General features: G+C 49.3%; 1 protein-coding gene across 2 annotated transcripts; it reads left to right on the forward strand.

Annotated features, from left to right (window-relative positions):
• Positions 1-14,480: 14,480 nt before the first annotated feature.
• Positions 14,481-117,854, forward strand: ELFN1 (extracellular leucine rich repeat and fibronectin type III domain containing 1). Of its 2 annotated transcripts, none has more exons than XM_053992439.1 (4): positions 14,481-14,587; positions 36,673-36,785; positions 71,838-71,972; positions 114,261-117,854. In XM_053992439.1, the coding sequence occupies exon 4, from the start codon at positions 114,701-114,703 to the stop codon at positions 117,089-117,091; it is 2,391 nt and encodes a 796-aa protein (XP_053848414.1). In that variant the 5' UTR covers positions 14,481-14,587; positions 36,673-36,785; positions 71,838-71,972; positions 114,261-114,700; the 3' UTR covers positions 117,092-117,854. The 2 variants fall into 2 exon arrangements, with proteins under 2 accessions (XP_053848414.1, XP_053848415.1); XM_053992440.1 differs by lacking the exon at positions 14,481-14,587 and adding an exon at positions 17,626-17,709.
• Positions 117,855-121,896: the final 4,042 nt, after the last annotated feature.

Here is a 121,896-nt window from a genome sequence, read left to right on the forward strand (position 1 = left end):
ACAAAGAGAGGGAAAACAGGGTATTTTTATTTTCTCTGCTGCTGCACTCAGTTGGAGGTTTTTCTTTCTTCTTGTTTTTGGTTTGGGTTTTTTTTTTCCTTTGCTTGAGACAGGTATTTGGATTCTCTGTGCTCCCCAAACTCTTCCCTGGGCTGTCTCCAGCAATCAGACAGAGTGACAGCTCTGAAACTCTCCAAGTTAACAAGTTCAAGTGCTGATGATTAACTAGATTCACAAAGTTGATTGGAAAAAAATAAGGATATAAATAAATATTCCTGGAGATATTCCACCCCCTGTAGTCATGAACTTTGAATAATTGGAGGGAATTATGCTGAGTACTAATCAAAAGGGTTGTTTTTTTTTTTTAATTTGCTAATTACTGCTGGGTTTCATCAGTGTCAGACTCTAATCATCTCAAGACATGTTAATTGACCCTTGGGAGTTGTTTATCTGATGCAGAAAGTTTTAGATGGGGTCATACAAAGAAATGCAATCACTGAGGTTACTTCTTGCCTGCCACTCAGCTGGAGAGAAGAGTTAAAAAGTCTTTGGGCCACGAGGAGGTGTGTGCTGACCTTCCCATCGGCCAAGCTCTGGAGTGGCTCCTTGTGGATACTGTGGCATCCTCCATCCATTGGAGACCTTCTCTTTCTTGTCCCTTGCACTTCAGTGTCCTCTCTGCAGGCCTCCTGGTTCTTTACACACACACAGAGTAACTTTGGTGATCCACATGCAGTGAGTGCTAACAGTGACATCCCTCTGGGATGTGGCGGTGCTGTAAGTTTGTTCTTTTCCATGGCAAGATCTGCTGGGACAGGTTTGTGGTGCTCCAGGAGTGGGCTGAGGTTCCTGCTAAGGAATGCAGGCATCACTGTGGAAGGATGTACGCAAAGAGGAAGGTTTTGGGATGTTTTCTAACTGAGTTCAGATACAGACCTTTAAATCCCCACATTGCTTCCAGCTCCTGAGAAGGCAGTGACCAGCAGCAGGCTGTCACTGTGACTGCAGACGGCCTCAGTCTGTCCCTAAGAGCACCTGTGTGGTCCCCTCCTCCCTCAGAGGCAAGGCTGCTGAGGTGCACACTTCCAGGTTGGGTCACCTTTGCAAGCTGTGAGGGTGCAGACCTGTCACCTCCCTAAGCTGTGTCCTTTATTCCATCATTACCCCAAAACTGACTTCCTGGGCAGTTTCAGAGCCTGGCTGCCTCACCTGTCTCATGTCCTATTAATTAAACCAGGGGAGGTGGGAATTAGTGGGATAAAAGGTGGGGAGCAGGGAAGCACTGAGCAAAGGGCTTACCAGGTTTCTCAAGGGCAGGTTTCGGGAATGCCAATGTTTTCATCATTTAATGTTTTAATTAATGACCTTGGTATAAAAATTAGTCTTATGCTAATGAAATGCTCTAGAGATGCAATGCTGTGAAATATCCTCAATAGAGAAGCACATAATGTCATAGCAGAAGACCTGGGTGATCTCAACATGAGTAGAAGTGATTAAATCTAAGAGTGCCAGCAGTGCAAGGTCGCTCACAAAAGGGCAGATGAGGAGAACTTCTGTTACCAGCTGGGAACTGAGCAGCAGCTCGGGAAAAATGCCTGAGTCACGTAGTTAATGGTGGGTGACCACACTGCAGAGATGAAACCCAGCCCCAGGACTGGCCTGTTGTGTCCATCTCAGCAAAACGTGCATGTAAGTCAAATAAAGGAGGAGTATTCCCAGGTGGTGTGTGACCCCCATGGCACGCAGGGGCACCACCAGGAGCTGTACCAGGGTCTGTGCCTCTGCTGGCATCACAATTCATGGTGACAGTGATGGAGGGATCTGTGTTCCCATTGCTGACTGATAATATTTCACCACCTCTTTTGTACCCATTTTCATTTTGATTCCAGGATAATTTGTATCAGTTTATGAAATGTGGCCTTTCTTTCATTGCAGAAGAACACAAACACAACTATGTTGTCTAAGTATTATTGACTTAAGGCGTATATAAGCGTGTGTTTATATTTGATCACCTTCATTTTTCTAATTTTCCCCTTCCCATATTCTTTTTCCTTTTTATCACGTTTCTGGTTGTTAGAGGCCCTTAAATAGAAATAAACTTTCTAGGTAATATTTCTTAATAAAACCCATCATTTATTATTGTTATTCCCTACCAGTAAATGCTCAGCTCCTTCTCTCATTTGTTAGAAGTCTAGATTAACATCTTTTGTGGCAAGGCTGGAATAGATACCTGAATTTGACTGCAGCTGTACCCAGTTGTAGATGTGTTAACAGGTCAGGTCTCAGCCGCTGGCAGCGTGTCATGTGTGGCAATTCCTTGCTGCCACAGCTGGACACTGAATATGGAAGAGATTCTGTTTCAGGCTCCTGCATTTACCCTGTAGTGCTGCGAGGTGAGAGGTTCCTGACACCAGTGCCTGATCCTGCACCACTTGTTGTCCTTGCTGCTCGTTGAATCTCAGCTCAGATCCTTCCCCTCCTGTTTGCTTCAACAGTCCACCAGGAAGTAGGGGTAGAGATGCCTCTGGAAGACACCTGAGCTGTTGTTTACTGTATTGCCATTTCAAGGAAAAGCCTTTTGTGTAAAAGACACAAAAATAACTAATGGCATTAATATAAACATATACTTTAACTACCATTTAAGGCTGTTACTGGGCTAAAATAATCCCTGGTGCTGCATCCCAAGTGCACAGTAATTATGTGGCGAATCTCTTTATTACAGGGTGTCAATCAAGTGACGACGTAGCTGCGAGTGAAATCTCTTTGTGTCTCCACTGATATTCCCAGCATGGAGCTGCATGCTCCACGATGCTTCTGGAGCTCTGCGTGCCTGTGCCCAGGATATCTCATTAAAACATGGCTCTAGGAAGGAGAATTGGGCATAACAACTGTGCTTGGCTTTTGGAGAAGGAGATGCTTCAGGAAAGTATCTGTCCAGCTCCCTGTGTCAAAGGAAAGCACACAGAAATATTTGTTCTAATTGTATGCATGGCCAGGTGATGCTCACAGGCCACTGCACTGCAGTCTCCAGCCTGGATGGCCAGGTGGTTGGGCAGAAGCTGCTCCTGCCTCTGCTGGTCCTGGCAAGCACTGAGCTGTACATGCAGCCAGCCCCACCACAGCCCCGGCCAGAGCCTCAGTGGTGCTCCCATGACCTGCCTGCACCACGGGCTGTGGTGTGCAGCCTCCCCTGTGCTTGCACAGGGGGTCCTGGGACCATCTCTTGCCATTCCTCCTGCTGGGACCAATGCATGGTGGCCAGGGACAGTGGCATGGAGCTGAAAGACTGCCAGACCTTGAGTGCAGCTGGCTCCTGGCATTCCCACACAGAGGCTGGGGCAGAGGTCAGGGCAGGCAGGTTAATCCTGCAGCCAGGGTCTCTGGACCCCAGCAGGTTGGGTGGATTATTTGGTTTTAGCCTGGAGGATGTTCTCAGCTGCTGGGATCTCATCTGCCACTTCTGCAGAGACAGAAGTCCTTGGGGAGAGACATGGCATGCATCCTGTGGGACTGCACAGCACCAGGGACTGCAATGAGTCTCTCCCTCTCCCACCCTACCTGGCCATTGCTCATCAAGGATAAATATTCCCTTTTCTTTTCCACTTCCAGTTGCACTCCTTATCTCCTCCCACTCCCCTGCCCCTCCACCTTTCATTTCTCCACCTTTCCTTCTAACACTGCCTTTCCCTTGTCCATGCTCTAATATTGGTGGGTCAGACAGTTTTTGAGCAGAGGTTATAGAAATAATCCAGGGTTTTGGTCTGTGAAGATCTATCCAAAAGAAGGGCAGAGAAATGCATTTCCACGTGTTCTTGACTAAGGACCAGAGATGGTGGCTCAGGTCTGGCAGCTGAGGTGAACACAGGCTGTGTTCCCTGGGGGGAACTTGTGTCCAGTGTGGAGCAGTAAGGCATGGGTTGGGCTTGAGGCTGGAGCCACTGCTTTTCCCAGGAGCAGTGTCCCAGCCTGGCCAAGGTCAGAGTTTGCCCTGTCATCCCATCTGTCTATCATCACATAGACAGAGTGGACTGTCTAGTACACAGATCTTTTGGGTAGGACCATAAATCCCACATCCCTGCTGGTTTGTGAGGGTCTGAGGAACCAGGATGTGATTTTCTTGGTCCAAATTCCCCCTTCCTCTCCCCTATAACCAGGGTAGTGGCTGCTTTGCTGCTGTTGCTTCTCACCAGGGCCTGTGTTTCAGCAGCTTTCACAGGACATGATAGCAAATCACTTTGGGGACTGTTTATGATAAAAAGTGCAATACAAATAGATAACATCATCATACTCCACTATTAACAGGCTTAAATCCCAAGGATGGGGAGAAGCTCCTATGGAGAGCAGAGCTATATCTCAAACACTCCTGCTGCAATTTAAAAGCACTCCCTAGCCTGGCAAGGCTAATTTCACTTTTTTTTTTTTTTTTTTTTTTTTCCTCCAGGGATTACATTCGGGGCTCTCCCTGCTTGAGGCAGGAGCCCTACATGCTGATTGGATTCAGACAGTGGTTTTGGTGATTGCTCTCCTTGAGTTCTGATGGAACATGATGGAGAAGAACATGTTACATGGTTGTCACCCCCACTGAGGCCAAATCAGCTGTGAGCTGGGCAGGATATGCTTACTGAGTTGTGTCCCAGGGAATGTGCCACCCGGGGTGGGCAATGGGGACAGCTGGCCAAATTTCCCCTTTTTTTATTGCTGCCACTGCGGTCCTTGGCTGGTCTGTGTGGGAGAGTCTCGGAGGTGAGGCAGAACAGTCAGTAAAAATAAAATAGAAAATGAGAAGAGCATGAAAAGCAAAAATCCTTTTCATAATTAAGGCAGATATTCCACCCTTTCAGTTTGTACTGAGGGATGGAAATTGCTTTTTCAGATTATTTCTTTGTCTGGAAAGATATTTGTATCCAAATATTGTTGGTGTGGTTGGTGTCTTGACTGGGCCTTTTCATTTCAATGGCCCTTCTGGAAGAGCCACATTTTCATACATTAAATTTGGTTTCTGCTTTGAACAGTGACTCACTGAGCCCTAACCTGGGTCATCCCTGGTGATGCACATGAAGGCAGTGGGAATGCCAGGGATGAAGAGTGGATGAAAGGATGTCCTCAGCAGGAGGAAAAGGGATAGTAAAGATTGAGTTGTGCTACAGCTACAGCCCCACAGTGCCTTCAGGAGAGCATCTTCAGTTCCTGCAGCTCACCCTGCTGCCAACACCTGCTCAATGCACGACTGGGCCTCAGTTCAGGCACCTCTTAGTTCTGACTGGTCTTAAATCACTGCCTTTCCTTTCTCGATTTCTTTTGCAGTGGGGGCTTTACCCCACTCAGCATCATTTCCCTGCTCATCTCCGGCTTAGACAAGGCAGGAAACATATTTTCAATGTATTAATTAAAATGTCTTTGCAGCAGAACATCTGCATGGAGAGCGATAGATCACCGAAGTGTGCGTGTGCGCGTGTGCCTGTGCGTTGCAGCCTTCCAGATAACGCATTGCTTTGCATAATTTATTCCAGCCAGCACAGCAATAATTTTCATAGCCTGTGATCTTCAAGTATGCGATTATCAACCTGCAACTGGGCTCCATGTGACCCAGACTTTAGATTATTCCCAGATAAAGGAGATGCAGGATGTTTGGTGCTCCACCACCTCTGGCCAAATGGTTGTATGGGATAAAATCGAGCATTGTTTTGTTAGATCCCACCTTGCTGAAGCAATGGATCTTCTCAGGTATTCATCACTGTCAGCTATTTTGGGAAAGGATGGTCTTTGCCAATGATGCTATTCAATTTCCTGATTGTTCAGCTCATATCAGTTTAGCTTGAAAGATAATAAGATAGAAACCAGAGACTTCCCAGTCAATAAAAGGAAACCTCAGAGGCTTTTTCAGTCTTGCATCTGTCATACTTTGTTGATATTTTAGCTGCCAAGCATTTGACAGCTGGTTGTAAAACTCTTATTTCCTCCTTTGAGAGAATTAAATAAAGAACATTTAATTTATTCCATGGAGGTTTCCCCAACTGACCCATGGAACAGGCCTCTTTCTGGCAGCTGGACCAGATCTGGAGGGATTTGGAGCTTTCTTCACTCAAGGGAGGAAAAAAGTGATTTCATTAACTTTTTCCTTCCTTTTTTTATCATCAAACCAATTCTGCATTTTCCAGCATTGGTCCTACATCCCATGAATACCACAAACCGTCACTGGCATCTGTGGTGCCAGCCCAGCCCTGCCAGTGGCAACTAACATCAACTGAGTGGAGATCTTGCACTGGATTGCACTGGGGTCCAACCTCCAGGCACTGGTGCAACTGGGAATGGCAGCTGGGAGCATTTCTCCTGCAACAGGCACAGGGTGCTCCTGCATCAGCATGGGCACCCAGCGCCGTCACTGGGGACATCCCAGCCCCTTCAGCAGGCCAGGACTTGAATGGGCTCGTGGTTAATGTCACTAATCAGTATCAGGGGAAGGTTCCCTTAGCTGTGCCAAGGGCAGGCAGCTGCTCAAAGCAGCACAATAATTGTGTATAGCCCAAGTAATTATTTTTGTCACATCTTCCTGGCAGGAGAAGACCATTTGTGGGCTGGGTTTAGCTACCTTCCACAACATGCTTGTGTCTTATTTATCCAGAACAATACACTCAGTGTGATTTTTCTGTAGTCTTTTTCCTTTTAACATCGTTTCCAGCCCACACTGCTTTTAATTTGGTGAGGTAAATTGAGACTGGGAGGGGAAGCTGCAGAAAACCTCCAAACTCCCATTCTCTGAGCAAAACATTCCCCTGGGATCTGATGGCACTGCTGAATAGCTGGTCCTTCCCTTCCCCAGGGGCTTGTGAGTCTCAGTGGAGACAAATGCTATTTTGGATGGCTGTAGTCACTGCACGGCTGGGGCTCGTCGTGGGGTCTGCTCACATCTTTGGATCCTTCCCAGCAGCTCCTTCCTTACCTGGGGACCTCTGAGTCAGCAGCCCCAGCTGCCCTGTTTTGAATGTCGTGTCAATAAAAGGGACATTACCAGAGCGCTGCCTTCGAGTCCTGCTGCTGGCTTGGTGTGGATGGAGGAGAATTGCTTCCCACACTCTTATTTCAAGGATGCACTCAGCCTTCCTGGGCCCAGCTAAAGAAGGTGATGGATGTGAAGGTCTCTGCTCCTGGAATCCTGGGGATAGGAGATGCACCACAAGGCTCATTCTGAGCCCATTTCCATTCCCTCCCTGAAAGTGCTCATGTTCTCCTGGATCTCCAGTCAGCCTTAAAATAGGAGAAGAAGCTGAGATGGTGTCATTAATCCCAGATTTGGTGGATTGAGTAGCTGGATTCCCATCTGAATTTCTAATTTGTTCACTGCTTTCAGCCATCTTAATTTTTTTTCTGCTTTTCAGAGCAAAAGAGTTTAAATGTCCACAGCAGAGCCATAACCAGTCCTGTACTGTAGCTTCACCTACACATCTCAACTATTCTCTCCTTTCTCCCCATCCCACTTTAGCCCAAAATACAAATGACACTTAAATAGCCTTAAGTAGTGCAGGTGGCCACGAACAGGAACCAGTAGCCAGCCTCCATGGTGGCAGTCATACAGGGTTCTGCCATTTCCCCTTGTTATGGACACCTTGAAAATGCAGCTTGAAGGTCCCAATGAGGTTTCCCTGTCTGGACTTTGCACCCCTCACCTGTTGTATCTGCTGTGGAGTTTCACAGCTTTGAAAGGCACCTTCTGTTTTGCATGGGGACAACCTCCAAGTCTGCTTAATACATGAGTGCTCACTCAGAGGTGTCCTTTCATTTACTGCTTTCACCATCAGCAATCTATAGAAGTTTAGGGAGCCTTAGGGAATTCCTGGCTTTAGCATCTTTTGCTTGGTAACAGCGCAGCTGCTCCTGGTTTCTCCTGGCCCCCTCCCCACCACGTTCCAGCATCGCCCATCCTCTCTTTCTTGGCTTTCTCCCTCCTCCTTCCTCTTCCTCTGGGTGTACTTGCAAAGTGTTTGCTATAACTATTGAAATGGATATAGTGGCAATTTGGGGAGAAGATGCTGTTTAAAGCTCTTTAATTTAAAGGATGCTAATTCACTCCACTTCATCCTCGGGTGAGTTATCCAGCTATGTGCAAACCTCCCTTTCTCTGGGTGTCAAATAGGAGGATGATTTTCTTCAGTCTATATTTAGAGACTTTGCTAAGCCCATGGCCCACAGACCATCCTGCAAGGACAGCTGGGGGAGCAGGGAGCTCACAGAAGGCAGAGACTCTTTGGGACACCATCCCCATGGAGCTGGGATGCTGTAGCCTGCACTGGAGTTCCCTGGGCTCTGCTTTGCCTCTCCTGCGTAGGACCACGGAACAGGAGGAACCTGAGGCAGGCTGTGTTTGGCAGCCAGGGATCAGGGTGAAGGCAGTTGCTGGGAATAATAATAAGAAACTTGGCTACAGATCTCCGTCCCAGGCGCTCCAAGGGCTGTAGTTAACCCATGTGAAAAATTGGCTGGAGACCTCCCTGCGAACCAGGTTCTGCCTCCAAGGCAAGCTGGATAAATAGCTCTTCAAGCCAGGGGGGCAGCTCCAAAGAGAAGCCACAGGGCAATTCCATGTGTTTAAAAGATCCCTGCAGTTACCACCCCAAATGATTCCTGTCCTGGGCCTGTGTGTGCTCCATTATCTCCCAGGCTGATCCACGTGTCCCCACACAATTGCTCTGCAATCTCCCCCCGTGGGATATTGCGGGATATTCCACTGCATTAGCAAGTTGAACATGTTTTTACTGCCCACTGTCTCTCCATGCAATATTTCACTGTCTCCCTGGCTATTATCCTGGCGGCACAAAGTCCCATTGAAATTCATGGTGCAAGTCGCCCATTTGTTTCCTTTGAGCTTTGCAGGGTTGTTCTATGCAGCTTTATGCATATCATTTTTTGCTATGCAAAGTGAGGGTAATGACTTTACCTGCTCTCTTTCAAAGCACTGAACAAAGCCTGTCCCCATGCTGTAGAATGATTTTGGAATATTTGTTCTAGGGTTTGAGAGGGATGAATCAGAGCTCTTAGGGAATGTGCAATCTGATGCTCTGTAAATAAAAAGAAAGTCTTACTGCATCTACATGTCTCCAAGGCAGGCGTGTGCTCCCTGTCAACCTTTCTTGCTGGAATCAGCTTCAGGGATGGCTTTGGCAAAACTGAATAGCTTCATTTTAATGACAGCCCTGGAATAGCATCACTTGGTTTGGCCAATGCCACTGACAAACTTTGAACTGGCTCTGCCTTTTGAGGAACAGATGATGCCCCTCATGCATGACAAGGTGAGACTCCTCAAGCAAAGGGTCACTGGAGATATCCTCATGGACATCAGGAGCATGGGAGAACCAAGTGCACAGCAACAAAGGAAGGGTTTTGCTGTGAAGACCTTCAGGCTCAGGCTGACCCTCCTCCACCACCACCACAAAGGAGACTGAACCTTGGGTACCCACAGCATGGCTTTGATGTCTTCAGTGAAGCCCCCAAACCAGTGGCCACTTGTAAAACTGGGGTTCACAATGTCTGTGCTTGGATCTGTGCAGTGCCAGGAGGGAAGAGACAAGGCTTCCCTCTCCACACACTGGTGTTTGGACATGGCTAAGCATGCAGGGTGGATTTTGGACATTGCCCTGGGATTCATGGTTTGAAATATGTGTTTTGCTGGACCATGATCAAATTGCCACTTGAAGGTTTGGTGACAGACTCCTTACTTTGAAAGCATGCACAAGCTGAGAGTTATTCTCCAAAGAGACTTGTGAATAGCACCTAACAAGTGCACTGGAGAATTTCTCATTTTCTTCATGGACAATGTATGTGAGACAGAGAAAAAACAAAAAAAAATGGTAAAAATCTTTAAAGAATTTGCTCATTTTGAATTATTTACTCTGTCTACTTTCTTGGAGTCCCCACGAGGAAGATGCTGTGCAATCTGCATTACAATAGCATGTCAAGGTATCCAGAAGGTCTAAAAGAAACCATCAACGGTAGGATGAGTCCCCTGGGGCCTTGGTGAAGGACATCCAACCGTGCTGCACTGAATCCAGAGTTGCAGATGTAGGCTCCGCAGGGATGCAAGCACAGCAGGGAGGCAGTGATCAGCATCAACGAGGATGAAGAGCACCAAATGAAACCATTTTCAGACTTAGTGGTCAATACAAGCAGCACACAGGATGGGGAAGTGACTCTGCTTTGGGAGGTGGGTAAGCAGGAATGTCTGCGTGGAAACTGCACCGTCCTCATGGACATCTCCTCAGCTGCCAGGCCCAGCAAGTAAGGGTAGAACTAGAGACCAAGCCAGTCCTGGATGTCCCCACCAGCTTCAGGTGGTGAGCAGAGCAACTCACGATGCACAGTCACTCTGCACCTGGGCTGTGGGCTGGCAGGAGTCCCCTGTTCCCACTGCTGTCACCTCTCGCTGACTTTCATTGACTTCTTGAGACTTTCAAAGTCAAAACTGAAAGAGAAGCTCAGAACAAATGAGGACCTATAAAAACACATCCAAGCTGCCAAGTCTACAGCAGATGTGATTTGCAATGGATGAGGTATTAATGCCTTGAAAAATTGGAGTAATGATGTGCAGTAATATTTGTCATCACCAAGGCTGAGTATGTTAAACAAAAATGTTTTGAAATGCAGCTTCTGCCTGGGCCTGGTAACTTTCCCAGATGTAAATATTGCAGTTGTTTTCCAAACACTCTCTAAATACCATAAGGCCTTAGTCCACTTACAGCACTAACAGCCCATAAAATGTCATTTTTTGTTTTCTAATTAATCTGATGATTTTTAGATAGGATTTGACAACAGCAGTGAAAAAGCATTTCAGGCTGAAAAAAATTATCCCTTGGATGTCAAGTCACCCACAGCCAAGCTGGTCCATCGCTGGGTACTGCAGAGCAGCATCCCCTCATCCTACTGGATGGTGACTCATGGTTGGGCAGATCTACTCACCCTCCAAGCCAGGGGACACCAGCCAGTCTCGTGGGGATGCAAAGGGGGAGATCACACCCTTCCTGCAAGGATCATCCTCCCTTTTTTCTGGTAAGAGCTCCCCTTTGTGGTGCATATTTCAGATGCCCACAGCAGCGAGGGGAGCTGGAGGCAGAGCCCTTGTGGGGGTCCCAGGTGGAGCAGGGCTGGTTGGATTTTCATCCTCTGTGTAAGGTGGGTCGTTGCTGTTGAGGGTCTCACTGTGGGGCTTCAGGTGCTTGGGATTTTTAAGACAGTTGAAGCCACTGCTTTTGCGGGGAGATGAACAGTGTAAGCAAGCAAAGTACACCAGACCTCCATCCCTTGCCCACACGGGGTCCTGTGGAGGTTGGTGGGGACTTGTGACTCTCCCCCAGGCTCTGCACAGAGACAGTGCCACAGCTGTCACATCCCACCTTGCCCTCCAGACTCCCCTCTTTTGGTGAGCGCTTCCCTCTCTACAAGGACATCAGGCTGTCGCACTCACCGTGACACAAGGAGAATCCAGAGTCAAGCCCTGCTCCCGTGGGCACTGCAGGGGAACAACTCAGTCCCTGCCCTGAGCAAGGACAGAAGAGACATCGCCTACCCAAAGTCACACTTTATTTCCTTATCTTACTCAACACCTCCCCGTTCTGCATGGGCAAATGGAGCAGTGCCCAGCCAACACTCTGTCCCTTGGCCAGCATTTCTTTCCAGGTGATTCTCAAAAAGGCAGCAGAAGAGCTCTCATTCCCATGCCCTCTCCACATCATTGTGGGAAGCAGCCAGTGTTTTATTAACCACCTCTCTCTCCTTGTTAAACTGGGTTAGGACTGCCTGAGCCTGCTGTGTTAGACATCTTCTGCTGGTGGAGGGGAAGGGCTCACAGAAGCTCTCCTGACCCCAGACACCTTTCTCACAGCTCTCCTCCCGCCATCTCGCATAAATAGATCATTCATCCCAGCACGGCTACGTCTTCTTTTACTCCTTCCTGTCTTTAATAATATTATCAATGTCTGGTTTAGATTTTTACTAAATATAGGGGCCAGAATCTGGACTGGCGTCACTTCCTCCCAGAAGAACTGGAACAGCTTGCTCAGAAGTACTTGCTCCTTTTATTAATTTATCCTGGTTTGCAAAGTTGCTTGATTGCACCAAGTCTTTCCACCCCCTGTTGACCTGGCAGCTGGAAGAAATGATGCTGCTTAAAGCCTGTCCTTGATCCATGGGTGAGGCTTGAGGTTTTTGGGGCTGTCTCTCCCAAAGCAACCCTGAGGATCAGGGACAAAGGCAGCAAATTTGCAAAGAGCCTTTGGCAAATCTTCCCTCTCCTCACTGCTGATCTCCATGGGTGAAGATCTCTAATGGAGCACCGGTGGCATCCGTGTCCCCTCTGGGTGGTTCTTCAGCTGCCAGGTGTCAGTTGCAGCTCCAGGGCTGGCATGAACCCTCAGTGTTTGTGGCTGGCCCAGGGTTTGTGTGGCACAGACGTGGGGGCTGAACCCTAGAACACCCTGCTCTGGCACCAGGAGAGACCTGGCAGTATCTGTTCCCTGCCCAGGAAATCCAGCCTGTTCCTTCTCCAGCAAAGGCAGAGGAGGGATGGGACCTCTTATCTGTCATCTCCCCAGGAAGACATTTGACCCCAGAGCCACCCTCATGGTGGCCCCTGCTATTTCATGTCATTGCCTATTTCATGTCAATGTCAATTCCCATTTCAGTGGGAATTCCTTGCCTTTAGGGCACCCCAGGAGACATGGGAGAATGGGATATCCCTGCTCCAGGGAGGAAGGGCTCTTCCATGCTTCAAGGGCAGGAGCACAGGTGGTGATGGCGAAGGGGAATGGAAGAACCTCAGATCAACCTACTCACCCAGAGACCAAGCCCCTGGGGACTGGGTCACAGCTGTGGAAGAGAGGATGCTGGATCCATTCTCCATGCCCATCCTCTCCATCATGCAGGGTATCTCCTGCATTCCCACGGGCACTTTCCCTGGGCCGTGTGTCTAATGCAGCTGAGTGCTGTGCCAGGTTGCCAGCTGCCATTTGGAGAGGGGCCATTGCTTGCCTATTCCCAGGCTGTCTCCCAGATATATTACTTCACGCTTCAGGTTTTTTGGCTGTGGTGGTGTTGGTGTTGTTGCTATTAAATTGAAAGGAGTAAAATTTCTCTCCTGCACCCATCCTTTTCTCTCTCCCCTGCCACCTTCTTGCAGAGCTGCAAAACGAAATTGCTGCCTAGGAGGTGGTTTTGGAGATGGTTTGAGACACCTCAAACCATCACAAAAAAATACACGGGCCAGTCCTTACCTCAAATGACAGTGCCTGGGGAGAGAGAAGAGCACTTCTGTTCCAAGGGCCAGCTCAGTGCCAGCCACACTTTAATCATCCTGATTAAAGGTGTATTGTGCTGCTAAAACAGCATAAAAAGGCTGCCCAAAATGGGGAGGCAGGATGGCAGTCTCTGGGACAGGGGAAGGGAGGTCTGAGGCAGGAGGATGCTTGGGAAGGGCTGAGCACAGGGGCTGAGTAACCCTGGGAGCCGTGGGTGGGGGTCGTGGTCCAGCCCCATCAGTGTCATGGCTAGTCCCAGTCCTCGTGCTCCCAGCATCACCTGGCGCTGCCCAGCTGGGACCAGTTTGGCCCACGGAGGCTCAGATTTGGTGTGAGGGGCGGGGTGGCTGTCATGCACACATGGGGTCACACAGAGATGTTCACACAGGCTCACGGAGACACAGACCCGTGTGTGTAAATACAGACACACAGACACACCCTGGACCCTGCACCCTCTCACTGCACATATACACCCCAACACACAAACACGATCATCCCTGCACCCCCTCAGGGTGTCACCACACACACACACAAAGGCAGATGTCCCCGACACGGACACTCACACCTTCACAAGCCCTACACACTCACAGCCCCACTCTCACAAGGTGTCACTCACACAGGGCAGTGTCACACACACATGCAAATGTCACAAATACAGTGCCGCGTACACACGGTACCGCGCACTGTCACACACCCAGTGTCACAGTGTCACACACCCCGTGTCACACTCGCAGTGTCATCCACACACAGCCCCCAGCTCCCGGTGCCAGCCCGACTCTGCCGGCCAAGCCGTTTATCGCTCCGGGCCGTCACCGAGCCCCGGAGAGCTCTACCGATCCGTGCCATGCCGAGCCGGAACCGAGCCGAACCGGCCGTGCTGAGCCGTACCGGACCGTGCTAGGCCGTACCGAGCCGAACCCTGCCGTGCCCCATGGCACCGCTCCACCCGGCCCGCAGCGAGCCGAACTGCGCCGTGCCCATCCCATCCCAGCCGAGCCGCGTCGAGCCGAGCCGTGCCGAGCCGTGCCGGTGGAGCCCCCCGGGCCTGGCAGCGCTGCCCGGCGCCGCCTGCACGGGCAGGGCTCTTCGCCTGACGCAGTGAGGAGCTGCAGCCCTTCTCTTCTCGGAGGCCGGGCTCCAGCGCTGGGATTTGCTCGGCTCCGGCTGCGTTTCCCTGCCCGCCTCCTGCCCCCGGCCCGCCCGCTTGGAAGGGCGCGGGGAGCCGCAGCCGCGGGTGCGTCCGCCGCCCATCACCGCGCTTCGGGGCTGGGCGCGCCGCCGAGCGCCGGGAGCCGCCTCCGGAGCAGGTAGGTGCGCCCGCATCCCCCGCCGCAGCCCGCTCGGGCCCCCCCCGCCGCCCCCGACCCGGAGCGGAGCCCCCCGCTCTGCTCCGCTCCGGCCCCGCGCCCGGTGTCGCCCCGCCGCGGCGCCCCGCGCTGCCCGGGAGCCCCGCGAGCCCCGCGCAGCCCCCGGTGGCCGTTCCGTGTCGCCAAACTTTTAGCGGCTGCAGCCCAGGTTGGGGCTCCGGCGGGAGGGGAGCGCGGGGCCGGCGGCGGGGGGAGCGGGGCGCCCTCCCCTCCGCGGGCGGGGAGTCCCCAGATTCGGCCGGGGCTGCTCCCGCTGTCCTTATCGCCAGGGCGAGCGGGAGATCGGGACCGGAGCAGCTCCCCACGGCCGGGCCGGGGCCACGGAGCCGAGAACCCCTCCGGTCGCTCGGCCCGTGTTCCCTCCCCCACCCACGGGGATCCCCACTTTGGGGTCTCCCTCCGCCGGCGGGGTGCGCCCGAGCCGGAGCATCCCCCGGGGGAGCCTCTGCAACTGTTGCCTGCGGGAAGCCCCGGTGCTCCGGGGGAAGAGCCGGTGCCGCGGGCAGTAGCACGGCCTCGGGGGCAGGGGTCTTCCGCCCGGGTCGCCACAACGCCGCACGGAGCGCTCGGACAGGGCAGACCGTCGCCCTGACCCCAAATAACCCTGGAGGCTGCGAACCTTGGGGTGGGAGCTGTGGCAGAGCCGCTCTCCGGCTCTGCTCCCCCCGCCCCCCCAATCCCTTCTGCATTCCCACGCCGGCAGTTGGGACCTGCCTCCCCCCACACGCGCTCCTTCAGCGGCTATTTCTGTCCTCGCCAAACGCGCCGCACATAGAGCTTTAATTAAAGAAAATTAGTGGAGGAGGGCGGAGGGGGGGTGTCCGTGCTCCGGAGAGGGGGACGGTCCCCGGGACCTCGCCGGGTGCGGCTGCCGTCGTCGATAGCTCGGGGGAGGTCGGGGGCAGGTGCCCGCCTGAGAGTTTGAGCCTCTTTCTCTTGCTTGGTTGTTTTTGTTTTTTTTTTTTTTAGAAAGGGCTGCGGTGGAGGTGGGGGGTGGGGGGGAGTTGGTACGGACACACGACGACGCGGGAACGTGTTCCTTCCCGGAGGGTGTGTTGCAGTTTTAATTATAATGACAGATCTTGCCGTAAAGTTCCGTCTTGGTTCCTGAATACAGGCAGAGCACGAAGCACCGACAAAGTCGCCCGTCGGACTGGGGTACTCGCCCGTCGGACCGGGCACTCGCCCTTCGGCTCAGCGGAGTTGTCAAATAATTTTTTTGGTTGCATTTTAAATGAGGCTTGGCCGGGTCTGGGGGTCCTCGGGGCGGCGGCGGGGCGGTGCGTGGAACCCGGGGATACCAGGGACATGCGGGAAACCTCCGCTCTCTGGGCAGGATCCCTCCAACCAGCCCAAAGCCCCGGCTGTCCCCAGTCCTCGTCCCGCTCCATGTGGAGCGTGGCTGCTCGTCCCGTGCGCGGCGGGACCCGCCGGGCAGCCGCGCCCGGTGCTGGGGAGATGCCGGGGTGTCCCCCCCGCAGCCCTTTCCTCCTCCCTGGACAGAATCCTCCGCACCTCCGCTCATCCCTGCCTTTCCGGCTCGGGCAGCCCGCGGGACCTGCGGTGCTGCCCACGTCCAGGCTGTGATTTGCAGCCCCGGGAAAGCCCCGCGGAGGGAGGGGAGGGGGGGACTGGCATCACCAGGCTCCCCCGGGGCAGAGCCACCGCTCCCGCCTCCCCGGCCGGGGACTCGCCTCCTCCCGTCAGCTTCGCGCCTTCCGCCGCCGGTTCGCGCTGGATTAAATATTTAGAAGTTTGCAGCGGTGAATAAAGCGATCGTTAATAGAAATTGATGGCACCGATGCAAAGGGGGTGGCACCGGCGGCAGGAACGGCGCGGCTCAACGGGAGCGGGCGGGGCGCTCCTGGGAGGGTTTTTAAGGGGTTTCACCCCAAGTTGAGGGTTTATCGCTCCGAATGCTGTGGCAGCGCCAAAACCCGGGAGCTGCTCTTCACATTTCCGACGATGTCTTTAAAAAGCATGTTTTTTCCGTCCTGCCTGCCTGGAAAGAATAACCCCCTGCTTTCGCAGAGACGAGGCAATCCGCTCGAATTTAGCACCTAAAATCCCCCGTCAGCATCTCCCGCCGTGCTGCCTGACACCAAGCAGGGCTCACACTCCTCTAGACCCTCTGGGTTTGCCGTGGCAGCGGGGGGATGTCGGTAGGGACCGGGAGCGTGTCCCCAGCCCCTCGAAGCGCAGCACTGGGCAGTGGGGGGACCCCGTCCTGGGGAAGGCTGGAGCAGGGATGAAGTTTGCCCGATGACCTGGAGGAGCGAGCGGCCCCCGGGGTGGGGGTCGGGGTGGCCTCCGCAGGGTAGGGTGGGAAGGACACGGGGCTGGCCGGGTGGCCGGTGAGCCCTGGCCCCGCACGCCGGGCTCCGCCGCCCCGCTCCGAGCTGGAGGCAGCGCTTCTGTCAGCGGCGGCGATGAGGCAGCGCTCGGCGGAGCGCGATGCGGTCCTGGCGCGGGTGCGGAGGCAGCGGGAGAGGGCGAGGGAAGACGAGCTGGAATAGGATGGAGGGACGAGCAGAGAGGGAAAGAAAGGGCGAGGGTTGCCCGGGGAGCGGCCGGGGGTGCGGGCCCACCCGTGCCCTCTCCGCAGAGCTGCTTCTCGGTGCGAGCGGCTTGGCGTGGGGATGGGGAAAGCGGAGGGCAGAGCGGAAAGCTCTGGAGCCGACCCGACGCCCCTGCTACGGGTGCCAGAGACAGTCTGTACCCACCAGGGCGGGTCGGTGCCGTGCCCACGCCCGTCCACGCCCCTCACCCCGCGCTGGGGGACGCTCCCCCGGCCCGGTGCTGCCCACGCGTGTCCCAGCCCGGCCGCCGCTCCGGGCTGGGGCAGCGCCGCTCTGTGACAACAGAAAGTGGCTGGAAAGGGGCGAGGCGTCACACGGTCTGCCTCCGGGAGGCAGGGAAAGGCTGAGGGACCGATGGGAAGGCATGAATGAATGAATCTCCATAAAGAGCCCCAAGCAGCAGGGAGAGGGAGAGAGGAGGAGGAAGGAGAGGAGGAGGAAGAGCCGGAGCAGGGCAGGCAGCAGCAGACGTGACGCCGGCAGGTAAGGGGGTGCTAGTGCCCCACGGCCCCGCGGTGCCCGGGATGGCAGGTTGGGGGGCACAGCCAAAGTGAGACAGGAGCTACCGGGACCCTGCATGGGTTTAGGTTTTTTTTTTTTTTTTTTTTTTTTAAGGAAGCATGTTTTCCTCCTGACTCGTTGCAAAATGTGGAGTCCCCAAACTTCCTAGGACTCCTTTCCTCCCCCGGAACTGCCGTCCCGAGCCCGCCGGCTTTGGAGGGTTGCGGGCTGAGCCCGGCGGCAGCTCCCGGCGGGGACCGGCCCCGGCGGCTGGACCTGCTCCGCACCGGGGCAGCCCCGAGCCGGGCCAGCCTGCCCGGTGGCAACGACACTCAGCTGGGCGTCTAGAGTTACATTGCTGGGGATATCCAGCTTCTGCCGCGGCCCCTTTGCTTTCGGGGCTCAGTGGGGAGCTCCTCTCCCCCCGGTCTCCATCCCCCTTCGGCGTTCCGTCCGTGCCGTGGTTACATAAGGCAGAGGAGCCCGTAGCCAGCGCTGACGCGGGCCGGATCATCGGGATCGCACCCAGGGATGCCCAGAGCTGAGCTCAGCCTTGTCCGGCTGCTCGCCATCCTCGGTCACCCCTGCCCCGCTGCCCGCGCTGAGGCACCCGCTGCCTGTCCCTGCTTGCTGCGGGGACTGTGCGGCGCAGGTAGCCCTACACACACAGACACCCTGCCCTGTGCTGCCCTGCCCCTGCCCCTGGCTCTCCCGCAGAGCTGCCCCGCACTAACGCCGCTGGAATGCGCGCAGCCCTCGGAGCGCACAGCCGCACGCACACCCCGTCCATGGAGCAGCCTGGCTCCCGCAGACGGGCCCACGCCAAGGCGATGCACACTGAAAGTGTTTGCACACAAACACAGCGCTGCAGGCAGCACACGGGTCACGCTCCCGCACACACGTGGGCTGGTGCTCGCCAGGGGCTGGTGCTCGCCACCGGCGGCACGGGGGTGGTGGGTGCTCTCGTCGTGCCGGCCGGGGCCGGCTCCCAGCCCAGGCAGGCGCTGGGAACTCTGCTGGGAACGCTGCAGGCCTGGCAGGGCAGCCCTGGCTGGCTGCGGTGGGCAGCTCTGCGGCTGCCCGCAGCTTCCCCCTCCCTGACCGAGGTGCTCCGAGCAGGGATCAATAATGCCTTTCTGATTGGCTTCAGTTCCCCATTCAAAGTCACTGCATTAGGACTTGATTTTTCTCCCCTTTGACTCCTGGCCAGATTAGATTGTGAATTTGGCTGATTTCAAGCTACTGGGGGAGGGAAGAATCATACAGCGAGCAGAACTGAAATATCCTACAGGATCCCCTGGAGGGGAGAGAAATCAGGTCTAGATAAGAGCTTGTTCTTCCTGTCTGGCTAATGCTTCCCTGTTTGATGATCAGAAAACACAAGATCTAACCTCTCACCAGGATGCTTAACTGTGAAAGGTCAGGCTTTTGGCTTGTTCTAGGTGCAAGGTTTGTTATTGTGAGCAGTGGATTATGTATTCTGCTTCTCCCATCTGTGCTAAACACAGGAGCGCACGATGCATGCAAACAGCAGGACGTGGTCAGTGCTTCTGAGGTTTATGAGTTGAGCTCTGGGTGTAACGCTGGGGTTGGAGGAACTGTGATGGGGACAGGACACGAGGTCCATGCCCTGGAGAGCCCAGAGCTGTCCCATCTGTTCGTCAAGCCTCAGCCCCATCCTTGGGCAATTTTTTCCAATACTTATTTCTCCATGTATGTGCTGGTGATAAATGAGTGGGTTATGTCAGTGAAGCCCTGCATTCCAAAGGGACACAGAAAGCAGCACCCAGGAGCATCCCAGCTGTGCTGGTCGGGATGCTCTTCCCTGCTGGCTGCTCCAGGACCAGGATTTCATGCTGAGAAAAGCCACAGCAGCACAGCATCACCTGCAGCATTCCAGCTGCTAGCACTTGCAATTGGTGTTAGCTCCAGATGAAGCAAAAGCCTGGGATAATGTGGTTTTTCAGCAAAGGGCACTGGGAAGTCTGGTGGAGTGGAGGGACTTGTGAAGGAGCGGTTGCAGGGTAGTGAGGAGCCTGAGGAGAAGGGGATGTGGGGCTGGGGGCTTGCTGCAGGTAAGCTGTGCTGTTCTGGGCAGTGGGAAGGCAGCTGTAGAGTCACCAACAAGGCTGTGAGGCGCAGGGCTGAGGAGATGGGAAGCTGTGTGGAGGCTGTAAAGGGGGTATGAGCAAGGAGCACAGCCTTGAGCAGTGTTTGGCATGATTTTGTGCAGCTGCTGTATTTTCTTGTTGCTGCAAACCCAGGGCTTGGGGAGGGTTGGAGTGAGCCCGATGTCAGGACAGCACTGGGGGGGAGTATCTGGGTGTGGGGAGATGGAGATCTGATGGCCAGCAGTAAACTGGGCCCAGAGGAGGCTGGTGGGGAGGAGAGGATCTGTGTGGAGCTCGATGGGACAGCTGTGGAGTCATACACTGCCCAAACTGTGGGTGAGGAGGGAGGCAGAGCTGTGAAAGCAGTTGGTCTGTGAGGACCTTGGGGTGGAGGGACTGGAGGCCCTGAGCCTTGGTCCAGGATGCAGAGTGGTGCCAGGGGCTCGGGGAAAAAGAGGACAAAGAGCATGAAATGATTCGTGTGGTGTTACTTGGCTGCTGGAGTGGGGAGTGCATGTATCCAAGCACAAGGGTTATCTCAGTCCCTGAGACATCTGTGTAATAGGAGCAAATAATAATAAATACCAAAGAGAGGAGTTGTGAGAGTTAGCTCCAGGTGAGGGGGACCTGGAGCCTCATTGCGCCATGAGGAGCTGGGGCAGGAGGGTCTGGGGGAGGTGGCACTGAGGGGTTTATGAGCCTGGGTAAGGAAGCTGGGGGGACACAGCAGGAAGCTGGGGAGGTGGGAGTTGGTGTGGTTATGGCAGGAGCCCACGAGAAAGCTGTGTGTTTAAAAAAACACCTCAATAAACAAACCCAAAATGCCTATCAATCAGAGCAGGCTTAAATCTCTTGTTTGGGCTTGGTCTCTGCACTCCCTGGTCTGGTCCCCTGTGCAATATGAGGTCCAAGGTACAGTTAAAGATGGCCCAGTGGCTGTAGAACCAGTGCTCATGAGGAAAGCCCTCAGCTAATGGAAGTGTGGACAGCTCCCTCGGGGAGCAGAGCATCCCACATCTGTGCCCTGAGAGCTCCTTGTCCTCTCTGGGGACTGATGAGGGAGAAGTGGGGTCCCAGGGCTCTGACCTCTGTTCTGCTGGGTGAGGTCCTGCCCTGCTTGGTGACCAAACCATCAGGGTATTGTTCTAACACATCATATGTGTTCAGGGCTCTCAGAAAAGCCAGATGACCACAATTCTGCTGGCTTCCCCTACCCCTCTCTCCTTTGTGCTTAGAGGGAGTCAGTGGGAAAATCTCCAAGATCTGTTTTTTTTTTTTTTTTTTTTTTTTCTTTCCTATTCCAGCATTTCTTTATGAGCTGGACAAGGGCAATCTCTGAACTCATTCGTATTTTTAAATCTGCAGGAATAAGTGTATGGAAATGTATGTGTTTTACTGTATCAGCTGCTATCAGCTTTTAACTTTATTACAGTAAGTGCAGAGTTTTCGTGGGCCAAACTCATTTATTGGATTTAATGGAGTTAAACTGCAGGCAGATTTGGCTACTTGTTTGTGTATATCTTTGTAAAATGGACAGGCAGAGATCATAAAATCTTATACTCTCTATGGCATCTTTTAGGGAAAAGTCTTCCAATATGTTTTATAAACAGCATACATATTTTGCTACAGTGTATTCTCATACCTAACACAAGGCACTTTAGTGCTGCTGCTTTTCCCTTTCCCAGAGCTATATGTATGTATATGAACTTGGATTTGCCTGCATTCTTTTCTCTTGCTCCTTTCCTTAAAAGAGTCTTTAGCAGTTTTAAACAATTTAACTGGATTTCTTTTTTTCTTTTTGGTGTATTTGTATATCTTCCTAGAAATGGTAATAAGAACTCTAACTCTTGCTCTGAAGGGCTCAAAACGAGGGAAGAATAATGTTTGTAAAGCCTCTTGCTAAATATCCAAAGCACTCCTAAACCATCCCAGCTGCAGATGCATGATCTCAGGACGTTTCACAGGTGCTGTGATACATCTGAGGGGCTGTCTTTCCCCCCACCCTTTTCCCTGAGATTCTGTTTTCTTCTATTTTCACAATGTGATGCTATCCATCTCTTGACCTATCCTGGGCTGGGTTTAGATGCTGCATGTGCAGGGCCTTTCCCAGTGTAACATGGGAAACTGACACTTGAAGCTGTAGAAAAAATGTATTTCTAGGAGATGGATTTATTTTCTAATGAGGTATTTGATGTTTTTCCAGGCTCAAAACAAATTAGACCCAGATCTGTGGCTGCAGGGCATTGGGAGGGGAAGTGGTTGATGAGCTGAGCTAATTAATTGCACTTACTTATGACTTATCAAATGGTGATCACCACCCCATATGGAGCGCTTGAGTGTGTGGAATTGAGGGGAGAGGATATTGATATGTGGGATAAATGTAAAGCAGTGGTCAATGGCAAGGACATAAATAAATCTGGAGATTCTGGTGACGTTAAAATAAATTGGGGGTAGTGAGGTATGAGAGAGACTGGATGTCAAAGGAACCCTATAATGTGTTTCTATTCCCACTCAGGATTTGCTGGGGTTTCTAAATAATGCATTAATTCAATTACACATTCTTAATTAGTGTTTTCTCAAATTGGAGCAACATCATTAATTTACTGCGTCATATTTTTATTTTGCTGGTGTGGTGAGTTTCATTTTCGACTCTTTCCCCTCTCTGGTTTGTGAGACTCGTAACACTCAGCTGTGATGCTCATGCCACAAGCTGCAGCTTCTTTGAGAATACCAGTTTTCTGTATTATGATTTTTTAAAATATTTTTTTTTTACGCTGACAGGCTGCACAGCACTGACCTGACCCTGTAATAGGAGGAAGAGGGAGAAAAAGAGCCCAGATCTGAAGCAGCTCCTTTTGAATGCTGAGCAGCATCTGTTCTCCGTAGAGCAGGGTGATCTGCAGCATGCTGGGGCAGGATTAAACCCTTTGGGCTCCCCCAAATGGGGTTATTTGATATTTTTCCTCTCTGAAAACTCATGGTACTTGCAGGGGTGGGTGCTCCCTGTCCCTCTGGGGTGAGTGCGACACAGGGCTGCTCCTCCCAGGACCTGGCACTGCGCAGGGATGGGGGGGCACAGGGAGCTGTGTTGCCACCCCGTGGGGCTTGTCTGCCTGCTTCTGCACGGGGAAGGTTGAGGGACAGCTCCTGTGCCCTTCACTGCTCTGTCTGCAGGGAAGATGTGCTCCCGAGAGCTGCTCTCGGGCATTTGTTCTGCGGCAGCTCCTGGAAAGCAGAGCTGGGTCAGTGGCACGTGTGCAGGTGGGTGCTGGTGCCAGGGCTCTGGTCCTCACCACGAGCCAGGCTTGGGGTTAGCACTTGCTTGAAACAAATGTGTTTCCTGGTTTATTGAAGTTAGAGGATGGTAGCTGATCAGGGGGACGAACGCAAGCCAAGACTGCTCCCTCCAAGCGACGCCTTCCAGACCGACACTTGTCCCAACTTCGCAGAGAGCAGTCTGGGCTTTTCTACCCCCCGCCCCATTTCTTCCTTTTAATTTTTGTTCCTGGCTTTGCTTCTCTTCCCCGCCCTCTGCCCACGCTCTGCTCTGGCTCGGAGGCGAGCGGTGCAGCCTCCAAAGCCCCATTCATCACCGCCTGCTCGCCCGGCACCGGCAGCCGCCGCTCCATTGATTGACTGCGGCGGGGAGTGAATTTTAAATCGTTACGCTCCTGAGACGGCTTTTAAATATGAGGAAAATCAAGTCTGTTAAGAAGCCTTGTGGAAAGGGTGTCTCCAGCCAGGGAATTCCATGTGGCACCGGGTGCTGTTTGGATCCAGGGGAGATTCTGCTGCTCTGGACCTCACGGGTGTTCTTGTGTGAGCCTGGGCCACTCCGTGCTGGTGTGATGAGAGTGGGCAGGCAGCTGCTGGTGGAGAATTAAGTAGAAATATTTCACTGTAGAAAACACTATTGTGTAAAGCCATCCATCTGCTGCCTGTCTAATGCTTTGCATGAATTAATGAGCTGATTGATTAGGAGAACCTTGCAGCAGCCGGCTGAGGGAAATATTCTTGTCCTCATGTTACAGGTGGGGGGAGCTCAGAGGTGCACAGGTTAAGATTAAGGTTTCCAAGCTGGGTTGGATTTTTTTGCAATTAGTGAAGGCTATAGTTGAAGCATTTGTCTGTCTTGATCAGTCTGATTTTTTTGGATGTTTCTTACCTTCAAGAGAAGTTGTGAGATCTTGCTGTGGCTGCGACTCAGCCCCAGACAGTCTCTCTCAGGATCTGATCTTCCAGCATATTTGTGGGGGAAAAAAAAAAAAAATCTGCTTCAGCTCTTGGCTGTGGTGTTTGCAACCAACAGTCTCCTTTCTTTCTACTCTCACCATTTCTTACAATGTTGGCTGTTTAACACACCTTCCTGTCGCTCCACAGCCTTCACCAGTCAAAGCTTTCTGTAAGCATCCCCAGTTCCTCACAGTATCTCTCCTGGCCACCTGCAGCTGGCAGAGGCAGGTTACTGATGGCTGATGCATGGAGCATCCCTCTCCTCCACGCTACGACGAGTGCAGCTTTTCAGGAACGGTGCATTGAGCAAATGTCACTCCACAGCCCCAAAAATCTATCAAAGGAAATGACAGTGGCTGTAAGCATTAATCATCCCGTATCATCAAAATAAAGTTGTTGCAATGGAGTATTGTCAAAGGATAAATGTCTTAACTTCAGCTCACTGCTGGTTCCTTTAATGCTGGTGGTTCACCAAGCAGGAGATGGTAGTTGTGTGGCCCAGGGTCTCATCTTGTGACATTATTAATTAACCTTTCCCTCTCCAGGATAAACAGTTGGTCAGTTTGGTTACCAGGAAAAAGCCTGGGACACTTGAGAAACTGAAGTAGTTTCTTTTCATCATTGTGCTGAGAAATTTGTGCCTGGCCTGGAGTAAAAGCAGGGGTGTGTGGAGCAGCACTGTAGGGGCACTTCCCACTCAGCCTTCTGAGCGCTCACTGCCCCCCCCCCCCAAAAAGAAGGGTGGATTTGTTAAAACAATGCAAAAAAGTCAGTGATTAAAAAAATATATTAAACATCTGATTTGCAGTGTAAAAATGCCTGTTTCTGCTTTACTCCTGCCAAAGGACGGGGCTGGAAAACAAACCCTGTAACCCTTGTGGCGGTCTCACCTGCTCAGGGTGAAGCAGGTACAAATGCTGATGTGGGCAGACATCAGGAGTGTGCCAGACACGGCTTCCATCAGGACCAGTGGGATGAGGGATGGGACTGCTGGTGGATTTGCTCTGGGGGTGAGGGAGGCACTGCAGTAATGTCTCTTCCAGCCGCCGTCTCCAGGGAAGGTGGTGCTGAACAATGAATTGCAAAGTCTGGTGTGTGGCCCAAGGGGGATGGAGAGCTGCTGGAAATCTCTTTGTGTTTAAAATCTGGGCATTCAAGCCAGTCTCCTGTGTTTTCTGGCACCATTGAACTTCTATGCTGCCCGGGTTTGAGCCTTTGTCCTGTAGGGGCTGCAGGGACCTGGCCTGTGCTAGGAGCAGGCTGTGCTTTGCCAGCTGTGCAGCAGAGCAGGACACTGAGGGGGCAATGCAGTGGAGCTCTGCCTCTGCCCAGCCCTGCTGAGCAGGCAGCTGGGGCTGGAAGTGAGGGGTGCACAGAGGGTGGATGGGGATTATTCACACCTCGCTGAGCCCCTCTGGTGTTGCTCACCTGTCCTGGCTCCTTTTTTTATATTGTCCATGGAAATGCTGAAGCCTGGGCTCAGGAATGATGCAACTGCTCGTGGAGAACATCTACCACAGAGGACCAAGGGGAAAACTTCAATAAATCAACACGTTTCAACCTCTGTCCCAGTTCACAAAGGAGCAGAAACTGGGCTGTGGAGTTCATGTAACTGCTTCATGTATAAAGAAAAAAGGAGAAATAAGTCTGTGGAATGAGATTCTTAAAGCTTCATTAGAAACCATACAGTTATTTAGGTTGGAAAATAGCCTAAAAGATAAAGTCCAACCATAATGCTTAGAAGCAAAGTGAATGTCACAGCCCCATCCAAGTTCAGAGAAGTTTGTGTCTTTGTTTACTGCATGGGTCAGTTTGTTAATCTTGAGCTTCACTAATGGGCTTGATGATCTTGGAGCTATTTTCCAATGCAAATGATTCTGGGATTCTCCAACAATTTTGCAGAAAAGTCCTCTTCTATATTAAAATCGTTTCCTAGCTTGCAGGTTCTCTAATACCACATTGGCTTTAGGAAAAAGCCCCAAACTTTCTGCATGGCTTTTCCCCCTCTCTGTCAATAAAGAATAGATGATTCATGTTATGAAATTTTTTTGTCCATTCTAGTCCCAGTCTTAACAAAACAGCCATGAAACAGCATCATCTTGTATAGCCCTTATTTGTGGGGGTAAACAGAATAACACGCTTTGTTTTAATGAGGCTGGCTTGGGAATTAAGCGTGTGTCACTTATTGATCTTGCTTTTTCTCCCTATTTATTTTAAAAAGCTGTTGTCTTTATTTCTGAAGTGTTGTTGCAAATGCTGACTTTCTTCTGTGGTTTAGATTGCAAGCAGCTCCTCGGAGCCAGGGCTTGTGGGGTCCTTGGAGGTGCTGAGTTACAGGTAACCTGTCCTGCACACAGCATGTAAAGATGGGACATGACCTCCTGAGCTGGTCAGGTTTTCTGTGACCATCTGAGAACCCCTTATCTGTCATCAGAATGATATCTAGAGCTGGCAGCTGCATTCAGTGGGTAAACCTGGAGGTGAAGTGACATGCCCAGGGTTATCTGGGGTGTCAGTACCAGAGCTGTGCTGGGACCAGGTCCTTCAACACCTGCTTCTGCACTATCCACAAGACTTCCTTACTGTCTTTGTCCTTAGTTTTGCAGTGCAAGGAAATTCTTGTTTAATTTTAAATGTTCTCCTAAATCTTGGTGACGGCAGATTGACGTAAGCGTGCGCTGGATCAGGGCCTGTTCTCTTATGCATATGGATGCAGACACAGCTGTAAGCCTTTTCCATCTCAAGGCTTCTGCAGGGAAAGGAGAGATCTTCCCTCCCTGCCCATGGGTGTGTCCCCTCTCCCCTTGCACCAGGAGCAGCAGCTGGCCTCCAGTGTGAGAACATGGGGGTGAATTTGGGTAGAATGGCTGCTTGCTTGGCTCAGTCATTGTCCATTCCTGGTGAAGCCTGTGTGTGTGTGCAGCCTCCTGGGATGCTTGGGAGCTGGGCATGGCAGCAGGGAGAAAGCCTCTGTGTTGTGGTTACACCTTCCTTGGACCTCACAAACTGGGAAATTCTTCAAGCTTGATGCTCTTGAAGGTTTTGTGTTGTATGTCAGCACATGAACAGCAACATTGCATGTTGGCCATGTCTTCTCTGCCAGCTTGCCCAGGATTTTGCTTTTGCTGGTGTCACCAGCAGCCAAAATGTGGCTGCTGCCCTGCAGTGGGAGCAGCAGCTCCTGAAAAGGGCAGCACAAACAGGCAGGGTCAGATAGCAAGGCAGGTTGTGTTCATCCCAGCTGGTCAAAAGCAGACTGGAAAGCCCAGGCTCTGCATCTCTCTTCATGTGCACCATCCCCTCAGTCACACCATAGCCCCTGTGCTTGCTCCAGAGAGCACGAGCTGCTTCCTCATCCCACTGCCATATCTGCAACATCCAAGGGGGCTCCATCCATTTACCAGCATGGATTGTGCCCAGGAAGCTCCTGAATCAACCTGGATGCAGCCTGATGAAACTGCAGGGAGACAAAGGAAAAAAAGGTGGTGGAGAGAGCAAGTCAGCCCAAGTCTGTTGATGGCGATTCCATCTTACTTAAAAAGGATAGCAAAGTATAAACCATTTAAATATTTCATCTGCAGAAGAGCTCTGAATGAGTTTGTACTACGTGTGCATGTGTGATGAATGACTGGGGGTGGCAGCAGGAGCAGCAGCAAGCACCAGCCCTGCTCAGGCCCATGTGCATGTGGGGGAAGTGGTTGTGTTGGTTAAAGTGCTTTACTTAGAAAAGGAATTCATATTTTATTCTTTTGTTGGTGAAAGTTATCACTGTCTTAACAGGTTGGGTCTGACTATCTGAAGACAAGGGCCTTATCCTGCTCCTCGGTGCTTTTTGCCTGTGGGGTGCCTGGTGACTCTGGAGGATGCTCAAAATAGCCCCAAATCAGAGCTGTGCCTGCCCAACCTTGTGGAGAGTCACGAGGTCACTGGTGTAACTGGGAGGAGAATTTGTCCTTCTAGCTTTAAAAATAGCTGTGTTTTCTTTAATGGCGCTTTCCTTGGGGCAGCCAGGAGCTTGCAGGAGTGCACAGCCCAGTTGAGGTGCTGCTGAGCAGGAAGGAGTGCCTGGACACCCCAGTTAATCCCATTTCTAAACCACATTTGTCTCTAAAAATGAACCAAACCAAGCTGGATTTCTTCTTCCTTCCAAAATTTTTTATTTGACTGGATTCCTAGAGCCAGATTGATGATATTTCCTTTGTGGAAAATGCTCTCTGGTATAACTAAATAGGATTCTGTAATCTCCAGCAGGTGAAGTGTTTAGTTAGGGTCCAAGGGTGGTGTTTTTTCATCCCAACTCTGTCTGCCCTTACCAAAGTGCGGGGTTTTCTAGCGATGAGTGATTTGGGGCTTATCTCTGGGAAGTGCCGTGAATGCCAGACCTGTGCTTACACAAGGAGAGAAATGCATGAATTTTTCCACATCAGTAGGAGCTGGAGATTTTGCTAAAGGTGTCTCCAGCTGCAAGGAGCGAGATACGGCTCTGCTGGAGAGCTCCGAAAGGCAGAACTGAGTAGAAAATTTAAATGTGGATTTAATGCCTCAGAAAGCCATCTGTAAGGGAAGGTGCAGGTGCTGGCTGGCTCTTGGCCATGCAACAGGTCACTTGGGCTGGCTGGTTGTGAGGCTGCTGAAGCACAGGCGTGGTGTTTAATCTGACTTGGGAGATGTTCATTAGGGAGCCCTGGGCTGTGGCACAGCCCAAGGCTGGTGATGTCTCTGTGAGTGCCCTCCATGCACTGCTTGCACAGGGTCCGGCTGGATCAGCTGCTTGTGCCCCCATTTTTAAATGGAAAAGCTGCATTGAAGGTTGTCAGGACCTGGGATGCAGATGGACAGACTGACCACAGCCAGGACAGGGTGACTGGGATGCAGTTGTCTTCCAAATTCCAGCCTCTTGCTGAAGGAAAAGGAGAAGCAATACGTACAATCTGTTTGCTGCCCTGTTAGATGGTGAGGCAATGGCTGGACCTCTTAGCTGATACTACACAGCACTTTTGTGGAGTTACAGGGTGCCTTGGTTAAACCCCAGCTCTGTATGGACACGGGGCTGAGAGCTGCACCTCCTCCTGCTGCTCATTCCATTTTGGCAGGGAGGCTGTGCTGGGCATTCTGGTGTCCAGGGCAGGTCTGTGCAGAGCAAACCCACGCTGGGAGGGAGCATCACCTCTGCCCTGCTCAGCTTCTCAGGCCTGAGAACCATCTGTGCTCACCCCACCAGAGCAGTGGTCGTGGTCAAGGTGCAGCAGTGCCCTGTTTGGGGGTCCCTGCAGCCTCCTGTGCCCCAGCCTTGCTGCTGCTGGGTGCTGCCCTGAGCATCACATCAGCCTTGCCCCTGGCTGTGCCCCCTCCTCACACCCCACCGCGGGGTTTTGTTGCCCAGCACGTAGCTGATGTCAGTTTGTAAAACAATACTTCAGCATTACCCAGAGAAAACACAGACAGCATTGTACAGCTGGGAGCAACATTGATTGAAGTGATATTTAATCCAAGGAAAATACATGATACATAGTCTAGGATTCCTCGCTTATCCATCGCATAATGCAGTTCATGGGGATTAAATATCCCTCCTGTAAAGTTGGTTGAGATCAGTGTTGTTATTTGTTTTGCAAATGATCCTGACAGTGATGCTGAGAGCTATTGATTACCAATGATTCTTTAAAAATTACTATTATACTGCAAATTACAAACCTTGGGGGTATCCAGTTATATGATAATGGAAAGGCATTGGTGTGTAATGACACATGCATCATAACAAATTTGCTCTGGCTATATAATGGAGATTGAAAGGGACATGATTTATAACCAAGAGAATTAGCTGCTTGCCATGATACATCTGAGGTAACATGACAACTGTCTAGTTGTTCATTGTGGCAAGAAGTTCTGATGATTAGAACAATTTAAAAATAAATGAAGGGAAAAAACAAAAGCAAAATCTCCTCTACTTTTTCATTTAAAATATGTAAACCACTCTTCTAATGAATAAATAGCAAAAAATCCCTCCATCACTCTCCCAGGAGCATCCACAAAGCACTGCACAAGTGCAAACCAAGGCTGCCAGTCCTGGTGGAACTCCTGGGTTTGCCTGGAAAGCCTGCAGAGCTTCTGGCCGTGGCTGTGATGGAAGTGCAAACAAGATCCCTGAATCTGCTGGGAATTTCAATGCATCTGTGCCCTTGAAGGCAGTGGAGGACACTCGTGTTGAGTTGTGTGCTCTCACTCCTGATGATGAATGCCTGATAACACAACTGCTTGTCTTCCAGGCTCTCCTGGTGTTCCCCAGCTCCCTAGCTGAGGACTGAATACTTGATGTGTTTGAGTGGAGCCTGAGGGCTGCTTCAGCCTACGGGGGCTTTAGCAGAGTCACAGGAGCCTTGGCTACTCTGGGGGCAGAGCTGGCTGCTGTGACCTTGCCCTGCCATCCTGGGATGGCACAGAGGGCTGGTAGGAGGATTTTGCATTCAGGAAGGTGTGTGGTGTGAAGGTTAACTCCTGTGGCATCCTGTGCTCTGGGTGTGCTGCAAATAGCAAATGCCAGCAATGCAAACAAACCATTTCCTCATCACCCAGCTGATCCATAGTGGAGCCCACAGACAGCAGTGCCTGGGTCTGTGCTTCTGTGTTAACATGCTCAGCTGGGCATGGTGAAATGCATGTCCAGGAGCCAGTGCCAGCAGAAGCACTTGTCAAACAAAAGGGAGGGAAAAACAGTTTCCCTTCTTCACCAGCACTTTCTCAGCATCTTTTGTCATGAAGGTGTGTATTGCACTGAGAGTCACCAGGCTGCCAGTGTGGAGAAACACCCATGGACAGGAGTCCTCCTCCACAGACACTGATTTACTTTTGCCCTGTGCTCTTTTATTCTTTGGTGCTGCAATGGTAGGGACACTTGCCCAGTAATTTCTTGAAAGAATTTTAGCACTTGATAACATGGCTCTTCAGGTGGGAAAAGAAAGAGGTGCATACTTGTTTAGGTATTATTCTGTACAAGAGCTGAAGATCCAGCTCCAGCCTCCCATGAATCCCACTGGCTCACTTGGGAGTGGGATGGAGGAAGTCTGAAATAAGAAAAGGTAACTTGGAGCCCACATGCCCGAGTGGTTGGTGGGAGGTGAGTGCATCCCTGAGCACAAGCAGCACTGTGCTGTTACCCACCTTATCCAGAGGAATTACTCCCTCTGCCTGAAGTGTAAGCAGTGTCCTGGGATGAGGCTGCCAGGCTTCCTCCCAGAGTGAGGAGAAGCAAGGGCTCTTTGAGACCACACCATAGAAGCAGTTTGTGAGATAAAAATCAGTGCAGAGTAAAATTCTCCTCCCTGTGGAAGTACTGGCCCTTGACTTGCAATAAAGCACTTGTGCTTTTTACTCTGCAGGTCACTGTGTGCTGTACCCTGTCTTGTGGCCTGTTCCTGTGTGTGCTGTGTTTCAGGGGTAATCAACAGCTGCAGAGATGCTGTTTGTTTTTCCAATAAAAATGAAATCCCAGTGTTTTGTCAGTACATCATATATGAGAGTTTCTGCTTGTGGAGACAGAGAGCTTTCCAGAGGAGCTGCAGTTTCAAGATTGTGGAGGAGGGTGAACCAGAGGGGAAGACTCTGGGACTCTGCAGCTCAGTTTCTTTTTTGAAGCAGGACTTTTGCCAGTGGTGACTCAGGTTGGTGTTGACTTTGTCTGGACAGGTCTTAGAACTCCTCCCAGGGTGGATATATGTGGTGGGCTGACTGCTCAGATTCCTGCATTCTGTGGGGAGAAGAGGTATTTGGGGGAACAGGTCATGGGCTTCATCCTGTGACTGCAGACCCAGTGTGAGATCCTTTGGCACTTCAGAAAGAAGGAGGGGCGAGGCCCTGAGCTGAGAAGTTGTAGGGCGTGGGGGAAAGGGCTGGTTTTGGCTGTTTGTTCATCTTCTTTATCACTCCCACCTGAAGCTGGGTCAGGGTACAGAACTGGACAGGAGATGCCCTTACCCAGAGCGTGCCTGACCTCTGCACAGATGTGCACAGACATGAATGTGCTCAGGAATGATGTTTTTCCCACCGTTACCTTTGTAGATGACCTGACCTGATGTCTCTGATCCAGGCCCTCCCAGATGAGAGGGCTCTCTTGCAGGAACTCTTTGACTAGCAAACACTTCACAGTGGCTCAGGGGAGGCTGGAGTGGGAGGAAGAGAGCCCTTGTTCCTCTCAGCTGCTCTGGGTTGGGTGGACCTAAAAGTAGCAGGTATGAATGCAACTGTCATTACCTTAATGCTTTGTATCACAGCTGGAGTGGGACACTGTCACATGTATGGATTCTGGGAGGTCTTTTGATCCAGCATTGTGTCACCTTTTATGACAAAAATCAGTGTAAAATGGTCATGGTTGAGCTTTGTCCTTCAGCCCAGTAACTGGCTGCACAAGTCACTGAGTCAGTGTGCACAGCAGCAAAGCATTATTTTATATTACTGGGTAATGCATAATTCAGGAGGGACCTCTGAGTGACACAGGGACAGAGGGGCCACGCAGCTGTCACTGCACTGTGTGAGTCAAATTGGCTGGGTGAAGGTGGGGAGTCCCCCTTGTCCCCAAAACACTCTGGGCAGAACCTGCTGTCCTTAGACCAGCATCACCGGGGTTGTGTTGTGTGAGACACACATTGGGGCAGGATTTGCTTCTCCTTGGAAGAGTTTATCTGGAAAATGTGGGTGTACAAGCATTTCTGGGTGGAGTACCCCACCCTGGACCATTGCTTGTCCTTAGGTGTGTGTCAAGCAGCCCCTTCCAGCTCTGATAGCATCTCCCTTGCTGGGACAGAGAGGGACAAAGGGAGCCTCAGGATGATGTGGTCATTGTTTAGAGAAGTTTGTACGGGATTTGATGACAGCTTAGGAAAACTTCCTCCCTCTCCTGTGTGCTAGTGATAACTTTCCATTTATTTCTCTGCCATTGTAATGAAAGTCCAAGTGCTACACAACTGCAGAGCTCCTGACATTGGAGCAGCCAGCATGCACCATTTCTCTGGAAAAAAGGATCCATCCAAATGGTTCCTTTATGTCATGCTCTAATTTTGCTGCTGTTGGTTTATTTTTGTTTTTGGCTTCTTTTATTCACGGTATTCTTAAAACTTCCCTTTCAGGGCTTAACAGCTTAACCATTTCAAAATCATGCCAAGCGGAAATGTAGCATATGATTTTCTCACTAAACATTGTGCTGATCGCTCAAATGTATTCTGGATTTGTGGAAAAGCTGCAAAAAACTGGGATGAAAGAGAGTGAGAATTAGCACTCAAATGAAGAGCCAGGTCTTTGCATGATTGGGAAAGGTCTGTGGAAGCAAACAGAGTGCTCCTGGTTACCTTCTTGCTCTGCAACATGCCACACTGGCATGGCTCACAGCAGGATTGGTGGGCAGGCAGGTGGTGAAGCACAGGTCTTTAAACATGGGTCTTAGTCCTGGTTCTTGGTCCTTGATACCTGAATTATGCCCCAGGCTCTGCTACCAGATTCCTCTCTGGGCTTCAGCAGCTCCTTCAGTCTCTTGGGCCTCCCTCTCTTCTTCACAGGAAAGGGATTATAGTGCCAAAAATAGCCTATTTTCCTAGGTGGGCCTCTTTGTGACTCTCTTCTGTGAAATACGTCTTTCTCCCTGTTCCTCCGAGTGAAATACAAAGGGGATGTGATTCACCACCAGTGCTGATGTGCCAAGGCAGCAGGAAAGCTGCTGGTGTGCAAAGGATGCTTTGCACCTGCACATGTGCCCTTCTGACACACAGATCCCCTGCCTGGGCTGGTGGCTTCCTGCTCTGCTTGTCCTACTGAGTAGCTGGAGGATTCAGGGCAGAAATGGCCCTGCTCCTGGTGCTGATGGAGCACCTCTGATGGGAGCAAATGCCGCATTTGGGAGGCAGAGTGGATGTTATGTGATCATATGGACAGTCCTGTCCTGTAAGAACTGATTTGGGATGGGTCTGTTGTGACTTTTGTTTGGCTCTTGCTCCTGCAAGGAGCTGCATTTTCCCAAGGAGGAGGAGGGCAAGGGACACATTTGGAAATGCAGACTCTCTCTTGGAACTAAATTATCACCATCTAATGACTGCTGTGACTGCTGCTGAGCAAACCTGGGCTCCTGGGATGATCACAGGGGTGCAGACTGGCACAGAAGAAGTCAGATCAGTGTTGCAGAGCTGGGAGGCTTGTTTTAGTCCTGACTTTCAAAGACAAGGATAAGAGAGTTATTTTTTTGCCATTTCTGGCTTTTTACAGTTGCTTACATTAGAAGATCTTTAAGGGTTCCCACTACTTGCAGAAAATGCCTGTGGGACCTTGAGCTGAGGAGCTGGGCTGCAGACCACAGCTTACAGATGCTCTGAGCTGGAATTTGCTCTTTCGTTACAGCTCTCAGGCTTGTGAGGTGAAGTGAGGGACAGATGATGAATATTAGTAGCTTTAAAATGAATATTGCTCTTTAGAACATTTAATCTTTCATTAACAGTGAATATAATACACGCTGGGGTGCGTGCAGACCAAGAAACACTCAGGTTCCTGCAGTGCTACAGCTTGGGCAGCTGTGAGTTCTGTGAGCAAGGGATTTTCCAAATCAGCAGAGGATGTGAAGAAGGGCTCAGTTTGATTTCCAGAAGTCTCATCTGTGTAAATCCTGGACAGGGGACAGGCAAGACCCTGTGCCCTGCCAGAGCCGTGTGTCTTTGAAGCTTCCACATCCCTGCTTGCACCACAGACCAAGAGCTGAATGTGGGCCCTGATTTATTTAAAATATTCCTGGGAGAAGGGGGGCACGTGATGGTCTGGACTACAAGCAGAGGTGAAGAACATGGCCTAGGCACAAACCACAGTGAGGGTGCAGATTGTGGACATGAAGTGAGAATGCTGAGTGAGTGGCCACTGTTTGAAAAACCTCGGGATGCAGGAGAAGGGAGTAGAGGGATTCCTCAATTTGTCTCCTTGCCTCTCCCAAGTAAAGCCTTTCTAGCTGATGTGGTTGGCTTGTGCAGAGCATCTTGGCTTGGTGCTTCAGTGGATGGTCTCCAGTTGGGGTAACAGCTCAGAGCTGGTGGGGGGGAAGCATTAGGGAGCCCAGGGGGCAAAATGTCTTGCCATGATCTTCAAAGAACAGGAAGGAAGAGCATTTTTTCTGTTCTTGTTCATATTACAGGAAATTTCCCCACTCTCTTTTCAGTTAATAACCACTGGGGCAAGAGGCTTTCCTAGCTCGTAGGGGAGCAGATCTGAATAAACCAGTAACAGTCATGTTGTTGAAGAGTGGTTCCTCTTGAGTTGTTTTTCCACTGTTTGGATAAATAAGACAATAAGAAGAGCTGCTGAGATAGTTGGCAGAGAAATGGATCCCCCAGGAGATTGGGACAATGTTGTTTATTCGTGGGAGCTGCCTGTGCATGAGGGGTCAGTCCTGCAGTTCTGTAGAGAGAAGGGAAACAAACATTCTCTGTTCTAGCACTGGATTCATTGCAAGGAGGTATGCCAGGGATCATTAGTGCCACAGCCACCATGATCTTTTGCTCAGATTAGTTTTCTCTTTTTAAGGCAAAAAAAAAAAAAAAAGAATAATGGCAGGTTCCCGTTAGATCAGATACAGACAAAGTAATAGCAGTATCACAGAGATTGAGGTCTGCAAGATTAAAATGTGAAAGGGAGGAGAAATGATAGCTTTGGCCCTGCTTGCTGTTACAGCAGCCATGTGAATAAATGACTCTATGCAGATAAGCAGGGCAAAAATAAAAGGGATGCTTAGGACAAGACGGCAAAAAAAAAAAAGGGAACTAATCAGCGGATTCAACCACTGTAATAATGCAGTAAACATGGAAAATTACATTATATTAGCTCCTCTGCTTCCCCTTGTAGACACTAGCCACAAAGTCATCGATAGGTGATTCCCTGTGAAGGTGCAGTGCTGCAGAATCCAGAGCTCCCTGCTCCTGGGGGAAGGCGTGAGTGATGCTAAAGGGGAAAGTTGACTTTTGAACTGCCTGAGGAAGAAGTGGCTCAAGTGGAGATGCAGAAAAGCTCATAGCTCACCGAGTTAAAAATCTGCTCCCAGGAAAAGGATGGCCGGTGTGTTTGTCCTCAGTGCCCAGGCAGCTGTAGGGTTTGTGCTGAGCTCCAGCTTAATTGCAGTCCTGGGATGTTCCCCTGATGCGGGAGAAATTGGTCTGCTGCAGATTTTTTATTTATATATATATATATATATTTCTTTTTAAACTAGTGAACTGATTTCCATTTTGTTCAATTTCTCACAAAGAATGACAAGTAGCCACTGCAGCTTTTCCCTGCGTTCAAGCAAAACCAGCATGTAACATTATTTGCAAATTAGCTTCATCCCTCTGGCTCCCAGTTAAAGCAGGAACTGCTTGGTCCAGAGTTGCTCCCAAAATATCCATTTAAACCATGTAATGATTCTGACTCTCTCATGCATAGTAGATGAAAGACGATCCGCGATTTATTTTTGAAGCTTTGAACCCCAAACATGGTCAATCATAGAAAAAAAGATTAAAAAAGGAGGAAGTCATGATAATGCAAAGCTGGGAGAAAAGCAGCCCTACGCTTCACAGTAAAATCCGTTTTCTTTGCACTTTTTTATTAACAGCTTCAACTATGATCAGTGCATAAATCTACCTGCAACACAGGATGTTGGAAAATTACCGAGAGACAGCAACGTCCTCCCTGCTGCTTGTTGAGAAAAGAAGGATGCACCTTCAGGTATGGGCTGGAAAATTGTTTCATCCTCTGTTCCCTATTTGTGTTTCACTAAGCTTGCTCGTTGCATTGATTAGAGGGGGGAAATAAGGTGTTTGCAAAAGGGAAACTTCAGAAGGGATTCTCTAAACTTGTCTCAAGCCACAGATAAGTGTCTGCCTGCACCCCAGCAGTGCAAGGCTCTTCAGGCTCTAGTGGGGGTTAGTGGTGGCATTTTATCCTGCATTTGCTGTTGTTCTTTCCCTGCCCCCGTGGAGGCTTTTGATCCTCCTTCTTAGTGAGAACCAGATCAGCTCCACTCTGGGTGCTCCGGCAGCATTGGGAAGCAGAGCACGGGCCCTGCCATTCCTGGTTCAGGGAGAATCAGCTCCCCTCTGGGTTCTCCTGCAGCGTTGGGAAGCTGAGCACATGCCCTGCCATTCCCCGCTCCCGGATCACGTCAAACCGCGCATACGAAATCGCCGCTTCCCCGGCCCTTCGCAGGGATCGCATGGAGGGCTGAGCAGGATGAAGCTGCGTTGGCTGCTGCTGCTGAGCAGCCTTTTTAGAGCAGGAGCAGAGCTAAGCACTCCTCCTGGGTTTTCTTAATCCAGCCTCAATCCATGCACTTCAAACAGGAGCCTTGTTTTAGGGCTGTGCTGAGCACTCTAGTCTCCCAGAAAGCTGTTCTTGTGCCTGGATGGGCAAGCCAGAAGCCAAAAAGCTGGTTTTACTCTCTTTTGAAGAAGATGGGAATTGCTCCCCTTGAGTAGGGGAGTATGGAGGGGAGTTGTGGTTCCCAGGACAAGAAAAGGGAGGGTTGGTGACTTTCTGAATGTGGATTTTTCTGACAGTTGTCTGATGCTTTGGGCTCGACACGGACAAGCCACTGTCCCTGAAATCCAGCATAGCAACTGGATTATAGCTGTCACATCCATCTCCCTAGGGAGAAAAAAGGGGTTTTCTCCCTAGGGAGGAAAACTGAGGCCAATTTAAAACATGCCAGCCTTCTCCAGCATGCTTCCCTAAATGTATGTTTTGTAGCAAACAAGGACCTAAGGGCTACTTAAATCTTGGCAACTGGTCAGCACTGTGGTGTTGCAGGTTGGGGTTTCTCATTTATCTAGGTGGTTGCTTGCTTGTTTTGCCACCTGTGCAAGTGGTTTGAGGAAAGAGTGGGAATTATCTCATCTGTCATCTCAATGTTTATAGATGCCTGTCAACTGGGAGTTGTTTCTGGTAAAGCTCTTGCTCTTCATCGTGTCCATCGCTCCTGTTTGCATTTCCCTTATCGCCACATTTGCTCCCTGCAGTGACCTCTGGGGACTTGAAGTGGACAAATTGCTGTCACTGGGGCTGGTTTTCACCTGGGGCCTCTAGGAAGGTGGCACTACTGTGAGCACTGGGGTCCCCAGCATGTGACATGGGCTCCAGAGGAAGCCTGTGGTGGGACCTGATGTCCTGACATTTCTGTTGGAGTGTATCTGTGCCGGTGGGTTAATGGGGTGGAGCGAGATGTGCTGAGGTCAGAAAGGAGCTGCAGATTTGGGGACTTGCCTAGTCTTTGTTTCACTGATGTGTTTCATGGATGTGCTGGCCAGCACCAAGGCTTCCTCATCTGTGGGAAATACTGGCAGTCTTAGAGAGGCAGCTTAGATTGAGTTGTGTCTGCTGAATGGTGCTGGGTGCTGTCTGGATGTGGATTAGTTAAATAAGTAGTTCTGTATGTGTTTTCCAAAGGTGAGGAGACACAAGAGGGGGCGGGTGAGAGCTGCCCTCATGGTGCAGGATCACCTTTGTGCTGAATTTTCAACAGGATTTCCAGCTTTCTGCCACTTCTGCCTTGGCTGTGGTGCTCCATCAGTACTTTGCACCACACTGATCTCTCCCCAGTTTTTTCTTTAGCCTCTCCCTGCATGACACACGATGCACAAGGGCCTGATGCCATGTGCCAGGAGACACCATGAAGGTGGGGTTTGCTCCCTGCAACCTACTGTTCCCACCCTGCATTTCTTGGGAGAACTCTGGCATCCTGTCAGGCCACGGGGGAGATGTTTTTCACCCCTTCCCACATCCACGCATGCCTTCCTCCCTGCAGGGAAACCCGCCTTGGCACAGGACAAGGTCGGATGATGCTGCACATTCAATATGAGGATGCTCCTCTAAAGCAGGATGAAGGCTGAGAGTAACGCCTTTTAATGTTCCTTCTCATAATTATCCTCTTAATTACTCAATGAAATGCCCAATAAAACAAATCACTATAATTTCTATTTTATTCCCTGCCTTTTGCGGGTTATTTAAGAGCTCAGGATACATTAAGGAGGCGCTTTCTCATGAGGGAATGCTTCCAATAGACGATACTTGCTAAATGGTTTTATGTCCCTGTCCTGTGTGTTTCATCCTCATTTTCCATGCCAGTTTGCTAATTACCAGAGGCACTGGGAAGCACTGCCTCCCTTGCTCCCGATCTCTGCTGTGATGAAGTCACAGCTCTGAGTTTGTGACATCCCCATGGCAACAGCCTGTGATGTCACTAGTGGGGATTACAACTTTGCAAAGCATCCAGGCACAGGCAGCCAGGCTGGAACTCTTGGGCTCTCACATGTCTTTAAATAGCAAGGAACTTAAACGCAGGGAAGTCTTTAAGAAGGCTTTAGATTTCCCTTTTTTTACCCTGAAGGAGGGGAGGCTGTTGACTGCAGGGCTGCCAGCAGCAGTCCTATCCCCTTGTCCTGCAGCAAGCCCAGCTCCCTCATGCAAACTTGGGGTTTGCTTAGGGGGAGCTGAGCCCTGCAGTGACCTTGGTGCAGGATTCCGTGGCCAAGGGCTGATGTGTTGGGCTTCTCCCCAATGTCCCTGGGGACTGCAGGTGTCCCCAGCCCCATGCAACTCCCTCTTGCTCTGTACTTCTTGCTGATAAAGTGAACATAAAGCAAACCTGGGGACCACTGATCCCCACAGCCCCTCTAAACTGCTGGCTCCACTGGTTTTCTTCTGTGCTTTTTGTCGAATACTCCTAGTATTTGCATAATAAAACATTGTTCATGCACAGGCAGTGAGGGAGGAAGATTCATGTGTGTGGCTCTCTAGCAACAGGAAAATCATATAATGACCACACTTTATTTTGCACCTGGGGAGGAAATCCAGCTCCCATGACTGGCACCACAAACTGTGCAGGGTGTTTAAACACTCAGCCCCAAAACTTACACAGGGCAGCCACCTGACTGGTATTTATGTACCTTATTTAAACAGCAGAAGCAAATCAAGCAGATGGAAGAGTCAATCTCTTTATTTTAGCTTTTCTAAGGTAGGAATAAAAATGATATTTCAAAGGCCAACGTGTCTCAGCTGAGCGGTGGTGGGGAAAAGCCGGTGCCGCAGAACATACTGTCCTGTCTCCTGCTTCCTCAGATCATAACTTCTAAGCTGGATTCAATAGAAATAAATGTTCAGTAGTTCCGGTGGTGGCCTTTGGAAATGGAGCTAATGGAACAAGACAAAAAACTAGTTACAACATTTTGACAAGCGCTTAAATGTTTAATGCTATGCACGGCGCAGCCCAACTGTGGGGAGGTGGTGGGTGCACCTGCAGGGAGCTGTGCCCCTCGTTAGCACGACAACGAGTCCTCCCACAGACACAGGAAATTAAGCAAATGCTGTTTGAGCTGTGTGGTAGTAAACAGGCCGAGGGCTGCTGTGGCTTTGGCAGCCTCGCACCGTGCAGCAGGTGAAGGGCTTGGTGGCCTCACGCTGGAGTTCCCCGGAGGGAGAGGAGGGTGGCCAGTTCTTGGAGAAAAGCGGTGGAGGAGAATGCATAACATTACCCTGAGCTGAGACAGGGGAGATGAAGAGGCTGCAGTGATTAAATTGGATCTACTGAAATCCTTCCAAAGCAGGCTTAGGAATTAAGAGCCATCAATGTCACATTGAGGGTCACTCGCTGCAGGACACCTCCGGCCGGTGCCCGGCCTCCCCCCCGTGCCTCTGTTTAGCCCCATCTGAGCCTGAGGAAACTCATCCTTTGTTTCAGGGCCCGGTTGGACATTCCCCTCTGCCACAGAACAGCGAATCTCAGCGAGGAAGGCCTCTAAGAAGCCAGTTTTTCTGGAGAGACTGTGTATGGCCAGATTTGCTTTGAATTCAGGTGTCATCAGGGATTTAATAACGGGGGAAGGCAGTGGGGACAGAAGCCATTGAATGGGCTGGGCTGACGTTGCCTTGGTGCAGAGATCTGCTGGCTGGTCCCCTGACAGCAGCAGTGATGGAGACTAAGCCCAGGAGGTGTCAGCTGGTGTCCCCTGTGTGTCAGGGACAGCGTGGTTTGCTTGCTCAGACGATTCTTACCATGCTTGTGGGACCCGACTGAAGCCACCGTGCTGTGCTGCAGGCTGGTCATGCCTGCCTGGCCCTGGGGCTGGATCCAGCTCACCACAGGCTCACCCAGAGGAGTCCCAGCCCGGAGCAATGCTCCAGCAGCACGGCAGTGCCATGGCAGCCTGCACACACCAGCTGCACCTCCAATGCCACTATGGGAATATTGGTGGGACCAGCCAGAGCCAGGATGGAGCCCACCCATGAAACTGGCAGGCATTCCTTGCCTGGGAGTGAGCTACCAGAGTGGCTCAGATGCTTTGGTCATGCTGACCTGCACTAGACCAGGAGCCCAATTCATCTGCTGCCACTGGTGCCACATTTACACACATCCCCATCAGTTCTGTGAAGCAGGGCCACCTCTCAGCCTCATACAGGCACTGAGCAGAGCCCCAGAGGGACTGTCCTGCTTGACAAACCTCTGTCTGATCTGGGACTCCCATTGAAGGCTTTTTTATGCCCCTCCTCCGCCTTTCTCCTTATTTTCCACAGCTGGAACGACGGGTCACAGCAGGGAGATTTTCACACATCATTAGAGCCAAGTGTCCAATTCCACACAGCCGTCAACCCCAATCAGAGCGATTTAAAAGGCAGCACTTCCTTTAATCATCCGGGGACGCTCAGATCTCTTAGTGTGAACTGAGTGCTCCCATAGGCACGGGAGAAGCCGGGGAAATGATGCTGAGATGAGACTTGTGGTGTTCAAAAGCAGCGACTCCTCACTTGCAGATCAGCCCCAGGGCAGACCTGGAGGGTGAGGTCCTTCCTTCCTGTCTGTCTCTTCTGGTTTTCCTCCATGGATGACTGAGGTGGCCATGGGTCCATGTGTGCATGAGGAGGGCTGCTGTCTGCAGCTGAGACCTGAGCCAGGGGTGATGGATCAGATGAGAGCCTCAGCACCAGCATTTCTGACTCACGAGGTGGAAGCATCCTGCTGTGTGAGGCCCTGAGCACTGGAGGTGTCCTGGAGACCTGCGGGCGCTGCGTCAACCTGCGGCTCCACGAATTCCCGCGGAACAAATGAGTAACCCGAAATCTCGGAGCTCTGCTTCACCTCTGGCTGCTCCAGCCAGCATCCCTGACCCTGGGCCGCTGTAAAAATGCGTGCTGGGCTCTGTGAAGTGATGCAGCTCCACGTCTGTGCCAGCAGCAGGAGACACACAGGCACAAAGTCCCGCATTTCCAAACGGCACCTGGAGCCTGCAGAGCCGTGCGTGCGCAGCCTGCCAGGGGCACGCTGCATTTTCCCTCTGTGCAACCACACGACCTTCTCTTGGCCTTCTCACAGTCCTGCCACAGCCCCCATGCAATGCAGATTGCACGTGGATATGGGAAGGACGAACACATGAGAAACATCACGGAATTACCAACACACCTGACTTCAGGAAGATGAATGTCCTTCCCAAACGCTCTGGCATGCGCAGAATCACTTCCCACAGTCTCCCTGTCTCAGAGCTTTCAGTGCTCATGATTTGTCCAAGGGCAACTTTGCAAAATGTCAACGTTTTTATCAAAATTCCCTGTGACAGGCTTCAAGGTTTAATTAATGGAACTTGGGGGGGTGTATGTTTGTTTGTTTGTTTGCATGAAATTAGTTTTATTTTTTTCCTAAGAAAGCAAATGTTTTTCCAAGGAAGAAATGACAGCCCCTGTTTTTTTTGCAACTCTGCCATGTCTTTCTGGCTAACCTGCTTTCTAAACCAACCTATGAGCCTCTCCAGCAGGAAGCTCAGCAGCTTCGTGGTCCTGTGTCACAGGTTCCTCTGAGAGAGTAGCACTGCCACGACCGCCCAAGGCAGCATGTACACACCACTGGCCAGACCCACACGTGCCAAGACACCTACAGCCCTGAAAACACAACCAACTGATGCTGTAGATAAAATCAGCGACTTCCAGACAGGGTTCTACCTTAAAATCCCTGAGACCAGCAGCAACACAGGCAAAGGCTAGGAGAAATTTTGCCATTAGCCTCTGAAAACCCGAAAATTTCTGCTAAAGAAGCAATCACGTTGGTGTTTGTTCTGCCCTTGCTGCTGCAAATTGATTGGATTGATAGGAATGAAGGCAGTGGTGTAAAAGAGAGTCAGAGCAGCCTTCTGGACTTTGATTTGATCTCTGCCTTTCATGGTCTTCCCTTTTGTACTTGCTCATCGCTTTTAAAAGAAACTCTTTGATGAGAGGTGGCAAAATCTCACTTAGGCAGAGCTTTCTTGGCAACGAACATTTGACTTTTGGAGCTGCCCTCATCTGTTGGGTAAACATGAAACGATCATCTTTGACTGGAACTGATCCTCTAGAGCCATGTCATTTCACTGGGGAGAGGTATTTGCACCGATTTTCAATGTGGATTATTTCTGTAACTGACTGTAATAGTTTCTTTGGCAGCATTAGGGCTTATTATGTCAGGATTTATTTTGGCGTGAGGTGATTCAACATGCTGTTGTCCTGTAACTTCCCTTTGCTTGCTGAAATCCAGGGGCCCATCTCCTGCTCCCACCACAGACACAATGGGAGCAGCCTCTCTCCCAAGGTCAGCTTTCCCCCAGCTGCTTCATAAATGCTGAAGGAGCAAGTTAAGAGAAAAAATGCCCTGTGAAGGACAGGTAAAAACTCACCTAGGTGAAACATCTATATAGAAAAGCCTCCTAGAAAGAGGAGGAGAGGGCAGCAGGGAAGGGATTGCAGCTTCAGAGGAGCAGTGCAGGCTCTGGGAGCTCCCTGGCATTAGCAGAGGGGTTTGCTGCAGAAAACACAATTGAGGATTAAATGTGGATTATACTGCAGCGATCCTGAAACATCAGCAGTGCTGAGGCAACTAACAAAGGACTTTATTTCCTTAGGAGAAGAACTGCTGGGCCCAAAGCAGTTGTAGATAAAACTCTCCAGGAGCTGCTTGTGATGAAGTGGTGAGGCAGTGAGCCAAGGCAGCATGTTTTGGTATCTGGTACCTCCTGGAGAATTTGGCAATGCAAACTGCTGGATCTGCTCCCCAAAACCCCATGTAATATGGGATTTTGGACATCACTTCACCATCAAATACTGCCCAGGCTCCACCAAGTATCAGAAGAAAAGGTTCTCATAAACCCCTTCAGTGCTGTTCAGTAGAAAAGAATGAGTAAGACTGGCTGCTGTTCTCTCTCTGTCAGCATCATTAAAATAATTTGGGACCTTGGGCTTATGGTGCACCTGTCTTACTGGGATTGGGAGAGGATTGGGCTCATTATTTTTGGTCTCCCCTCAGCCAAAACAAAGGCTTATGTGTAGGAACTCCTCTGGGCTCTGCAGTCAGCCAGGCTTGGGACTTCTTTGGTTTGGCAATTCCAGCTGAACACCTCAGGGCAAACATCAGCTCGGTGGAACTCAGATGGAGAGATGGATGATTGGGATGGATGGACTAGGTCATGCTGAGGTGGCAGAGGCCAGGAAATTGGGACCTCACCTGCAAACCCTGCCTTTCTCAACAAAAGACATTGAGCAACACTGACCTCCTCAAGCTGGAGTTTGGATCATGCTGTGCTTGGGCAAAAGGAGGCATTTCAGCCTGCTGAGCTGACCCCTCTGGCTCCCTTCACAGGCTGAGGCCCAGCAGGGGTGTGTGCAGGAAGGGGGATGTGCCCTCTGCTCCATAACACAATCAGCAAGGCAGTGCTTACACCTTGTCTGCAGCAGCAGGGCATTTGTCCGTCCCCTGGCATGACCTCTGGGCTGGGAGGAGCAGGGGGCTGTCTGTCTGTCCATCCTCTCCCACCACACCAGCCAGAGTTAGCCACAGCTCCTTTTTGGCAGCCTGATTCCCTGCTCCAGCAAGTGCTGGGCTAATGGGGAGGCGGCCGCAGGAGGAACACTCTGTTCAGCAGCTGCACATTCCATTAATTTAATGAGGATTTTCTTTTTTTACAAGGCAGATGGTAAAATAGCTATTTTCTGTTGTCTAATAAATACCATCAGCAAGGCAGAAAATGTGCAATCTCGCCAAGTCCTTTCTGATTCCTCGCCCTCCTGTACTGGTGCGTTTCCCCGTTCTCTGCTGGCAGCTGGTGGGGCTGGGAAGTGGGATGGGAGGGAGAGGTGGGACACCAAAGGCAAGTCCAAAATTGCTGGTGGGACCTGCAGATTGAGTTAGCAGCTTTCCCTGATTGGGCAGAGCCTCGGTGTCCTGCTGGGAGAGCTGTGCTCTGGCAGCCTCCGCCAATCCAATTCTCACTTCATCTGATTGCAGTAATAACAACTCACACAAATTTCCTGCCTCAACCTGAAATCTTCCAGCTCTGCAATGCAAATAATATAATGTGTGATGAGGAGCCCAATGATGGGGATAATAATAATAATAGTGATGAAGCCTTTATTCAATGAATGAATGAATCAAGCAAGCAAAAATAAATGGTATTCAGGGCTTGGAAATCAATAGGAAGAGAAATCAGGAGGAAATGCAGGGGGACTTGCATCTCTGGGGGAGCGCTGTCCTTAGGAATGGCATGAAGGAGAGATGAGCAAAGCCCTGTGATCTGGGCACTCCTCGTCTGCCTGTGCTGCTCCTGGGCTCGCTCCTCTCCTGTGGTTGTACTGCTCTGCTGAGCTCACTGCTGTGCCTGGCCCCAGCCTCCCTTGATCTCTTTGGCCCCCTTGATTTACAGCTCTCCTGGGCTCTCTGAATGTGTCTAGGCAGCTGGCAGGCTACAGACCTGACCTGGGGTTGGGTAATAACTTGTCTTTTGTCCCATGCCCAGGAGGTTGGCCATAAAAAAGCTCCAGACATCAATTTTCCTCTCCACCGGGGTGGAATTGCAAAATGATGAGTTGGTCTTTGCCCTCATTTATCTCTTTTTTCCTTTCTCCTCCTCTTTTTATCTTCCTCTATTCTTCCAACTCTACTGTTCATTGCTCTCTTCTTCAACCCCTTTCCACTATCTCCTCCATCATTTACCAGCCTCCCTCCCCTCTGCACATCACTGCTTCTCCTCTCTCCCCCTTTCCCCCTCTTCCGCCTCATTTTTTCTGTGTGTTTCCTTCCCATCTCAAAACTTTCATGATTTTTCTTGCTGTGCATAGTGGTTTGATATCTATACCTTTAATAGCTTGCTAATACAGTAATTCTACAAGAGACCCTTTAAAAACCCAAAGCCTTGGCAGGTAGTAAAACTCACCTTTTAACTTGGCTTCCTCTTTATCAGGGATTCATTTCAGACAGAATTTCAGGATTTTTGTGTGCACAGCTCTGACACTCTCTGTTAGTAAAAAAAAAAAAAAAAAAAAAAAAAAGGATTAATTCCTGCAACAGGTTAATATGTTTCACAGCTCTGGTGAGCAGGATCTATTCTCCACCTCCTGCAGGTACATGGGGGATTTAATCATCTAACATGGTGCTACTCTTTGTCCAGTGTGTGTTTAAACTGTGCTTTACCTGTACCTGTGCAGAGAGCTCCTGGGGAATGCACCAGTGGGGCATTCCCATGAAACCTTTGCATTATCCAAGGGATTTTTCCACTTTCTGGAGAGATGCCATGTAGCAAATTCTCAGCTGACATCCTGCTCTCTCAGGTGCTACTGGCATGGGTTGAGGTTACTGAATGCTCTGTCCCAGCACCACCAGTGCCAATCCCTGCCCTGAACCCACCTATTGAGGTCTCCCATGGCTCCTGGCCTGTATCTCCAAGCAGTGCTTGCTCAGGTGATGGACTGGCACAGCTCCAGCCTGGCAATGCCCCTTCTCCAACCTCTGAGAACAGAATCTTCCATAAGCCTAAAGAAAAAGGACAAGCTTCTCCTGCCCTTTTCCCCTCTAGCCTCTTTAGATGGTGTCTGCAGCTTTGTATTGTGTTTAAATCTATGCAAATATGTTAGTGGATAAAATATGCAGAAGGCGAACCTGGGAAATTTAAACTGACTTGCAAATGTGTTGGGAAGAGGCACTTGGAAAATTGAAGCCAGGCTTTTACTCCTTTTGCCCCAACACCTCCAGCAGGACCTGCCCTAGGGCAGTAGGGAAATAGCTGAGTCCTGACATCCTCTCCATCTCCACTGTTATGTGGGCTTGGGGGTAATGAAGAAACCCGGGTACTCTCCTGTACTGTAAATATTGCAGTAGGACTGACCTTTCCTGGGCTCCCCAGTGTCATGCAGTTTCCCTGCTGGTCCCTAAGTGTGGGTGGAAAGGGCAGCATTTGCTTTCTCTGCAGTAGTGGCTGAGGTGGTGGTGTCTTGGTGGGAACATTGAGAGTGATGGGAACAGGCAGCGAGCAGCCCTTGGAGCTGGCAGCAGGCAGTGAGAACTGCCTGCCAGTTCCTGCTTTGGGACTGCCAGCCCTCTCCCAGGGTGAGGAGCCCAAATTTCATCATCTCTACTGGGTTCCTGAGCAATGGGGCAGGAGATGGCACTGAGCAGGGAGATGTGACTTGCAAATCTTCCTGTCAGGCTGTTTTCTGGACAGCACAAATCTGGAATAATTCCCCGACCAGGCTGCCAGCTTTATACACAGGAGATGAGGTAGGAGATAATACAGCATGTCTTGTGCCAGATATTCAAGAATTTCTAAGTACGTTGCAAACAGGGAGCTACAGGGCAGCATTGCTCTTTCCATTTCACATGCAGGAAGGCCCTTGAAAATGGTGAAGTTTCCTGCCAAGTCACCCCAGGGACCATAATCTCTGTTTTATATTTACAAAACTTTGGAACAATGGCTCTCTGCGCTTCCCTGACAAGACAGGAGAAAGTATTCATCTTTTATAAGATAAAAGAACCTGATCTGACGGAGGTCCCACTCTGGACTAGTCAAACATGGTATTTTTCAATAGCAAAAGCTGGCTAGCTCCAACCAAAATGGGATTTTCAGCAAGCAGGGTGACCAGAGTTTGGGGAGAGGGCCTGCAGGTAGAAAGACAGATACCAAAAACTTGTGGTGAGTCATATTTCCTTGATAACAGAGTTGTGAGATGCCCTTCTTGCATTGCTGAGCAGAGCACTGGTTGCCATCTGGTCTTCCTTCCTCATCTTACTGACCCTCACCAAAAGAGTTGAGAGGAGCCCAGGAGCCCTGTTGGGGAGGCACAAGTGCCTGGCGGGAGCTGACCCAAGAAGTCTGTGGCTTTCTTGATCTGCTTTGATGTGAACTGCTGGTTCCCTTCAGCAGCACTGTCAGACCAACATTCCAGGGCATCCAAAGACTCCTCATCCTGCCAGACAGCAGGATGCAGGTTGGAAAGGCAGCATGAAATAACTACAGCTGCTTGGACAGAGCTTACAGAGGTGACAGAGCCAAACTCTTCCCAAGAGCAGCAGGCAGCCTCACAGGGGGCAGAGGGCACACAGGCAGCTTGGGAGGCTCAGGCTGGGATCTTGGAAGGAGATGTGCACTGAGAGTGTAGCACAGCTCCACAACAGATGGCCAGAAAAGGCTGTGAGATCTCCATCCTTGGAGGTCTCCAGGACTCAGCCACACCAAGCCATGGCTGGTCCAGCATTGAAGATAATCTTGGAGATAACTCGCAGGAGAGCTCCCTCCTGCATCCAAAGGACAGCAGGCTGTCACCTGCATGCCTGGAAGAGATTTGGCACCCCAAACTGTTGTGTACTTTGTGCTGAGAGAAGAGCCAGGCTTGAAATGTCACCTCATTAGAGCTGATAGGTGAGATCTGTTACAGAAAAGGAGAGCTATCACTCTTCTGGCTCCTGAGGGGACGAGCTCTTCAGCCGGAATGACTGGGGGATTGTAATGGAGTTAACTGAGATTGCCACCAGGGAGCTCAGACGCTGGCATTTAGCTGAAGAGGAGAAAACATCTAGACTTCTTTCAAACCCCACGAAAACAGCATTTTCTCAAAGCAGAAGGAGGGAGCTCCTGCCACCTTGGATTCCTGCTGGAGGCTGCATGTTTGGGGCAGTGAGTGTGGTCAGTCAAGGTTACAGCAGGTGGATCAGCCCTTTTATTTGTGGAGGGTGGTGCTGTTGTCCACGGTTACTCTGGGTCTGCCCAGGAGATCTGATGGGCTTCCATGGAGCCAGGGCTGCCATGCAGCCATCAGTCTTCCCTTCTTCTCGCCCAGGTGAGAAATCTTTCTTCCAAATCAGCCTCTATCATCTTACCTGCAGTGGGAAGCTGCCCCCCTTTACTGGGGGCAGACTCAGGTGCAGGGGAGATTTTAGCAAACATCTCTGAACTTCTGTGTTAAACAGCATCACCCACGGGGGGTGGTTTTGCTGCAGATGATCCCTCCCTGCTGCAGAGGTGCCCACCTGAGCCCCGACCCAGCCCTGGCCTGGCAGCTGCTCTGCCCTGAGGGTCCCCTCTCCAGTGGCTTTGCTTCATTAATTTCCTGATAAGTTGAGAGTTCAGCGCTGAGTCTTAAGAAATTGGCAAAAACGCCAAGCCTTCATACAAGGGTAAAAATAGCCCTAATAATTTAGGCAATTAGTTAATTAGCCTCATTTACTTGAAAGCACAGAGTGGCGTGGGAAGACTTTTCTGCTGGGTTTGTTATGCTTTTCTCATTCACTTTGTTTGCTTTTCCCTTGCCATTTTCTCTGCTCCCTGACATAGATATAGAGACCCACAGCATTCCAAAGCAGTGGAATGCCAGCAGGGAAGTGATTGCCAGCCAGGACAGGATGCAGGGCAGTGCTGCAGGGAAGCAAGACTAGTTCTGGTACCCAGGCTTAATGTGTCACATGGGCAAGTGGGTAGTTCTTTGTGATAGGGACTGGTGGTCATGGTGGTCTTTTCCAGTCTCAATGATCCTGTGGCTTTTTCCGTGCTGTTCCTTCCTGATCCCTCCTCTGACCCTTCATTGCAGGTAGAGGCTGTGGCACATTCAGGGTGTCTCACAGCTCTTTGTCAAATACCTAAGGGCAATACTCCATGTTCATAGCATTCCTTGTTTGTTCCCAATTAGAGAATTCCTGTCTAGTCTAGTTCCTTAGACTAGAACTGACTGGGAGATGAAAGGAGGCAAGATAAAACAGGTGTTTACTGGGGGGAACTGGGGTGCTGGAGTAGCACAAGGCTCAAGACTATGTTGGTCCTTAATATGGTGGCAGAGCAGCCTCCTGCTGTTGGCCTGTACCTGCCAGCCCCAGGGCTACTGCAGCCCTTGGTCCTCACTGCTCCCACCCAGCCCCTCTGCAGCACGTGTGGCTGGTGCCTTAGGTTTTAACTTTCATATTTCTCAGATTCTGTGCTGCCTAGGTGTGTAACTCTGAGCTTCATATTAAGTGTTAGTAAAGTCTCTTCACAAAGTTAGACAAAACAATCCTTTTCCAGCTTGAGACCAAGGACAACTGTTACTAGCTTCAGGACCAAAAGTATAAGCAATGAAGAGCTGAGGGGAGCAAACAAGAAGGATGGGACTTCATAACCCAAAGCTGTAACTGGGCAAGTAACCCCAATATGGAAATGGACCAAAACTTATAGAAGTGTGAAACCTCGTGACTGGTTGTCCATTTTGTGACCATTTTGGGTCCATCTGGGGTGTAGCCCTGGCTGGGCTCTTGTGCTGCCCAAGGTGTATCCACTGAGGCCTTTTAATAAATACTTTATTCTTTAGCTCTGTCTAGTCTCTGTTCCAGGTTCAGTCTCTCAAGACATCGCAGCCTCCAGTCCCAGCTGCTCAAAGCCTTTGTCAGTGCTCTTTGCATGGCTGCACAAGCTCACCTGGTTTTGGAGAGCTGCTGCTCAGGTCCCCTCTGTCCTCCTGTGACTCACACGAGTCCCATTCATTATTGACCTGGGCACCTGAATGAATTCTGTCTTCCTGAATTATTTCTGAAGACATTAGATCTTCTCAGATTGTTCATCTTCCCCAGAAATGACAGCATGCAGGCACCTGGGAATAAATGGTGCCTTGGAACAATTTCATTGTTTCTATTCCAGGCAACAGGAATTCCTCAGATCTCAACATCAGTCCCTAAACCCTGGTGTGTTAGCATAACCTCCAGACAGCTACGAGTTTCTTGACCCAGAAAAAGGATGAGATTTATTATGAACCCTGGGAGACCAGTGTCCTTGCAGCTCGTGTACCCTAATGGTGTGCAGCATATTGTGTGCTCTTCTGGCTGGACTTTTCTTGTCAAAACAGCTCTCTGTCAGCAAATGCCACTTCCACAAAACAGGCTTATGTGTGTGAAATCAAATCAGTGTTGATTAATTTTCAGTTTGGAAAAGAGGGGGGGAAAAACCTGTTAAAAATGTCAAGATGCCTTCTCCTTTCATTCTTGCAAGAAGAGCTTCAATTCTTTATCTCTTAATGACCTTTTGTTTAAAGCCTTTGTGTTTTCTAAGAAGTATTCAGAAGAGGACGAAGCAAAATGAAGTGTTAAATATCTTTTGAAGGAAAATGTGTCCGGTTCCATAAGCTATTTTTTTTTTTTGTAATTATTATTTAAAGAGAGGCAGGAATCACACTTCTTTTCTCTCTGATTTTTTGCCGTTTTGTCCCAAACCATGTATACTTCCAAGGCTCCTTGCTCTGCCCTGGCTGACACATGGACCCTGTGCTGTGCACTGTGACGCAACAAACAAACCTTTTAGCAGGGCCAGTAGTGGTAGGACAAGGGGTGATGGTTTTAAATAAAAAGAGGGTCAATTTGGATTAGATAAAGGGAAGTTGTTTAGAATGAAGGTGGTGAAACATTGGAACAGGCTGCCCAGAGAAACTGTGGCTGCCCCATTGTTGGAAGTGTTCAAAGCTAGGTTGAATGGGGAGTTGAGCAACCTGATAATAAAAGGCGTCCCTGGCTGTGACAGGGGGTTTGGACTTGGTGACCTTTAAAGGTCCCTTCCAACCCAAACTCTTCTATGATTTTATAATTCTATGATTTTTTTGCACAGACAGTTGTGACAAAGCTTTTATATAGAGCTGGTCCACATTGTTTCACTCACATTAAGGGCTTTTGTTTAGGCTTTTTTTTTAATCCTGGGAAGAAGTTTTTTTGACCTACATAAAAAAGTTTGCTGAAAGCTCTTGCATCCTTCAAAATCACTCATAAAGCTTAAAATTTTTTTCCAAGTTATTTGATACTCATGTAAAAAATTTCATTCTGGTTTTGTTAGTTTTCCTTTCGTCATCTCGTGTTTTTTTTTAAACTCTAAGTAAAAAGCAGAGTAGTGGGGGAGAAAGGAGTCATTAAAGAAAACTGAACATTTCTACTTGAAAGGACAAGAGTTGAACTGGAAAATGTTCTTTCAACTTAAAGAAAAAAATAAGGAAAAAGTTTTTTTTTTTTTTTATTCTGAAGGGTAAATATAAACGTTTCCAGTGAAAATGTTCTGAGGGGAGAATGGTTATTTTGGAGCATTTCTCTTCCTCAGCCCCATGGGATGCCCTTAGTTGTACACTTAAAAATCTGAGCTGCACAGATCAGAGCCAGTGAATGCTTGGGCTCCTCCTTGGGACTGTGATTTCCTACTGTTGCTTGGGGGGACAAACTGTCTGGGTGGGGGGGGGTCAGGGTGAGCAGGGGTTTGCTGCCAGACTCAGGGACAGTTTTAACCTCTGGAGCTGGGATTTCACCCATGAACAGGGCACGAGCACTCGCTCTTATGCTTAATGAACCCTCTTTAAAAAAACTCTTTACTGATGCTGTGAGGGGCAGTCTCAAAGTCGTGGAGCCTTTTATTCAATCTGCATCTCTTCCTGTTGCACAGAGCTGAGCTCTCTGTGTGTGCATCACTTTTCTCTTTCCTGGCACCACATCCCTCTCAGCCTTCTGACACATATGTCTCTTGCTGGATTTTTTTTCTCCCAGCCTCCAGCACTCAAGCAGCTGAGCAGCATTTGTGTGTCTCCAACAAGTAGCCACTGAGCCTGAGAAATGCATTAGCTGCCTGACCTGGTTCCATCCAGGTGTGAAAAGATGCAGTGGCTCTGGCTCAGCTCCACCTTTTCTGACCATGTGAGGAGAGGCAGAAGGCTTCTCCTCTCTCCACCAGTTTGCATCATTCAAGTCTATTAAAAAAAAGAAAAAATAAAGAGGATAGGAGTGGTGAGTGGATAGACAGAGCCAATCATGGGGAAACTCTGCAGACTAAAAGGCATTTACTGGGTTTTCTGTACTAGAAATTAAAGGAAAACCCTTGAATTAGCTGTCTGCCTGAGGAGCTGAGCAGAAAGGGATGAAAGCTGAGATGCTTTTGCAGGAGCAGAGCGAAATTGCCAGCCAGGAATGGTTTGTGGGCTCTGAGTCGGGCGTCATCGTCAGAGGGGTGTTCAGCATCTCCTACTGCAAGGTGGAGAGCCTCCCTCTGTCCAGCTTTTGTGCCTTCCCCTGCTTTCTTCCACAGCTCTCCTTCTTGGCAGTGTTTCTGCAATCCTCAATTCATGCTCAGGGCTTTGGAGCTTCGCCTCATCAAGTGCTGGTGCTCATGTCTGGAGCACTCAGCTTGTCCCTGTGCCCAGGAGGGTGATGTGGGTGCTGAGCAGCAGGATTACAGCTCATGGTCCTTGTCCTCCTCACCCAAGGGCCTCCTGCCCCATGCCTCTGTACCCCATATATCAGCACATCCAACCCTCCCAGCCAGTGCTTTGGGCCACTTGTCACCATTTTGTAAAGCAAACAGGTCACCTGGGAAGGGAAGCAGCAGCTGTTCTGCTTCCCAGGGTTTCAGGCATCTGCTCTTTGCACACACACACACACACACACACACAGACACACACAGACATACGCAGGCTGCCTTTACCTAACAAACAATTATTTAACAAAGTATGCAAATAGTATAATTACTGTTATTTGTTTAGCTGTTATAAGTGTTTGAAATGTAAATGTCAACTTTGGGATTTTTTTGCAGGGTATGTGTGTGTTGCTGGCTTTCTCTCTCTCTTGTGTGTGCTCTCCCTGGATTGCAATTTGATGAATTTCTCCTTGTCCTAGAAAAAAAAGCTAATGTGATTTCTCTGCGATTACAGCTGAAGACGTCGAAGTGGGGATTACTCACAGTAACTCCTCTTACTTAGCAGATCTGAGTGGGAGGCAGGATTCATTACACCGAGCAGAGAAACAACGAGGAAATCTCTTTCAGCTTGTGTCTGCCGAGGCAGCATCCTCACCAGAGCCAGGGCTTCCCTCCCTGGAAGGCAGAGGGTCAGTGACAGCAATGTCAGGATTTTGGCAGCAGGCTCACAGGAGCTTGTTCCTGGCCTGCCACAGTTCCTCCATGCACAGGAGGAGCAGCAAGTCTGAACTCCGGTTTTCTCCTCCTGAAGGAGACTGGAGAAATAGAAACAACGTTACAGCCACCAGCATGCTCCAGGTAGAGCCCTGGTAGTCAGTAGAGTGACATTTCCAAGGGTGTGCCCCACTGTCACCCGTCCTGGCTGCCATTCCGTACAGATGGAGCTCTGAGGAGGTGCTCATCAGTAGGTCACAGCCTGTAGTTCAGGCAATCAGTCCAGGGCTTGTGACCATTGCCTCAGTCACTCTGTACTCTTGCTTCTGACTGGCTTTGCAGTCCAGGCTCAGCAGCTGGTCCGTGCTGGGAAGGCTGTCATGGACAGAGCCCTCCTCTGGAGCTGCAGCACCTCTCTGATATTTCACAGCATCCCATACCTGCTGGGCAGAACCCAGCCGTGCTCTGGCTTTAGAGCTTTCTCAGATGCACAGATCCAAGATGAATCCAGTTGGATTCATCAGCTGGCAGCAAGCCTGGCACCAGCTTTTCCTTCAGTTGGCTCAAAAGCCAGCCCAGGAGATGGAGTGAAAGTGGAAAGGCTGCACTGCTGCCATATCCCACCCTCCATCCTGTCTGTGACCCCTGTTCATGCAGAGTGCTGGGATGAGGAGCTCGTGGTTTTTATGGGAATCCCAGGGCTGTGAGAGGGGTAAGAATTTTCCAGTGTGAACCAGAGGGACTCGAAAGAATGAGGCAGTAAACACAACTAAGAGCTCGGCTCCTGGAGGAGCAGGGTGAGCTTTGTGCCCAGCTCAGCACCAAGGGGTGAGCCCCAGGATCCAAGTCTGCTGGGATCAGTGGCTGTGGCTGAGGGTGTGTTGGGGCATAAGCCTGCCCAGAGTGGTGGAGGAGCACAACCTGGGCTCTGTGACATGGCAAGAAGATGCTGAACCAGGCTTTGCTGCTGCTTCAGGTTTCCCCCTGCTCTTTGGCAGGGCTTGAGTTGCTGGCACAGGAGCACTTTGGTGTGCTGGCAGAGTGCTGGGAGTTGGTTCATGGCTCTGACACATCCGTCTCCTAACTGGGGCTGTCTGTGCTCTCTGGACCAGCTTGTTAGTGCCCATCAGCAAGGCTGCTGGTCCCTGGGCACTCCCACCAGACAGTTGTGCCATGGGGTGGAACCAGCAAAGCCATTTGGTTTTTAGTTGCAAAGACAGGAATGCAGTGACCTTTGGCAGATTTCATAGCCCAGCAGGCTCGTGTAATTGAAGCTGGTGATGATTTGTCATGGCTCTAAGCTTTCCCTATCTATTTCATTCCTCACTCCCTCAGTCTCTCTTGTTCCCTCTTTCTCTCTCCTTCTTTGTGATCTCATTATCTCCATGCCTTTCTCTTTTTCTCTCTTTGACCATAGCATTTCCCAGCATGGAGAGGTACCTCAGGATCTATTCGTCTTCAAGGGATTTAACTTCTGCCTGTCACAGTATTTTCTCCACTTCACATCCATTATCCCAGAAAAAGTCTTTCTACCCATGACCAGGAGACCTGCACCTGCCAGAAAAATCCAGTCCATTCCATCATAAATAATACTTTGCTGTGGTCAGTACCCCCAAGCAGCCATGAGCTCCAAATCCCAACTTTCCTCCCCCTGTCAGGTGAAGGTTGAAGTGACATTATCACTTTTATTGAAATTCCCTGGTAGAAGGCAGGTTCAATGCTATTAACATATTTCAATTCAAGCCATTCTTATTTTAATTAGCCTTAAGTAATTAGTTCTAATTCATTGCCATTTTTTGCTCTGCATATTTTGGGTTATTTACTTCCCTTGCTAAGTAACAATTTGATGTAATTATGTGCTACTCATTCTTTCTATTTACATATGCTCACTCACTCAGATTTCCTCGTTGAAATTTCAACAGATCCTTTGAATTCCCTCTTGAATTGTTTTCTGAGTTGTCAGCGGTGTGGAAATTGTGGGGTGGAGAGAGAATTGATCCTCTTCTTTGGACATCCCTGCTGCCAAAGGCAGTGAGAGTGCCTGTGAGCACCTGGGCTGGCAATGGGCTGCTCTTGGCAGGGAAGGTCCATTGCCAGGCTTTGTTCCTGGGAGTCTGGATTCCCATATGAAAGGAGTTTGGGGACTGTATCCAACTCTCTCTGTCTTCCTCTTGGGTTGCTTTAGCCCAGATGCCAAAGGGACCAGTCAGTGTTGCTGCTCCCTTTCATTTTCTTTGTGCAGCCAAGGATGCTTTGGCTTTCCAGAATGGAAATGCCCTGGATTTCCAGAAGTGCACCTTTTCAAGTCCTGTATTTTTTAGACATTTTGAGTACTTCGAGCAATTTGTCACATTTACATATGTCAGTTTCTTATCTGGAACGTACTTTTATCTCAGCAACCATTTTTCTAATCCTCTGAAGGACTACATTGTTGTCTTCTTCTTTCCTTAGGGATTGCCCTTTTCTTACAACTTCTCCATAGCTGAGGTTCTCAGAGGGTTGTTGTTCATCCACCTGAGGCTGTTTGCTGTTAAACTGCTCTGAACCCCTCTTTTTCACTGCCTCAAAACTTGATTCTGAGCAGTCTTAACATCTGCCTTCCTGCAGATCCTGCAAAAACGTGGATTTCATGCTCACATGGAGTGTGTTTATACCTGTGTGTATATGCCTCACAACTTTTAAGTGCATTATCCAACTCCAGCCGAATTTGAGAGAGGGTAGCAGTCTCAAAAATAGCAAGTTCCCTCAAGGTTTGAGCAGACAGGCTGAGGTAGAAGAGAGATGCCCTACTTCTACAGAGGAAAAAGCTGCCATGTTGTGCTGAGCCTTTATTTGATGCTGGTGAATCCATTTGGGAGAGAGCACAAATCTCAGCACCCCACCCACAGGAAGGACTTCAATCAGCCCGTGCTCCTTCTTGGTGCCCAAGTCAATCAAGCTCAAAGAAAACAGGAATTCATAGTTCTGATGCTCATGGAACTACTTGGTTGTTTTGTTTTTTTTTTTTTGTTTTTGTGGTTTTTTTTTTTTTTGGTTTTGTTTTGTTTTTTTTTTTTTTTTTTTTTTTTGTTTTTTATTTCAAGTATCTTTTTCACTAAAATCTTATCAGCCGTTTGAATCCATGTTCCATTAGCAAATCCTACTTGCTTCATGAATATGCACGTTCACAATGTGTAGCATTGGCTTAACTGCTCCCATTGAAGCTGGTAACAAAACTCCTGCTGACTTCAAAGAGAATAGAGTCAGGCCAATGCTGAGTGCTTTGGAAAATCCCACCCCTTGTTGTTATTTTATTCTTAACTCATCCACTCAGGAGCTGTGGGATGAGACTAAATACTCCAGAATAACTAAAGAGGGGGAAAAGTTAACAAAAAGAAAAGATCAAAGAGCCAAAAATGAAAATCCAGATTCTGAGGTAAATATTTAAGGACCTGTCCTGCAAGAGGGGAAGTGAGAGCAGTTCTGCTTTGTTTGAGGAAGGGTCACAAGCTGCAGCCTTGAGGCAGGAGAGGTGCTTCACACCTCACACCGAGGCCATCGGTGGAAGTTCAGATCTGAATGACACAAAGTCTGGGACCTCCAAACTGTGTCAAGGCCACACATGATCATGAATTGGAGTAGAACTGATTCCTTAAATTCTGTCCTTACACATCAGTTTTCCACGTCTAGGAGGGTCCAAAGAGGTTCTGGTCGCCTCTGCTGGCACCAGGAAAAGGCAAAAGCCCAAAACATCCCATGGATTATCAACATCTTCAAGTGAGCAGATGCCTCTTAAATTACCTATTCCTCTGCTCCTCTCTTGCTGTGAATGATGCAGAGAAAAGGTGCTGCAGAGCTTTACAGCTCTTCACTTTTTTTTTTTTTTTTCCCAGATGAATGATGTTCTCAGGTCTTCGTTTTCCCAATATTTGAAGCCATAGCTCCCAAACTGCCATGGGAAGATGAAGGTTCTCTACTACCACCCAACTTAGTGGTACATTATGCCTGCTGACTTTAAGGGGACATAAACAAAATTGTCATACCCAAATGATTTCCACTGGGCAGAGCTCCCTTGGCATGAACACATTCTTACCTGTTTTGCTGAATCAGGGCACGTTCTTCTTGCAGGGACTTTGTGTTTTAGTGTGGGCTATTTTGGTATTTTCTTCTCCTAAGATTATTTCCACTGGAAAAAACACAGTATTTTTCATTCCAGCAGTATTTTTGGTAACAGTTACTATTTCCTGACAATATGTCTGTATTTTAGGACAAAACCAAATTACATGTTGGAATTGCCTTTCCCCACTGCAGTTTCTCCAGCACTACTCAGAAGCCAGTTACATCAAGAACATAATCTGGAAGAGGCACAATAGGGGCTATATTAAGTTTTATACAGACTTGCCATAAAATTACATGCAATAGCTACTTGATCATGTTATATCAATCCATTTTTGCCTGGCCATTTGGAAAGCAATTGCTTTTATCTTGATGGCTTATTTTTTAATTCAGACCTTGCAAGGATTTTACCAAGAGTTTTTTGTCCAGTGGCTGCAGAATTCTCCTGGTCATGTGGTTTAGTACAATATGACTGTTAGTGCACTGTTGCATGATAAGGGGTATTTGCAAAAAAACCCCTTTCACTGTAGTTCATTTTTGCTGTTCTTCTGATTTTTTTTTTTTGTCTTTTACTCTCTGTTCCTTGACGTCTATAAAAATTTTGACAGCGGTTAGAACTGGATGCTATAAAACAGGCTAGAAACTGTGACAAATTTTTTTTTTTTTTTTTTTTTTTTTTTTTGCTCTCCTGCCTGCCACTGTGCTCCAGAAGAATGTGAATTTACCATCAAACTTCTGCAGAGTTAGATCCTCTCTTTTAAGCTTGGTAATAATAGGTAAAATCCTACTCCCTGGCTGCACCATATAATCATTATTATCTTACAAATCCTAAGTGCTTTGTGTAATCTTCAAGGATGTGTTCCTAGTACTGTGCTTTAGGAGAAAATAGAAGGATCATAATTGTGGAAAATTGCATTTTGTTGCATCTTTTGCCAATTCCCTGAGATCAAAATGGTTAATTTCCCCTTCCTCTATGCCTTGTACAAACTTTGAATCAGTGCAATTTACTCTGGTGAGCCAGAACAGGGCTGCAGATTTATACTGCAAATTTTTCTTGTTGCTAGATTCCTTCAGCTTGGTTGTGGAAAGACCTAAAGAGGTTGAATGTCCAGTTTTGATTAGATACAAATTATTCCTAATTTACCTCCCAAATATCTGTTGTTCTTCTGGTCTGTACTTTAACTTGAAGATTAATATTGGTTTTCTCTAAAAAGAGTTGTGAGGTTGATTTTTAAAACGTAATAAAAATTAAGTTTTAAAAATTAAGTTTTAAAAATAAAACTCAATAAAACTCAGTAAGTTTTATTATTAATAAAGGCCTGTATAGATACGGTTGCACTTTTTTTTTAAATGACAAAGGAATTTTGGATAGCTGCAGAAGTAACCCTAAGAAAGAGGGGAAATGATGAAGGAAGAAATTCATACAAATGCTGCCTTGTTGGAACCTCTGTTCTACTTTGCAGTTTCATTCTGAAACTTATGCAAAAGCACCGTATGGGATGAAACTTTTAGGTGTATTAAACCCATCCCATAATGTTTATTTTTGTACATGGACAAGAGATTACAGCTTTTCCATTGAACTTTCAAAATCATCATCAAAAGCCATCGTTACTTTGTGAGCACTTTGTAGTCTGGTGTCTGTCCTACACTAGTTAATTCATGTAAATCTAAAGAAGTGGTTGCAGGCAGGATGGCATCAGAAATATGGAAATAGAGCATCTGGGTAGAAAGGGTAGCTTTTTGCAATGTTTCCACTGAAATTATTTTCTCCTGCCAAGTGAACAGATGCAGTAAAAACAGACAGTCTTATCGGCAGCATTTCTTTTGGGGAGAATAAATGAGTGAACGATCTATCAAAATATTTCTTTCATTTGATTAAACAGATGATATTTATAGCATTTCTAAATATAAACCAAACTGAGGTGAAAAAGAGGAAGGTTCACAAAGAATGGCTACTCTACAAAGTCAGGTGCTGTTCCTGTACCCAAAAGTATTTTTAAATTCCTATTTCTTCACCTAAGCTGAGTGAATGCAGTTCACTGCACTCTGAGGATGTTTAGCAGCCTTACAGTCCTGATGCTCATATTTTGGTTTGATGCTGTGGGCTGCAGATACGTTTACTTATAGGTTTCCTTTTGTTTCACATTAGAGTAACAACAGTATGCCTAAGGGTTTCAAGAGTCTGCCTTTTTCTTATGTTACAGTACAGGTTCTGGAATAAATAGCTAGAAAGGCTGAAAATTTAGCAATGAGATAATAGAAAAATTTGTACCTTGCAGAAAAATACAAGATTCTGACACTAGGTTGCATTCTGAATAGAATATTAAGTTATTATTAAAATATAATTTAGGTTAATTTTAATGTCATTTAGATATGAATGTATAAAGATTTTGTTATGTGATAAAAATAGAAATGGAAAATTCTCCTGAAGTCTTGCAAATGAAATGTTTATCAAAACATTCCTAATTATTTTAAAATATGATTTTGCCAGAACTAATTCATGTCATGAGAAATTTCAGCTTTGTTGAAATGCAACTTTCTGCTGGGAAAGTGAACTAACACCTGACCAGGGCTGCCTGGCTGTAGAGCCTGCTGGTCACATTTAATTCCTTTGCCAGAAATTGCATGTTATCAACCCTTTGACCATTAGTATGATGCTGTAATGTTGGGCTTTTTTGGTTTTGCCTTTTTTCCAAACTGAGCTACATCTTCTTATTAAAATAATTTTACATTTGTTCTGAAAAATTTCCATATTTTTTATATTTTATATAAACTCCCTTATAATAAGGCAAAGCAAACCCTTTTATCTTCCTGCCCCTTTCATGGAAGTCTCCTTTGGCCATTTTATTTGTGATTTTGCCTTTTCCCTTGATTATTTGTTGAGATTTCTGTTAGACTCTTTAGCATTCTGTCCTGCTTTTGAGTTACAGTATTCATCTTTGGAACTTGTTGTCCCTGTGTTTCTTTATCAAGGGAAGCAGCTTTTTCACAAATGCATTTTCTTTGCATTGTTAGCAATCCCAAAAACTGTCCTGAAATAAGAGTTTTCACTGCTTAATGTAAAATGTCCTCATGAGTAATCCTGAGTCATTTAATTTCACATCTTTTAAAATGTCTTTTCTAAGATGGTCAAACTGACATTTGTGTTCTCTGTCAACATAGTATTGAGTCTAATACCGTGTGTTCCCTTCTTTCCACTGAACAATCTGAACCCAGAAGATATCATTATTTGAGTGTTTTTGCTCAAATATTTAAATGTTGGTATGGAAGATGATTATTGACTTTTTACTTAAATTATGTAGTCATTTGCAAAAATCAATTTTCTTTATATATTCACCAGCTGTATTTAAGAACTAGCATTTGGCTAGCAATTTTCACAATTTAAAATAGAAAAATATCTCATGTGGTGGCTTTCCTTAAGAGATCTCCAACACTTCCCTGTCACATTAATCTCTTTTTAAATAGAGGAAAATTGAGGCAGAGATGTACAAATTTGTCCCAGGAAACTCAGTGGTTGGAACAGGAAGGAAAAGAGAAACCAAGTTGAAAAGGAGAAACCAAGCATTGCTATCTGTCCTGCTGGACTGTCATATTGTTAAATGAACCTGTTCAATTCACAGGAGGGTAATCTATATCACTTAGGCTCTAAGAATCCTCTGTGTTCCATGTTTCTGGACAGACAGGTGGATGCTCCCTTCACATGTCTGAGTTACTTTTGGTATCACACTGTGAACTGAAGGTCTTGCTCTGCCTTGTCTTGAACACGTTCCCATGAGCACTGCGAATAGCCTGTTAAATATGAATGATCCATCTTGATTTTCCAGATGAGTCAAGGAAAAATACTGGGAATTTTTTTTTGACAGGTGGAAGCCAGTTGGTGTAGAGAGCTAAAGTCTCCAAGGCATTTCCCTGGCCCCCAAGGAACCCCTTGGCTTCCAGCCATGGGCTTTTTGTCATCAGCTGCATCCTGTTCCTGACAGCAGCATGCCCCAGGAAAGAGCACAAATCTCTCTCCTGGGGAATTAGCACTCACAACTTTTCACTGATTTTATCCCCACTCTTCCTCGACATTTGTTGGCTTTGGAGAAGGGTCCTGACATACTTTTTGCAATTTGTCTGCCCTGCTCAGAACCACCTGCAACATTTCCTTTGGAAAGCTGTATATGGATGGCAGCCTGGCCTTCCTCTCGTGGCTTCTCCTGCCATTTCGTTCCCTACTTGTTCTTCTCATGCTGATCTTTGAAATAGCAATATCTGGTCTTCCTTTAGAGTTCCTGATTCCTGACTTCTGGGTTTTGCACAGATGACCTGTCCATGTTATATAGCAGGAATGGAATCTGGAGAGGTTTTGGCAGGATGGCTCTAGGAGGTGGCTTCAATGGCTCTAAGATCTAAAACCTGAGCTGGCACTAAGAACTGGTCTTCTGAGAGGACTAAAGCTGGCTCCCACTGAAGTCATGGAAGGTAATAATCTCATTTATTTATGGAAGACTTATAGCAAGAAGCTTCCTAGAATACAGTAGGATTATTTTTGCAGTGTGGGTCATTAGCACTGACCCTGGACTATGACAAAACAGAGACATGAAAACTTCTGTCTGCAAAATAGCTCTCCAGGTTGTAAGGAAACCCTTAAAATTGCAATACATGGCTATTCAAGACTGGGAAGATGGGTAGAAGAATACAGGTGGTGTCTCAGAAATAAATTGGTGGTTTGGAGAAGTTTGGAATTGCTAATCTCAGGAAAGCCCAAGCTCAGTAAAAGGCTTGGTCTTTTAGGAAGACTGCCTTGAGAGTTGCACACAGTTGAGAGACCTCCTAGGACTGCAAAATTATGACTTGCAGGTCACACTTTAAAAGCAATTGGATGTAATCTGTACCTTTTGCATGACATAAAAGAACTAGATGAGATAATCAGGCACCAGCACGTCCTCAGGTCTTTTTTAAATACTGAGATCACTCCAGGGTATGCTTATGATGATTTCCCCTCCTGCATCTCCTGTCTGCTGAGGGAACTGCTTCTCTTGTGTCTGTTCACTGTAGGTGTTGGCCAAGTGCTCCCAACCTACCACCATTACTGGCATAACTTGAATTGTCTTCTCTGGTGGAGCACTCCCTGTTTCAGCACTGGAAAGGTGAAGTGTCTAGGCCAAGTTCATCATCCAGATTCCACAGTCAGTGGAGAAAGTTGAACACCTCCAGAGTGCAATTCATCCCATCCAAAAATAGATGTTTAAGACAGGAAGAATGAATCACTCTCTGGGGGTTGGTGCACGTCTCTCTGTTCACTGATGATAAAAGAAGTCTAGACAATTACCTTAACCTAGACATCCAGCTGTAAGACACCTTCAGCTGCAGGAGATCGAGCTGTGCTTTCAGGTCCCTAAGGACTGATTTCCACCCCCCCGTTCAAATGGGAAGCAGTTTTGATTTCACAGCAGCTTTCAAGCTGAAGTCACTGACAATCAGAATCTCAGTGAGGCACGTATGGCAGTTTTACCATAACTGAATAGCTTTTTAATGAAAGGGTTTTTTACCCTCAGTCCCATCTGGGAGTTATCTATGAGAAGTTGATGGTGTTTTGAGGAATATTTCTTTCTGTTACTTGCTGAACCATTGCTACCATTAAATATTGCTGCATAATTTCCTCCCAAGGAGTCTGTTGCATGTAGATAATATTCAAAATGTGGTCCCCATTGATTACTTTGATTGAACACATGCCACACATGACGTTCTCCATGAGCAGGAGCGCAGCTCTTCAGATGGTGCTTGCAAACACTCTCATTTGTGAGTTCATTTCTCGTGGTCTGAAATTCATCTCTCATCTTCTCTCTTGCCTTCCCATGAGCTCATTTGTTAAAGTATTTGGGAAAGGCAGACAGGGAAAGGCAGTGGATGACTGCAGAAGGCAACAGAGCACCAAGATCATAAGGAGCATCCACAGAGCCCTGGAGAAGGAAACCACAGTGGAGGCAGCTGAGAGGAGGAAAAGCCTCCAGCTCAGGACAACCAGAGAGCTGGAGTTGCCAGTTCCCAGTCCACCACTGCAGCTCCTCACTGCCCACCTTGCCCCATGGAGGTGACCAGTGCAGGAGCAAAGCTGGCAGAGCAATCCAGGGTTCTTGGATATTGGCTGCTCCCTTTTCCAGCCCAGCACTTAGAGCAAAGCCACCTTCAGCTGGTGTTCCCATGGAGAGACCAGGGAGCAGGGGCCAGCACTGCTCTTGGAGCACAGCCCAGCTCCAGCCCTGTGTGGTTGTCCTTGCCCCCAGGACAGTGGTTCCTGTTGCCATTGATTGCAGAGCAGATAGGTGAGGATGATGATGTCTCCAAGGGGACAAAGGGTTCCCTGGCAGAGGTGGGCAGATGTGTTACTGCATGGGCAGGGTGAACTGATGGAGAGGAGACTTCAGGGTGCCAATCTGTGATCCTAAAGCTTCCATCCCAGACAGGTTAAAAGGTTTGGAAACTACACAGCTTTGGCATCTCTGCAGAGGAGAACATCTCAGCTCGCCTTGAAATATGTGAAGATTTAATTCTGTTGACTTTCACTTTTAGATAACTTTTTGCCCTTGCTCTTTTAAAAGTTCAATTTAATATGGAAGTGTTGTATTTTTCAACATGGAAGTGTTGTATTTTCTTCAAGGAAAATACTTGGAAAACATATTGACCAATATGGTTCATGGAAAACATTCATTTTTTCAAGATGTCTTTTGTCTCTCTCTTTTGGAAGATGGCAGGAAGTTTGGATGAAGCCTGAAATGTTTGGGGTTATTTTGTTTGTTTGTTTTGTTTGTTTATTGATTTTGTTTTGCTTTTTGTTGTTTGCATGTGTGTGTGAATTTTCTAGTTGCCAGAAAAAATAATTTGCCCAGTGATGTTACAGGTGCCTCTTTGCTTCCCCTGCCAAGACATCTACCCACTGCTGCCTGCAGGAGCCCTCAGTGGAGTCCAAGCCCAAGCAGTGGATGTATTTCTCTCAGGGATTTCCTTGCTTCATCCCTCGCTGTGTCAGAGCTGAACACATCCTGCCAAGATTCAAGCAAAATATTCCAGAAAAGGTTGAGATATTCACCGAGCTCAAGCTACTGTACAAGAAGTACCCTGGAGCAAAAACAGAGCTGCGAGACACCATCACACCGAGTCGCTTCCCCCACCCCGGCAGGCACCATGCCGTACCAGACAAACTCCTCCAGATAGGATCCAGGCAGAGATGTTTGCTTAACACAGCAGCTCTTTGAAAAGGCAAATAAATGGACAGTGAAGCTACACAGACGTGTCACTGTGCAGCGATTTCCGTTTAGCATTTACGTTTAGTGCCAGGAAACCCTGACTCATGAATATGAAATCAGAAGGAAAGGAAGAAAGCAGTTGTTCATTATTAGAGCTTCGAATTGGGCATGTGGTGGAAATTAGCATTAAAAAACATGCAGGTTAAAAAAAGAGGGGCTGGCTCTGATGGTCCAGGAGGCTTGAGGAGCCTGGCTCTTCAACCAGGGGATGTGCTTTTGTGGGGGCCTCTCTGCTCTCAGGCTTTGCCCATGGGGAGTTGCTGATAGAGAAGAGCCCTGGAGCTCAAGGTTACCATCATGAGGCTCTTGCTCATTTTGGAGAGGGGGAAAGCAGGTCCTGAATATTCTTGGAAATCCTCCAAATTTACCTTGAGGTAATGGTGAGGAAAGGCAGGGAAGAAGAGCCTCTTAATTACCAGAAATAAGAGAAATAACTGAGAGGAACCTCCAAGAAAACAGATCAGCCTTAGATAGAAATCCTGAGGTCCCTAAAGGAAGCTCACCTTTAATGAGACTCAGTGGGGTAAAAATGAAGGGACCCCCAGCCCTGATGCTTCTGGAGGTGAGATGCCTCTCTCTGCCCCTCACCTGCATTCTAGAGCTGAGAAAAGCTTCTGTGAGCCTGGGGTGAACGTGGCTCCCTTCAACAGAAGCTATCTTCCTTCCAGCCAAAGATATATTCTACATGTATATCTGCACATATTTCACCTTGAGGGAGCTGAGCTTGTTCTGCCAAGGAGGAATGTGGGTCAGAATCATAGAATATCCTGAACTGGAAGGAGTCCAGAAGGGTCATTGAGTCCAGCTCCTGGCCCTGCACAAGATGACCAACCCCAAGAATCACACCAGGCACCTGAGAGTCATCCAAACTTTTCTTGAACTCTGGTAGGCTTGGTGCTGCAACCACTTCCCTGGGGAGCCTGTTCCAGTGCCCAACACCCTCTGGGTAAAGAACCTCTTCCTAATGTCTCTAAGAAGAGTGATGCTATTGCAGCAAATATTTTTGACGGTACTGGGAAGGAAGAAGCAAATAAAGACATTGCTGCAGGCTGGCAAGGGCTTATTTTCCAAAGCAGCTCCTTGCATCAAACCCTGGGAGCAGCTCAAGGCAGCAAGGAAGTGTGTCATCCCCTCCAGTGCCTTCATCTGAAGCTGCCCAGCTGTGCTGTATAAGTACCCCTTCTTTTCCTTGCATTTTGGTAATTCCAGTGCCCTTAAAATATGACGAGAGCTAATCTGTCAGCGTGGGGCACAGCAGCTCGCAGTAATAGCAAAGCATTTGGCTGATACCCCTGGCCTGGAGGATGCAAAGTGCCAGGCAGGGGTTGGACAATGGGCTGGGTGGGCAAGTGCCCACAGGACCAGACAGATGTACCAGGGTCCTCCTCACCCAGGTGTCCCCCTCTGCCCTCAGTGACAGCACTGGATCATGGTTGTTTTGCAGAGGCAGGCTTTGCCCCAAGGCCAGGCCATGGGAAGCTGCTGGCAGGGCTCTGCTCCACCCCATGCAGCTATGACAGCTTCAGAGAGTTGTTAGCAAGCCAGGCGCGCTTGACGTGAATAATTAAAATACCTGCTGTGCTTTTAAATAGTTCAGAGCCAGCCTTGGAGCTGCATGTGTGAGCCATGGTTGCTGTCTGTGGAGGAGGCCAGAGGAAAGAGGAGGGCTGATATCCAGTGGAAAATTCAGGGCTTGATGCTGCTTCTGGCAGGAGGAGGGATGATGCTGGCAGCTTCCAGAGGGATGCAGGCAGTCCCTGCTCCTGAGAGAGACTGGAGGCTGACACAGCTCTCCTTGCTGATGAACAGACATCACAGCACAGAACTCTCCAAAGTCTCCTGTCTGCCAAAAATTTGAGCAGCAGTGGAGCTCAGCACCCACCCTTCCAACTGTCCCAGGGCTCTCATGCTGGTTCAGCTCTCCAAACCTGTGGGACGAGGACGTGGAGCAGGGGAACAGGGACAACCCCACAGCCTTGGGTCTCAATCAGCACTGGCAGCGTGGGGCCCCTCAACTGAGCACACACAGGTGGGCTCTGGGGAGGATGCACTGTCTTTTGTAAAGATTTCCCCAAGATATCAATTAGACACTGAAATCAAAACAGTTTCTGCATGAACAACTAACAAAGAGTTCCCTGCAGTCTCTCAGCAGCCGGACTCCTTCTGTTCCTACCCCCAGCTGCCAGAGTTTGTATCAGAATAGCACTGAAGGGCCCCGTGCCCCAGCACGGAGGAGCTTCATTGAACAGGGGAAGATATCAAACACTGTGGCTGTGTCAGTGCTGCTGGAGCGTGGAGCTGTAAATCATCTCTTCTCGTGAAGAAAATGGCTTTCTGGGCAGGGGATGGAGGGAAAAATGACATTCCCCATGAGTTAGTTTCAGATTGAATTAAACCATTGTTTGATCACAGATCTATATATTTTTTTATATATGTATTTATATATATTTTGCTGTGGAGACCCTGGACAATTCCAGTTTGGGGTCACTGTGCAGTGATTTTTTTTTTCCTCTTTTTTTTTTTGTTCAACCAACGAACCAAAAAATTGGTTATTTTCACAGCTTTGCCATGATTACCTCCAGGACAGGTAAAAGCAAAGTTTTTAGAGATGGGAAAAAAAAAAAAAATCTGTTTGGGGACTGGCACGGTGAGGAGACAGAGAGAGCTGTGTGCTGACAGCTTTGCAACAGTATGTGAACATCATCCTGATGTTTGGCCTGTTCCCTGGTCCCATGTGGGGAGTGGGAGCTGCCACCTGCACCCCTTTCCTGTGCCCATGAAAGGCTGGGGCTCCTGAGCTGGACATCAACAAATTAGTCTTCTTCTCCGCCATTGCAGAACGTTATCCATCTAAATATTTCCTTTAATTTAGAGCCATGTAGAGTTTGAAAAGCCCTTCAAGTTCACTTGGGCTGATGAATTGGTAATTGAGTGTACCTGGATGTCAGTGCCGGCTCTGCCTCTCTCTGCATTTGTATCAGCCCGTGTTTGTTTTCTCCAGCTGTAAATCACTCAGAACTTGGAGAGGCTTTTATCAAATCCTGCTAGGAGCCAGTCGTTCTCCCTTTCACAAACACATTGCTAATGCCACGTGGAACCCACTGGCTTTGCTGTTCATTTAAAAACAATGAGGATGGTATTAAATGGGAAGAAAAAAATCCTTAGCAACAAGGGAGAAGGAGGAGGAAAATAATTGCTCCTGTCTCTCTGGAGTTTGCTCCTTTGGTCTAATGTCTGTCCCACTGATCTCCTAATGTGCTCTGCTTGGAGAGCCTGATTTATTGCCCCACACTCCCTTATCCCCCTGGGTGTTACAGCACACATTGTTCTCAGCTTCTTCAGCCACCAGCAGGTCGGCTGCCAGCCTTGGTCCAGCCTCACCAGTGCTCCCACCTCCTGTGCCACTTTCTCCCCAGCCCTGGCCAGCACTGGGCAAGGAGAGATAAGCAGGTGGTTTTAAGGGTTTAAGGGAGTCAGGGTCATCATCTTAAGGTCTCCAGGCTCTCCAGTGTGCCCTTGGTGAATAGCTCTCCAGTGGTGTTGACGATACCTGGCTGTCTCCATCAGTTACAGAGGGACCAGAGCTGGCTCCCTTCCCACATTGCCCATATCCATGGCTCAGTCCAGTAAATGTGCTCCAGCACTGACAGATTTGGCAAAAGGGAATTTCAAACTAGAGAGGTAACAGTCCCGATTCGCATTTCTTGGAGCTGCTCTGATCCCTCACCTAGAGGAAGGACTGGAGGAACAGCACCACGTGTCTGGCATAACCCATCCACCCAGCCTGTGCTTGATTGTAGATTTTTTCAATGAACTGTTACTTTGCTATTTGCTTAGTGGAAAAAAACAGCAAGTTATAACCATTGACAAAGAGACGTGAGGACTTTGCAATCTGTGTGTGAATGTTTTGTGAGCATAAAATAAAGTGAAGTTTGCCAAACAATTATTCATTAGGAATTGTCCATTCAGCTCTAATTGCTTGGGTCTAACTGTTATTAGAAGGACTGTGTGACACCTTTGTAATATGCAGTTAAGGTCAGAAAAATGCTGGTAGAAATTACTTCATGTTAAGCCAAGCTTTTCTTTGGGTTTTCTTTGGGGCTATTCCTGCTTAGCTTAGAAAGAGCAGTAAATGATGCTGCCTGGCTTCTTGTTGGGCCTGTGCAGCCCAGTTAGCTAATGGAGGGTGAGTGGTGCCTTATTGACTCCCCTTTCTCTGTGGAAGGAGTAATTAAATTCACCTGCAGAATCCCCATCTTCTCATGTGTGGCAGTGTATAACTTCCCTGCATCTCAGCTAACTAGATTAGAGATTACTCATGCTGATGAGAAAGCACCAGCTAGAAAGGGCCTGGCTTGGCTTTCAGATCCCAGCTGTTATTTGCAGGACTTATGCTTAGGAAAAGCATCACTTTCTTTTGTTTTGCTTCTAACCTGATAAACTTTGTCTGGAAACCCAGAGGAACCAGCACCACTGTCTGTCTTCCAGCAGCATTTTCTGAAATGGAACAGTACTTTAAAGTCTTGCCAGCTCAGCCTTTCACTTCACAGAATATGTGCCTGTCTCTAAAATACCAGCTTATTTTTCCTTACCCCCATAATATTCCCATCCAACATTCACTCTCCTGGAAATCACCAATCCAACGTTCACCTACCTGCATTCAAACACCTGTCATTGTTCTTGTGCTACTGATCTTCTCCTTCGAATTTAGAGATTATATTTCACAACTGACCTCCAACTACCTATTGCCTCCCCGTGACACTTCACCCTTGTCTGCCTGATTGATTAGTCTATTATGCTCTGCACTCTTCCTGATGACTTACAGATTGCCCAGTATCTGTCACAGGCTTCCTTTTGTTCTCTAATATTCTTGGAGTTTTGGAACACCCTCCGGCTGCCATTCTCTCTCCATATTCCCTGGTCACCACCTGCCTCTCTTCTGAATGTCTAGTTTGGAAAAATGACAAGAAATCTTTTGCAAAATGAACCCCTACCTGCTGTGAGTTCACACATACGCTGGTAAAACACACTTCTAAGACACTGTCATTTTCAATGCTGCCCTTTATTTTCTTTGCACAATTTGGAGGTATAAAAATGTCACTAGATCAGGCTGTGATCAGTGACATGGCTTGGAAGGCAGCTTTCCCCAGGAAATTTCCTCACCTGCATAAGTCAATGAAGCAGTGACAGAGAGGGAGCAATGTTGTGTTTAATGGTGTGGGGGGTCGGAGGGTTCTGCGTCTGCTGGGGGAGAGGTCTGGGACGTGTCCCAAATCCATCCATCTCCCTGTGCTTGTCAGAGGTTGTCCAGCTCTCTGATATTGTTCCAGCCTTGTCCCAGCTCTGTCCATCACTCTGACATTTAATTAACTGCCCCATTCTCCTGGATCTTGCACCAGATTTGTGTTGTCTTTCTGAAATACCTCTTAGGTCATGTCTGAATATTACTAACAGGAGGAGTAACAAAATGGTTGTCACCAATATTGCTATTATTGTTACTGTGTAGATGATAATAAAACAAGACATGGAGTATCACAAAGATGAGTACTGTTACACTCAGTGTCATTTCTTCTTGCTGTACTGGTTGTTTGGCATCACAGGTGAGCAGCAGCTGACAGCAGTGGGAAGCAGAGAGTGCCCTGGCCAGCCAGGCATCCAAAAGTAATAGGAAAACAATGAAGGTGTGGGAACTGACCACTGAGAGCAATAAAATCACACTTAAGATTTCAAAAGACATTTATGAGACTGATCTTCAGGTATAACAAGGATTATTAAACTTATTAAAACCTGCATGTGCTGGGTGGCTGGTGCTGGTGGTGGCAGTGGCTCCTCACTCCTCCAGGAGCTCTGCGCTGATGTTTTGTACCATCTGCCCTGGGCATGCCCAGAGTTATCCATCTTCCCTGCATCTTTTGCCATCTTTGTCTGGCATTTGTCCTATTCTTTTTACTTCAGTCCCAGGTCCCCTTCCAGCATTTCTCACTCTCCCAGATCCACTGGCAAGTGGATTTCTTTTCCCTTTTAGTTACTCTGTTAAGCAGCTGCTCTCATTTGGGTCTCCCTGGGTCTTCTTCCCCTTCACCTCTGGTCCCTGTGTCTCTGTGTTTGATCCATGGCTTAAGCAGCTGTTCTGTCCCTGGGATGGCTCAGTATTAATCAAGCCATCAATCAATCTTTTATCCCCTTTGGTGAAACTCCCTCTTATGCTTTCTCTTTTATCCTTGCAGTTTAAATACTGGGCTTGGTGACCACCTCGTGGGATCCCGAATGCCGTGTCCAGTGTGCCTCCCAGCCCCTGAGGACAACAACTAGGAGACATTCAGGACTGTGGCTGGGACCAGCAGTGACACACAGGCTCAGAGGTGAGGGGTGGCCTTGTCCATGGCATCTCTGGAGTGAGAGGAGTAGCTGGTGTGAGACAGCTGCCTGTGGGAGAGAGGCAGCAGGATGGAGCAGGTCTTTCTGGAGAGGGCTGAGTGCTGGGAAATGCTCCCCAGGAGTGGGTGGTGAAGGGGAGCCTCATGGCACTCATTCCCAGTAGGAAAGAGTGTGATGCAGACACCTCAGCGAGCCAGGGTTGTGTTTCTCACATTGCTGACCATGGGGTGGCTCCTGGTGGGACTCTTCTCCTAGTGCTGACCTTCCTGAGGAATCCCTGAGCAGCTGAGCTGTGCCTGCTGCACTCCTGAAAGCTTGGCAGCAGTGAGACTTATCATGGTTGCATATTTAATTTTTATTTTTTTAAAGGTTGAATTCACATTCTTCTTTTGAGATTTAGGGAATAAAGAAAAAGCACATTATTTCTCCCCTGCAGATGAGAAGTGCAGTGTGTGCCTCCATCCCAGCTTCTACAAAATTCTGTTTTACAAAGCAGAAAAAGAATATTTGGTTCATGTTGGAGCTGTAGCTCAATTTTCTAAGACCAGATTTTGCCCCATGTTCTCTGTTCAAATGACTGGCTGTGCTGGCCACTTTGAAATTTTCTCTCTCTTCCTCATCTCCACCTTGACATTATGAAAAGGGTTTTCATCAGTCCATTGAAAGAAGGAGATAACTTTTGTATAAAAGTGCACGGTTGACAGGGTTGAGTTTTTTGGGTAGTGTGTATTTTTTTTACACTGTTATTATTTAAAAGATGCTTTCTAAGAGGACAAAAGGGAATAGCTTAATGGAAACAAATTTCTGTAGCAAAATGTGCAGCTGGATAAAAAAAAGATTATTTCTGTTATTGCTTGGTTAGACAGGTGAATTTCGAATTTGAGTACAAAAGGTGTTAAAAAGTGTGCCTTAACTTCTCTTCAGTGTGCTGTTGAGATTGAAAAGAATAATTTTTGGAGAAAAACTTTTCTCTGAGCCTCTATTTCCAGCATTGTCAAATCTTTAGCGGCGGCCTTTTCCCACAGCTATTATCATGTTTTCACCTTTTCTTCTTCCACCTCATTTGTCCTTTTTTGAAGAAAATGTAGTGCTGGTGAAAGGCGGGCAGGTCTGTGGGCTGGCACTGATCTGGAAGGGAGGGACAGCAGAGTTGGAGGCACACAGGCATGTCTGGAAGCCAGACCAGACCAGGGATGCACTCCCAGGGAAAGATGGACAGCCTGGCCTGGGGGAAGTCATTTTGAAAGCATCTACAAGCCTACAGCCCTTAAGCCCACCTTTCCAAAATGACTTTTAACCAATTAGGAACCTAAACATCAATGAAGATAAGCAGAGCTTAGGTGCTCAGGTCCCTTGGGGCAGACACAAATATCTCAGCAATGCAGACAGATAGACACTTTGCCTGTCCAGATGGATCCAGACCCAGAGCCAGGCAATGAATTACAAATATAAGTGCCAAAACAGCAGGCTCGGGACACAAAGGATAAAAGACAGTTGTGTTATTTGAGCTGATAAGCTCTGCATCTCGTCTGGAAGATGCTGGCATCAAAGGCTCCTGCAGGGATTTCACAATGGAGTGTTCCACCATCCAGCACTGAGTAACCTAAGATGTAAAATGGGCCTTGCAGAGAAAGCTTCGTGCCTGCCACAAAGGAGCAGAATTAGGATTTGTTTTGAGAACTATTAGGCTGAATAATTTGTGATTGATCTCCGTGGACATTGTGAGATATTGCTGCCAGCAGAGCAATGATTGCCATTAGTGTCTCACTCCCTTCTTCCTCCTTTTTCTCCCCAGCCTTTGCAAGGGCTGGGTCAAACGCTTCCCAGGCAGCATGAACAATATTTCCTCCTTTTTTGGTAATCATTGTCCCTTCTATTCATTCCTCAGAAGCCTTTTCACAAGCAAGAGGTATTTTCAAGGGTTGTAAGCATTCATCTCAATGTACATTTTTATGCCTATTCTCCTTGGAAGAGCTAGAGAACCAGTTTACTTTATTAGACCAAATGAAAGGAGCTTATGGAGGTAGCCTTGTGCAGGAGGTCAGGGAGCTAGAGAGGAGAGACCTCTGAGGGTGCTGTGGAATTTCTTGCAGGAGCTGAAAAGTAGCTTTTGCTGTTTAGACTGGTGCTGTTCTTCCTTGCATTGTGCCAGCCCCGTTTCCAACACTGAGTGCTGAGGACTTCTGCGTGGTCCCATCACTGGTCCAGCCACAAAGGCTTAGGAGCAGTAACAACTGTAAGTACCTTGGACTGGCAAGCCTGGAGGTAGCCAGGCTCACAGCACTGGGTTGCTCTGCCAGGGAGGAGGTGCCCAGGGAGCTCTGGTGAAGGTTCCCACCATGGGGAGCCCCAGCCAGCCCAGCCCAGGCCACACCCGACTGTGCAAACCCTTCTCCAAGCAGCTTCATGCAGTGAGCAGATGACTAAAACCCGTCTCCTGGGCAATTCGCTTCATTCATCAATTAAATTGTTTGCTGTGAACGCTTTGGCCCCATCCAGCTCCAGGATTTCAGCCTTGTAATTTTGCTGGCAGAGGACAGCGGTGCCATGTCCGTGAAATCTGCCTGCCAACTGCTTCCCCTGCTAAGCATTTTCTAGGCTAACGATCCCAAAAACCTTGCCAGCAGCCCCAGCTCTGTCCCTTTCAGGGCAAGCCACTCATTTAAACGTGAGCACATCTAAATGACTCCATCTGCTAAGTGACGTTGGTAAAGAAAAGATTATAGCAGGAGTTAGTGCTGTGTCCTCAGGTTGTAACCCTGTTATAAAATGGGCTGGGAGAGCAAGGGGACTGTGAGGAGCTGAGGCTCAAAACCACCTGGGTGACTGTCAGCTTGATTTATTTTCTTGCTCATTAGATAAATTAGAAAACTGGCAAAAGAAATCATCTCCTGCTCTCAGCTGCTTGGTAACCTGCCACGTGGCACGAGATGCCAGCTGCAGGAAGATGCAACTCCTTCCCACCCCCCTGGCCCCTCTCCCCAGGGACACAGGATGGGACTTGGGTCTGCTCGAGCCACGCATCTCAATCATCCTGCCACCCTAAACCACCTCATTGACCCATCTGGCCGATTGCTGGCAACCACTAGAGTTTCACTTTTCTCTAATACCGTTGATTTTTGAATAGCAGCTATTTTCTAGGTGAAAACAGCAGCACCAAGTATTTCTTTTGAACACTGGCTTTGACCTCAGAACTGCTTGTTACCTTCATTTCACAAATCAGACAAGCTAAAGCAAAATAACCTGGTTTGTGGCTGTATCATCAGGCAGGACCTGCTGCCCTTCAGAGATGTTGTTCAACACTTAGATCTTGTGGCTTGTGACCAGTCTGCCTTCAGCAGCTGTCCCCCTTGCTTATGGATTTTATCTGTCTAATTTTTATCTGTCAGAAGAGAAGGATGAAGCTTAATGGTCAGACTTGATTTAAATCCCTGGGTAAAAGTCACTGCCTAGGAGGTTAGGCTCCATTTACAGCACCTTCTAACCTAAAAACTCACTGAAATATTCAGCCTACATAACCAAATGTTAAATTTGGCCCATTTAAGCCATCCTCAGTACCATTAGCTGTGTCTGATGCACTCCTATAGCGTGAAATGAGGCCACTGTTATACACGTATTTACACACGAGGAAAAGCTTCCAGCCAGGATGAGCTCTTAAGAGACTGCAATGCATTTCTCAGCCAACGTGGAGGAATCCCCACTGCAAACAGATGCTGAAACTGGGGGAGAGCCAGGGCAGGAGCTCCTGGGAAGGAGACCTGGGGGTTCCCAGCACTGCTGTGCCAGTGCAAGGAGGTGGGGGGGCAATACCTGCCCTGTGAATGATGGTTGGAGCAGATTTCCTCTGCTGTCGGTGTCCCTTCTTCTGCCCGTGGGACTTGTGCACTGCCTGTGCAGGATCCTCGGCACCCTGTCCCTGGCCAGCATCGGGACACACGTGTCCCGGTGGCTCAGCCCCTGCCAGCTGTGTGCCCATGTGTGCAAACACACGGGGCGGAGAGACGGGGCTAATTCCTTCCTGTCATATGCAAGGAATCGGCTTACGACCCGCAGCTCCGATTACTCTTATCTTAGCCTGCATGATGCTGGCCACATCCTGAAATTACCCGGATTTTTTCAAAATCCAGGGGATGGCTTGGACTCACCCAACTGCCGTGAGCAAAATCCAGCCCTGCTTTCAACCCCAGCAGGTTTGAGGGGTTGTGAGTCAGTGCAGAAATTGGGGCATGTGGTTTGAACCTCTAAATGCACCTGATGGGAAGTGCCTGGGTGTGATGCCCAATACACCTGAAATACCTGATGGAATCCCACATGGAGCAACACCAGCAGCCCCTTCCCAGCCTCTGTGCAGAGCTGATTGCTCAGGCAGACTCACCTGCTGGGATCCTGGCAGATAACATGCCTCTGAAACGGCCAGCCAGGGAGAGAGGCTGTCAAGCAAAACATGGAGTGAAATGTTTGGCTGCCGGGATTAAGCTGCGAGTCCCACCTGTCTGCTGTGTGACATGTGGCACTGCACCCTCCACCCGCCACCGCTCCCCATTCCCCACCGCTGCCTGCCAAGCCCACCCCGCTTGGAAATTCGAGTGGGGAAATCAAAGTCCTTCTCCACCCACTCCTGCTGTGCCTCTCAGCCACTGACATTAACACCGAACTGGCTGACATTAGCTTTGAATGGATTTTAATAACCCCCCTGTGAGCCTGAATTACCCACACAGCGTGAGGGCCACTGTGAGTGTGGAGATCTGGTGATGAGCAGGCATCAGGGGCCAGACCAGCTCCCCAGGCTGTGGACACAGGACCAGACCCACTCCAGGAGCAGCAGTGGCTTCTGCCAGTGGCAGCTGCTGGTGTGGAACCCTGGCTGTTGCCTGACCCCTGGAGAGCTGCTGCTCTGGCACCTGCTGCCCACAAATGTCCTGCCACCAGCAGCTCTGCAAGGGGCTGATGAGCTTCCCAGCACTGTCTGCTGTCATCCCCCATCCCACTGGGGATGCTGGTCCAGGTGTCTACCTCCATGGGGTGTTCTCCCCTCTGGGGTATGGTATGGCTGCTGCAGGGTGGTGAGAACCCCCAGTGCCATCAGTGAGAGCCTCCCCAGCCCCTACCAGTGCATGGCATAAAATAGCAGCCTTGGTTGAGCTGCCTCTGTGCATGGGATGCTAAATGAGATCATGCCTGGCCCAGCTGGGAGTCCGGACTAGTGTATGAAAATCTAGCAAGAAGATTAAAAGGTGTCCCCAGGCAGAAGAGGGTATTTATCCCTTCCTTTGTGGCTGAGATGCACATGGCGTGGGAGTCACAGGGACAGTGACCTCCCCTGGGCACCTGCACGTGGGCAGCGCCGTGTCCCCACGGGGACTGGTCTTGGGGACAAGACACTGACCAGAAAAGCTCCTTCTGAGATACAGGTGGACACATCCAATCTCCCCTCCTGCACCAGGAAAGGGCTTCCTGCCCTGAATCTTCACTGCCAGCCCTGCAGCTCGTCTGCAAAGGGAAAACCCCTCATTTTCCTTTTCTTTTACAAGAGGGAAGGCTAAAAGAGATGGTCAGGTGGTTCTCACTTCTTCTGGAGTATGCAGGGCCTGGAAACGTGCTCTGAAGTTACTTTTCCTCAATTAAAGCTCACAAGATCTGAGCAAGGGATGCAGCCTTCTTGGCCAGTCACAAAGTCACATCACCATTTGGGAGGAGAGTGATGATTTCTAGCTGCCATTGAAACCCATAGATATTTCCAATATGGAAACAGGAACATCCACAGGGATAGGGACAGGAGATCCCAGCTGGGGTGGGCCAGCAGCTTCTCCAAGTCGGGCTCTACAGGGGCTGTGAAATCATAGGCACTTGCAAGAACTGAGTACTGATAACCCCTGCAAAAAAGTCCATGATAATGATTGAGTTATATTTAAGAGGCTCCTTCATACTAAGTAAATGCAAATAGTTTACTCAGAAAATATTTCCCACTAAGATCTTTTCTACATAAAATGCTAACAGATTGAGATTATGACTCTAATGATTATTTTTATTGCTGGTTTACATTTAAATGGCATGTATTTCCCCCTACTGTTCTCTCTTTGGGTTAAATCAATAAAACCTATTAAGAAGGTTCTTCCTCTAAGATTCCTCCCTCTCTTCTCTCTGTCTCATCCCCACTGGTGCCCTTTTTATCCACCCACCACCAGAGATTTTTCAGAGCTGCCTCCACGATATTGGTGCCAAGGATTTGAACATCCCCTTTGACAGAGTGAAGTGAATCCTGTCTTTGCTGAGATGAGGGACTACAGAGGAACTCCCGTGCTGTTCCTTTTCCTCCTCTTGGGCTGCATTGCAAGGAGATGGAGTTGGAGCCTCCTTTAACATAGAAGCTATACCTGTCTGTACTCCTGTACCTCCTCAGCTATGGAAGCTCTTGTGCTCCTTCAAACACTGGCTGTGCCTCACCAAGGAGGTGCTGGATTTCTGTTTGGAGAGGAATTATCCTGGTATATACGCAGTGAAAACCATTAAGACTCTGACCTTTAAATTGGGCTTCTTCCTGCTCATGTAGGGAGGAGGTGGGTTGAGTGCCCAAATCTTATTCATTTTTATGACAAATCCCTCACACAGAGGCTTTGAAATGCTCAGCATTAATGCAATTTGCCTCCCTCTGCTGCAGCTTGGCCTTGCTGTGCAGGGGATGTCTCTGCTTCCCTCTCACAGTGACAGACCCTGCAGATTTGCTCCATAACTACCGTGCCCAGGTCCCATTGTGTATGGATTTGTGAGCTTAAGGCAGTGCTAACACAGGGATCTCCATGCTCCTTAATCAGTATCACTGACCTTTCTTTTCTTCATTACTCTCAGCATCACTTCCCCCCCCCCCCCTTAATTTGCATAGGTCTCATGTGTTCCATGTTTTTGCTTTGTGCCTGTTATCCCATTACCCTGGATAATCAAAGTTGGCTGTAATGGGAACAGCAGAAACAATTTGCTTACCCTTCTATTACAAGATATTCCCTCTACTAAGTCTGAGAATACCTGCAGTTCTGTGGTAATGCTAATTAACTGTACATACATATAGAAAGTAAAGCAAAGGGCACCAGGATCCTTTGGGATGGTGGGGATTAAAGAAAGATGAGATATTATTCTCCTCTTTTCCTGTGCTTCACTGTCCCTACCCTCAATGGAAATTGCTTTGCACTTACAGAATAAAATGTAATACATAGTGGAGGAGTCACTGACTCTGCAGAGAGATGGAGTTAGAAGGAGCAGAGTTCTCTCTGCTAGAAAACCCACTATGGAAACAGTGATCCTCCCTGATTTTTTGCTTCTTGTCTATTCCCAGACTGGGGTCTTATCCCCATGCAGGTCCCCCTACCTTGAGCCCAGTGCTGATTCCTGGGGGCCACAGCTATCCCCCAGAGCAGAGCTCCAGCAAAATATGGGTGGAAAACCTCCTGCCCAGCCTCAAGGATTGGTTGGAATAGTGTCTGTAAATGAATGCCCGTGGCAGTGCAGGGTACCTGCTGTTGGAGGTGGCTGTTGTGTCCATCAGGATGCTCACGTATCCTTCACTCTTCTTGGTGGCTGAGGCAGCAGCAGCTCCAGAGCAGGTGAAAGGCCTGGGGAGAGTAAGAAAGATGGTAATGAAAAAAGAAAGGTCATCAGGAGGGAGGAGACTGTCCCAGCCATCTCTCTTCATTTTGCACTGCACAGTGCCTCTGCCCATCCATGAAGGCACGTGGGGCAATCTCCCACCATTAGGGAGCAGCATCCTCTGAAAGTCCCTCATGAGGCTCTCCTGTGTGTCAGCTAAACCAAGAGTGACTGACACTGCCAGGCATGCGGGGAGGACTGCTGAGCTCTCCATGCAGGAGAAATCCCACTCAAGTCCACCTACCAGCTCCTTGCTGATTTCCCCAGCTCCTCTCCAGCAGCATGGACAGAACACCTCACTGCACCCCCGTGGAGCATCTCAGACTGGCCCTGACACACTGGGCCCCTGGGTATGGACCCTGTGCTCCAGCAGGGTGGTTAGACAGCCCTTGCCCTACTCCTGCCCCTGAAATGGTGAGGGAGATGTTATTTGTGCTCTGATAAGCACAGAACCTTTGATGCAATACCCATGTTTGGGATTTTACCACATCTCTCATCCTCCAGGTCTGTCAAGGAGCTTTACGCAGCCATGACTCAGAGAGAGGCATCAGTGGAGAGTCTGTAGATACAGCCAGCAGCTGTCATGTGGAGGGCTTTAATAATGTATATGCAGGCCTATATGCATGACCTACGAGCTCAGGACCCTCCCTGCCTGAATGGCACCAACTCCTGTAAAAGATCCCTGCACCGTGCCCTGGCTCTGGCCGTGCCAGAGGGCTGGGATTACACAGGCATCACACCCATCTGTCCGAGGTAAATGGGCAATAAAAGGGCTGATAGGGTCGAGTCTTGGTGCTGCAAGTCTGTCCTGTTCTGCTTGAGCAATGTAATAAATAACTCCTTCCCTGTCACTGAAACGTTCAGTGCGTGCTGCTCACCGTCACCCCGTGGGTGGTTTTAGGACTGCGGGTACGACAGTGCCTCGCTCTGCCCCCATGGTATTCATCATTTAAAGCAACCCGGGTTGTTGGTTCAAAGGACTTTTAAGGTGCTTGGGTGAGGCCAAAGGGATTTTCAACCAACTGCACACCAAGGGCCTGAACAGAGCCATGCTGTGCCTTGCAGGTGCATTATCCCAGCAGAGAGCTCAGTCCTGAAACACTTGAGCCTCAGCAGAGGTGAGGACACTCAGATTTGAGTGCTGGCTGAAGTCAGTCCCAAAGTCCAGCCCAGCCATCTGAGATATTTTGGTTCTGATCAGGCAGCACAAGGTCTAAGTGGAAAAATGGGTTTAAAAATGAAAATATGGGTTTGACTTGTAGAAGGCATGCTTTGCATTGGACATGGAACAGTGTATTACTATGATCAGTTGGGAATTTCTTGTTGACTTTACATAGCTGAGTCAAAGGCAAACTTCCTATTAACTTCCCTGAGTGACTCTATAATGATCTGACCCTTAAAAGTAAAGATTTGCAGTTACCACCTCCAGCATAGCTGCGCTGGTGGAGTTCAAGAAGCACATGGAAACAGCCAGCAGCTGTTGCACTCAGCACTGTTCCGTCTCCTCAACTCCTGACATCATTTGGGGGGAAAAAAAAGGCAAAGTTTGAATTCATGGGTTTTGTTTCTCTGCAGTTCAAAGGATACAAGAGCCTGGTTTTTAATTGGCACTGAGTTCTCCCAGCTGGTGCACAGGGCAGTCCTGGGACTGACACCCGGCCAGGCAGGAGGAGCAGCAGCTGAGGGGGGAGGCTGTTTGAAGTCCTGGGTGCCTGCCACCCATCTGCAGGGACTCAGAACTCTCCTTGCTACATCTGGGGGCAGAGGAGCGTTGCTTCATTTCTGATCATTAATGCATCGGTCTCTTTGTTTTCTTTCCACTGATCTTCTCTGTGCACAGTCCAGGGAGAGCCACATACTGAGTGGTTTGTGCTGGAGATCACAGCGCAGAGATAACAAAGCTGTTTTCTTACCCTTGGTGTTTCCTCACAGCACAGCTCAGCCTGGTCCCACGTCTGTGCCCAGCCCCAGGGCAGGAGCCTTGCCCTGCAGGAGTGGCTGCATGTCCCTGCAGAGAGAAGGAGTATGCCAGGCTGTGCACACCCTCCCCTTAACCCCAGCACCTTGGCCAAGTGGCATTCAGCAGCGCTGCCACACAGAGCCCCTGGAGTGCAGGAGCTGCTGGGATGGAGGGGGGGTCAGCCAGGAATGGAGGGGTTGACTTTGTTAGGGAAGGCCTGGGATGCCTCAGTGAGAGTCACAAGCCCTCTGACAAGGGTCACAGGGTGTCTGTGGCACTCTGCAGTGACACCACAGACTTACTTCAAGCACACCTGGGGTGGGGAGCAGTGAGCTGCTTCAATAGGCACTGTTATCTTCCACCTCAATATGACTTGAAAATGCCCTGTTGACTGAGATCTAACCAAAGCATCTTTCCAGGCCTTTTTCTCCTCTCTCCAGGAGCAGGAAGGCTCCGTAGCTTCTACAGGCAGTGCAGCTCCCATTGATGATTTCCTAAATGCTTTGATTGGGGTCCCACCTGCTTCTCTCTGCAGGTTCAGCATCACTCTCACCTTACTGGTTGCCTGCTTTTCTTGACCTCACCTCTCCTTGGTGAGCTGGCTCATGGCTTTGCATCCTGCAGACTTTTTCACCCCTCAGTCTTTTCTGCTCATTTGTGGTTTGACCTCAGGAAAGCACCATTACAGGTGCCCTCTGCTCTGTGCTCATTGTGCTCCATGCTCATACCTGCTTTGCCCTAGGTGCCTTTATCATTCCCACCAGCACAATCTCAGTAAATCCTGTGCAAGACAAAAACCTCAGCAAAGCTTTGTCACTCCACCTAGCTCACGCCAAGCTGGAGATGTCAGTCCCAAAAGCTCAGTAGGGTGGATATACTTATTGCTAGAAAGCTTTATATTTACCATGGCCTTTCTGACATTACAGTAAATGCATTTCAGAGCCCAAGAAGTATAAAAATAAACGGCAAGAAAATCAAGACAGCTAATTAGCCAAAGGTTACTGCTGGCTCTGTGACTGTCAGCCCTTTTGAAGTTCTCCTTTACACAGGCAGATGCATGTGCAATGCTGCTGCTCCTTTGAATAAATGTCTTGGTTTTCAGAGTGGCTTCATATCTGGATGTGACCGAACACATGTGAGGCCTGTCACAGCGAGCCTAGGCAGGATAATCAGAATCCTTTAACCCTGCACTTCTCCAGTACTGAAGAGCCCCTCATTCTGGGGAGTGGCTGATCTGTGCTGTGCTGCCTCCCAGCCCCTTGTGAGCAGGGTGAGCTGGGAGGTGAGGAGGGGCCAGAGAGCTGCCTGTCTGCACAGACAGCCCTCTGTCCTGGAGGTGCTCCTTCCCCTCTGTGTCCCTGCCCTCTGCCCTGTGGCCGCTGAGGGTTGCACTGCTCATGCAGGGTTTGGATGGTGCCATTGGGGTGCAGCTCTGTGGGGATGAGGAGCCTGGGAAGTGCTGGAGCACATGCCCCAGCATATCATGGTCTCACCCCACATGTCCATCATTCCTCAGTATCCAATATTCTCCTGAGGATGAGCATCTTGTATGGAGCTGCAGGTACACCAGATGGGACAAGAGGAAGGGGAATCCTGGCTGAGCTGAGAGCTGAAGGAGGGATGTGAGTGTCATGCAGATGACAGAGGCTGAGCTGGTCATGGCAGTGGTCCTGGTGGACTTTGGTACCGGGTCCAGAGGAGTGTTTTGCTCATATTTGGGCAGGGGAGCCCTGGAGCAGTGATGGAGTTTGAGCCCAGCCATCCCCTGGCCACAAGCTGTGTGAGCTTTCCCTGTGCTCTGAACTGCTCCACACAGGGATCAGAGTTTGGGCACAATGACCACAGGAACCACCAGCATCATCTGTGCTGTCCTCTCACTTCTCCTCTCAGGTTTTCCTCCTTCCCTTGTTCTCCTTTCTTTGGGCTCCATTTCCCCTAGGGAAATCCTTTTTGCAGCTCCCTCTTCCCTCTCTGCCAGTTTCTCCTGTCTCCTCCTGCTCGCAGCTCGTGCCGAGTGTCATGTGTCTGCTCAGCATCGCTCCTCCCGGAACGTTAATTTGCTGCTCATTTCCTTACAGACTTTACACCACGAGTTGGGGCTTTATGTGCATGTGTGTGTGTGATTCAATTAAACAAAACACAATAAAATCAGGGAAAACAGAGGGAGACACAGACAGATAGCAATTCCCTGCTCTCTGAGGGCTAAGCTTGTCTGCCTGTGAGCTTGGCTCCAGCATGGCTTTCTGATGTTGCCACATGGATTTGCTTGTAGCAGCTCTCTGGATCTCATGCTTGGGGTTTCCATCCCTCTGCGGGGACCCTGGGACAGCAGCTGCTTCTTCTGTGCTGTCAGAAGTTGGGGCTGCTTCACCACATGAGGTGAACCTTGCAGGAGCTGAGTGTTCATTTTGAATAAGCTCTGAAATGCTGAGGCATCTCTTAATACTCAGCCTCCTCTGTCTCTCCTTTCTACCTCTACAGCTCAGCCCCAGCAGCCCTCAAGATGCTCCAAGCCAGCAACTTCCCTACCCTCCATCCTGCTCTAGCCCACTGGGGTGGCAGATTCCCCCTGTGCTAGGACCAAGCTTTCTCCCATATCACACTTGTCCCTTGCAGTGCAACCTGAGAAGCAGCAGCTGTGCTGTGCAGGGCTTTGCCTGGCTGGTGAGCTTCCCTTCCACTGCTCTGTGCCCCTCTCTGCCGTGCCCTTCCCTCGCTCACCTCCTTCCTGCCTTGTTTTCCTTCCCCTTTTCCCCTCTAATCCATTCATACTGTGAACAGATGCTTTCTTAGCATCCTTTGCTCCCAGGCTTCTCCCTGGCAGGTTTCTCACCTCTCCGCGTGCACGCGGCCGTGGGTGTCTCTCTCTCCTGGAGAGCCTGTTCCTGCTCAGCCTCCTGAGCCTGTTCCTGCTCACCCAGCCCTGGCTGGCTCCCTGGCTCTGCAAATTTATTCTGAGAATCCAGCCTCTTCCCCCGGGTGTGCAGTTGGGCTGCAAATCTGATGCCTAAAGTGGGTCAGTGCAAGTGGAAGGAGGTGGTCCCAGGAAGGGCAGACAGAGAGCAGGCATGAGAGGCAGCCCCTGCCAGATTACAGGGCGGGTGGGAGAGGAGCAGATGCTCTTAAAAAGTGAAGATTTCAGGGGTTTTTAAAATGCACATAAAATGTGATTAACAAAATCCTGGCACTCAATGCCCTCAACTTAGGAATAAACACTGACAGGAAAAAACACTGGCAGCAGAAGGGACCCCCCCTTTTCCTGATAGCAGCCCTCACCACAAAGAGCCCTCTTGGGGATGTGAAAGGTCTCACTGTGCCACTGCCCCTGGGTTTAACACCCCTCTGAAGTCCTAGGAGGGGCCTTGTGCTGCTGAAAGTGAAAGATTCCCAAGGAGGTCATCCCTGATGAATGCATTAAGGCTTGTGCTTGTTCAACAGGGTAATTGCATCTTGCCCAGACACCCACCAGCCACCCTCAGGGTGGGCTCCAGAAACATTGCAGAGAGATGCTCCATGCTTTGAGCCTCTGCCCTCTGCCCCCTCCATGTAACCTCAGAGCTCCTTCTTTCACAATGCAGGGCTCCTCCTAGTCCCAAAGGACAATCTTTATCTCTGCTTGATCCAGTGCTTCATGGAACAGCAGGAAGAGGTGCCACTCCCCATCTGTGTCATGGCAGTGCTGGTGGCTCTGGGTGACACTGTCCCCTCCTGTCTCCCTGCATGGCCAGCAGAGGCAGGATGGATGTAATGGCACATCTCACTTCAGCTTTGGCTCCTGGCTTCCACAGGCTGAGACTGTGCCATCACTTAGACTGTGTGGACCTTCTTGCTGAGTAAAGTCTAAGGATGGGGCCAATGTTCCTGGTGTGCAAGAGAAGGGAAGGAGCTGCCTTGTGGAGCAGCTCCAGCTTCTTCCTAAGTTTGACCAACACCTCCACATGGGGACCTGTGGTTCCCAAGCTGTTGTCCTCATGGACCACACGTGTCCACAGCACAGGAATAATTTTTAGCTGACAGCAGTACTGCAGCATTTCCTGTGCATGCAGCCAATGCACCTGGAGCCATTCCCAGATGTCTCTCCTCATTAATGCCCCCTTAGCAATTTTCTGAGGACCAGCATCCATCTCCAGCATTAAAAACAGTTCCTTCCTCTTTGATTTATGGATATTAATCCATGCCAGCAGGCAAGAGGCATGACATGTCTACATAATATATTCATTATTAAATTGTTCCTTTCCTTTCTCCTCCACCTTCCAAGGCTATGCCTTTCTTATTTCTCTGTAACATCTGAACCTGCATGCTGCACTCAGAGACAGCTTGCAGCATGGAGCAGTCAGCATCACTTGGTAGATCAGCCTCACAAGTCTGTGCTTCCTCACCAGTGGCCACAGTCAGGCTCCAGCAGAGAGAAGACCCACTTAGCCCCATCTTTACACCGGACAGGCCAACTGTGTGAGCCTGCTGGCAGCTGTGCCTGAAACAGTGCCTAGGCAGGGCTCCAGCGAGGGTGAGTTTCTTCTGCAGTCATGCTCCAGATCAGTGATGGCTAATGCTGTCCATCCCTCTGATTCAGGGGCCAAAACCCAGATGAAAGAGTGTTACCTCCACCAGCTCCAGTCCTCCACCTGCTCAAGCCATGCTCCTGGCTCTGGGTTGGCAGCCACTTTTGCAGCTTGTTGATGACTTCTGTGGTACCTCAGTGTTCCCAAAGTACAGGACAGATCAGATTTAGCAGTCAGTGATCTCACTGTACTATGGCCTGGGAAGAGAGGAAAGGAAGATCTCAGGACGTTGGCATGGGGCTGCTTTAATTTTCCTTTCCCGTGCTATATGAGAACTCAGCCTGCTGTGCACCCTCAGGACAGCCCTGAGGCCTGGCAGCAATGCCCTTCATCCTGCTGAGATGCCCCTGATCCCCGGAGCAGGCCCATCTCCCTGCCCTGGCCACTTGTTCTGGTAAGGAAGGGGAGAACAGGCGGATTTGGGGATCCCATCCCTGCACTTCCCTCAGTGCATTTATTGCCCATGTCCTGACCTTGCTAACAGCAGTGTGACAGCTGTGGTGGGAAAGTGAGGTAGTTATCTCTGTTATCCCCCTGGATAATCCAAACCCAAGAAGTCCCTGCAGCTCATACACCTGCCTGCTCAGTTGCCCTGGAGCATTCCTTCACCTCTCAGCAGTGCCTTCACAGGGACAGCTGCCCACTGGGCTCAGCTGCTGGTGGGCTCTATGTCCTTTAAAAGTTGTGCTTTTCTCTGTCCCTTAAAGAATGGAAATACAGCCTTGCCTGGATGGCTGTGCTCCTTGAAACACAGCCTGTCCCATGCCTGCCCCTCATCTCCACCCAGGCGTAGCCAGGTTTCTCCACCCACGTTTCTCCAGACCTCCTGTCTCCCTACCATAAAAGAGCAGTTAGAGGAAAAGAGTGCAGCTAAAAAAAACTGATGGCATCTCTCTTTGGCATAGCTGAGCCTGCTCCAAATCACCTTCCTCCCTCTTGCCCAGGGCTGAAAGGACTGTCCCCACTTTGCACTGCCCACGTGTTCCTGCTGGGGCTCTGTGTCACCGCTCCCTGGGACCTCCGTCAGGGGAAGCAGCAAGAAATTAGCAACTTAGGGAGCTCAAGAGCAGCTTAAAAAATACTTGTGTTCTTTTGGTAAGTATGAATTTGTCCCAGTGGTAATAAGGCTGGTTTTGTTCAGCAGGCTCTTAGCAGTGATTATTGCTGTTTTTCAATTTAAAAACCAGACGGTCTATTTATAATGCATAGTGAGATTTTTTTTTTATTCTCTTTAACCCAGCCTTTAAAACGTGCTGTCATTTCCACTACTGCAATCCAAGGAAGCAGAGGGGCATCTGTCACCTGCAGAACCCGTGGGTGAAATGATCAGTAAAATGAAGTTAACAGAGCAAGGCTGCAGTGATGCTTTGGGGAACTGGTGAAAGGTGCCAGGAGGGAAAGGTCTGGGCATGCACCTGGGAGGTGTTTTTGGTGGGGTTGGAGGAGCTCTAGACACAAGTGCTGAGTATTTGGACTATCTATGGCCACACTGTCCATCTTTTTCTCTCTTGTCCAGAGCAGGGGGTGCTCAACACTTACATCAGCACCATCCCCAGCACAGGAACCAGGGGAAAAGCCAAGCTCCAGTCTTGGCCTGGCACTGGCTCCAAGGTGGCAAAGACCCCTGAAAAGCAGCCAATACCCATGGATGCTGGGGTGATACTGGGAAGGATGGTGGGCCCAGGGGTGCATTAAGGGATCCAGCAGAGCACTGCTGTGGACTCTGGCCTGGCTGACAAGCTCCTGCAGGCATTAGATGAACATTTCTCCATGCTTTGGGCATTGGCCCAGCTCTGGGCTGGCATGGCCCCTTCCAGCCTAACAGCTTGCCAGCCCTGTGCGCTGCTCGGCTGCAGGGCTTGCTTGGATGTGCCGATGCCAGACATTAGGAGACCTTGGACACTGAGCACAGAAATGCTGTAAGACAGTTCTGCTGTGGCAGCGTTGAAGGCGTTCATTGAATGCTCCCATACAGGGTGTGAGGGCTGCTTTGGCTCCTCTGTGCCTCGCTCTCCATGCACAGCCCAGCATCACTGAACAGCAGGGAATTTCACACTTGCATGTGAATGACTGAGTCCCTCTTGGCCAACTGCAGCTCACCTGTTGACCCAAGAAGCTTCTTGAGGCAGACTTTACTGCAGACAGGTGTTCTGAAGGCCAGGTTACCTTGTGTTTGCAGCCAAGCTGGAGGCCACAGCTCTGCTGCCTCTGCCATGCCGAGGCTTCTGTTTGTTCCCTTTCTTATCTGACAGTGTTCCTCTCTCCATTTCCCCGCACAGCCCCTTTTACTGCCACCATTTAGTTATTTTCTTAATTAAATATAGATTATGGCTCTGGGAATAAGGGATTATTACTTATTAATAAGCTACTTAGATTTTAAAGCGTGTGCAGAGTAGAGCTTATCACACGTCTGTGTCATCATTACCATGGCAAGAGCCAAGGTGAGCTCCTGTGGCTGCCAGGACTTCACCCAAACCTTGCTCCTCTTCTCCCCTTGTGACCTCTGCACCCAGAGGAGCTCTGCTATCTCTTCCTTGCTATCCTTTTTCCAGTCGAGGCTTGCCAGCCTTTTCCCAATGAAACCATTTCCTCTGCCCTCTCCCAAGCTGTTCCAGCCCCTCCATTACGCCTCTGCTTTGCCCCCTCCCCAGGGTTGTTGGCAGCTCTCTCCCAATGCTTCCCCAGCCTTCCCGCTGTGCCAGCAGCTGTTTCACCTGCCCTCCACAGGAGAATGGGGACTTGTCAGGAAGCAGCTCTGCAGGAGGTGCTTTTCTGCAAAGTTTTCTAGGAAATTCCTCCCAGTATGTGGGTAATTGTTGACTGAACTGCAGCCCTCCTGAGGGGCAGGAGGAGGAGGCAGAGGAAGGTTGGCAAGCTGGTGGGAGAAGCAGAGGAAGGAGAGTGTAGTGGGAAGGTGGATACTGTTGTATACCCATAATGTTTGTCCAAAGCCTTGTGCTCCTGCAGTGTGCCTAAACAGAAGGGTTAGGAGCTGCTCCTTCCACCCCAGGACAAGCAGCAGCTTCCCAAGACTTTTTCTCTGCCTTAAAGAGAATAATACTAATACTAATACTAATAATAATGATAATAATAATAGTAATAATAATAAAAATAGCAACAATAAAACCATCTGACCTGGTTTGTGCACACCAGGGTAGACTTCTGCCTCCATCTCACTCCAGTTTTTCTGTCCCAAATAGTGCCATTAATGCCTGATGATGCAGGGCTTCTCCTGGTCTGCTGGCGAGCCCTCAGGTGGGAGCAGGCAGCTCATCACACGCTGACCTGAGAGGAAAGAGGCACCATTAAATCCCAGTGCTCATTTCCCCTCCATCCCCTGCTCCAGGGCTGTCCCCAGGGCTGCAGCAGGGTCCCAGCATCTCTCAGCTCTCACCCTTGGGGACCCATTAGCATTTCCATCTTGCTCCTCCTGTCTCCTCCTCTTGCTTCTGCTCCTTGCCTGGCTGAGGTGGCAGCGTGGGGCTGTTCTGTGTGAGCCAGTCTGTCACTGCCACCCGCCACTGTCTCCATGCCTCCCGTGTGGTTCTTTCTGACTATTTTCAGGACTAATGCAAAGCTCTGGCATGCTAGCCCTGAGGTCTAAAGACCTTTTGTCAACAGAGCAGATATAAGACAAGCTGCTGCCAGATTCCTCTGAGCAAAATGATCTTGATAAATTGGAGAAATGGCCTGAAATCAATACACTGAAACTCAATAAAGTCAAGTGCAAAGTGTTGCACTTAGGAAGGCAATATCAAAATCACAGATATAAGATGGGGAAGGACTGGTAAGCCAGCAGGAGAGTGGCTCAAGCAATGGAGTAGCCCTCAAAGTGAGCAGCAGACAATAACCTGGTGCTTGAGAAAGGGAGAGCAAAGGCACATCTTGCCCACAGATGTATTAATAGTTTCAGATAGAAGGCAGCAAGGTAATTTATTTGGCTCTATTTAGTGCTAGTGATGCATCAGCTGGAGACATATATCTCCAGGCTTTGGCATCACAACTCTAAGAAAGATTCAGACAAATTGAGTGAGTTCACAGAGTTTTGAAAACATGCTCCAGGGAAGATGGACTGAGAGAGCTGGTTTGGGCTCCAGGACCGAGACAGCTGGAGGTAGGATGTGTAACATTCATCAGGGCAGAAAAAAGCAGTTATAAAAACGGTGCTGATCAATTGGTCAAGGGCTGGACAAGCTGTAATAGGCTTAAACTGCAGCCAAGAGGTCTTGGGTTAGATGCTCAGGAAAAGCTGCCTAAGGACAAGGTTGACTGAGAGCCTGTGCAGGCTGTAAAGGGGGTGTGTGGGAGTCCTGTCTCCAGGAGAGCTTCAACAACCAGCTGAGGAAGCATCTGCATGGAGGTCACCTCCACAGCAGGGATGAAGTTTCACCCCAAGCAGGATTAGCCATGTCCTTGGGATTACCAGGTTGAGACAAGCAATTTGCTTTCTCTTGTCTCATGTCCTCTTAGCAGCCATACCAGGGGCACCTAGATATATCTACAAACACTTTACATTTATCTACTTCTCAGTCTGCCTTACACCACGAACTGGGAGAGCCAATAAAAGAAACCAGAGACTCAGATGGTCAAGCCACGTGTCACTAAGGATGCTTTGCTGTCTGGACCAACCCCACTGATTTGTTGTTTGGTAATTTGGTGGCTAGCTGCCACCCTCCTCCAGATCAATCCCTCTCAGTTGCATTTTCTGATCATAATTAATGTTTGCTGTGTAATTACATTGATTTTTTTAATGTGCTCTGAGAGATGAGGGGAATTCTCAGGCCGAAGAAGTGAGGGAGGAGGGGGTGTGATGCTGATGCTGTGCTGAAGGGGAGAGCAGAGGGGGCTGCTCCCCGGATGTGCAAGGGGGAATCTGCTCAAAAAGCCCATGTTACACGGGGGTGTTGCCAAGCTGCAGTGACAAGGGGCAGGACATGGAAATGTTTGCACTGCTGCTCCTTTATTCCCTGCCCAAGCTGCTCAGCTGGCCCCTGCTTTCTACCTGCCAGCCCTGCTTGTGTGCTGCCCTGGCAGCCCTGCTGCCATTACCGAGCTCAGCAGGGAACAGGGTTTTATTTATTTACCAAGTCACAGTGGGAAGAGGGATTTTAGGGCAGCCTGAGCTTCCCAGAGCTGTGAGCAGTGGATAAAACCTCCTCCAGCTTTGTACAGGAGGAGGCTCCTGCAAGGAAGAAACCTCAGCCTGTGCACAGCCAGAGCTGTGTCCCTGCTGCTCCTTGCTCACTCATGCTACCAAGCAGCTTTGTCATGAGCATGTAGAAATGTAAGAGGCACCTGTAAGCCTCCCAGGCTGCTCTCTGCTTCCTGAGCAGCCAAACTGTTAGAGCTCAAGCTCTGGGAGGTGCTGCAAGGAGGCATCTTTCGGTAGGCAGCACTCAAGGCTGTCAAAATCATGAGGATTTGGGTGGCAACACCAGCAGTGAGCTACAGGATCCTTCTACTCGTGATAAAGACTACCTGGGTGGTGCTGGGCCTCCAGACCTAACAATGAAGGAGAAGGATGCTGGGCTTTCAGCCACCTGGGGGTGTCTGCTGCCTTCTGGGGTCACTGTCCACAGCTGGCAAGGCCAGGGCTGCAGCAGCTCCTCGTGCCGCAGCACGGGTGGTGACATTTCCCAGCCACATCTGAGATGCTGCAAATGTGCAAATGTTTGTCAGAGCAGGAATGAGCAGGGCAGGTCCCCACAGCAGCTGTGTAAATGGCAGAAGGGCAGTTTGTATTCCTGCTGCCAACAGCCCCCTTGGGCTCAGCAAATCCCAGAGCTGTAAGTCACTGCTGTGGCACAGGCTGCTGTAAAGGGCTGCAAGAGGAGGACCAGCCTTGCCCATGGCCCCCTCAGGGAGCAGGCAGCTCTGGGCTGGAGCTGGGGACAACCACAGGGTGGATGCCCAGCAAGATCTGGTGTGCAAACACAGCCCAAAATGCTGATGGAAAGGCCAAATCCCCTCTGCCACCTCCTCTTACCATAACACCAGAGCTGGGTTGGCAGCCCAGCTCTCCACCTGCGTGCCAGCAGCATTTGTTCAGGTGAACCACTGCAAACTCACCACCTGCTCATCCCAAGCTTTCCCCTTTTAAAAGGGATGTCTTTCATATTTTTTCCTCAGCACCCTGTTTTCCATCACATGTTAATTACTTGCCCTCCAAGGATCGTTCTTGCCTGAGCAGTTCAGGGGAGGCCACACAGCACTGACTCAGCATTGCCCAGATGAGAATGCTGTGACAATCACTGCTGAAAATCAGCCTTGTTGCTCACAGGTGTTAGGAAGCAGCCACAGATGTTACACAATTTTTTCAATTAAAACCCCATAAATTAAAAAAAAAAAAAAATAATGAGGCAGGCATTGTGCTCAGTAGAGACAAAGGAACAAGCTGTCAGTGGCATTGTGCTGGGCCCACTCGCCACTCTGGGCAAAGAATGCTTAGCTGGTCACACAGTGCAGTGGCCAAACACCTGTGGGGACTTTGTGTTACAGAGGTGGTGAAAGGAATATTTGATTTCTCCACTGGCAAAGGCCGTCCAGCCCTGCTGCTCCCCCCTCTTCCTGGCTGGACTTGGGGAGAGGCAGGACCAGTCCTGGAGCTGCAGTGATTGGTGAGCACTCACAGCATTGAGTGGATATTGCAGGAATTGGGAATTAGCCCTTTAAGTAGGCTGAGAGCCCATTGGTACAAGAAAGGTCGTGTCTTCGGGGTTTGAGAACCGTGGTGAATGGAGATGGCTCTCCCTTTTGTGTTGTGTGCGTGCCCTAAATGCAATTATTTGGCTCCTACCATGTCTGATATTATTATTGTTCTTGCTATCTTTGGTACTTTTATGGCCCCATCACCATAGTAACTGAGCATCTCAAAACCCTGTGAGGAGGGAATAATATTATTCCCCTTGTAGAGTTGAAGGAAGAGAACAACAGCAAGGCTCAGAGCTGGAGGCACAGGAGGACTTGAGTCCACGCATGGCCAGGGACTTTGGTATCATACTCCTGCTACTTCCAGTTTTAAGCAGTCACACTAAGTTTTCCTCGTCAGCCCGAGGCCACATTTCCATCCCACTTTTCTTCCTCCTTCCTTGAGTTAGTCCAATACCAGGAGCTGCTCCCTCCTGCTGCCCCTTGCCCTGTGCACCACCAGCTGCCCAAGGCAGGGAAATGTTGGTCTGCTCTGCTGAAGACCTTTCCTTTGCACAGACTATTCCAATGCATCTCGGGCCAACCCCTGCTCAAACCCATCTTTAAATATTGAATGAAAACCAGAGTAACGTCAGAGCCAGGCGTGTCAGATTTTCTTCATCCCTGACCTATTCCAGACTAATTTCCACTCTGGGGGCCTAGTGTTTTTCTTGAGAGACAGCTGACAGAGAGTCAGAAAGAGGGATTTAAAACCAAGTCCTCAGCAGCACAAACTAAAGATTCAACAGGTAAGGGCAGGTCAATGTGGTGGCCAAAAGATTAACCTGGATTTCCACCTGCCTGCCTCTGGCTGTTTTTCTCTTCCCTGGGCACCTTCTCCCAGTGTGATGAGACTGCTCCCTCCCTGGCTTCCTCTGCCACCAGTTCATGGCTTGTGGTGCTGCCATCACACTCCCCAACACGCTGTCTCTTTACTGCCTTCCCAGCCTCAGGTTGTTCTGGAATAAAACAATCTTCAATTATTTCTCTCCTTCCCCCCCCCCCCCCTTTTTGTGCAATATATCATTTTTTAATTTAAAAAATGCCTTGTGGAAGTGAAATGGGCTATTAAATGTTTTGGTCCATAATTAACATCAAACCCTTGACTTAAAATCTTTATGGATTGAGTGATCTTCATTAGCTGTTGCACGGATAACACTGCACGGCTTTTGGTGGCCCAAGGGCTTCGAATCACCCGTATTCCCCTGGAAAGGGAAAAAAAAAATCCCAGAAAGTCCTCACCAGGGACTCTGTTCCACTCCAGCATTGAGACCCACCTTGGGCGAGCAATTCCCCGCAGGGAAGGATGTCAGAAGTGACAACGGGAGCCCACCCCTTTGCCCAGGGGAAGGCAGGATGCGATCCTGGATCCTGGAGGGAAGTTATCTCCCTGCACAAATCACTGCCTGCAAACACAGCAGCAGCAGCAGCGGTGCAGATAACGCCGCGCGCGCTCCCCCGGGCTTGTCGCGGTGGTGGCAAACCCCGTGGCGGTGACAGGCGGCTCGGGGGGGGCTCTGCAAGCAGACAGGAGTGGGCATGAGTTACTGGGGACTTGCAGCACATTTCTCACCCTCCTTCCCAGCTCCCAGGGGAAGGGTGTCAGCTGGCAGGCTGCCTCGCGGCGTTGTGCTCGCGTTGCGGGTTGGAGACAGCGCCGTCACCGAGGAGGGATGTCGCCGTTGAGGCAGGACGGGAATAATGAAGACTCCAAGTCAGAAGGCGAGAAGAGAACTGATTTATTTCAAATACAGCGCTCTTTTTACAGAGCACATCATGCAGACCAATTTCATTGGTCTGAAAGTAAAATCATCTCACACCATTGGTGTGCTGTGAATGGTGCACGGTGGCAGAACATATCTATAAACAATGTAAAGAACAAGAGAGATAGTGAATTATTTACATTCCTTTCGAACTGTTTCCCAGGCTCAGCCTGGTAGAAATCTCTCCTTTTCTCTCTGACTGAACTGGGAATATCCACAGAGGGGACAGAAGGGGCCCGTGTGTTGTCCCTGCAGCACAAGCTCAGCAGGCACATTTTAGCTTGTGCTGGAAGTGTCTCCAAATCGCTGGTCCCCACCTCCAGCCCAGGTGCTGGGTGCTCAGCTTCAGCAGGGCACTGATCATTGCTGCTGATGCATGTCCTGGGCACACGCTCGCTGCCTTCTCCAGAGCACTTGGAGGTTGACTTTTGAATCCCCTGATGATTCTAAGCACTTGCTGTAATAAATTAATAGCATTTCATAGCCTGGGTCACCATCCAGCATTGGCTCTCAGCAGAAGAGACACATCTGTTGGGGCTGCTGGCAAATTTCAAGCATATTTCCACTCACACTCTAAAGGTGGAAATAACATTGGCGTTGAAGAAGTGGTCTATGATCCTGCCAGATTTTATGGATGACCAGCTCTTGTTTGAGCTGATGAATGCAGCTGCCACCTTGCCAATTTATGGTATTATTCTTTCTGGGCACCTCCACTGGCACATTTGTTATGGCCATTGGACACTAAGTGACAACTTTCATATTCTTGGCTTTCTGAATGAAGCTGGAGTTAGGAGATACTGGTGTTCTCATTAGGTCTCTGCTGTGTACTTAGCTATTAGCCTGCTCTTGCTAAGCAGCTCTGGACTGTCTTTCAGGCTTTGCTTGTACATGAAATGAGCTGTCAATTCAAAAACCCTTGGCTGTATTTCATAGCCTGGCTGTCACTTAGGCACCTCATAACAGTGAGGACATCAGAAGCAGGCACTCTCCAAGGTATGAGAAAATGGTCGACTTTCAGCACTTCTATATTTTTTCTCTTGAGCCTAAAATGAATTTTTCCTTGAAGGAATATTTGTTCACCTGGGACAGGATCCAACTGCAGTCCCCAGTGCTACATTGGCATGGCAGCTTGGCCATCCTCTGTAATCCATCTTCTCTTTCCAGCTCCAGCTCTTGAGTGAGGAGAACCTGAGAAAAAGGCCAGGCTGTGGAGGGGACACTCATCTCCCGAGCAAGACCTGCTTGGGACAGCACTGTCCCACCAACATCAACAAGCAAGGAGTGCTGCCATTGTGGACAGAAGTCAGACTGTGCCACAGGCACAGCTAAGGATTCACAGGCTTGGCTGCATGGGCTATGTTAAAATGACTCCAGGTCCCAGTTTGCTGCTGTTGTAGTGTGGGAAAGAATTGGCACCATGTTCCACATGGCAGGGCTTGCCTATACCTGGGGGGAACTGGAGAGATATTTTAATAATCTAAGTATTAGTTGCATCCCCAGTCCCCTCCTTGAGACTGATGCTAAGCAGTGAGGCTGAAAATTAATTGCTTACAGGGCTTTAATTTTTTTCATTACTTCTTCATTTTTCTTCTTTTTATTTTTTGATTCTCATCTCAACTGTATTAAACTTTAAATCAATAGAATATGGGATATACAGCAGGGATTCTGCCAGCTCTCTTCTGCTCTCCTCCACTTCAGTCTGCAGTCCCTGTGGGTCAGCCAAAACATTTGCTGCACATAGCCAAGAGCCTGTGGAGAAAACAAAGCTGGGAAGAGTCCATTTTCTGCTGCTTTGTTTCCAATCCTGCCCAGGAATGGAATAAACTCAAACAGGCACTGTTTCAATCAAGTTCGCTTCTGCTGAGTCAGCTCCATTTAAAACTTGGCCTTTGCAAAAACCTGCAGCTCTCAGAAACCCCGGCCAAGATTCTATGGGTAAATATAAAATGAATTAGGAGGCAGGTTTTTAAAATAAAGGATTGCTCTTGGAACCCAGGGGTAATAATAATTCCTCAGGAGAACACAGAATCTCTTAATCAGTAGCCCCGAGGTGCATGCTCAGCAGCACAGGGGAGGTGCTACTGGGTGGATGTGGATGGAGCTGCTCTTGCACACCGTGGTGGATCCCCCATCCCGGCCACTGGCACAGTGGCTGCTGCTCAGTGGGGGCACAACTGGGTTGGAAGGGGCCCTGGTTTTGTTTTCTTTTTGTCTCTCTGGTAACAACAATCCTGTGAGCTGGCTGAAAAACATCTCCAGGCAAGTTTGTGCACTCAGAACTGGTGATTCAACCACACCCGAGTGCCTGGAGGAGAGAGATTGGTTTCATTGTTGTTTTCAGCAAGGACATTATCAAACAGGTTTCATTTGGATGGTGTCATTTCAGCTTGACTGTGTGGCGTGGCTGGGATGCTCTGCTTCGTTTGTGTTACAGCTGAGTGACTGAAAGAGATGAGAGGGAAAAGGAAAATCAATTTTGAAGTATTTCTTTACTGCAAGAAAAATAACCCAAAACGTTGACTTGTGCCCCTAGTCTGCTACCAAATCAAGTTTTGCCATCTTGAATCTTCTCACAAGCCAAAGTGTCTGGGGTTTGTCCAGCCAGCTGAAGTGATTGCTGCAGGATGATCTCACTTTGGACAATCCAGGAGCTCCAGACTCATGCTGAAGGTACCACAGGGGCATGGAGAGGGGGCAGCCCTGCCCCAGGACAATCCCCTCTCCCCATGGATGTTCGCCTGTCCCCAAACAGCATTCATGTTTGTAGTGACAGAGCCCCTCCACTTCCCAGGTAATCACTGCCTTGCTCCAGGAGCCTTTTTTGTCCCCAAGTCTAACCTGATTTCTCTTGCTGTAATTTAAGCTGATTATTTCTTGTCCTGTCCACCATGGACATAAAGAACAGATTATTCTCTTCCCCTTAGCAGCAGCCTTTTAAGCACTTGAAAACTGTTATCACATCTCTTCTTCCATCATCTCTTTTAGGCAAAATAACCCAGTTCTTTCAATCTTTCTTTGTAGGTCATGTCTCATAGACCTCTGATCATCCTGTTTGCTCTGTGCTGCCTACAGCAGTGCCACCTCCTTTCTGATATGAGCTGCCAATACCAGAATCTACTCCAGTGTAGGCCTCACCAGCCCTGAACAGATCAGAAAGAGGATTTTGTGAGACTCCTAGGCAAGGCTGCAGCTCGTACATCCCAGGGCTCTGTCTGCCTCTTGATGAGTCAAGGATACTTCATGTTCAGCTTGTGACCCATGATAATTCATAGACCTTTTTCTGGGGAGCTATTGCTTGTGGGCTTGGTGTTTCCCATGAGGTTTTGAGGTGAATGGCAAAAGGCAAGAATGAAACATCTCGAATGAATGTTTTGTTCTCTTGTATTTGTCAGTCTCTTGCAGGTCCTGATTTTGGTGTGTTCATGCATTCAAAGCACACTTTTGATCAGACTTTTGGCTAGGCTGTGTGATACCTGGGTTAGATGTAACTCTGTCCATGCTGAAGAAGTTTTATTGATGATCCTTTCAGTTGCTGACTCCCATTACCTCATAATTTCTATAATGTTTTATCTCTTTTGTGCATGTCCTTTCACTGTCTTAAAACATGCTTATGTTTAGCACTCGTTAATCAGCATTTTATGCAAAAGAGATGAGATTTTCAATTTTCTGCAGCCAACAGAGCATTGAAAAGCCTGTCTCCATCCCTCAGGAGCTGTTTTTAGAGTGAGCTGAGCCTTTTTCCATGACTTGACTTTTTTCCTTGGAAGCTGGAGGTTTCTCTGCAAAGGACTCCATAGTGGAAAGCTGAAGGCTGGTCCCTGGGGCTCAAACCTAAAGGGACTCAGTGCAAGGACTCCAGACGATCCCAGGAGAAGTGCTTCCACCACCCAGCCACAGAATCAGTCTCCTGTGAATATTTAAATCGTTTATGCCATGTGGAAAAGCCCATGCCCCAGAGATGGGGCAGTGCTGGTGCTGCTGCTCAGTGAGGCACGGGGTGAAGGAGCCCCCCATGCTGCAGGTGAGCCTGGGCCAGAGCCAACCTGTCAGCAGACCTGCCTGACTGCCTGTCCTCCTCCCCAGGGGCTCTTCCAGCATCAGCTTTGTTCAGTGCTGGAAATCCCAGTCATGCCAAAGGTCCCACGGGGAGGGAAATGCAGGTCACTGCTGGGACAGACGTTCCAGGCAGGGGAGCCGTGCCAAGGTACTTGGGCTATGATAGTAATTAATGTGGACATTGCTGGTAATGGCAGAGCTGGTGCTTCAAGTAAGTGCACAGAGGCAGGAAATGAACCCCATCAATTTTTAAGGTGTCAGCTGTTTCATGGGGCTGCTGCAGAGACGGGAACGACTGGACCTCGTTTGTTAGGCAGGTCCTGCCCACAGCTGGCAGCTGGATACAAACACTCTCCTCCCGTGCCATGGGGTGAGCCTGCCTTGCTGCCTGCAGGGGGATGGCCCTGGGAAGCTGGAAGTGGTCCCAGTTCAGTGAGTGTGCTAGCAAGACTGTGGATATTCAAGCATTCAACCAGAAGGTGTGTTTGCAGGGTGATGATTTAGATGAGGGTCTCTCTGTTGCTGTCTGCAGCTATTCAGTCCATGCTTCCAATGGGTCGCAATTCAGCAAAGCATGTTTGTCTGCAGGTGAGGGCATTTCCACACCAAACCCTTCTCTTGCAGTGGAAGAACCCCTTTTTGTCCAGGACCTGAGTGGTATTTGGGAAACCACCCTGTTCCCACTGAAAACCAGGCGTCTCTTGTCCCCAGTTCCACAGAATCAGTACAGAGATTGTCGCAGAGTGGGTGTTTTTATGAACTGGCTGCTCTCTCCCTTCTCAGTTCTAATTAAGTTGTATATTTTGGAAGTAAAAATGTCCTTTTTGATGATATTGGTCAGGAAAGCTCTCCAGCATCTCCAATAAAGGGCAGGGAAGAGGCAAGTGATCAAAGGCAGGCTGTAATGAGCTATCAGAGGCAAGCCCAAGGTCAGTGGGGGCAAAAGGGCCATTGTCACGCTGGCTCGTGGTGCTCAGCTGATTCCCTGCTCCTGCACACTCCCATCCCCATCACTGTAGCTGAGGATTTGGGTCTGAAGTCCCTAAACACGCTCTGGTGTGGAGAGAGTCCCTGCCACATGGGCAACACGCTTTAAATCCACTCGGTGGAGAGGAGGGATGCTCACCTCATTTTAGGGAGGGGACAGACACATGCCAAGACCAACGCCCTTCTCCCCACAGGGGTAAGAGTATCCAGTTGCTCTGGAAGAGCTGGAAGTGCTGCAGGAGTTGTCTGCAGGGAGAGACACCGTCTTGGCAGCAGGCAGAGATCTGGGGCACTGATGAGAGGAAATCTAGGGCATCAAAGAGCAGAGATCAGGATAATCAAGGAGAAGAGATCTAGGGCATGGAGGAGCAGAGATGTAGGTAACCAAGGAGCAGAGATCTGGGGCATCAAAGAACAGAGGTGTGGATAATCAAGGAGCAGTGATTTAGGGCAGGGAGGAGAACGGGTCTAGGTAATCAAGGAGTAACAATCTAAGGCACCAAGTGGGGTTGCTGTAGGGCATCAAGGAGAGGGGATCTGAGGCACTGAGGAGGGCTGTGCAAGAAGCTGGAGACAGGGCTAATGTCCATCCCTGACCAGCATTTCATAGTCTAGGGTGGAGGGGAACAAACTTCCACAAGAAACACTATGCAGCACAGTAAGCTGCCAGGGCTGTCCAGGACAGCTGAGCCTCAACTGCAGCCCCAGGCTCCTCCAAGGAGGAACCCTGGAATTGCTTTAGCCAGTGGGAGGGAGCCTGCCTCCCCATCAGCAGGCAGCAGCAAACATGATCTGTCTGAAAAATAGAGCCACGTTAACAGTTATTGATCTATAACTTTTAACCAATTTCTTTTTTACAATATTGGATTGCGTGCTAATATTAGCTTTTTATGGTCGGCACTAGGCAAACTCCACTCCATCAGCGAAAAACAGCTCCTGTGGGCCAATCTGCACCTCCCATTGAGCTGAATGATAGAGGACTGGAACAATGTTTTTTGACAGATCAGTTCCTGTTCAGGGTAGCGGTGGCCATTATGCAAATCGAGCTATAAGAAGTTTAAAAGTCTGGAACCATTATATTTCTTTATTTCATTAACATCAATGCAAGCCAGGCAAGTTAATTCAACAGAGTGATCCCATTCCAGGGCTTGCACAAAATGGTCCCCCCATCATTTAACAGGACTGGTGAATTCCTACAGGTGCTCCCAGCAGCTGTACTGGGGCACTGAGGCATTTTTTTGCATCATGCAGCTGGGAGAGGGGTGGGTGACAAATGTCTGTGAGCAGATTAGAGCACAGGAATCCTCTGCCTGAGCTGGCAGATGGCTGGGAGGGTCCTGCTCCTGGCAGCAGGCAGACATCCAGGAGGATGGGGGACAAGGAGGGGATCCATCACAAGGGCCTGATTTCCCACTGGTCCTTGGGGATCTGCTCCCACCTCGGAGCACCTGCACAAAATCTCTTTTGTGGCTTCCCCACCCCTAATTCTCTGCATGGGCCATGAGAAGCTGCTTGGGCAGAGCTGCCCTGAAGTCACAGAGTGCACAGAGGCATAAGCACTTAGGATCCAGGTTTATAGGGCAAGGCAGCATGGTGTTAAGCCCATTTCCTCCAGCCCTGGTGCTGGACACACATTTTCCCAGCACAACAGCAATATGAGGAGCTAAGCATCGATGTAATCAGGTATGATGCTATAAAGAGCAGAGATTTGTGCCCCAGCACATGCCCTGACACCCAGGTGGTGGCCACCCTCCTCCTCCTCCATCATATCAGCACCACCACAGACACAGACCTTCACAGCCACCCCCATCCTCCCACAGCCCCCTCACCTCCACCCCACCAAGGCACAGCTTTGCAGAAGAACACCCATCCCACTTTGTGGCCCCCTTCAGCTGAGGGTATCATCACCTCTTTACAATTAGAAAATTAATACACAATGCAAGGAAATGATGGGGTCCTGGCCTCAGCCCTTGCACTAGTGTTTTAAGGAAGGGAGTGGGTGATTCCTGGTGACCCACAAAAGCCAGCAACGCCGTGAGAAACTGATTCTTTGCCACACCCTCTTCCTGCCATATAACTCCCACACCAGACACAGCCACGTGCACACTCACACTTACTTATTTGCATAAATCTGGAAAATAAAGATCACAGCCTGCCACACTAATGGATCCCGGCACTACAATAGCTCCATTATAAATGGCAATGTCTTGGAGAATTACTGCTAAAGACTCTACCTTTTAGTGTTGAAACTTTTAATTGATTTTAAAATACACAATCAATCACAGTTAATCAAGGAATCATGAAGAAGCTATCGTACCCAAATAGGCAAAGACAGCATATAAACTACAATTAATGACCACTTAAACAATGGGGGGAATGAAAATAGGATTATTTATTAGTGTTTATGGACAGTAATGGATAAAGTAATGAAGCAATAGCACGGTGGTGTGTTAGAAGCCAAAGTTGGTGATACTTAACACCAAGTGGCCATAAGTGACTCTTCAGTGGATGGGTCAATGGCACAGTTTAGAGAAATCTTTTCCAAGGAAGGAGATGCCTTCCCCCCCTCCTCTAAACATTACCATGGCCCTGCAGCTGCTGGTGGAGGTCATCCATCCTGAAGGAAGGATGTAAAAAGTAATTCCTGGGTTCTCACCACAATCCCCATCTCTGTCCTAGGGCCAGTTAAACCTGTCAGGTACAGCTTTGCTCTGGCAGGGAGTCTTGTAGCCCCCCAACAAAACCATCTCTGGGCTGCCTTCAGCCAAATGCCTATCTGTCACCTGCCAGGGAGATGTCTAGTGCAGCTAGACAACTCTTAGCTTTAGTATTGGGGGAGAGGTTAAAAACCCAGCTGAGTGCCCTGTCCCATCCTTGGAGAGCCAATTCTTTGTGTCTCAGGGTGGCAAGCAGCCTGATGGGCCAGAGAAGGGTGAGCAAAGGAAGGGCTGGGGGTTATTTAAGCCTTAGCCAAGGACAGTGAGCTTGGGCAGGGCAAAGGAGGTAAATTCCATGGAGGCATCTTGAGGCCCCTGAGGTCTGTCCTTGTCCACAGCTCCAGGTGGTCTGTCCAGGATTTAGTACAAAAGACCATTTTGTCTAAGCTGGCTTTATTCCCACCCACGTAGCCAGAGCCTTGCAAGCCCAGAGCCAGGTGCTGCTGAGGCACACACTGACACAATCCCACCTGGGCTGCCTGCACACCCAGTTTGCTCTTTGCTGTGCTGGATCAAAACCTTTCTGCACCCCCAAGCAATGTCTGCTGTCCCCAGGGACAGTGAGAGGCACAGGGCTGTGGCATTCACACAGGGAGCAGCCTTTGCCTTCTGCCTGTGCAGTTTGCAGCTTTGCAACCACAGCTATTTAGTTCTCTAAATTAATAAGCAGCACCCAGGTCCCCACTCCTCTCTGCCTGACACATGGAGGCAGTGAAGAAACAACTCCTGGTAAGGAGAAGGGGAGAGTCCAGAGGAAAGTTTGTCCTGTTGCACCATTCCCTGGAAGGCGAGTGCCACCTAACTCCAAAAGACACCACCAGCACAATCCGTGTGCTGGTGTCCCTGCACCAGGTGGGGACTGTCCCTCCTTCCCTCCTGGGGCAGGGCTGTGGGGACATTTTTGTGCTCAGATCTTTCTGTAGTGAGATGAAAGTCTCATGCTTGAAGAAGGCTGCTTTTAGCACTGGACTTAAACTGCTATTAGTCATCTCAGATCTCTGAAAGGGAGCTGACAGCAGGTCAGCCCCCATAACCACATCTTCCCTGGGGCTTTGGTGGGGGCTGAGGATACTGCAGCCCCTCTCTTCCAGCCCTGCCTGCCAGCAGCCTCCCTTCCCACAGTGCTTGTGCTCGCTCGCATGGATCAATGTCTTCCTCTCCTCCACTGTCTCTTTTATTGCCTTGCAAGTTGGCCCCAGGATGTTTTATCACACCACAGCACATAATACAAATGAAAAACAAAGGGGGAAAGTTTGAATCATTTTTTTTAATATATTCATCCCTGTGCTGGGGAACAATGATCCATCTGATTAAATCCGCATGCCAGAGTTTATTAAACCAGGTTGGCCTCTCGCTTTCTCTCTCCTTTAGGCAGGGACAGGCTCATTAAAATGAGCATACTCTGCTCCCTCTCCAGTGCAATCCTGCTTCACACAGTCCCTGTGCTGCTGCTATCTCAGAGACATCACCAGAAGCTGATGAATAGGGCTCTGCAGCTCAGTTTTCCCTGGCAGCAGCACAGCAGCTGAGCTGTGGCTTTTTGGCAAAGGGCAGGAGATGCCTTCAGCCTCACAGCTGATGGGAACACACATCCAAGGAAAGGCCCCTTAAAATTGGAGGGAGGTGGGGGGGCAGGGCCTGGCCACCTCTCTAGCCCTGCCCCAGCACCTGATAGGTCATTTAGCTCCTCCTGGGCTCTGTTTCCCATCTGTAAAATGGGTTTCACGGGCACTGCTTCCCCATTAGGATAATTAATGGCTGTAAAGCACTTTGGATCCTGCACTAAGAATAAACTCATCAGCAATGACAAAGTGACAAGTGGGCATCTAAGACACTCTCTCCCTGGGACCAGGTGCCTGTGTAGGCTCCTAAATCTGCCAGCAGCTGCTGTGCCTGCAGCTCCAGCTCCCCTTGGAGGGTCCCCAGCCCACCCAGTCACCCTCACCAGGAGGCATTTCCAGCAGGCCGGTATTTGCTGCAGCTCCTCTTCTTCCTCAGGAGCCCTTCAGAGGCAACCTAAGTCTGTTCCACCCTGGCAATAACAGTGGCTTAGGCCCTGTAATCCCTCCTTTACTTGACTTTGGGTTATTTTGAGCAGGAGATTAAAGGCGATTATCTGCATCACCTGAGACGCTGCACTTTCCATCTCTACCCCCTTTCCTCCATCCCCAGGAGCTCACCCAGGCCCAGGCAAATAAACCCCTCCCTCCTTCCCATCTCTCTGCCACGCTCTTGTCTTGGGACAGCTGTCTGTCCACAGGGTGCTGCCCTGTGGTGGTCCACCATCAGCCTTGCTTCCTAGATCCAGCTTCTCACCTGGCTACCCATGTGTCCTGCCTCCTGAGCCAAGTCCAGAGATGCTCCACAGGAGGGGAAGACACAGGAGGGCACCCCAGCACACTGTAGCACTAATTGGGATTAGTTCTGTAGGCTTCTTGAGGAGAAGGTGGTAGCAGAGAGGATAAAGTCAGTCCTCCTTTGGGCACTACAAGCTTGGCAGGGTGTGCTAAGTCCAACATCAGACATTTACTACCACAACTGGAGGATGGAGAATGATTGATTGTTTGGGGAATCCCACACTATTAAAAAAAATAAAATCCAAATAACACAGGAAAAGCACTGAAAAACGTCTGTTTCATGCCCAAGGAGGAATCCCCATCACCTGGCAGTATCCAGCCATGGGCAGGGAGCTCCTTTCCATGTTCTGGGGACCACGTGCTGCTCTCCAGCTCATTCCAGCTTGGATTTAGCAAAGCACTTGGTGTTGAATTCCTCCCGAACCCTTGCTGAAATCAGCAGCTTTATTAAATGAAGGTGTAAACAGGCAGAGCTACGAGCAGTGACCAGAAATGTTAATTTACCTTCCTTTATGACTGAGAGGTGCTCAAACATCCCATGGGGATTAGCAGGTACCTGGAAGCAATTGTTCCCCTGGGAAGCAAACTCCCACACGTGGCATCGCACCAGCGTGTGTGACCAGTGCACACATTCACGGCAAGCCTGCACCTTCACGGGCTGTTTTTCCTCATTTCAGACTACACCAGCCTAGAATCCATCTGCCACCCTGGAAATTAATAGCAATCATTAAACAAAAAGAGCTGGCAGAAAGAAGCCTGAGGTGAAAAGCAGCTATTTCTGCCAGAAAAAAAATTAAAACTATTTAGACATACAGAAAGTCATTTATTACTGTGAAGTCCTCCCTCCACCTGGGGTTTAAATCTCATTACAGTTTGTCCAAAACAGATGTTACCCTTTAGCAGTAGATTATTAACAATAAACTCCAATCCTCCAAAGAGGGTAGGTATTTTGGGTTCACTTGCTTTTTCGGCTTGGGTAACCTCCACAGGAAATGTTTGGGAAAAGGACGGGCAATCCAAACACTGGCACAGCTCCCTGCTTCTGTTGTCTTGCACTCCAAAGTTTCTTTCCACTCTCCATACCTTCTGGACAAGCAGGGATACACAGAGGCCCAGAGAGTGGCCACAGCCCTGGCTGAGGGGCAGCCAGGATGCTGAGCAAGGGCTTTGTGTGCTGCACGCCCATGCACCAGCAGCTCCTACTGCTGCTTTTCCACCATCACTTTGGCATGTGCCCAGATAAAAACAGTTTCTTTTGGAGTCTAGCATGTGCACAACCTATTTTACAAGCTTCCCTACGTCTGGCCACACACTTTTAGGTAGAAAGCTGTTTAGCTGAGCTTTAGGCATGCTGGTACTGTAAAGGAAACCCAGTGGTCCCTCATCCCTGTAGCTGAGTATCCTCTGTGGGCAAAGATGGGTTTTGCTTGTTCCCACCAGTGCATGGGCATAGTCCAGTGGGAAATCAGGTAGTCTTGAGAGAAACGCTGTCTGGCACCATGTTTAACCAGCAAAGCCCACAGTGGGGTATCTGTGTTCTGTTTAGATTTAGCATAGTAAAGATACCTGCTCAGGACTCTAGGAGCCTTTTAATCATGCTGTAAACATAATCAAATTAGACATTAATATCAGCTCCAAACAACATGTGGCCATCTCCCTGACCATCTCAGGTAGCAGGAAGCACATTCCCAGTGTTCTCCAGAGACACTGCTAAATAGATGTTCACACAATGCCTCCCAGCACGCCTGGGAAGGCAGTGAGAACCAGCTATTTTGGGACTGTTGATGGTGAAGCCAGTACCTGCATCTCAGGGCTGCCTCAGAAAACTCTTTTTGCTATCAGTACAATTTTTCCTGCACCCCGAGGGAAGCATCAAGAACTCTTCTGGGCTATGTATGTCTGTGAGTACTTATTGCTGAAGAGAATTTTTCCCCCAGCACAGCACATCTCAGGCCTTCGGGCTTTACAGCTTATACCCAATGCCTTCATGGAGCCCCAAGAAAGCAGTGTACTCACCTCCCTACAGGTGCAGGTATTCTTGGGATGAATCTGTTGCACATCCTTCCACGTTGTGTCAAAGGCATGATGGAATAGCTGCAGGGGCTGTGCTGGTGGGAAGAAAAGGCTGTAATTCATGGCTGAAATTAAGCCATTAAAGAGCAGCTGAGGTGAATAAATGCACACAGCCATCTTGTGGACTCTGCCCTCTGCTAGAGGGTGCAGTCACCGCTGTCTCACATCCCTGTGCCTCCTCATGTGCTAATCTCCACCAGCCCTTCATCCTCTCACTTCCATCCCAGACCCAGCTGGAGCACAGACCTGCAACATCCAGGCCACCACCACCAGGCTGAGACCACTGACCCACCTCCCAAATATCCAAATAAATGCATATTTGTTTGTAGTCTGGGTATCTGACCCATGAGGAGTGTCCTATTAAAAAAAAAATAAAAAGGTGAGCATGTATTTCCACTGCTGAAAGAACACAACCTGGTAAATTGCTTTTCTGTAGAAACACAGCATCTGTTTGGGTTAAGAGAGCAGGGTTGGAAATGTTGATGAGGACCTGAGCTGACCTAGGGAAGGGTCTCCTCCAAGAGTGGACCAACATGAGCTGCTCCAGCAGAGCCACCTGCAGGAGCAGGGCTGTGATGGGTAAGCTGTACGTGGAAGGTGGTCATGCTTGGTTTCCTCTGCAATGCTGTTATCCTGAATAAACATTAGATTGGTTTTGGAGGGCTGCCCAGATGATCATTAACCTTCTCCTGGCCCATGACAAGAAGCCAGCCTGCAGCACTGAGCTAAAATTAGGCTTGTAGGGCACTGGGGCTTGCAGATATAGCAATATCTGGGCAGAAACCCCTGTCAGAAAGTGGATAGCCAGAGGGTCCAGCCTTAAGCTGGGCTTCTCAGCTCCAGAGGACCATTAAAATCACAAGATAACCTGGACTGGAAGAGACATCTGAAAGTCTCCAAGCAGAAAAACAGGACCAGCTTCCAAGGTGAGCGAGTAGTGAGAGGTTAGCAGAGGTATTTGCTTACAGCACAGACATAACAACTCCTGTGTGCAGGACACGTGCTGATGGGAGGGTGAATTCTGTTCTGCCTACCCAGAGATCACAGACCATTACCATGAGGCCCTTCATGAGCTGTGTGTTTTCTTGTCCATCTCTCCACACTCAGCTTTACAGCCTACCTAGAAACTGTGATGTTGCACTGGCCAGAGAGCCCTTCACAGGGGAAGAGCAGGACAGAGGGGGAAATGTTCTTCTGCATATGCAACCATAAAAATATCAGAGCGAAAAAGACACTTGCACCTCTAAAAATAATTTCTAACAACTCACCATTTCACAGATCCATCACCAGATTTTCCCCTGTGTATAAGTGGGTTTTCCCATCTGGGAGGCAAAGGGTTATGCAGGCTTCCTGCAAAAATAAATTAATGAATGGAAGCAGTAAAGCCCTTTTCCAAACAGCAGCAAAGACCTGAGGATGACAATGCAAGGGAGACAAGGCTCAGCTCAGATTGTCACTGCTGAGGAACACCAGCAGCTCCTCTGCCCAGCGTGGGGCTGGCTCCCTCCATTGCATCATCGGTGCTGGGAAAACATCCTTTGATCTTCAGCACTATTTATGGGGGAAAATGGGACTCTTGCTTCCACACCAGACCTCTGCTTTTCCCCAGCCTAACATCAGCGTAACCATCCCATAATGAAGCTGTGATTCAGACTGATTATTTCTGAGGAGAAATCACATCAAGAAAGTACTAGAGAGGCTTTCTCCCATGGAAACACATCTTTCTTATTGCTAGAGTAGTACCTGATCACAGCTCTTACTTCTCTACATTCCCTAAAATGTTTTCCCTTTTCACCTTCCCCTAACTCTGTCCCTCTCATCACATTTCTCAGCTCCTTGAGGGCTCCACTGCACTGTCAGGAGCTGGAGCTGATGTTCTGCTGCAGCTCGTGCTGATGTTTTGGAAGGCTGGTTTAGTGCACAGGTACCCCAGCTGGGCTTAAGAGGTTGCTCACCAAGAAAATCATTTATGCATTTACTTAAACTCAGCAGAGGCTTCTGCTCAGCAGCCCACAGCAGCATGAGATAGGGTTGTCATCTCAACAGACCCTGGAAACCAAGCAGCATGAGATGGATGTAAATGATTTCAGACTGCAGCTGAGTAACAGCAGAATGGTCTTATTTTCTGAAATCCCAACAGTTTGTCTTGAAAATGTTGTCATTTTAAACCAGAATTTATCTTGCCATAGGAAAAAAAGGGTTCTTACAAATGTTTGTGCAAAGAAGGTCTGTTCTGGCCATTCCCAGTCTGCAGCTCTGGCCTCATCCTGGCTTCTGGAGGCACAGTGGCATTGAACTAGGGTTCCCCTCAGACACTATAGCACCCAAGTTTACTGCTAAATTAAAAGAGATTGAATATCAGCTTCCAGTAAAGATCATAACTTTTTCAATCAAGGTTAAAATAGGAATAAACCAAGGAGAGATTGGCCCCAACACCATAGAGAGCCCAAGAGTGTTGACATACTGGTGATATTAATGTCCCTGTGTAGAGACCAAGCATGTAATTTCTCTTTGTTTCTCCCAGTGTCTCCCAGAAAAATTATCTCTTTGCCATCCCTCCCACCTGGATACTTGTCATACAGTCTGTGACCTCCCAGAGTCCCAGTAAAAGCTATCCTGGATGCAATCCTGAGCACTTCTCTCTCAGCTTCCCCTTCACCTCTCTGCTTCACTCCTTCTTAATCTCTCCTCAAACCTCAGTGGAAAATATATCTCTTCTCCCTTGCCTGTTTTTCTTAAATAATAAATAATAGTAGAGAGAGTAGAATTGACTGGAGAACTCTGTTATCTAACACTGTGAGGTGTTTGGGAATAAGGTTGGGATGCACAAAAATGCTGCCTAAGCCCTGTCAGTGAAGGGTATTGGGACCAGGATGTCTGGATATAAAATGAACTTGAATTTTACAGGCCTGAGTGTTTTTATTATCCAGGGAGGTTTTGATTCTGACCAACATCACCCAGCAGGAGTCATGGAGCAAAGACCAGGAGTATGAATGAGGGAAAAACCTGCCTGGAAGCCTCCTTTCCGCACCTGACACATACAGGATGGACATTAGCTATTTACAGGTGATTTCATCACTATAAAAGGCTTCATCTGCCATCTTGGAGCTGCCTCTCCAGATTATCTTACACATCATGAAGAACCAAGGTTCACTTTAAAATCTGTTTTCTGTTAGCCAAATTTTCCCTCCCCTTCTGTTGGGTGACCAAACATCATGTTTGTAATGCACCACTTCCATTTTCCTCTGGCTCTCTTTGAAGCGGGGATAATTTTTTGATAAAATAGCCCAAGCTGCTGTGAAAGAGGACCTAAGAGATGCTGGAGATGGAGCAGCTAGGGAAAAGGAAGTTGTGGAGATGCAGAAATGCCAAGGAGAGGAGCACTGCTGTGTGTATATACACGCACACGCATGCGTAATCTTGTGTTCCCTCAGTAAATGTAATCCACAGTTTGAAATAACTCATTCAGTAGAATAACAAAATTAGGAACTGAGTGCCAGCTCTCTTCCCAGCCCCCACAGCTGCTTTGTTTTGCTTCCTTGCAGCTGCTGCTCTGGTTTAATTTTCCAAGATGCCATTAGAGTTGGGAAATGGAAGCAAAAACTTCCCAGCCAGCTTGCACTGGTTTTTGAAGCTCCAGCTTTCCCTTTTTCTTTCCACCTCCCATGGTAGTGGTTTTCAGCCAGGATAAGGCTGCTGCTGCTCATCAGGGCACAGGCTGCAGCCTCAAAATTCCAGTCATCCCTCTTTTCTGCTGGGCTGCTGACAGGGACCAGGGCTGGAGAAGCAGAGATGGGTGCGAGGGGAGCATATCAGTCAGGGCTGAGGATTAGCAGGGAGAAGCATGGATGTGGGCTCCAGCAGAGATACTGGATATCAGAGGCAATGTGCAGGAGGAGCAAGGAGTGAGGGAGTTGTCATTGCCCCTTTGCTGGCCTCTGTTAGGCACAAAAACCCAATATCATCTCAACTGGTCAAACCATTCTGCCTCCTGAGAGCAGAAGGAAAGGGAATTACAGCAGAGTCTGCAGGGCCCAGGAAACTGTGCAGGAATGGGGCAGGAATTTCCTGGGTGGCTACCATGGCCTTGCCATGGATGTGGCGTGTTGTCATTGTCACCATGGTGCCACACTTCAAGATATTCTGACTGAGATTAAACCCATCATTCCAAAACATTTCTATTGTTATTCCACACTCTCTTCATTGCCACCTTTTGCTTCATTCTCCAGCAGCAAAAGAGACCCTCAAATTGCCACTTTCCTGGTTGCTTTTCTTGTGAGAGTTTTGCTGGTTTATTCCCAGGTTTTCTCAGCTCTGTGGGGGTTCAGAGGACTGGAAAAAGTGATGTGCAATTGTGTAACCAGGATGATAAATTCAGGACAACGTGGCAAAGGTGAATCAGGCAGGCAGGAGAGTTAAACCACTAGAACCTTGCAGGATGCTTGGTGCTGGTGTTGCTTGGGCACACCCCCACACCCACCACGGGCTGGGATGGAGGCTCTCAGAAGCCAGCAAGATGAACAATTATGTCTTTTGTGCAAAGCAACAAGACCCACTTCTCCACTCACCAGTCATGTCCCGAGAATCTAATAAAAAGGGAGATTAGCCCCTCTTTCCTCTCTCACATCTCCTTAATGCTGTCATTTTATTCACACTTTGTAAAGCAAATAAACCAGCAAATTGCTTGCTTTAATGAGCTGAAATTAAACTCAGGCTGCTGATAAAATGCCATTTCTCTTTTCTGTTGTTGGGAAGGACCTGGCTGATAGGCAATGTATGGGAAATAAGAGAAAACATGCAGTGGGACACTTACTGAACGTGTTTGAGGCATTTACTGCTGCTCTTCTTTATCCCCAACACCTCCAATTAGATGGGGGAAGCACAAAGGTGCTGTAGGGGAAGGCTATAGGGGATCAGCCTGCCAAGATCTGTGGGGAGTCTGTCTCTGCTCCTTGCTCATGGATGGTCCCACTCCACAAATTTCCTCTGTGAGGAAAAGGCTGGTCTGGCTCTGCAGAGCCTTTCCAAGCACAGTTTGCCCAGACAGGGTGGTTGGGTCACAGTGGGAGATACAGGGGACTGCACAAATGCTTGCTGAAGAGAATGTGCCAAGTGCATCCCTTCCTGCTGCCTGTGCTCGGTTTGGCAGGGCTTCCCTTGCCTGCAGGAATCCACAAGTCCGTGGAGGAGGACAGGGAGGTGCTGGAATCAAGTGCCACCCCAAAGGGACAACTGGAGCAAGCCATTGCTGATGGCTCTGCAGGCCAGGAATACCCTCATCCCACACCCTTAGGGGCAATACACATCCCCACAGGATGCAGGAGGAGCTGGACACCAGGCTGCTCCCTGTGGCAGAGGAGAGCTGGCACACCTAGAGAGAAAGTCTCCACCTGCAACACAATGCATGTGCTGGGATTTTCACCCCAACAAGAGGAGCTCAGGGCACTTTGCTTCAGTCTCCCACCACCCCATGAAGTGCTATCATTATCTCACGGTACCAGAGAGGAGGCTGGAGAGCAGAGAGGTTAATTGAGTTGTCTAACACCAGAGGAATGTAGCAGCAGACGTGTTTCAGTCTGGCACTGCAACCTGTGTCTCTGTGGGGGTGGCAAGGGGGGGCACTCACCTGCAATCTGCCAGGGAGCACAGTCCCACTTGCCTTCCTCGCTGGCTCCGAGGACTCAGCTATGTTAAAATGGACTTCCAGGTACTGGCAGAGCATCTCAGGGAAGTGACAGCACACGGAGGAAAAGGTGGCTGGAAAGTCTCATGTGCAGAGAGCTGATGTGAGAGAAGGCCTCATCATTCATGTAATGGAAACATAACTGTCACCAGGGAACAGACTCATTGTTCACAATCCAACCAAATAAACTGTTTTACTGCTTATTATTACTGGCCTGTTTTCCAAGGTATAAACTGAATGGTGGACAGGGGTCTCTGCAGTGAAATATGCTCTCCTTCCCTGCCTGGTATTGTGGCTGGAAAAGAACCTGGTTTCTTTGGGACAAGGGTCAGAGTATACATCTGCTTCTAAACAATCAGCTCCACACAATTTTCAGGTATGTAGCATCAAGAACAGTCCAGCCTGGGCACTGTAAAATGGTCTGGAAAACTGTTTCTGGGTTTATACTATTTTTCAGATTTAATGAAAGAACATTTGGATGTAAGATATGGCCCTATCTCCTTCACAACTTCCCAGGAAACCTGCAGTTCTAACCAGCTCTGTTTCCAAGGAGTATTGGTGGTGTGTTCCCTGGCTTCTACAGTCTGCCCTTGGACAAGGGAGACAAACACTGTTCCTGTTCCCAAAAAAAGTTCAAAGAAAGATTTTTCTAGATAAGCCACGATGATTTCTCTCCATTTGTGGGTAACTCCATCTCTGCTACAACATCTCACTGCCTCCATGCTACCAGCCCGAAGTTCTGTTTGGCAGTAGAGATATCCACAGATTATGTTTTCAATATCTTGTGGAAAAGCATGACCCAGGAGATGCTGGTGGTCATGCATTTCCCACCTCTTCACTTTTGCCTTTCTGTTTCCCTAAGAAATCAGAAAAAGAAGTAAGAGCTGTCCGTGGAAATTTATGCTTAGTAAAAAATTTAGGGGGAAAAAAATGGAAAATGTGAGCCAGAAATGAGTTTCTCTGTGGGGAGTGAGGCTGCTGCAAGTCCCACAGGTTTGTGTCTAGTGAAGGCTTTTCCTAGTCTTCAAACAGCTGTTTCTGGCTGGGGAAGGAAGGTATTGTCCCATCCTCTGCAAATGCTCTTGTTATGCCACTGAATGTTTGCTGTTTTTTCACACCTCTGCATCATTTCACCTGGGAGGGAGAGCCTTGGAGAAAGGCAACAAGCCCCCAGCAGGGCCAAGGACACTGGGAGGTTCACAATCACACCAGTGGGTTTTGCAAAGGTCCCCAGAAACAGGACAAGCATTTGATGCTGGGCTGTATCCCAGATGCCACATGGCAGTGCAGGCAGAGAGACACAGTGTCCTCAACCAGCACCCCTTGTGTGGGCACTGCTGCTGCGCACACCAGCACATGAGACAGTCAGGATTCCCCTCAGCAAAACGCTGCAGCATCAAATCTACATCAGAGCGAGTTGTCTAGACTTCATCTGCTCTCAGCGGAGAGGAACAGACACTTCTGGGGCATCACTCCTCTCCTCCTCAGGTAGACACCTAAATAGGTCAGACAAACGGTGTGCTGGATGTATGTTGGTCTCTCAACTGCCAAAAAAGTGATGCTGGACAAGGGCTCAGAGGGTGACCTCAGTGGTCAGTGACTTCCTCTCCTTGTGCTGCCAAACAGTGCTGGTGGCAGCCAAATAAACCAAAGGCTCCGTGAAAGCTGGTTGTGAGAATGAGAAGGCACGTGCCTAACTAACAGGGGAGTTGGATGGATCTCCAACACCTCTGACTGCTGACTGTCTTTCCTTTGTGCTCAATTTGTGCTTGTGTTTTGTTTTGAGCAGGTGAGCCAGGGGACTGAGTGGCGACAGCTGAACACACGGAGGCACAGGGAGATGGGGACCAGCGCCACGATGTGCAGCAAAAAGAAAACAAGGAGAAGTACTATAAAAAATGAGAGGAAGGCTTGTCTCTAAGCCTGAACAACTCCTCTGCACAGGCGCTTAACTTCATGACTCCCTCCTCGAGATGCCAGAGGCCTGGTGATGTGGGACCAGCCTCAACCACCAAGGCCTTGGTAGCAGCCCCTGGCTGCTGGCTGCCGAGTACCGTGGGCACCGAGGTCTGCTTTCTCCAGGGACGCTTCCCTCCCGTCTCTGAGCCATGAGGAGAAGGGAGAGGCAAGCAAAGCTTCTGAAGGAGCACTAGCCCACACCTTCCCGGCCCCTGTCCTGTTCCCCACTTCCAGCAGACCAGGAGCCCCTTCTCCGTGCTGCCCTTCCAGATGGCAGGTCGCCGGTGGGCCGCGACGTCAGCCCTCTGCATGTGCGTGGCGGCCGTGTCTCTCCTGCACGCCGGCGGGGTGCGGGCAGACTGCTGGCTCATCGAGGGGGACAAGGGCTTTGTCTGGTTGGCCATCTGCAGCCAAAACCAGCCCCCCTACGAGTCCATCCCCCAGCAGATCAACAGCACCATCGTGGACTTGCGGCTGAACGACAACAAGATCAAGAGCGTGCAGTATGCCTCGCTCAGCCGCTTCGGCAACCTGACATACCTCAACCTGACGAAGAACGAGATCTCCTACATCGAGGACGGTGCCTTTTCAGGACAGTTCAACCTCCAGGTGCTGCAGCTGGGTTACAACCGACTGAGGAACCTCACCGAGGGCATCCTCCGGGGCCTGGGGAAGCTGGAGTACCTCTATCTCCAGGCCAACCTCATCGAGACTGTCACCCCCAATGCCTTCTGGGAGTGCCCCAACATAGTGAACATTGACCTGTCCATGAACAGGATCCAGAGACTGGACAGCAACACTTTTCGGGGCCTAAACAAGCTCTCTGTCTGTGAACTCTACAGTAACCCCTTCTACTGCTCCTGCGAGCTCCTCGGCTTCCTGCAATGGCTGGAGGCTTTCACCAACATGACACGCACCTACGACCGGATGCAGTGCGACTCCCCACCCGACTACATGGGCTACTACTTGTTAGGCCAAGGCCGGACTGGCTACCGCAATGCTCTGAGCATGCTCTCGTCCCTTTGCACTGGTGGCTCCTACACTGTGATCCCTCGTTTTATCCCTCCCAGGTACCAGGTGACCACGGTGCCCTCCGAAAGCCCCTGCTCCGAGGAGGAGTGCTCCTCTGGCGACGGCACGACGCCGCAGTTCTCCCTGTTCACGCCCATCGGTGAGACGGAGGTGCGCCCCAACATCCAGGTGAAGCACCTCAACCACAACTCGGCCGTCCTCACCGTGCAGATTCCTTACCCCTTCAGCAAGATGTACATCCTCTCCCAGTTCGAAAACGGCTTCTCCTCCATGATCACCAAGCTCAGGAAGAAGGAGGAGAACATCACCGTGAGCAACCTAGTAGCACAAAGAGATTACACCTACTGTGTAGTCTCTGTTCACCAGTACTCCAAGTACAACCACACCTGCGTCACCATCACCCCCACCAGACCCAACCGGAAGGAGCCGGTGCCCACCCCTTCCACTGCCACCCATTATATCATGACAATCCTGGGCTGTCTCTTTGGCATGGTGATTGTCCTGGGCGTGGTGTATTACTGCCTCCGGAAGAGGCGTCAGCAGGAGGAGAAGCACAAAAAGGCTGCCGGCAGCATGAAGAAGACCATCATTGAGCTGAAGTATGGGCCAGAAATGGAGACCACCAGCATCACCCAGCTGTCCCAGGGACAGATACTGGGTGGGGAGACAGTGACCCGCATCCCCTACCTACCTTCTGCTGGCGAGGTCGAGCAGTACAAGCTGATTGAGAGCAGCGAGACCCCTAAGGCCACCAAGGGCAACTACATGGAGGTGAGGACAGGTGAGCAGCCTGAGAGGCGAGACTGTGAGCTGTCCCTGCCGCCAGACACGCAGGGCTCTGTGGCTGAGATCTCCACCATTGCCAAGGAGGTGGACAAGGTGAACCAGATCATCAACAACTGCATCGATGCCTTGAAATCCGAGTCCACCTCCTTCCAAGGGGTGAAGTCGGGGGCAGTCTCCACGGTGGAGCCTCAGCTGGTGCTCTTGTCAGAGCAGATCCCCAGCAAGCACGGATTCCTTTCCCCGGTCTACAAGGAAAGCTACAACCACCCTCTCCAGCGACACCACAGCATGGAGGCGGCCCCCAAACGCTCCAGCACCTCTTCCAGTGGCTCCATACGGAGCCCCAGGTCCTACCGCTCCGAGGGATCGGGCCACAAATCCGAAGCCAAATACATAGAGAAGACATCCCCCACCACCGACACCATCCTCACTGTGACACCGGCCGCGGCCATCCTGCGGGCAGAGGCGGAGAAGATCCGCCAGTACAGCGAACACCGGCACTCGTACCCCAGCTCGCACCCAGGGGAGCAGCACGACAGCATGGGCGGGCGGAAGCCCTCCATCCTGGAGCCTCTGACCCGTCCTCGCCCCAGAGACCTGGCCTACTCCCAGCTCTCGCCCCAGTATCACAACCTGAGCTACACCTCCAGCCCAGAGTACACCTGCAAACCATCGCACAGCATCTGGGAGCGCTTCAAACTCAACCGCAAGCGGCACAAAGACGAGGAGGAGTACATGGCAGCCGGCCATGCCCTACGCAAAAAGGTCCAGTTTGCCAAAGACGAGGATCTTCACGACATCTTAGACTACTGGAAGGGTGTCTCTGCCCAGCAAAAGTCCTGAGTCCTCACACAACTCGTGACTTAACACACTAACTGGACCAAAAGAAATCCGCAGCAGCTATTTTTATTCAGACTGTCTTTGAAACAAAATAAAATTAAAAAAAAAAAAAGAGAATCAATAAAAAGTTAAAAGAGAGAACAAATAATGAAAAATCTATAAATATTCTATATAATATATACAGTGAGATATTAAAATGTCCTCACCTTGGTGAGACATGCACCAAATTTGAACACAAACTTTGCAAACAAACCAACTGTGGAGTGGGAAAAAAAAAAAGTTTTGTTTCATTTTGATTTTTTTAAAAAAATATAAGAAAAAAGAAAAAATTGAATATAAAATGAAAATGAAAGAGCGGGCAGAGAGCTGAGGTCTGGCGTTTTCCAATATTGCATTGCATGAGTCCCTATTCCGTGATTTTGTGGATTCTTTGTGAACAGTTTGTGTTCTTCCTTCCTTCCCTTCCAAAATCAACAGCGACAAAAACAGCAACAAAAACCAAAAAGAGACCAGAAGGAGCTCCATCTTTTGGGCTGTTTTTGCAAACGGAGTCTTCCAGTTTAGACTTTTACCCGGTCGAAGGCCCGTTCACATTTTCACTCACTAAGAGGTTTTACCACACATTGCATTGTAAACCGAAGTCGTTAATTGTACAGAGAAAATTTCTATATTTGCAATGTTTGCTGTATAATGAGAAAGAGAGAGGAGAAAAAAAACAATACTACATCTACTAAAAAAAAAGAAAATATATATATATCTATATTCACCTGTTTGTACCAGGTTTTAATCATGGATTTTAGAGAAAGAGATGGAGTTTTATTTGAAAGACTTCTTTGTTGGTTGGTTGGTTGGTTGGTTGATGGGATATCTTTTGGAGGGGGGAGTGTTTGGATTTCTAAGTGTTTTGTTTTGATTTCTTCCACCAATTGTCTGTGTCCAAGTTCTCATCACTTCCAAGTGCATTGAAGAAAAAAGTCTCGTACCCAGGAAAATAGAATCCCTCACCTTATTCCAGGTGGGAGACCATCACCACCAGGAACTGGGAAGGGGATGAGAAGGGAAGGGCTCTTGGCTGAGCAGGTGCCACCATGCAGTGGGATTTCTCCAGCAAACCAGAAGGTATTGGTCTCTGGGCAGTGGTGGCCCTTGGGACCAGCCACTGAGGGGTGGATTATCCCCCCACTTTCAGGATGGGGAGGCAGTGATGGGTTAGAGCACAAAGCCTCTTGCTGCTCTGTGGAGAAGGAGAGAATGGAGGGTGATTTTGCTTTTGAGGTAAAAGGCACTCAGCATTTACAGCCTGCCCCGTACTGAGACACCCTGGGGAGCCCCTGACCAGCCCTTGGCACTCTGAGACTGGAGGGGAAGGAGATGGCTCTGTGTCAGAGGGTCACCCAAGCAGCCACATGCCCCTCAACCATTGCTGTCCAGCACTGTTCCAAGACTCCACAGCTTTTTGCCCCAACTCTAAAATACATGAGGTGAGAAGGGAGGTGTTGAGGCTGTGAAGACACTTCCAGGCCACACTGGTGGCCAAAGGACGCTGTTTTGTCCTGATCAGCTCCAGCTGAGTCCCAAGCCCCTGTGTCTCACCCAGCCATGACCAACAAAAAGTGAGGGCTTCATGAGGGTCTGAGAGCTGCACAGCTCCCAGGTGAGTGTGTGGAAACCCAGGGAGCCAGCACAGTGAGGTGAGGTGCTAAGCTCCTCAAATGCAGCCCTGTGAGGCCCTGCTGCTTGCCAGAGTTTTTCCCTTGCATCCTGCTCACAAGTCGCTTTGGATGGACATCCTAAGTCCTGATGGATGAGCACTAGGGCCCAGGAGCAAACCATATCCCATCCTATTATTTCAATATTTCAAAGTGATTTTGACAGGTATTCTTGCAAAAGGTTATGTTTGTTCAGAAAGGAGCTGAGCCAGGAAGACACAGAGCAGGCTGGGAAGTGCACGAGTTCATTCCCCGTGGTTATTTGTGTAGACAACAAACCATTAGCAGGATTTCATAATAAAAGGCAGGTAATTTCTCCAGGAATGCATTCACTCTTCCTCCACCTCCTCCAGGTGCCCCAGATCCTGCCCACAGCACGCAGCTTCCCGGGGCTGTGTCTTGCTCACCAGGCAGTGAACAGGACCTGGAGGGGGGAGTTGAGGGTCACCCCTCTCTTGTTTAGTGCCTTCATGGCAGGTCCCTCCCCAGATCTCAGCTCCAGCACCTGGTCCAAAGCAAACCTTTCAGCTGAAACAGCCTTTCCTTGCAAACCCTGAGTGCCTCCTCATAGGACCATAGAATGGTTTGGGTTGGAAGGGACCTTAAAAAGTCATCTGGGATTATAAAATAAAAAGTCATCATCATTTAGTTCCAACTCCCCAGCCATGGGCGGGGATGCCACTCACTAAATCATGTTGCTCAAGGTCTCAGCCAGGAGAAATAAGAGTTGGTCAGCAAGGATGGATGATGGAAACAGTAGTGGGGCCTCCTGACACTGTTTCATGGTCCCACAGGATTCCTTATCAAGAGGCTGGGGTGGTCCAAAGTGATGGCAGCTCATGAGTTAATTTGGGCTCAGGTTCTCCAGTGTTGACAGTCACTGATAGACACCCAAAGAACTTCCTCAGCTGATCTCTTCATTGAGACCATTCCCACACCAGTTTGGAAATGGCATCAGGACCATCTCCATGGAGCTGGGAGCAATGGCCCAGCCAGTGCAGTGTGAGGCCTCACTGTGGAGGCAGCAGCCAGCTCAGCTCTTTAGCTGGGGCAAATAATTTTGCTCCTCTGCCTCTGTTTCCTCCTCTGCAAATGCTTCCTTGTGGCACTGAGGGCACAGGCTGGCTGGGGAGGCTCAATTAATTAATTGGCTGTCTGTGAAGCCCATTTAGCTCCTAGAATAAAAGCTGCTATCGAAATGCAAAGCTGTTAGTGGTGTAAAACAGCAGGGGCAGATGAAATCAAAGCCTGATTCTGTTTTCACACCAGGATTTCACTGGTGATAAACCAACAGAGACCAACACAGGAATGTGATACAGCAGTGCTGGCCTTTCTAAATTAAACACTTCCCACATGCAAATGGTCTGTAACTGGAAAAAAAAAAAAGAGAATTAGAAAAAGTCTAGGCCCTTCTACATCCAAGGTATCTCTAAGGCATCACCCAGTACCTGATTGCTGGTGGGGCCTCACCACAGGTCTCCAGATGGCTCCTGGGCTGCTGAGCACCTTCCAGCCCCTTGCCCTCCCTCCAAAACAAGGTGCAGTCCTGGCAGCCATGGCCCACATCCCTTGGCAGGAGATGCCATAAAATGAGCTGTGAAAAAAGCCAGACAAGAAAAGGGAAGAGGCTCCACTGTCCCCAGGGCCACCACTCCGTGGATGAGCTCCAGGGCTGGCTCTGCACAGGGCCTGGAGGGCTCTGTCCACAGCAGCTTCCATCCCTCCAAGGCAGCTGATTTACAGATCCCTCCAGGGACAGAGCAGGGATTTCATCACCTGTGACGTGCTGGGTGTTTTTGTTCTTTGTTTTGTCTCCTGTTCAACCACCAAAGCTCGCAAGCTGCTTCTGCAAAGAGAAGTGATACCTTGTGCAGGCAGGCTGCTCCTGTTGCCCCAAACTCATCCAAAGGAAGACGGCTCCCCACCCAGCAGAAAGGAGAGGGCACAGGAAAGGCATGTTGGAGTGAAAAGGAGGGGAGGCTCGGGGGAAAAAATCACAGTTCCCTGCAGTACAGTCATAGCCCTGGGGCCATGTGGAAATGCATTCTGCTGATGCCCTTTCTGTGTCCACAAAACTGCTGTTGTCTCAACAACCTGTCTTCAAGGACAAAACCAAGGCAGTACTAAAAATCTTTCCTCTGATCCCTCCCCCAGCACCCCAGTGAGAACAACCTCTAGTTGGTGTGTAAATCCAAGCCCACGTTACCCATGGCTCATCCTCACTCAGAGAATGCAAAGCCCAGAGTCAGCAAAGGACTCTGCTGTTACAAAGCCTGTGTGGCATTTAGAGTCTGGATATTATTTAATAACCTGTAAATTAGGACAGAAACGTCCCTTTATATAGAAATGCACCATTTAAGCCCAGGATTCCCGAGGGCACCTGCCAGCCCTGGTGTGCACACAAGGTGTGTCCATCTGTTCCAAAGCATGGCCTGTGGGAAGGGTCATGTTCACAGGCAGAACGTGGAGCAGCACAGGGTGGCAGTGGTGGCAGGCAGTGCCTGCCCAGCTCCCTGCATGATGCAGCAAAGCGCTTGAGAGGGGAGCTGGGGGCTGCCTCCATCTTCAGAGCCGGTGGGTATTGGAGGTGTGAACTGCCACCCTCCCTGCCCAGCATTTGAGCCTCCTGATGGCTTCAGCTGAGTTTGCCATGAAACCAGGTGCAGATCTCATGGGAGGGGTCTGTGAGGGTGCACAGGGGCCCTAAAAGGGAAGATGCTCCCATGCACCACCCTGACCAGGCAACAGCCAGACTTCATCGGCTCTGCTCAAATCAAGCCAGTGACCAGCAGTGCTTCCTGGGCGCTGGCACTTTTCCTAGGGCTGTCCCTCTCCCGGCCCCCTTGATGCTTACGGATCAGCATGCATCAACACCTGGGTGATGCCCAGGGCCACTGGAGAGCCAGAGGCAGAGCAGAGCCCTGGGCTCCAGCGGCCCAGCCAGCTCCTGCATGTTCCCTCGCTCCCAGCGCCCTCAGCCAACTCCCCTCTGCCCATTTTTGAGGTCAGTCCTTCCCTCAGTCAGGGCTGGGTCTTGGCCAACCAAGAGCTGCGCTGCCCGAGAGCCCCAAACTCGTGCCGGTGTCGGACGTGGCTCTG

Source organism: Vidua macroura, chromosome 16 (assembly GCF_024509145.1).
Source record: "Vidua macroura isolate BioBank_ID:100142 chromosome 16, ASM2450914v1, whole genome shotgun sequence".
Taxonomy (NCBI): Eukaryota; Metazoa; Chordata; class Aves; order Passeriformes; family Viduidae; genus Vidua; species Vidua macroura.

Excerpts from the sequence above, each read along its gene's own strand:
- ELFN1 (XM_053992439.1), top strand. The coding sequence starts at position 114,701 with ATGGCAGGTCGCCGGTGGGCCGCGACGTCAGCCCTCTGCATGTGCGTG.